Source organism: Lithobates pipiens, unplaced genomic scaffold (assembly GCF_037356315.1).
Source record: "Lithobates pipiens isolate NorthernLeopardFrog02 unplaced genomic scaffold, aLitPip1_a1.2 Scaffold_19, whole genome shotgun sequence".
In the NCBI taxonomy this organism is placed as follows: Eukaryota; Metazoa; Chordata; class Amphibia; order Anura; family Ranidae; genus Lithobates; species Lithobates pipiens.
Genome location: NW_027507764.1, coordinates 122,711,471 through 122,833,366, shown reverse-complemented (window position 1 = coordinate 122,833,366; position 121,896 = coordinate 122,711,471). Strand labels below are relative to the sequence as shown.

Genomic DNA, 121,896 nt, shown 5'->3' with positions numbered 1-121,896 from the left:
GATACACAGATGTACGCAATTGCTTCACTTTGTACAACTTGCATAATTCTTTCATAACCCGGGACATAAAGGGTGTACCTTGGTCCGTAAGCAGTTCCTTACAAATACCCACGCGGCTAAAAACAAGAGATAGCTCTTTGGCTATGGTTTTGGCCGAGGTATTTCGGAGAGGAATTGCTTCCGGATAACGGGTGGCATAGTCCAAAATAACCAAAATGTACTGATGCCCCCTAGCAGACTTCATTATCGGACCTACCAAATCCATTGCGATCCTCTCAAAGGGGACCTCAATGATAGGAAGAGGTACCAGTGGGTTACGGAAATGTGGCATAGGTGCCGACTTCTGACACACAGGGCAGGAGGAACAATACTTTTCTATTTCCTTCATGACCCCAGGCCAATAGAATCTCTGCAGTACCCTCTCTCTGGTTTTCTCTGTCCCCAGATGACCTCCCAGAATGTGTCCATGAGCCAATTCTAACACCAACTTCCTGTAAGGTTTGGGCACTACAAGTTGCTCAATGGTTTCTTCTGCCCTTTGAGCCACTCGATATAGCAGGTCCCTTTCCATAGTGAAGTAAGGATAAGGGCAAGTCTTATCTGGGTTCACTAACTCGCCATCTATTTTCACCAAATTTTCCTGTGCCTTTATTAGGGTGGGGTCTTTTAACTGTTCTGTGGCAAAATTTTCCCTGTGAACCTCAAGATCCGAAAACTCCACAGACGGCATGTTTTCATCTGAGGATGTTGGCTCCTCCCCAGTTTCTCGAGTTTCTCCCGCCAATACCGACAAGGGAAATTCAGGAGAGTCCTCACCACTCCCAGAGGAATTCTGGTCATCTTCCTGGTTTATAGGGGCACCAATGGGGGCCTCAGGACAATCCCAGAGTTCCCAGAATTTTGGAAAATCCCTTCCCACAATAGCATCATGTGGTAAGTGAGCCACTAACCCCACCTGATGAGAGAGGTTACCTTTGGGGGTCTCAAAAAACACTGAAGTTACAGGATACTCTCGGGTGTCCCCATGCACACAAATAACAGCCACCCTGTTCTTCCCAGAGACCTCTGTAGTAACTAATTCAGCTTTTATCAATGTTACCAGGCTACCTGAATCTAGCAACACATCAACATGTCTACTATTAATACACATTTTACATAAATGTTTCTCAGGTCCCCGAATGGCAGTGCATGCAACTGTCGCAAACAGCGACTGACGTCTCTCCCTTATAAAGTCACATTGCATAGGCTCATCCACAACTGGGCAATTGGCTGCAATATGTCCCTCTTGCCGGCAGCGGTAGCAAATAATCTTTTTCGCTGCCTCTTGCAGAATGGGCTTCCTGGGCTGCTCCCGCCAGACCTTAGGTAGAACTCCCACCCTCTCACTCTCTCCACCCTCACCCCTTGGAGTCATCTTACCCGCCACTGGGGATGATCTGGTCTTAGGGGGGAAAGTCCGTGAGTCCCTGAAAGGGGTGGTCAGGTTCTCTGTAGCCAAGTACCTCTCAACCAGATCCACAAGTTTATCTGCATTTTCTGGGTCTCCATGGCTTACCCATTTTTGGATGGCAGTAGGAAGAGCTCTCAGGAAACGATCCATAACCACACGTTCCGCAATGTTTGGTGCAGTCAAAGTCTCTGGCTGCAGCCACTTCCTGCTCAGGTGAATGAGATCATACATTTGAGACCTGGGAGGTTTTCCAACCTGAAAAGTCCAGTTATGCACACGCTGAGCCCGGACGGCCAGGGTGACACCCAGCCGTGCCAATATTTCTGCTTTTAGCACCACATAGTCTTTTGCTTGGTCAGGCTCTAGGTCATAATAAGCTTTCTGCGATTCCCCAGTTAACAGAGGGGCCACCAGTCCAGCCCATTGCTCCTTAGGCCACTTTTCCCTTTCAGCAGTCCTTTCAAATGTGGTCAAAAACACCTCCGGATCATCCTCTCCAGTCATTTTTGTCAGTAAACGGCTCACACCAAAGGATGCGGTATTATTGTAACCACTTGCTTCATTGGTCTGCGGACGTTGCTGTATTAATGTCTCTATTTTCTGTTGAAAATTCTGCTCTTGCTTCTGCAACAGGTCTATGAAGCGGGCTTCAGATCGCTGCTGGGCTTGTTGCTGAGCTTCCAAACTCTGCTGGTGAGCCTTCTGCTGATTTTCCAAACTCTGCTGCAAAGTTGCATTTGTCTGCTGCTGGGCTGCAAGGCTCTGTTGTTGAGCTGCAAGGCTCTTTTGTAAACCTGCATTTGTTTGCTGCTGATTTGCATTTGCTTGTTGCTGGTTTGCATTTGCTAGAGCCAGCTGTCTCAGTATCTCCTCCATGCTGGCCTTAACAAAAAAAAAAAAAAGTGCCCGCATTCTCCACCAACTGTGAGGGGTTAGCTCGGCAGCGGGTGTGTGTGACCCCCTGGATGGGTTCACAACACAAAGTCAGGCACAGCAGACAGCGGTGTAGGTTCAAAAAACAAAAGATCCGGTTTATTTATGCTCCATGCAGTGATACATATAACAGCCAAACAAAATAAAACAAGAAAATAAATCCTGGTCAGCTTGACCTCTAACTACACACATAGACTCCCTGTCTAACAACTGGGTACAGCCTTGTGCTGTACCAGTCCCTGCCTTTGTTGTAAAGGTTTTGCCACACAGGCGTTAACTCACCGCACAGTACAGGTGACACACTCCCCAGTCTATACAACACAAAACTGGTTCCAGGATGGAGCATCTCCCTATGCATGCTGGGGTTTTTTGTAGAGGCCTTAATGAGCCCACTTGCTTCAGCTGGGCTCATTAACTCTTCCCCTCTAATTGTAAAAGTCTGCATAAAGCCTGAATCTAGGACACACATATTTACCATCCTGGATACAACCAGGTGACTTCACCTGCCTGCTGCCACAATATATATATATATATATATATATATATATATATATATACACACACACAAACATACATAAACACATATCTCTGCCATAACTTTATGACCGCTCACATTGATTTTCTCAATATCATGTGAAAGATGGTAGGATATATTAGGCAGCAAGTGAACATGTTACCCCTAAAGTTGATCTGCTGAAACCATAAAAAATGGAAATTGCAGTTTGTTGAAATTGGTGATGTGTAGCCCGCAGACCAGTCAGGCTGCCCATGCTGACCCATGTCCACTGCCAAAAGCACCTACAGTGGGCAGGTGAGCATCAGAATTGGACCATGGAGCAATAGAAGAAGGTGACCTAGTCTGATAAATTATGTTTTCTTTTACATTATCTGGATGGCTGAGTGCATGTGTGTTGTTTAGAGATGGCACCAGTATACAGCATGGGAAGAAGGCAAGCCGGCGAAGGCAGTGATGCTTTGGGCAATATCCTGCTGGGAAACCTTGGGTCCTGACATTCATGTGGATTTTATTTGACATGCAACACCTACTTAAATACTGTTGCTGACCAAATATAGAAGCTGTATTCTCTGATGGCAGTGGCCTCTTTTAGCAGGATAACACGCCCTGCCAAACTGCAAAAGGGATTTAAAGTGGTTGTAAACCCTCCCCCACAACTTTGTCCCATGTAAATCAGCATAAGCTGATAAGTCTGACAAAGGAAAACATTAGACATCTGCACAAGTAAATACTATGAAATAAGTAAGCTATGAACAGGGAAGCAGGGTTGCCATAGAAATTTTGGATTGAGAAGGAGGCTTGGTTAATGTGCTCAATGTAAGGGTGGAAATACACTCCACTGTGGACTCAGAAAACAATACTTAAGATGGTGCTGCCTAACCCCTGGAAACAAGTTTTTTTAAAGTTTCTTTAAACAGTAAGTAATATGCGATTTGGGCTGGATTACAGTGGCTATAGTCTGGTAATGACTTATTATAATGGACTAAATGAAAGGAAGCATCAGAGTGGGAGAGTTTACTTCCTCTTTAAGAGTGGTAAAGACCTAAAGGATCTGCTACTGATGGCTTGGTGCCAGATGCCACAGCGTACCTTCAGAAGTGTAATGGCATCCATGCCTCGACAGGTCAGAACTGTTTTGGCGTCAAAAGAAGGACCTACTCAATATTAGGGGGTGGTCAAAAAAGTTATGCCTGACAAACAGTGGTTCTGGCACTCAATGGTTATTTATTTACTTTGTCAGAGCAAAAAGCAGATCTGAAAATGCCTTAGACACAAAGCATAGAAATCGTATCAAGACCAATAATTGTAACATCACACACGTGAAAGATGTGATCACAAAGTTATAACAGATGAATATAAACTAGTTCAGGTAAGAGAGACTAGCGGTTTTCACTCTGGTCAGGAAAGAAACATATATTTCTGCAGTCAAAAGTAGGATCTCTGAACACAGAAAACCTGAAACAAAAATAAAATTATATAACCATATGTCAAACATAGAACAAATATTTACAAAACTAAATATAATTCAAAAACTTAAATTAAACCTAATGGATATAAAGTGCTAAGTTTAGGAATCCTATAAACTAAGGCCGCGTAAACACGGGCGGATTGTCTGCCCAACTAAGTTCGTCAGACAATCCGACAGACAGTCCGTTCAACTTTTGAATGAACGGACTTGACCACACACGATGAACAGACAGTCCGCTGAAAGCTTGCGCGATGACGTGTACAGCACGTACGACGGGACTAGAAATACGACGTCCAATACACTGCAATGCAACCTTCGGCGTGTAAATCCTTTCTGAGCATGCGCCATACTTAGTCCGTCCAACTTGCCTACTCACGAGCGGACTGTCCGCTGAAACCAAGTTTGGACGGACAAAATTACGGAAATTCCGAAAGACTAAGTCCGTCAGACTGTCCGGACTAAGTTGGGCAGACAATCCGCCCTTGTGTACGCGGCCTAACTCTCTATAGCTTCCTTGTTTTAATTTCAGCACTGAAACAGCCACAAAATGTCTTGCTAGAGGTGCAAAAACAATCTGATTATTCTTAATGGCATATTTGTGTTGGGCATTTCTCTCCTTCACTCGCTGGGTAGTCTCCTCAATATAATGCAGCCCATAGGGACATATAAATGACATAGGAACCAAGACGTGTAACAATTTTACATTTCTATATAGTAACCCTCATGGGGTTGAGTGAATGTTTCACCCTTGTTAATACAGGAGCAATGCATACAAGAAAGTCAAGGATAGCATCTGTTTATTCTATACCAAAAAAAAGTGGTTATGTGCTTAGATCTCACACAGTCTGAACAGAAAACTTGATTATAAATTGTGCGATCTGGTCTAAACAATTGCAAGGGATGATCCTAGAATTCAGTTGCCAAATGGTAATTTTTTTTCTAAAATATTCCAGGGACATCTAATACATTCCAAAATTGTATTAAAAGGGAATGAAATTAGGATACAAACATTATTCTGTCTTACTCTATCTCTAGAGTAATTCCCAACTAATCTAACCTCTTTTTCAATTTCATGTTTTGTATAACCATGTTCAATTAATTTATCAGCCATTTTATAAAGTCTAATCTCACAAACAGATTCATCATTAACAATGCATGGCACTCTTTGTAGCTGACTTCAAGGGTAGAGTTGAACACAGAGGGTGGATGAAAACTGGTGAACAGTTGATTGCGTTCTGTATATTTATTATAGTTCCATAGATATTTCAAAAAGGGGGTTATTATTCATCTTTGTACACAGGCAACTATTTAGGCTTAACCAAAGGTTTAAATATGCTGTTGCCCTAAGGTGTGATGCGACAGCTTGTCTCCCGACAGAGTACTACCTAAGGAAATATTCTTGAACAAATGAAATGTACAAATAGGATGGACACATATGTGCAACAATAAATCTGAATCTGTATGGGCGCTAGGCATCTCCTTAGTAATTGTGACACTACAATTGAAAAGTATTCCACTTTTAAACGAATGAAATTGCATATATATATAACATCTTACATAAGTCCATATATCTAAATTTAAAAAAAGAGAGTCCATCATTTCAATTCTTTTACCACCGTGTGACCAATAGTGAATCTCAACCTCTAAGTAGTGCTCTTCTTATATGCAAACAATCATGCCGCAAACTGGTGTCTCCTGTGATCTTCACCACACACAGACATACACTGCCACTCACCAGATATTGGGACCCAGTTGTTTGTGGATCAGCTTGCGTATAGAAAGTACAATCACTTCCTTCGGACCTCCTGTCCTTCCCTGGATATAAATCTCATAGACTACTCCTGTTCCTTTCAAAACTTCCGCTCCTCACCCAGCATAAGCTCAGGGACAAAAGGCAGACATGCTCCTCATAGTGCAACCAAGTTTTCAATGTATTGAAATATGTAAAAAATACATTAAAATGGCAACTAACACTTCTTAGTGCCTCAGCCTGCATCCAGCGATATCAGCATTTTCTGTAAAGCTCCAGCGGTTTACTCCAATATGGAGACTCTTCCAAAAGCTTGTGCCTCTGTCACTCGGGAGTGATGTCATATACCACATAACCCCGACCTTACGCGAATTCGCCATAATAGCGTCATCAAAAGGCTGAGGTGCATGGCTATTCAGGGTCATTATATACCCTGCACCTAACTAGTACCCTAGGGATTAACCCGCAAGGTACCAAAATCCTTTCTTTTCTCTCAACCTCCTGCTGAGATTGCTGGTTTGTTAATAGACAATCAGATTAAAACATTTCACATAAAAAACATCTAAATGTTTTCCTCCTAGAGGTTTAATTTACCCGCTGTCTTGCAGCCTTGAGCCCTGTTTGGAAACTTCCTCTAAGTTTCACAATATCTTACCTCCAGCACAAGTAATGGGGGCCCTTTCCCCTGACCTTTTGGACTCTATTTTAAAGGTTCAGTCTAGTTGTTTGTTCCACTCCACCTAAGGCTTCAAGTGCTTTCAGAAGCAAATGATGCTAAGACGGCTGGGAACCCAGGGATTACTAAAACATTTTCTCTGGTTTCTTGTGGGCCTTGGTGGCCCTCTCTCCATAAGGAATTCCATTCCTATGTAAAAGCGTGGAGGACTTGTGCTCACTCTAAGTCCTCAAAAGTCAAACCCTCTGGATTTCCCCTTTCTCTGCCTGTCCCTAAACGCCCTTGGATGCACATCCAGGCTAACTTGTCCTCAGGTTCTGCTGCCTCTAAAGCTGCTGATACGGTTCAGTCTGCCTCTGCAGTAATTATTCTGGTCCAGCCCATGCCAATTGAGCCTCCTGATTTTTAATATTCAGGACTTTCAGTAACCTGGCCTCACCCTCCTGCAACTACATCTGCTTAAACATGTCTAAGAAGTTTCATCCATCCTTTGGATAGACTGCCTCATTTAGCCAGGTGGGGCATTTGACCTTTTCTGCAAGTCACTCTGCACCCAGCCTGTGTTCCAGCTATATTCAGCTTGACTCTAGTGACATGTCACCTGCTATTCAGCCTGACGTTACTTGTTCCTTGTCTACTATCCCGTTTGACTCCATAGACTCTCTGCCTGATAACCAACCTGACCTTGCTGATCCCCTGACCATTTCCCAGCCTGTTGGTGCTTTACCGGATTCCCAGCCTGCTCCAAGTTGTCGGGGGGTCCCTCCTTAGAGGGGGGATGTCAGGAGCGTGTAAACACCCCTGTTCTTTGACAGCTTCTAGTTTCATTCAAGCATCCTAGTTTTGACTATAATGCATTCCTGGCTGTCTGTCCACCTGCAAGGTGATTGATGTGGCCAGTCTCTGGGTGGAGATTAAACCTGATTTAAGCCAGCCAAACCTGCAGTCTCATGCTTGCGTTATTGTGTTTGTTACACGTGCTCCAAGCTCCCTGTATGTCTGCCCTGCTCTGCTAGATTGGATTTCTTTATTGACGACCTTGAATCGGATATCGACTGCCTGCCTTTTGACTATGGATTAACCCTGACTATTATGAACCATGCCTGCCTTGTACCTGGACTGTCGTTGAACCACTCTGCCTGTCTGTCAACCGCAAGTACCTGTTTGCTTTGCATAATTCGCCTGCCCCAGCATGGTGGCCAGGCCCTATAGCATTGTATATAAGTCCTGGGGGCAACTGGGTACTGGTAGGCCTGCTTGCCTTATGGGAAAAGGGGCTGCTATAGGTGAGGTAGACAATTCCGATGGACAAAGTGCCACGCATGCTCAGAATAAATTACGAGACGAAAGCTATTGGCTGTTTATAATCCAGTCATAGGTGTTTTACGTCACCGCAGAACGACCGGATTTTCCGACAACTTTGTGCGACCGTGTGTATGCTAGACAAGTTTGGGCCAAAATCAGACGGATTTTGTCATCGGAATGTCCAACCGTATGTACGGGGCATTACTTTTTAAAATATTTATAAATATAGGTATAGGGTCTGGGATTAAAAGTACAATTTCTGTCTTTGCGGATGACATCACGCTATGCAGTGAAATAATGTCATTATAGGATGTCTCCAATTTACAAGCTGACCTCAATGCACTGTTTATTTGGGCAACTATGTGACAGATGAGGTTAAATGTTGAAAAAAGTTATGCACTTGTGGGCTAAGAATATGCATGCATCATACATACTAGGGGGAGTACAACTGGGGGAATCAATGGTGGAGAAGGATCTGGGTGTTCTGGTAGATCATAAGCTTAATAATAGCATGCAATGCCAAGCTGTGGTTTCCAAAGCGAGCAAAGTCCTGTCTTGTATAAAGAGAGGTATGGACTCCAGAGAAAGAGATATAATTTTACCCCTGTACAAATCATTAGTAAGACCTCATGTGGAATATGCAGTTCAGTTTTGGGCATCAGTTCACAAAAAGGATATCGGGACCTGGAGAAAGTGCAGAGAAGGACAACTAAACTGATAAGAGGCATGGAGCAGCTCAGCTATGAGGAAAGATTAGAGGAACTGAGTTTATTTTCTCTTGAGAAGAAGAGATTAAGGGGGGATATAATCAGCATGTATAAATACATAAGAGGTCCATATAGTGAACTTGGTGTTGAGTTATTCACTTTAAGGTTACCACAGAGGACAAGGGGACACTCTTTATGCCTAGAGAACAAGAGATTTAATCTTCAAATACAGGAAGGTTTCTTGACAGTAAGAACTGTGAAAACGTGGAATAGACTCCCTCCAGAGGTGGTTCTGGCCAGCTCAGTAGATTGCTTTAAAAAAGGCCAGGATTATTTTCTAAATGTACATAATATAACTGGATACTAACATTTATAACTAAAGTTGATCCAGGGAAAATTCAATTGCCTCTTGGTGGATAAGGAAGGATTCTTTTTCCTCTGCTGGAGCAAATTGTATCATCCTTACCTGTTTTTTTTTTTTTGCCTTCCTCTGGATCAACTGTGGGTATAGGATTGTGTATATAGGATTGTATGATGTTTTTGTTTCCCCTTTTATTGATTGTACTGGATGGACTTTTTTCAACCAAACTATGTACGTGAAGATGATACACATCAAGGTTACACAGTATACGTTTGCTTTCTACTATAAATTAGTGAACGTTTGTTACAGTAAAGAGTTGATCATTACAATTTGATAACCTTTTAAATTCAATAGTTTTTATTAAGTTTCAAGACATACAATTAACATTTGTGTATAGTATTTGTAAAGTAGATATTATCCATGTCATGGTAATGCAATAGAGTTTGTCTGCTTACCTGTCTCCATGTGTTCATCTCTAGAGACCAGCTGACTGTCACCTGACTGCTTTTATAATCCCTCCTCTGACATGGCTCTACCCTAGCTCCTATCAGAGAACTCTATATTAACCTGTGCACTGCAAGCCAACCCTGCTGATCAACCTTTGTGTGTTTGGCTTCCTGTTACCTCCCGTGTGCTCTTCATTTGTTCTGTTACCGACTTTGGCGTGTCCCTGACTATCCCTGTTTGCCTGTGACCCTGAACCTTTGGCGTGAACTCTGCTGTCCTTGTCTGCTTGTAGCCCGACCTTGGCTTATTCCCTTACTATCCCTATCCTCCTGCTGCCTACTGTGGGTGTGAGCTGGGGGACCCTGGGGGTCACAACCTGGAGCCAGTTTCAGCCCAGTCCATCCTCACCACTAGAGGCTCTGGTGAACGCCTGCTGGCTCTTAGACTCCGCGCCCCAGGGAATCATACGCTCTAACCCCAGTGGGATCCATCTTGGTGTTCCGGCGGCCCTGCCTTCCTTATCACGTTGACTCCTGTCCGCAGCAGTCAGCCGTAGGGTCCACTACCTTGCGGTGCACTCCTGATCCCTACGGTGTGCATCTGTCACCTGGCCTCAAGGTGACCTGACAATCCAATATAATTTACAGATTGTATAGGATATGAAAGCATATTGCGTTTCAGCTGGATGGTTCAGGTATGTTTTAAAATTTATGCCTTCACTTATATAAACTTAGAACACAGTATAACATAAAAACATAGTCATACTGATAACTTAGTTGAATTAAAAACTTGAAAAAATAAAGTTACAAAAGTACACAGTCAGACAGTAAATTGTTGCTTGCTATTACTGCTGCTGCTCATTCTATACCATTCTACCCAATTTTTTCCACCTGGAGCACATAGTTTGGTGGTTGCGTTGAGTTGATGCAAACATACTGTGTAATCTTGAACCATATGTAGCGTGGATGTTTGTTGTTTCCACTACCTCAGTAATTGGGGGTGGTCTCAAATCCTTCCAGTGTCTCATTATTGACAATCTGGCACTGAGGAGGATGTGAGTTACCATGACTCTTGATACCGCTGTCATGGACTCTACTCCTAAGGACAGAATAGCGTTGTGTAATCAGTCTGAATATTTTGGTCCAGAAAGTACACATGGCTGGACATGTCCACATGATATGATATAGTGTACCATTACATCCACAGTTCCTCCAGCATAGTGGGGAAGCCTGAGAGGTAATCTTGGATATTCAATAGGGTGTCAAATACCAATGCAGTAATATTCTATGAGTCAGTTCCCATAAGTTGACACTCTTGGATGCTGCATATATGGCGTGTAATGCTTTTTGCCATTGCTCTGCTGTACAGGATATACCAATATCCTGTTCCAATGCTTTAATGGTTATGGATTTTGTAAATTCGTTTTTGTTGTGTAGCATATTGTAAAACAGTGAGATACCTTTAATTTTGGTTAGGGGGTAGGTGAAAAATAGAACTATTCTCCACGTTAGATAAGTAGTGGTATGTGGGTTAGTATGGATGAAATTAGTGATTTGTAGATATCTATAATGGTCATGGTCCTCTATTCTAATTGTATGGATCTAAATGTTTTTAGTATGGGGCCTACCATAGGGTCTTTTATCACTGTTATGCCCTTATTCACCCAGTGTGATATGTGTATGTCTGGAATGATCATGGGTATACTAGATATGGTAAGTGGCAGGAGTTTAGTTGAGGTATCCCCAAACTGCATGTTTGAAAGGGAATTCCATGATTGTAGTGTGGCCACCATTGTGGGTGAAAGATTTGCTATACTTATGAAATCTGATGGATAATAACAGGTCATATAAGTCCTGACCTTGAATTTGTGATTTCTCCAATCCCAGCCATCTGGCATCAGATGACCGCGACTGGGGGAACAAGGCCTTTGTGCGAGAATTGCGGCAGTGTGGTAATCTTTTAAATTTACTTGTCTTACTCTGCACGCTTTCCTAGATGCCACCAGTTTCTTAAATGCAAATCTTGCTCTTTTTCCTTGCCACAGATACTTATTTAGGAGGGATTGGGAGTTGGAAAAGAAGGAACTGGGGACCAGTATTGGAAGGGTTCTGAACAAATAAAGTAGCTGCGGTAGAAGTACCATTTTAAGGGCTGCTAACCGGCCAGACCATGATAATTCTACCTTTGCTAAGTCTTGAATTTTTTACGCTGAGGAATGGGATGTAGTTGGACTAAGTGTTCAGTGGAAGCTGTCAAAGTTATTTCTAGGTATTTTATCCCATCATCTTTCCAAGTGTAAGGAAATTGTGCCCTGAGTTTTTCTCTTAAAGGTAGGTCAACACCTAGTCCTAATATATATTATTTGCTCTCATTAACCTTATAGTATGAGTCCCGGTTAAACATTTCTAAAGCGGAATGTACCAAAGCAAGGGAAGTTTCAACCTCTGTAAAAGACTTATGGTGTGAGTATAATTTTGTGTTGGGAATCCCTTAATATCAGGGTGCGTGCGGATATAAGTAGCTAAAGGCTCCATTAGCAAGTTAAATATCAGAGGGGAGAGGGGGCATCCCTGTCGAGTCTCATTGGAGATATTGAAGGGCTTGGTTAACACACTTGAGATTTATACTTGTGCGGACGGTTTAGAATAGAGGGCCAGAATTGCCAACATGATAGGGCCGGAGAATCTAAACCCCGTCAATACTTGAGTGAGGTATCGCCAGTGGATTCAATCAAAGGCTTCTCTGCATCCAACGCCAACAGCAGAGAAGGTCCTCTACGAAGCCCTGCTAGGTGAATAATATTTGTTAACCTGCGTGTAGCATCTGAGGTTTGTCTGCGTTTGGTGAAACCTGTCTGGTCTGGGTGGAATTTGATAACCTTTTATTTTGTTGTGTAAATTAATGCTTTTCTTACTGTTTTGTAGGAAAGTTTGTCCTGGGATATTAATTACAAAGTTAAGGGTTTTTACACACCATAAGTCATTATATACATACAGAACTATGTATATTAGCATATGAAACACCTTCTAAGAGAAGTAATATCGAATATGCATGTGTTCTAAGACTTTGACTTATTACATTTGTCTCATGGACTGGGGTTAAACATTAATTCCTCTCTTCTTTGCTCTCCTGCTTTTCACAACTCGAATCCAGGACACAATGACAGAGTTTGGGGAAATTCTACAAAATGTTGGGGAATTTGGCCGATTCCAGAAATTTTTGGTATTTCAGATGTGTTTACTCAGTTTCTTGAACTCCTTCCACATGTTTGGACAAGTATTTATGGGAATATCAGTGCCTCACCATTGCAATACCAGCTGGATCTTAGAAAAGAATCCAAACCTAACTGAAGAATATCAACTGAATTTAACCATCCCTCATTACACAGAAGGCAGCTATGAGCAATGCCTCATGTACACTCCTGTGGACTGGGATATAGAATCTATTGAAAGATATGGACTGAACAGCACAGAGGTCTGCCAGGATGGATGGGTGTATGATATGTCACAGCAGAAGTCAACGCTGGTCACAGAGGTCTGTAAATATTGATTTCTCAGTTGACATGCTTGTTGTATTGACAGACAGCCTTTGATGCCTTGCCATTGTTGTAGGTAGACTGAAAACCCACAGACCAATTTTCCAAAATCAACAAAATTCCATAAATTGACAACATGGTGCAGAGAAACTTGACCCCTATCACATTTAAATGTGAACTTTCATAAAGCTAATTGAAGCTTACTTTTAATGTATTGCCGTGAATACTGTTGGTAATAAATATGCATTTTTTTGTGTGTGGCAGCTAGTCAATAATTAAAACCCAGTCCAGAAGTTTTTTGCGCACTGTTAATACAACAGAACTCTCCACTTAAATATTAAACACTAACAGTGTATTAAAATGATTGTATAAAACATTTATTCACACAAATACCTGGAAGTCTAATATATGGGGGGAAAAAAAGCACTGTGAACGAATGCAGAAAATAATAAAGCTATTTCTTATTTATAACTAAAAAAGTGACATAATATAAAATGTTTTTAAAAAAAGTCAGTTTGATGGTAAAATTGCTAATATGATTGTAATAGGCTTAGGGAGAGTCATCTGATGTTATTTACCTGTCATGTTTATGTCTAAATGATCATACACAAGATTTGAAGTTAATAATTTCTTGGAAAGTGATATGAAAAATCTGATAAATGTTATATGTTGTTTCTTACTGAAAAAATTTATGAAGGAGAAGTTCCTCCAAAATAACCTCAACACAAAAATGTGGGGATACCATTGGAAATCTCTGTACTGTTTTCCATTGTTCTGAAATATGAGTGCAAAGATAAGAGTACAGTTCTTAGGTGGTCTTTTGAATATGATCTATATAGTCAGTCAATAAGCATATTAAATGAAAGGATCATTAGATGGTCAGTTCTTTGTTAAACCATGGAAAAGCCTTTCTGCACTATTAGCCTACAATTAAAGTTGTTTTTCTTTAAATTTTGGATAGGTTGGGGGAAGGGTTAGCCCTTGTACACACGGTCAGAGATTCTGACGGAATGTGTCCTATTGGACCATTTTGTCGGATATTCTGACTGTGTGTGGTCTCCATCAGACTGTTTCCATCGGAATATCCGACGGAGCAACTTTTCCAACTTGCCGGTAAAATTTTCAGACAAAATGATCCGATCGGACATACTCCGATCATGTGTAGCCTACTTCGATGGACAAAGTGGCAGGCATGCTCAGATCAAATTCCTAGACCAAAGCTATTGGCTACTAGCCTGAACGTAGTCCCGTCGTAACGAAATAACGTCATCACGTTATGTACAATCGGATTTTCCGACAACTTTGTCCGACCGTGTGTATGCAACATCACTTCCGGACCTCTTCCGGAATTACTCAGACGGATTTGGTTGCCGGAATCTCCGACCGTGTGTATGGGGGCTTAGACCGTCTGTCAAGTTTTTATTGATGCCTGTGTCCCCTGTTTGAGAGATTTACCACTCTACACTCTCAAAGGTTTTTAAAATGATACAAATATTAATTTTCACAAAGTCTGCTGCTTTAGTGTTTTTAGATCTTTTTGTCAGATGTCCCTTTGGTATACTGAATTATAATTTCAAGCATTTTATAAGTGTCAAAGGCTTTTATTGAGAATTACATTAAGTTAATGCAAAGAGTCAATATTTGCAGTGTTGACCCTTCTTTTTCAAGACCTCTGCAATTCGCCCTGGCATGCTATCAACTTCAGGACCACATCCTGACTGATGGCAGCCCATTCTTGCATAATCAATACTTGGAGTTTATCAGAATTTGTGTTTTTTTTTTTTTTTCACCCACCTCTTGAGGATTGACCACAAGTTCTCAATGGGATTAAGTTCTGGGGAGTTTTCTGGCCATGGACCCAAAATTTTGATGTTTGTTCCCCAAGCCACTGAGTTATCCTTTTGCCTTATGGCAAGGTGCTCCATCATGCTGGAAAAGGCATTGTTCGTCACCAAACTGTTCTTGGAAGGTTGGGAGAAGTTGCTCTCGGAGGATGTTTTTGTACCATTCTTTTTTCATGGCTGTGTTGTGAGTGAGCCCACTCCCTTGGCTGAGAAGCAACCCCAAACATGAATGGTCTCTGGATGCATGTTGGCATGACACTGGAATAATGGTAGTGCCCACCTTTTCTTTCCTGGACAAGTTTTTTTCCGGATGCCCCAAACAATCGGAAAAGAGATTCATCAGAAAAAATAATTTTACCCCAGTCCTCAGCAGAGATACAAAAAACACAGTCACTTCCAGCCCTAATAGGTCTTCCAAGGTGTGGAGTAACAGATATCAAATAAAATGGGGGCGTGAAAGGTATATATGGTATCCAGAAATGGGTGGATGCTGCCTTCCTCAGATGGGGTAATCTGAAAGGAACTACAAGAAAAACAGAAATGGAAGGCGCGCACACCTAGTGCATTACCAAAGATAATTTAATAATAAAAATGTTTTATGCACAAATGTTTTTATGGCCTTTTGTCAGTTGCATTTTATGAGTACCCACTTTTATATAAATCATTTTTATTATTAAATTATCTTTGGTAATGCACTAGGTGTGCGTGCCTTCCTTCTTTGCTGTTCTTCTTGACACCAGGCCATCCTCCTAAAGATTTCTTCTCACTGTTCGTGTAGATGCGCTCACATCTGCCTGCTGCTATTCCTAAGCAAGCTCTGCACTGGTGGTGCCCCGATCCCACAGCTTTATTAATTGTAGGAGATGGTCCTGACACTTGCTGGACTCTCTTGGGCATCCTGAAGCCTTCTTCACAAATGCAGTGGAAATGTTTTTTTAGGGGATTAAAGTGTAACTCCACCCTAACTAACTAAATCCCTGCATCTACAGACATCTACAATCTAAGAATAACCTATCTAGCCATGTAAAGAAGAAAGCAGTATACATACCTTTTTTGAAGCTGATCCGATCCAGTCTCCAGTAGCGGAAGCTCTGTAGAGGACACAGCCGACATGTGACGTCACCTATAGACTTAATATTTCCTCTGTATCCGTCTCCACAATGAAGCCCCAGCTGACAGCTCAGTGTGGGATCGGGTCAGATCGGCTTAAAAAAAAAGGTATGTATACTGCTTTCTTTTTTACAGGGCTAGTGTTCGATCATGGATGTCTATAGATGCAGTAATTTTAGTGTTAGGGTGGACTTTTACTTTAAGTTTATTTTCATGGCAAAGAGGGACTTTGTAAATACTGCAATTCATCTGATCACTCTTTATAACATTATGGATTATATGCAAATTGCCATTATAAAAACTGAGGCAGTAGCCTGTGTGAAAATTAATATTTGTGTCATTATCTAAACTTTTGGCCATGGCTGTATTTATAGAGCTATAGAAAAATCGTGATTAAATATCCCAAATTTTAGCGCTGTCCCAAGAGAGGATGGGAAATGGAAACAATGTATCTGGAACAACTGTCTTAGCCCTTGTACACACGGTCGGACATTCCGACGGAAAATGTCCGATCGGACCGTGTTGTCGGATAATCCGACCGTGTGTGGGCTCCATCGGACTGTTTCCGTCGGAATAACCGACGGACCAAGTTTTCCAGCTTGGCTATAAAATTTTCCCACAACATGATCCAATAGGACTTTGTCCGATCATGTGTAGAGAATTCCGATCGAACAAAGTGCCACGCATGCTCAGATCAAATTCCTACACCAAAGCTATTGACTACTAGCGTGAACGTAGTCCCGTCATAATGAAATAACGCCATCACGTTCTGAACGATCTGATTTTCCGACAACTTTGTCCGACCGTGTGTATGCAACAGTTATGGACAAAATTTGTCGTACAAAATCCGACGGATTTGGTTGTCGGAATGTCTGACCGTGTGTACAAGGGCTAAGAGAGAAATTCCCTTAATTTTTGTAGATTTTTTTTTCTAACTTCTTGTTGCATCACTGAGATGGGAGGTACACAGACAGCGAAAAATTAATTGTCTGGTTTTTAACCCTTCCATACTCTAATATAAAACAAAACAAATGTAGGATATACATGCACTTTAATAATATGTGTACTGTTAGGACAATTGGTGAAACCAATTAAACAATTTTTTGCATTTCATTCAATGTAAGTTTGACCTGGTGTGTCACAGAAAGGAACAGAAGGATCTCTCCCAGTCCATTCATATGTTGGGGCTGCTTATTGGATCTGTTATTTTCGGTCATTTAGGAGACAGGTAAGAATGTTTATTATTTTTATTTATGCATATTGTTAAAAAGGACAGATTGATATTGTCACGTCTTCTTTTTAAATATATATTTTTGCTGGGCTGGTTCTATTTTCTGGGTGAAATGCAGACATTAAAGGGGCTGTAAACCCTCATGTTTTTTCACCTTAATGCATTCTATGCAGCTTACATGCTAGCTTACATGTTGAACAAATGTCTAATTAATTTATGGTACAGGTCTATATATACACTATATTCCCAATACTTTTGGAAATATAGTGTATATATAGACCTGTACCATAAATTAATTAGACATTTGTTCAACATGTTAGCTAGCATTTTTAGCTGGGCTACACTTCCACATTGGCTTCCTTTCCATCTTACCGTGAGAGAGACCTTAGGCTCAGCTCACAAAGTTATTTTCAAATTTCCTTGGACTCTTTCAATTTTTAAAATTACTTATTTTTGTTTAAAATGGGGATTACTATCATAGCTTTGTAAAATGAGTCTCTTGTGTCCTTTTAGATTAAAGCGGAGCTAGACTGCACCTGAAGGATTTACTTCCTGGAATCTATCTGCCCTTAGCTCATAGATAAAGAGGCAGCCTCAAAATTAAGCTAGATACCATCGTCCCAATTAATGTATATAGAAAAAAATGAGCATGGAGCTCAAACATATAGGAAAAAACTCAGAAAGAGGATTGTGGGAACAATAGGGACTATTGCGGTATCGTATAATAATCTAGTAATAGTCATTAAAATTCAATCACATATTATTATGAATAACTACACACAGGTAGTGAAAAGACATATACACAAAAAAATCAAAACAAACAAAGCAAAATATACTCAATCCTTTAGGGGGACAGAATAGATACAGGGGTTATTAAAAAGTTCTCAATAAGGAGGGATTTTTTTCATGAGTGTAGAATTGATGTGTAAATCCGACCGGTTTCACGGCACTAGAAAGGCCGCTTCCTCAGGGAACGTCACCTACAAATCCCTGGAACTCCCAAACCCCTCAACACCAGAGTGACCAACTTCGAGACACCCAAAGTTAGGGTGCCCCCCCTGGGGGCGGACACGGGGGGTATGCAATAAGTAGAAGGACTATACACTACAGATGGAAAACCCAACTTTGTCAGAATAACAAAAAAATGCTGCACTGCATATGGCCAGACAAGTCTTAAGCCGCGTACACACGGGCGGACTGTCTGGCCAACTTAGTCCGTCGAAACACATTTCAGCGGACAGTCCGCTCGTGTGTGGGCTTCAGCGGACTTTTTCAGCGTGCAGTCTGGCGGACTAAGTATTTCGGAATTTCCGTAATATTGTCCGTCGTACTTTGGTTTCAGCGGACAATCCGCTCGTGAGTAGGCTAGTTCGACGGACTAAGTATGGCGCATGCTCAGAAAGGATTTACACGGCGAAAGGTTGCATTGCTGTGTATTGGACTTCCTATTTCTAGTCCCGTCGTACGTGCTGTACACGTCATCGCGCAAACTTTCGACGGACTGTTTTGCATCCGTGTGTGTTCAAGTCCGTTCATTCGAAAGTAGGACGGACTGTCCGTCGGATTGTCTGACGGACTAAGTTGGCCATGCAGTCCGCCCGTGTGTACGCGGCTTTAGGTGTAAAGGACCAGCAAGTTTGGTAGTAGTTTGTTCTTTAAGTTGATAACCAAATACGTGTGTGTGTCTTCCACAATGATGCCGCTCAGCGGCATCATTGTGGAAGAGACACACACGTATTTGGTTATCAACTTAAAGAACAAACTACTACCAAACTTGCTGGTCCTTTACACCTAAAGCCGCGTACACACGGGCGGACTGCATGGCCAACTTAGTCCGTCAGACAATCCGACGGACAGTCCGTCCTACTTTCGAATGAACGGACTTGAACACACACGGATGCAAAACAGTCCGTCGAAAGTTTGCGCGATGACGTGTACAGCACGTACGACGGGACTAGAAATAGGAAGTCCAATACACAGCAATGCAACCTTTCGCCGTGTAAAAAAATGCTGCACTGCATATGGCCAGACAAGTCTTAAGCCGCGTACACACGGGCGGACTGTCTGGCCAACTTAGTCCGTCGAAACACATTTCAGCGGACAGTCCGCTCGTGTGTGGGCTTCAGCGGACTTTTTCAGCGTGCAGTCTGGCGGACTAAGTATTTCGGAATTTCCGTAATATTGTCCGTCGTACTTTGGTTTCAGCGGACAATCCACTCGTGAGTAGGCTAGTTCGACGGACTAAGTATGGCGCATGCTCAGAAAGGATTTACACGGCGAAAGGTTGCATTGCTGTGTATTGGACTTCCTATTTCTAGTCCCGTCGTACGTGCTGTACACGTCATCGCGCAAACTTTCGACGGACTGTTTTGCATCCGTGTGTGTTCAAGTCCGTTCATTCGAAAGTAGGACGGACTGTCCGTCGGATTGTCTGACGGACTAAGTTGGCCATGCAGTCCGCCCGTGTGTACGCGGCTTTAGGTGTAAAGGACCAGCAAGTTTGGTAGTAGTTTGTTCTTTAAGTTGATAACCAAATACGTGTGTGTCTCTTCCACAATGATGCCGCTCAGCGGCATCATTGTGGAAGAGACACACACGTATTTGGTTATCAACTTAAAGAACAAACTACTACCAAACTTGCTGGTCCTTTACACCTAAGACTTGTCTGGCCATATGCAGTGCAGCATTTTTTAGTTATTCTGACAAAGTTGGGTTTTCCATCTGTAGTGTATAGTCCTTCTACTTATTGCATACCCCCCGTGTCCGCCCCCAGGGGGGGCACCCTAACTTTGGGTGTCTCGAAGTTGGTCGCTCTGGTGTTGAGGGGTTTGGGAGTTCCAGGGATTTGTAGGTGACGTTCCCTGAGGAAGCGGCCTTTCTAGTGCCGCGAAACCGGTCGGATTTACACGTCAATTCTACACTCATGAAAAAAATCCCTCCTTATTGAGAACTTTTCAATAACCCCTGTATCTATTCTGTCCCCTTAAAGGATTGAGTATATTTTGCTTTGTTTGTTTTGATTTTTTTGTGTATATGTCTTTTCACTACCTGTGTGTAGTTATTCATAATAAAATGCGATTGAATTTTAATGACTATTATTAGATTATTATACGATACCGCAATAGTCCCTATTGTTCCCACTAAACCCTTAGGAAATCCTCTTTCTGAGTTTTTTCCTATATGTTTGAGCTCCATGCTCATTTTTTTTTATGCCCTTAGCTCATACAGACAGGCAGGAGGGTGTGCTTAGCTGAGAAAACCCCTCCTCCTCTCCTAAAGGACCCTGGGATGTATCATGCAATTTTCCTAGGCCTGGAAACCAGGAAGTGACTGAAGAAATGTAAAAAAAAAAAAGTTTACAACAAGTGAATATAATATATACTTTCCAATCTATTTACTAATGCTAGCAGCATAAGGATTATAGTCAATATTGATTGAAAAAGTGAAGTTCTACTTTAAAGTGATTGTACTTCCACTGTGCAGTCCGTTTTGTCCCACGGTGGCTATCGCAGCTTCTCCCCACATTGGATAACCCCCTAGGAGAAGTGCTCTCCCGGGGGGTTACCTTGCAGGTCCGTTCCCAAGTCCATCATTTGGCATCCATAGCCGCCAAATATTTGACTCGACCCCGCCCCCCCGGCGCCCGCAGACATTACATTTGATTGACATCAGCAGGAGCCAATAGCTGCGCTGCTATCAATCTATCCAATCAAGAGCCGAGAACCCCCAGCAGAGGGACAGCTCGTCCTCGGCGGGTTAATTTCCAGGGCTCAGGTAAGTAAAATGGTAGGGCTGGGGGGCCAGTCACTGCCAGGTGTTTTTTCACCTTAATGCACAGGATGCATTAAGGTGAAAAAACACAACGGTTTACAACCCCTTTAATGTCTGCATTTCACCCATAAAACAGAACCAGCCCAGCAAAAATATATATTAAAAAAGAAGACGTGACAATATCAATCTGTCCTTTTTAACAATGTATTAAAAATATGATGATATGGGTGGATTTAGTAAAGGCAAATAGCCTATGCACTTTGCAAGTGCAGTTGTGCTCTTTTTTTAAATGCCGTAAAGCTTCACGTTGTAAAGAATACCCAATCAGGTACAAGAACAATTTTAAAAAGCATTTTTGCTTGCACATGATTGGATGATGGAAATCAGCAGAGCTTTATCACATTGAGGCCGGGTTCACACTGGTACGACATACACTCTAACTTTGGGAGCTCATGTTGTATGAAATGTACAGATCAATGGTTCCCTATGAAAGCCATCTTATCTGTTCCAACACAAGTCAGTCCGACTTTGAAAAAGGTTCCTGCACCACTTTGGTCCAACTTTGGTCCTACTTCAGCCCATTGAATATCACTGAAGTTGGATCAAAGTAGGATCCTTGTCCTAACCATCCGACATGGTGATTACAGCAGCAGTAAAAGGAATTTATGTCACAATGGGATTGTTTTGATTGGTCAAAGGACAAGTCGTACTAGCTAGGTCAGAGCAAAATCTTATTTTGTTCATTCAAGTTGGCTGTAAGTTGCACCAATGTAGGACCAATGTCTCAGTGCTGAGTAGGATGACAGTTGTACAATATCGTGTGGTACCAGTAGGGTTGCCAACTTTTCTTCAAGTCAAACTCAAACACTTTAGCGGAGCACAGCAATTTTTTTATACGCTATATACTTTACGATTAAATAACATTTCTAATCGTATGAAGTTAATCATAAGAATCCCCTTTTACATCAGAGTACACAGAGTCCCCCTTTACATCAGAGTCCAACGAGATCCCCCTTTATATCAGAGTCCACCAAGATCCCCCTTTACATCAGAGTCCACAGAGATCCCCTTTACATCATAGTCCACAAAGTCCCCATTTACATCTGAATCTACAGAGTCCCTCTTTTTCATCTGAACCCACAAAGTTCCCCTTTACATCTGAACTTGAAGATTTTCCTTATACTGTAGATTCTGATGTAAGGGAGAACTCTGGGGACTCTGACATAAGGGATGCTCTGGAAACCCTGATTTAAGGGGGGACACTGAGAACTTTGATGTACGAAGGTGTTAGTGCTGGGTAGTGTGAGAGAGAGTGTAACAGACACTTCTGGCTTAGACAACTGCAGCCAGCAACCCTGCTGGGAAGTCATAGTCCAGTATGAATAATGTGTCCGGGTTTCACACAGTCTGAAACCCGGAAGCATGATTTCAAACCCAAACTGTCTGGGTGAATCCCGGACAGGTGGCAACCCTGGGTACCAGTGTGAAACTAGCCTTACTAAGCTCTGGGGAAAACAAGTGCAATTGCACTTGCAAAGTGCACAGTCTATTTGGCTTTAGTAAATAAACCCCAGTGTTGCATAAAAGTGTATATACAATAACTGCACCTTTTTGTCTATTCTCTTTAAGGATTGGTAGACGTCCTGTTATGTTAATCTCAATTTTAATGATGTTTTCCTTTGGTGTCGGAGCAGCATTTGTTCCATATTTTTATGTCTATATGATTCTGCGTTGTATGGTAGGAATTGGAATGGCTGGTGTTATGCTGAACAATCTCACATTAGGTAATATATATACATTATATACACATATTTTCCTTTCTGCAAATGTAATATTATATAAATCTAATTTTGATTCAGGTCTCTTGTACACAATTGGCATACAGAGTAAAATAGAAATGCAACAGACAGACCCAAATCACTCAACCATAGAATGGGCTAGCAGTTATGTGTGGTAGTAACATGCACCCTATTGATCCTGTCCCATGCTGCATGCAATCCACTGGAGGAATTGAGATATCTAAAACAGAATATTATTATTATTTCAGTTACTTATATAGCGCCATCAATTTATGCAGTGCTTTACAATTCATGAATGTTGGTAATAATAATATTAAATATAATAACAATAATGATGGCAACGATGATAATAAAAAAATAATGGCAACAATAAAAATAATAATCCCCCCCCGGAGTCGTCGGTAGCGGCGGAGGTGATCGCGTCCTCTTACTGGCTTGGTATGGGGACAAGTGAGGGGAAGATGGCCCATCCGTCTCCATATCATTGCAGGGTGGAAGCGACGTCAAAATGTCACTTCTGCCCATAGCTCTTAAAGGGACATTTAAAAAAAAAAATATTTTTAAATGACAAAATGATATATTTTTTATTGCATTTTAGTGTAAATATGAGATCCGAGATCTCCTATTTAAGAGGACCTGTCATGCTTTTTTCTATTACAAGGGATGTTTATATTCCTTGTAATAGGAATAAAAGTGACACAATTTTTTTTTAAAAGAGCAGTGTAAAAATAAAAAATAAAAGGCAAAATAAATAAGAAAGAAAATAATTTTTAAACGCGCTCTGCCCTGCCGAGCTTGCATGCTGAAGCGAAAGCATATGTGAGTGGTGCCCGCATATGAAAGCGGGGTTCAAACCACACATGTGAGCTATCGCCACGATAGCGCGAGAGCAATAATTCTTGCCCTAGACTTCCTCTGTAACTCAAAACATGCAACCTGTACAATTTTTTAAACGTCGCCTATGGAGATTTTTAACGGTAAAAGTTTGTTTCCATGAGTGGGTGCAATTTTGAAGCGTGACATGTTGAGTATCAATTTACTTGGCTTAACATTATCTTTCACAATATAAAAAGAATTGGGCTAACTTTACTGTTTAATTCAAAAAAGGTGTAATTTTTCCAAAAAAAGTGCGCTTGTAAGACTGCTGCGTGAATACGGTGTGACAGAACGTATTGCAATGACTTACATTTTATTCTCTAGGGTGTTAGAAAAAAAAAAATATATATATATATATATATATATAATATTTGGGGGTTCTAAGTAATTTTCTAGCAAAAAAACTGTTTTTAACTTGTAAACACCAAATCTCAGAAAGAGGCTCGGTCCTTTCTGAGATTTGATTAATAATAGTATAAATAGTCATATGAGCCTGATCGACAGAATAAATCCGTAACAGCATTATACATCCAATATACATCTCAATACATGATATTCAAAAAATGAAATATTAAAATCCATAGTTAAAACAAACTGGTCTTGGCACCTTTTGTTGTGGACTCGTACACACTCATAGCCCTTGTACACACGGTCAGACATTCTGACAACCAAATTAGTTGGATTTTGTCGGAAAATCCGATTGTACATAACGTGATGACGTTATTTCATTACGACGGGACTACGTTCAGGCTAGTAGCCAATAGCTTTGGTCTAGGAATTTGATCTGAGCATGCGTGGCACTTTGTCCGTCGGAGTAGGCTACACATGATCGGAGTATGTCTGATCGGAGCATTTTGTCGGAAAATTTTACGAACAAGTTGGAAAACTTGGTCCGTCGGATACTCAGACGGAAACTCAGATGGAAACAGTCCGATGGAGACCACACACAGTCGGAATATCCGACAAAACAGTCCGATAGGACACATTCAGTCGGAATCTCCGACCGTGTGTACAAGGGCATACACACTTATACACTTTTGTATAAGTGTGTCCCTTGGAGGGCATTATACGCCTGTAGTTACTCATCAGAAGTGGGATGCAATAATAAACTAAAGATGGATAAATAAGAAAAGTCTATTAGCATACAATGCCCTCCAAGGGACACACTTATACATAAGTGTATTAGTGTGTACGAGGCCACAACAAAGGGTGTCAAGACTAGTTTGTTTTAACTATGGATTTTAATATTTCATTTTTTGAATATCATGTATTGAGATGTATATTGGATGCATAATGCTAATTCGGATTTATTCTGTCGATCATGCTCATATGACTATTTATACTATTATTAATCTTTAATGTGTACATTACAGTTTACTGAGATGTTTATAATTTACAATGAAAAAATATTAATACTAATGTCAATGTTATTATTACAATTATTATTATGATTATTGCCATCATTATTGTTATTATATTTAATATCATTATTACCAACATTCATGAATTGATTAAATGTGTGGAGCAGTCATGCAACATATTGCATGATTGTGGCATTACATTGCATCCATTTTTATCAAATTGTATATGATTTACTCTCATGTTAAATATTTATGCAATTCATGCAAAGTCCCACTATCCCCTCTGTTTCTATATATTCATGTATCAGGCATGGAGGCATGTTGGTGCTAGCTGTGGCAGGTCACACTTGTCCTTATTTTGCCATATTATTTGACCATAGATAAAGCACAAAAGCCAGATAAAATCACAGTCATGTGTGAACAACAAAGGCTAATTTAAAAGGTAAAAGCCCAAGTCTCATCCGGCCTCAAACACTAAATAGAGGGTCCAGCACTTGTGATGGAATCAGGCTCAAGGTTCACATACCAGCCAGAAGGCTTGCCGGGATTAGCTGTTTGTGTCCCGCAGATAATGTACACTTCAGAGTGGTGTGTGGTAAAGGTGGAGCCCACCAAGAAAATGGCTGCTCACAGACAATAATTAGGCAGTCCAAGTGAGATGATGTGCCCAATCCAGTGGCCCATGTCAGAGGAAGGGGAGGGACCAGGGGGCTCTCTCTCCAATCAGATAACGCATTTAAAAGATCCCGGCTTCTTAAAAGATCATTTAAAAGATCCCGGCTTCTTAAATAACAACTAAGCAGGAAGCTTTGAAACTGCCCTTTCTCAGGCTTAGTGCTAAGCTTGGCTTCTGCCAGTATAGGAGACTTTTTCATTTTAGTCTGTTATTCAGTGGTTGTTCTTTTAATCAAACCTGTTCTTTTTTTTTTTTTTTCACTTTTTGAAGCTGAAGTCTATGCAGACACCAAGTCAAATATGCCAAATATGGACAAAGCCCAATTGGCCTGTATTTGGCAGCTTGCCACAAATACAGGGATTGCCCCAAGAGAGAGTCATTGGCCAAAGAGAGTACCAAATGAAAAATCCTTAGAAGTCCAAAGTTTTTATTGTTAACCACTTCAATACTGGGTACTTTCACCCCTTCTTGCCCAGGACAATTTTCAGCTTTCAGCGCTGTCGCACTTTGAATGACAATTGTGCGGTCATGCAACACTACCCAAACTAATTTTGTTTTTATCATTTTCTTCCCACAAATAGAACTTTCTTTTGGTGGTATTTGATCACCTCTGGGGTTTTTATTTTTTACTAAACAAACTAAAAAAGACAGAAATTTTTGAAAAAAAAACGGTTTTCTTAGTTTCAGTTCGAAAATTTTGTTTTCACTTTCACTGCACTGATAAGGAGGCACTGATATGTAGAATAGATGGGCACTGATAGGCAGCACTGATATGCAGCACTGATAGCCACTGACAGGCAACACTGATGGCCACTGACAACCGGCTGTGATGGAAACTGACAGGCGGTACTTATTGGCACTGATGGGCAGCACTGATGATGAGGTACTAATGCGGTTCTGACCAGTGTTACTGTAGGGCACTGATTGGCACTTTATTGGGCACTGACAGGCGATCCTGAGAGGGCACTGACTGGCAGCTGATGGGCACCTTTTTGGCAGCTGTGGTGGTACATCTGATGGAGGCTGCGCTGCTAATAAATGTGCTGATTATCAGCACAGACCCCCCCTCTGACAGGGAGAGCCACCTGTCAGAGGCTTCTTACCATGATCGGAGATGTGGCGTGTCAGACTGACACACTGCACTCGCGATCGCCATGCTGTGCGTCTCCGCGGGCGAGCGCCAGCATGTTATCCTGCTGGACATCATATGACTCCCAGTCAGGATAACAGAACCACTTCTTGGACGTCAATCTGCTATAGGCCAGGTGAGAAGTGGTTAAACTGGTTTCAACAAGCAGGGTAAAGGGCAGACAGCTAATTTCAGGGGCCACACAATCCTCCTTCATCAGGGCTGGAATGGCAGAATATTAACCACTTGCCCATCAGGCTAATTCTGACATTTCTCTCCTACATTTAAAAAAACATCCTTTTTTTGCTAGAAAATGACATAGAACCCCCAAACATTATATATGTTTTTTTTAGCAGAGACCCTAGAGAATACAATGGTGGTCATTGCAGGTATCTCGCACGGTATTTGCGCAGCTATTTTTCAAATGCGTTTTTTTGGGGGGGAAAAAAACAAAACAGTAAAGTTAGCCCCATTTTTTTTACATAATGTGAAAGAGGAAGTAGAGTAAATAGGTACCCAAAATGCTATACTTCAAAATTGCACATGCTCGTGGAATGGAGCCACACTTCGGTACTTAAAAATTCCCATAGGCAAAGTTTAACATTTTTTACTGGTTACATGTTTTGAGTTACAGAGGACGTCTAGGGCTAGAATTATTGCTCTCGCTCTAATGTTCACAGCAGGGGCGGATCCAGGGGGGGGGGCAACGGGACAATTGCCCCCTCTGAAAATATCATTGATTGCAGTCCCCACCGAGTCTCTCTCTCTCTCACATCAGTATAATCAGCCGATCGGCGGCGCTGAGAGAGAGAGACTCTGTGGTCACAAGAAGATAAGATGGAGGGAGGAGGTGTGTGGAGCTGCGCCGCTGGCTAGTGTTCCTTGCACTGGTTGCTAACGCCTGTGCCGCCTGGCGTGTAGCAACCAGTGACGTCAGTCACGTCGGAGGCTGGAGCCACTGCTGAGGAGGAGGAGAACCCCAGCATTCATAGCGGAGCCTTCTTCGTTCTCCGCCCCTGAGTGGGAGTGTTGGCTCCATCCATCTCCTCCCTCCATCTTCTCCACAGCACGGCGGGAACACAGGAAGAAGCAGTGACTGTGTGTCACTGTCATCTGATGCTGCTGACTGCACCTGCAGTGCAATTAACGGATCCCACTCATCTGCATTGCTTCTGCATGGGAGCCAATCCCCCCCACCAGAGCACCAAAATATTATATAAAAGTGAGTAAAAGAATGAATGAATGTGAATGTGTAAAATTTCAAAATCTTGTGTTGCATACTGTCATTATTTATGGAAAACAAATACTGCCCTTTTAGTCTTGTTCAATCTAAACCCCTTCAGCTCCGGAAAGTTTTACCCCCCCATGAACAAGCCATTTTTTGCGATACTGCTTTGTGTTACTGTAACTGACTGACAATTGCGCGGTCGTGCAATGCTGTAACCAAGTAAAATTGATGTCCATTTTTTTCTACTAATAGCACTTTCTTCTGGTAAAATTTTATATTTAGCAATATAAACATAGCGACAATTTTGAAAAAGAAAGCAATATTTTTAACTTTTTGCTATAAAAAAAAGTCTTCCTCAATTTAGGCCAATATGTATTCTGCTTCATATTTTTGGTAAAAAATCCCAATAAATGTATATTGATTGTTTTAAACAAAGTTAGCGCATCTACAAAATAGGGGATAGATTTATGCCATTTTTATTTCTTTTTTCCTAGTAATGGCGGCGATCAGTGATTTTTTTTTTAGCAGGACTACAACATTGTGGCGGACAGATCATACACTTTTTGGGGATCAGTGACACGAATACAGTGATCAGTGCTAAAAATATGCACTGTCACTTGTACTAATGACACTGGCTGGGAAGTGTTAACATCAGGGGTGATCAAAGAGTTAACGGTGCTTGCTAACTGTGTGGGGATGGACTCACTAGTTGAACAGAGTGATCCGTGTTCCTGGTTAGCAGGAACACAAGATCACTCTGTTCATCTCTGACAGAGCGGCGATCTGCCTTGTTTACATTAGCAGACCGCTGTTCCATCTCTGTGGGGAGCGATTGCAGGTGGCTGGAGGACATCACTTCCCGCTGATTGGCCCCCCCTCTGGCCAATCAGCGCATGTGCCTTTGCTGGCTATTGCACAAATCGCGTACAGGTACACGTTATTTTCTGGCAGTGCCCCTCCCGAGACTAGACTCTGGATCCGCCCCTGGTTCACAGCGATACCTCACATGTATGGTTTCAACACAGTTTTCATATGTGGGCGGAACTTACATATGCGTTCACTGCGTGAAAGCACACAGGGACATGGGCACTTTAAAAAAAAAAAAATATTGTTAATTTTACTTAAAGTTTTCTAATTTGACACTTTAAAAAAACTAAAAAATGTTTTGATCACTTTTTTTCCTATTACAAAGGATGTAAACATCCCTTGTAATAGGAATGTGGCATGACAGTGAGACACCTCTAGGCTGGGAAGCCTAACATCATAACATTATGCCCGGCCTCTAACAATCATAGAGACTCCAGCGACCATCTGGTCCACCAGAAATCTCTATGGTGGACATCCGGGGCCAGCGGATCCATTCTATGACTCACTGATCGCAGAGGTGAGTCGGTAGAAGCACTGGAGGTTGGCGGGAGGGGGAGGCGTCCCCTCTCGCCGCTCGTAACAATGATCAAGCGGCTGACCAGCCACTGTGATCATTCTGGTGTAGGAAATCGCCGGCTGAAAACACCTATTGCACAAAATACATGTGACTATTCTCTACAATAGTTATGTGATACAGTCTGGTCCAGGACCCAACACATCCTACTAAATGGACATTGAAGGGGCAATAGAGAAAGTGCAGATAAGGGCAACCAGACTGATAAGAGGCATGGAGGAGCTCAGCTACCAGGAAAGATTAGAGGACCTAAATGTATTCTCTCTTGAGGAGAGGAGATTAAGGGGGGATATGATCACCATGTACAAATACATAAGTGGTCCAAATAGTGACTTTGATGTTGAGTTATTCAATTTAAGGTCATCACAGAGGGCAAGGGGGCACTCTTTAGTGCAGAAAAAGAGATTTAATCTCCACGTACAGAAAGGCTTCTTCACAGTAAGAGCTGTGGAATAGACTCCCTCAAGAGCTGGTCCTGTCCAGCTCAGTAGATTAAAAAAGGCCTGGAGTCTTTCCTAAATATACATAATTTAACTGGATACTAATATTTATAGGTAAAGTTGATCCAGGAAATATCTGATTGCCCTCTGCTGAAGCAAATTGGATCATGCTTTGCCATTTTTTTTTGCCTTCCTCTGGGTATAGGATTGTGTGTATAGGATTGTAAAAATATTTTTTCCCCTTTTATTGGTTGAACTAGATGGACTTGTGTCTTTTTTTTCTTTTTTCTGCTAGACTAACTATGTAACTATGTATGTAATAGAACACTAGATCATCCCTCTGCTTGTTAATCCTGTAAACATGTTTAGACAAGACAGCACTGTGCAGTTTTGCCCTCATTCATTCAGGGTGCTTCCCATAGCCTGATTGCTGCTGTGTAAGAGGTAGCCAGAGGTCAAAGACATATTCAGTTACTTGAACTAGCTGTACAAAAAAATCTGTTCTTTTTATTTTTTAAATAAACACATAACTGAAGCGACCATTACTTAAAGCCCCCCCCCCCCCCACGAAAAAAAATAAAACTCAGCAGCTACAAATACTGTAGCTAATGACTTTTAATATTAGGACACTTACCTGTCCAGGAATCCCAAGATGTCGGCAACCCACCCGATTTTCAGATCGGCTTTTGGGTGCTGCCACTGCCATTTTAGTAAGGAAAATCATCAGTGAAGCATTTCAGCTTCACAGCCGTTTCCCTACTGCGCATGCACGAAGCTTCCTGCACTTTCTAACTGGCCTGGCGGCAGAGGAAGGAGGAGGGGGGTAGCCGAACATCTGAGGGACATCGCTGCAACGGCGGTCTCCTGGAAGTGGGGATGGGTACCTGTCAAAAATAGGTACCCCCTCCTCCTCGAAAGATGCCAAATGTGGCATCGATGGGGGGGGGGGGGGGGGGGAAGCAAATAAGCAGAGCTTCCACTTTTGGGTGGAACTCTGCTGTAATATCTCAGGGCAGAAAAACATGCAGGTACTCATAGTGACCAGTAAGACCAGCACATGATGACAAAGTGACCAGTTGCTCTTGGTTAATGTACTGGGATCCTACAGGTAAGATGCATTCATATGAAGAAAACACAGAAAACCTTTTAAGAATGAGTCAGCGTTTTTGTTATCAATTTCTATGGCAGTTCTGAACTTCTGACACTGTCATCAAAAGCCATGAATATGGCCTATTACATCGTATTGTGCAATGTAAGGTTGTTACTTTTTACTTTATTGTTATGGATACATTATATGGAACATAAAGATAGCTTATTATTAATGTGTGTGCTTTTATCTTACTTTCCTTTTTTTACTGTTTTACTACTTTCCTAGCAGCATTTATTTAAACCTCTCTTAGCACTGATTGTACGTTAGACTGTATTATAAACTACAGAGCTTTAAAGAGAACAATAAACCTTCCTATTAATGAGCTGCTCATGCAGAAATTGGTTCAAATTTTCTGCTTAGGACATAATTGCTTTGTGTTCTCAATGTTCTTATTCTTTATTACATTATTTGTCTTTATATATTTTATTGTTGTTCTTTCCCTGTTTCCACAATTCTTCTCTTTCTTATTTTCTTCTGACCCCACTTTTTAACATTTTAATGGTCACAATGGGTGATCTGATGTCTCCTGGATTTCCTATGTTTATAGAGTAATGGCTACTGCTGGAAACTGAAACATTACTACCAGTCATGTAGAGTCAAATACAGATCAGGTAACAAAATCCACAGGATAGAAAAAGTACTTGAGGCTGGACTCACACCATGTGTGTTGCATGTAGGACACACTGACTTGCATTTAATGCAGTTGAGACTACTTGAATTGAGATTACTTTTTTAACATGTTGCATTTATGTGATTTCAAGGTGACGTCCATTGACGAAACGTGTAGTGGGTGGGCTTCTGGTCAATGTTGCCACATCTGCTGACATCACTTCCTCCACTTGGAATGGACACTGGCAGCTGGCTCTGATGTCCTGGGAGCAGCAGTTTTTCCGAACAATATTTTTAGCTGGTCAGACCAGGTGCTCGGTATGGCACTTTAAATTGAGTTTTAATTGTACACTAGATTTGAAATACATTCGTTGCACAATGATATTTCTCTTGGATCTCTGTCCCCCTTCCTGTGTGTTAAATAAGACGTAAGTGTATACTGTCCGAAACCTCCCCGAAATGGTGGAACACTGGAAAGAGTTATCTTGGCACAGCACACGGTGCATATTGACCTTCTTATATTCATAAGGAGTCAAACACAGCTGGTGAGAGGGCACTACTTGAGGGGGGCACTCTGGACCACAGAAGATGTGCAAAGGGTGGATTAGAGTGGCACATTATTAATTTAGAGCACTTTTAAAGACCTTGGAGCACTGTCACTGGATCCTATGTATATGTTTTTTTTGGTGTGATTCAACTTGCATGGACATTTATAGTCGGCTATTTGTGGATAGTGACTTTTTGCCATGTGTCTTATAATTAACACTGTGTATATATGTGAATTAGCACTTTCTGGTTATTTAGAATATTTCTTATATAATTTTTTTTATAAATACCTTTATTTTTATAAGTGATCACATAATCTCTGTCCTCAGCTGCATAGGTGCTTAGAGAGCTAGGGGTGGAGAAACAGAATTACATTGAACCTCCCAGTAAATGGTAGTGCAGGGAGAGCATGTCAGCAGATATCTGATCATTGGAGGACAGGATCAGCTCTAATGCCTGGCATGGTCAGTTTGAAATAGAAAAGCTGGGGCCTAGCAGGAACACCAGGTATTTCACACAAATGGATACAAAGAGAACAGGATACTTTTTAACAAAAGTACATGGTACAACAGACACATCTGGAATATGAAATGTTGGGTTAACATAGTCTTCAATGATTACAGAGTTGTATTCATTTGTCTTTTATATGTACTTGGGGTTTAGCTTAAAAATATGTACTTTACATGTCCTTGTCACTGTCATACTCACATTCTCTCTAGACAACTTAGATAGAAACAAGGAACCATGATAACATATATTCTGCCTGTAGAAAGACATTAAAGCACACAAACAAACCTATAGAAACACAGAGATAGAACAAGCTAACACCATCCAGTTCCCTTCTGACTTTACACAACAGCAGATGTCCCCCACAAAGCAGTATCTCTGCTGTAACCCCCCAAGGATTTATTAAACAATATTCCTTGTCCCTGTGATGTAAATGGCATAAGAACCCAAATAAAAAGCTATAGTACCTTCTTATAAGGTAAACAGTGTTACATTATTACTCTTTAAAAAATGTACTGCTCTGCGTCAAAACATCACTTCTGCCCACAGGGCCATTTTTTTAAAATAATTTTTTTAAATTACATTTTTTTTTCTAGACTAAATATGAAATCTGAGGTCTTTTTGACCCCAGATCTCATATTTAAGAGGTCCTGTCATGCTTTTTTCTATTACAAGGGACGTTTGCATTGCTTGTAATAGGAATAAAAGTGCCAATTTTTTTTTATAAAAAAAACAGTGTAAAAATAAAAAATAAAAGGTAAAATAAATAATACAATTTTATTTTATTTTTTTAAATGTGAGTAGCACCCGTATATTAAAATAGTATTCAAACCACACATGTGAGGTATCGCCGCGATCGGTAGAGCGAGAGCAATAATCCTAGCCTTAGACCTCCACTGTAACTTAAAACATGCAACCTGTATAATTTTTTAGACATCACCTATGGAGATTTTTAAGGGTAAAAGTTTGTCGCCATTCCACGAGCGGGCGTAATTTTGAAGTGTGACATGTTGGGTAACAATTTACTTGGCGTAACATTATCTTTCAAAATATAAAAAAAATGGGCTAACTTTACAGTTGTTTTATTTGTATTTGTATTTAAGTGTATTTTTTCCCAAAAAACTGTGCAAGGTGTGACAGAAAGTATTGCAACAACCACCATTTTATTCTCTAGGGTGTTAGAAAAAAAATGTACAGTGTTTGGCGGGTTCTAAGTTCTAAGTAATTTTCTAGCAACCTGTTTTTAACTTGTAAACAACAAATCCCAGAAAGAGGCTCGGTCCTTAAAGCGGAGGTTCACACAAAAATTGAACTCCCCCCTGAAAGGTGTCAAATGTGACACCGGAGTGCAAATATCTGTCTTAGGGAGTCTATGCCTCTTGCTGTCCCGCCACGCTGTCTGCTGGGACACACGGGTCCCAGAGACAGTGCGGACCATTCTCATTGCGCTGCGCTACTCGCGCCTGACCAGTAGGGAATTGGGAAGTGAAGCAATGCTTCACTTCCTGATTCCCTCACCGAGAATGGTGCCGGCAGCAGCTGAGAGCCGAGCGAATTGCTCTGCTTCGGGTGTCGACGTCGCTGGACTCCAGGAAAGGCAAGTATCCATTTATTAAAAGTCAGCAGCAGCAGTATTTGTAGCTGCTGGCTTTTAAAAATTTTGTTTCAGGTGGACTCCCTCTTTAAGTGGTTAAAGCAACCCCACAGTGTCGGTGAGTAGTTATGTCTGCCTCCATTAGTAGCTCAGACAGCTACAGACAGGGCAGACAAAAACTCTCTATGCATTCTCATTGCTCACAATTCATTTCTTTGTTTCAGTTGCAGAGTGGGTAGGAGCATCACAGCGTTCATTTGCCACTATCACTGCACATGTTTGCTTTGCAGTAGGACTAATAGTTTTGGCTGGGGTAGCTTATGCCATCCGAAACTGGAGGTTGTTAGATATTGCTTGCTCAGCACCCACAGCCCTGCTGTTCTGGTTCTTCTGGTAGGTGTATTCAATTTATAAATGGCTATATTTATATATGTATTGATTTTTTTTTTCTTTTTTTTTTTTTTAAATCACCTTTTATTTTAGAATACTTTTTCACTTATAAAGTAACACAGAGACAATCTGTCATTTAGAACAGCTATGTTAAAGCCAGGGTTTAGATAATTATTGTTTTTAAACTAGCACAAGGGACAGTACTTACACTCAATGCAAGGGGTCCCTTGTGCTGCTGGCCGATGGCTTTAGTTTAAATGAAAGTACATTGCCCCCCACCATACCCCTGCAGATGTATTCTTCTGTCGCGCACAGGGGGAGGGGTTAATATAAACAACTGGTCCTGTTACAGGCATTCATCAAGAGTGCCCACTATGTCTGTCCTTTCCGCCCTCGCCCCCCATTCATAGACTCTGTACTATAGTTTCCATCAGACTTTTCATTCATCAGCCAATCCCCCAATTCATAGTAAGAAAGAGTGGAGGATGAGGAGACAGAGGATTTTAGATTTCAACTCAGGGAGCAACCAACAGCATAAAGAATGCTTCACATTGAATGTAAGTATCGTCCCTTGTGCTGATTTTGTAAAAGAAATAACTAAACTTGGGCTTTAACCACTTGCTTACTGGGCACTTAAACCCCCCTCAGTCCCAGAGCAATTTTCAGCTTTCAGCGCTGATGCACTTTGAATGACAATTGCGCGGTCATACAACACTGTACCCAAATGACATTTTTATCATTTTTTTCCCACAAATAGAGCTTTCTTTTGGTGGTATTTAATTACAGCTCGGAGTTTTATTTTTTGCTAAACAAACAAAAAAAGATGCAAAAAAAAAATCATGTTTAAAAGTTTGTTATAAAATTTTGCAAACGGGTAATTTTTCTCCTTCATTGAAGTGCGCTGATGAGGCGGCACTGATAGGCTGCACTGGTGGGCACTGATGGGCTGCATTGGTGGGCACTGATAGGCTGCATTGGTGGGCACTGATAGGCTGCACTGGTGGGCACTGATAGGCATAGTTAAGGCGGCACAAATAGGCACAGATAAGGCAGCACCGATGGGCACAGATAAGGCGGCACTGATGGGCAAAGATGGGCACATAAGATGGCACGGATGGGTGGCACAGATGGGTGGCAAGGATGGGTGGCACGGATGGGTGGCACGGATGGGCACTGATGGGTACCACTGATAGATGGGACTGATGGGCACTGATAGGTGGCACTGATAGGTGGCTCTGATAGGTGGCACTGCTGGGCACTGATGGGCGGCACTGCTGGGCACTGGTAGATGACACTGATGGGCACGGATATGTGGCACGGGTTTAGCACCTTTGTTAAGGCAGATTGTGGGCACTGCTGGGTGGCACTGTGGGCACTGCTGGGTGGCACTGCTGGGTGGCACTGTGGGCACTGCTGGGTGGCACTGTGGGCACCGCTGGGTGGCACTATGGGCACTGCTGGGTGGCACTGACGGGGGGCACTTACTTTTTTTATTGTTGCACTGGCAGGGGGCAGGTGGGCACTGACAGGGTTGTAGGTGGGCACTAGCAGTGCTGGCCATGATCGGGACTGATGTCCCGATCACGGCCGCCGGTGATCGGCTTTTTTTTTTTCAGCGCGAGGAGGAATAATAGCCGATTACCGGCTCCGTTATATCACATGATCAGCTGTCATTGGCTGACAGCTGATCACGTGATAAGGGGTCGGGATCGACCCCTTGCACGGATCGGTGATCAGGCGAGTCTCGTAGACTCGCGCAGGCCGCTCGTGCATGGGACTACGTCAATAGTCGTAGTCCCGGAAAAGGAGATCCGCGCTGTAGCCGTCAATTGACTATAGCGCGGATCTCAAGTGGTCAACTTATCTGTTCTGCGTTATAGATTGTCTCCGTGTTACTATATAATTGAAAAAGTTTCCAAATTAGCATTCGATTGTTGGTTGAAGACCAGACATTTTACCTGTTAAATAGAATTAGATGAAACACATCGGTCCATTGTGACAATATGGCCTCACATTTGCACATTACAATACTCTATAAGTATATATGTTTCTCAAATCAGATACATTTAATAAACTCAGACTTCCAATGCTCCACGGTGGGTGGGTTAATAGGTACTGAAGAACATATATTTTAAGGCCTTTGTGCGGAAGTCTCGCCATCTTTTTTTTTAAATCTTTCTTGAAGCTGGATACATTAGCCTGTATTCTGAGTTGTTATAAAAATCAAAATGCTTAACAATTACTTTTTAATTTATACTCCCTACCCGTCATTCAGATGAACACACTAGTGAAACACAAAGGATAGGCACACCCAAATGTAAATATAAGCTAGGGACATTTTATTTAGAATCCATTTAATCTACCAGTATGGTTTTAAAACCATTGAATGGGTTTATAGCTAAACAGTCATTCCTTGAGAGTACAATGTACAGGGATAGGGACAATTGTAGACACTCACTCAGGTTGAACTGGATGGACTGGTGTCTTTATTCAAACTTACTAACTATGTAAAACATTTTAAATATGGTTAAACTTTCTGGCAGCCATTTGTCCCTAGCTGCAACCCCTTTGGGAAGATTATTCCTCACGTTCTGGTCCTTTAACACCCATAAGGGTGCATTCACACCTGTAAATGCACCCTACCTGCGATTACCTATAAGAACCACAGCAAGGGTTCTGGTAATTAGTTGCGAGTAAGCAGCCCCATTGAAAGCAATGGGAGACTGTTGGCTGTTACAGATAATCACTCCCACTCAAATGTATTCTTTTAAGCAGTGATCACATGTGAACGATTGGCCCTGGATGCAGGCACTCACATGTGATTGCTGCATGAGTGATTACATGCGAGTGGGCATGATCAGCTGGGAAAGCTGCAGCCTCCCATTGCTTTTAATTGGGTTGCCAACTTGCGGCTAATTGCGTGAACTCCCACTGGAGTTCTTGCATGTGTAGCGCTCAGCGGCGGCTGGTGCTCCATTTTTTGGAGGGAGCAAAGAAACCACCTGTCCTCCCCCGTTTGGTTGGTCAATCGTTCAATCAAGTCCCCCACCCCCTGTCACTTGGTCGATCAGTGACCAACCACCCCCTGTCGCTCACCCACCAGCCCCGCATTTACCCTATTCAGGTTTCAGGCAGCTTTGGCGGCTTCCCCTTGAGTCTCCTCGGCCGCTTGCCGCCTACTTCTGCTCTCGGCTAATATGGTTGCTTCTTATCTCGGCCAATTGGCCAGGAGGAGAAGCAAGAAAACAATAGCAAATATTAAAAATGGGGTGAGGGGGGAAAAAGGGAAGAAGGTGGGACTTTAAATGAAGCACACAGCAAGCGTATATCCCGGGTCTGCATTTGGACACCTTGGGGGATGCATTTGGTTTCGCTGCCTCGTTCGCTGTTGCTGGTCTTCCGGTTACTGAAATGTGCCTTGCGGGTACGCTGCCCTTTCCCGCCTCCTTGTGACGCGGGAGGGGCGGACCTCTGGTCCTTGCCTGCCAGCATCACGCTGTGGACGCCAGGAGTGCTCTGTCCTTTGTGGCGATGCGCTGCTGGCGATATGCCATCCCTTGGCTTGGACACACTGAGGAGATGGACTGGCGCTAATCGCCGGACGGCTGAAAAAAAAAAAATAAAATAAAAAATTATATTAATAATGTGTGTATGTTAGTGTATCAACAAAATGGAAAAATAAAAATAAAAATGTTTTAAAGTGTACCTATAGCCAAAAAGTGGGCCATAAAAAAGTGAATATGATCTGTCACGTAGAGCAGATAATGGTATGTGAACCTACTGAGGAAATGCCTAAATAGGTGCACCGCCTTTTGTCCCGCCCCCAGCACCACGCTGGCCGAGACAACACCGACGAGAGGAATGCTTTCACCTGGGCGGCTCAGCCGTCCGGCGATTAGCGCCAGTCCATCTCCTCAGTGTGTCCAAGCCAAGGGATGGCATATCGCCAGCAGTGCATCGCCACAAAGGACAGAGCACTCCTGGCGTCCACAGCGTGATGCTGGCAGGCAAGGACCAGAGGTCCGCCCCTCCCGCGTCACAAGGAGGAGGGAAAGGGCGGCGTACCCGCAAGGCACATTTCAGTAACCGGAAGACCAGCAACAGCGAACGAGGCAGCGAAACCAAATGCATCCCCCAAGGTGTCCAAATGCAGACCCGGGACACAACAGCCCACACCAAAAACATAAAGTTTGTATGGTTTAATAGTCAATATATAATCAAAGAGAAAAAAAAAGAAAAAAAAAAAGAAAAAAAAAAAGGAACTTGGAAGGTAAAAGTAATAATAAAATATGAAAATAAATAAATAATAATAATAATAATAATAAATAAATAAATGAATAGTAATTTTTAAATATTGAAAAAAATTGAGAAAAAATAAAAAAAATAAAAAAAGGAGAAAATATATACATCTTTGTGTAGGGCCATTAATATAAACAACTATGTCTGCATACAGCAAAATACATTAAGATGAAACTACTGCTGTGTGCTTCCATCCCTAATTAGTTTAAATAAGCAGAGCACAATTTTGGGACTTTAAATGAAGCGAGCATCAAAGAGGTGCCCGCCTCCATCCCTATCAAAATATTAAAAATGGGGTGAGGGGGGAAAAAGGGAAGAAAGTGGGACTTTAAATGAAGCACACAGCAAGTAAAAAAGTTGGTCAAGCGACTAGAAAATTACATTTATTCATATTTCATAATCCATAATCCACCATAAAACATTTTGGGCATCAAGCCTCTAACAAACATTTTGGGCATCAAACCTCTATAAGGTGGATCTTAAATAGACATACAATGTATAAAAATGTATCACAATCCGATAGATCTTAACATTTGAAAAAAGCAGCAATGACAATTAATGCATAAAGTACACAGAGTGATAGTAAAATATATTGAATACACATAAAATCAAATGATGTCTATTATTCCATGATTAATGTAGAAATTAAAAAACGATAAAGGCTCGACGCGTTTCGCGGCACGACAACCGCTCATCAGGAGCAAACATGAAGTAAATCTAAAAAAATAAAATAAAAAAAGAACAAAAGATAAAAAAGATTGAATAAGAAATATAAAAGGAAGAGAAGTATAATTTTATAATTAATGAGAGCTATGCATCCAACTCACGTCTGCACCCACACCCCAGCAGATTAGCATCGAGGATCGCCACAACATCGCAGAGCAAAAACTCCCGGTCACCACAAAGGCCAGCATGGGCGATAACACCCACCACAGGCACCTCCAAAGTGAAAATGTGCATGTATGAGGTGTGAATGAAAATCCCAGAAGGGAGCCTAAGTGAAAATAATTGGAGAAAAAAAAAAATTATATTAATAATGTGTGTATGTTAGTGTATCAACAAAATGGAAAAATAAAAATAAAAATGTTTTAAAGTGTACCTATAGCCAAAAAGTGGGCCATAAAAAAGTGAATATGATCTGTCACGTAGAGCAGATAATGGTATGTGAACCTACTGAGGAAATGCCTAAATAGGTGCACCGCCTTTTGTCCCGCCCCCAGCACCACGCTGGCCGAGACAACACCGACGAGAGGAATGCTTTCACCTGGGCGGCTCAGCCGTCCGGCGATTAGCGCCAGTCCATCTCCTCAGTGTGTCCAAGCCAAGGGATGGCATATCGCCAGCAGTGCATCGCCACAAAGGACAGAGCACTCCTGGCGTCCACAGCGTGATGCTGGCAGGCAAGGACCAGAGGTCCGCCCCTCCCGCGTCACAAGGAGGCGGGAAAGGGCGGCGTACCCGCAAGGCACATTTCAGTAACCGGAAGACCAGCAACAGCGAACGAGGCAGCGAAACCAAATGCATCCCCCAAGGTGTCCAAATGCAGACCTGGGACACAACAGCCCACACCAAAAACATAAAGTTTGTATGGTTTAATAGTCAATATATAATCAAAGAGAAAAAAAAAGAAAAATAAAAGAAAAAAAAAAAGGAACTTGGAAGGTAAAAGTAATAATAAAATATGAAAATAAATAAATAATAATAATAATAAATAAATAAATGAATAGTAATTTTTAAATATTGAAAAAAATCGAGAAAAAATAAAAAAAATAAAAATGTCTATTTAAGATCCACCTTATAGAGGTTTGATGCCCAAAATGTTTGTTAGAGGCTTGATGCCCAAAATGTTTTATGGTGGATTATGGATTATGAAATATGAATAAATGTAATTTTCTAGTCGCTTGACCAACTTTTTTACTTGCTGTGTGCTTCATTTAAAGTCCCACCTTCTTCCCTTTTTCCCCCCTCACCCCATTTTTAATATTTTGATAGGGATGGAGGCGGGCACCTCTTTGATGCTCGCTTCATTTAAAGTCCCAAAATTGTGCTCTGCTTATTTAATAGCAAATATTAATTCACTATTGGCACACAACTGAGTGGGCTCAGGGAGCAGTTTCTACACCCCGAGACCACCCTTTTAAAGCCATTTAGAGCTTCAGGCTCTAATCATGTGCTTAAAAAAAAACCCCAATGAAATCCATGCGCATGGATTAGGGGGGGTGGCTCCCCTAATGGACTGGCTGCCCATCTTAAAATGTCACACCTTGCTCACCCAGCACTGACACAGCCTGAGGTATTTCAAATGTATTAGGCTAAACTTAGCCTAAAAGAAGATTAGCAAGTATATATATATATATATATATATATATATATATACAAACAATCAATAAGCCAATAATGTTACTCTGATATCTGAGATATGGTTAAACAACTGAAATATTCTGACTAACAGTAATTAACAGAACTGAACTGCATTTATCTAGCAGCAGTATATAAAGACAGTCCTAACTTGCTATAACAGTCCCCATTTTGTCACAGTGGCCAGTGAATAATGAAAAGAGAACATTGGCCAGCAAATTTGGGGCCCTTGAAGAAAGCACAACAGTTCCCAGTAGAAAACAGATTAGCTTGTGCAATGTTAGTATATTACCAGGCTCAGGGCATCCTCTTCTGGGTCTGCAACCTCAACCCAATAAAACACCTTGGTAATCAATTAGAGCGGAACTTCAGCTTGTTTAATTAGGCTTTGACAAAACAAATGGAAGCTGATTGGTTTCTATCCAGAGCTTCACCAGATTTTGCACTCTCCAGTTTTAGTAAATCAACCCTAATGAGTAAATATTTAATTTCTGTAACACTGCCAATTTTCAAGTTCACATAATATGATCGTTTTTTTTTGTCAGGCTTCTTCCAGAATCACCCAGATGGCTTCTAGCTAAAGGGAAAGTAAAAAAGGCCAAAAAACTCCTTCAGAAAGCAGCAGTTATGAATAAACGGGAACTATCTGAGGAATTGTTTAAACAAGTAAGTTTCATCCTGGTCACATTGCTCAATGTAGTGTATCCTTACAGTGATCAGGCTTTTATTGCCAGTTATAATTACCCTATATAATTACCCTATAACAGCAACTGGTATTAACTGGCAAATGACTCTTTTCACTTGATCAAGAAGGGTGGCTAAAACATGTATTTATTGTAAAATGTGGCTTCTTCTAGCCCTTACAGTGCCCATATACAGTATGTGGCCATAGAATTGAAAGTTCCACAGGAAACTGACACCCACAAATCGCTTCTTGGATTCAAGTGAGCAAACAATTTATATTTGGGAGCAATTTCATTTTAAAATACTCCTTAGAATAGCATTACATCAGTTTAAAAATAATTTGCATTATAATTGTAATTGTTATGCTATTGTGATGCAGGAAACCATTGAAACTGTGGGTGGCAGATTGCTGTGGACATGGAAAGTGGAACTAAAATCTGCAATACTTACCTGCCCTCTAGTGATGCAATCTTCCGCACTGATACTTCCATCTTCGCCCAATCCTCCGGGTTTGAAGTCCTGGGCTGTCTTGATTTCAACGCTTGGGTTGCTTAGTACCGGTACAAATTTGTACACTGAACTACGCATGATGGCTGTTGCAATCCTGGAGGGGGCAATTTGGCAGGAAATCCTTTCATAATGTGCATTAATGCTGTGCATACTTGCACATTATTACAAAACCCTTAAGCACCAGCAGAAAAATTTAATTTCACTTTACAGTATTACAGCTTTTTTAGTTCCTCTTTACAGAATTACAGCCTTCCCTCTTAGGGATGCATGTGCGCTGTTAACATGTATTCTCTCCCTGTTAGAACGGACCAGTTTTACCCCTGATGTAGTCTTGCCAAACTCGAATCTAAGCTTAGGTTTGACATCTGACAGCCTGTCTGTGCTGATGAAGAACGGTAGCAATGTCAAAGCCTTTTCATGTAATCCTGACAGCACCTTTGCTATTTGATTGTTGTCTAAAAGTCTGATATTACCACCATGCACAGACAAGAGATCAAATAGCCTTACTACCTGACAATGAGTCTAAAATTTCCACCATGCAAAGTAGAGAATGAATAATAAAAAATTATATAAAATAGTGCTTAAGGATACACTATTTTAAAGCAGACCTTCCATGAAAATGGAACGTCTGCTTTATTGCCAGTACCCTACTATGAAAAATAATTATTTGAAAAAAAGGGAAAACTTCTGATGCTTCTTGGAGGTGTGTGGGTGATTCTTTCGGGAGGTGAACTTTACTATGGACTCCTGCAGTAATGCACTCCCTCCATGAAGATTTAATTTTAAAATACTTTTTAACTTTTTCTAAGCTTATTTTAAAGCTAATTAAGTTTTGGTAGTGAGTGCCTGGCAATAAAGAGGACCCTCATAGAAAGTCTACAATAACAATTAGAGAGTGAGGGTTCAGAATGAAACAAATGCCCATTGATGACTGGAAAAGTATACTTTTGTATTATTATAGTTAACCCCCCCCCCACCCCCTGGTGTGTTTTAAGGCCCGACACACGATATGAAAATTGGAAGTAAAATTGCGTCCAATGAACGATCTGCCAATTTTTGAAACGTTAGTATGGTGCTTTCGATAGCCGATTCCTGTTTGGCTTCAGACAAAACCTGGATGTGCAGACTATAAAATTTTTGTTGTATGTAAACTCAATGTCTGATTTTTGTTTAATTAGTATGGCTTTTGTACAAAAAAAATCGTAAGAGCAAGACTACACATGCTCGGAATCAGAAATGAAAGAATACATACAAAACTAGTCACACATTACGTCACTTCTGAAATTGTATTCTGTCATACGAGAATTTTTGTTTGGCGAGTAACCTCTTCACTTTCGACATGAGACTAGCATGCAACAAAAAACAGACGAATGGCCATCCGAAAATCTGATCATTTGTACAAGGCTTTAAACTCACCTACCCATGCTCCTGCGAGATATTATAAAAATAATATGTACAAAATAAGAGTCGGAACCTGTAGTTCCCTTGGGTTTCACAATGTGAATCTCACAGGGGTATGGATTGGTGAGTAAAAACATTGGGGGACTGCTGGGAGGGGGTAATATAAAGGATATTTATACAAATGTATAGCTATCCTTTAATGGAATAAGGAGATGAAACAAGGGCACTTGTAGTAGTAGTAGCAAGAAAAACTTACAGAACCAGAACACTTTGCTGGGGAGGTGAAAAAACAGTAGATTCCCAAAACAGTTATTTTTCTCTTCTTATTTAAAGTTACAAGAAGAAAAACAGACTAAATCTGGAAACATGATAGATCTTTTTAGGATCCCTAAACTGAGAAAAGTAACTCTGATTATGTGTTTGATATGGTAAGTCTTGGAGGTGACAATAGGTAACAAACAGAAAAAAGTTGGAATGATGAATGTGCTTTTTCGTTGGTTGTGAATGCGCATTGCACACATTTTCACATTATTGAGGATTAAATCTGACTACACAGGAATCAAATATTTAATAAAAGATTGGGGTTTTAGAAGAGCTATTAAAAATAAAAAATAAAACTAGGGCAAAATACTCTTGTAGTCATTTTGATATTATTGTTTGATGTCTTTTTAAGGGAGATATTTACTTTGAGAAATATGAAGGTTGCCATTGCTGTCCACTCCTTCTGAAAATGCAACTGATCCAACAGATTCCATACCATCCAAGCCACTGATCCAACACTAGTATGCAGATCAGCAGTAATAAATGTACTCTGAATTGTCAAACGTCTCTGTGTCTGTGATTTAGAAAAAATAGAAACCAAGCAACCAGAGGTCAGCAGTGACAGCTTTGATCCTTTTCTCAGTAAAGGCTTTCTTAAGATGGTAATGCCCGTGATTTGTGAGATTTAAACGCAGTTTTGTCTGATCTTTTTCTTGTTTTGTGCTCTAACCAAAAATAAATTTGATTGTTTCATTAGGAAATCTGGGAATTTGCTGGTCTATTTAAAGTGCAGTAGTATGGCTATACCATACTGCAAAGTGCAGAGACGTGATCTGGCATAGTATAATGGGGGTCATCTATTTGCACTTGTGTTATCAGTTATTCAGATTCTGAGATAAGGGATTGCAAATGTGAAGGCCAGTAAAATCTAACTTGGCTCTCACATCATTAATAAGCTTATTGGTGGATCAGATGACCTGTCTTTAACGGTTACAGTGGAAAGTCAGCCATATTATTATTATTTTACTAAGTATAGAGTGAGTGTCACTGGAACAGGAAAACAGCCTTATGAGTACACATGAGCGGATTTTCCGTCTGAAAAAACATTGATGGTTTTTCCAATGGAATTGCGCTCAAGTTTGGCTTGCATACACACGGTCACACAAAAGTTCTCTTAATTTTCAACCGCCAAGAACGCGGTGACATACAACACTACGACGAGCCGAGAAAATTAAGTTCAATGTTTTTGAGAATGCGTGGAATTGTTTCCGAGCAGGTGTAGGAATTTTGCACGTCGGAATTTGTACAGATGATCGGAATTTCCGATCGGAACTTTTTCCTCACCGAAAAATAGAGAACCAACAAAAGTCTGATGAAGCATACACACAGTCAGAATTTCCAACCAAAAGCTCACATTGGACTTTTGCTGGGGGAATTTCCGATCTTGTGTACCGGGCATTAGTCTACTTTAAAAATATTTTCCTGTTGTCCTTGTTCCTACTCTATAGTTGTCCCGCAACTTCCCATCTCTCTGTCAACAAGACAGGAAGAAAGGGGAAATGCTTCCAATTGTGGTCACAGTCAGTTCAAAACTGTAACCAAACATCTAACCCAGCATTTAAACACTAGTTACAGGAGGAGTCAGACTATAGTAAAATGGGCTATATTTTTGTTTTGCATGACAACATCACACATTTACACAGGGAGAAATGGGCAATGGGATCCTATTTCATTCTTTCAAGATAATAAAAAACAAAACAAAAACAAAACGTGATCTTTGGTTGCACTTATTATTTTCTGTTTTCCTTGTGCTCATGTACATTTGATGGCATATATAATAAATGTGTATGTATGTTATAACCCTATGTTTGTGGGGAAAGGTCCTACCTGTCTTTACAAATCTGCTTTCAGGTTTGTGAACAGTCTGGTCTATTATGGTCTAAGTCTCAGTGTTGGGAGTTTTGGGCTGGACATTTATGTCACCCAGCTCATATTTGGAGCAGTAGAAGTTCCAGCTCGGATTGGAGCCATGTTCATGGTGGAGTATTTTGGAAGGAAACCAAGCCAGGCAGCTTGTCTCTTGCTTGGAGGAGTTGTCTGCCTTATTGTTACTGCGATACCAAACGGTAAGACCTGCAATATTGTGGAGCATCAAGTTAAATTGTCTTGGGACAGTTCATTTTTGAAAGCCAAAGAAATTCGATTTCTCAAAGAAATGGCAACAAAATTATAGCACCCTGATGCCACTATCTAACTTTTCCAGAAATCCCCTGTCCTTTCTACTAGCAATGTTTTATGCTAAACTTACATGGGAGCTATCTATTCCATAAATGTATAACACATTTGTGTACACCTTGTAAACAATGCCTTGGAGTAGAATTATGCTTGTATAGTGACCATTATTTTATTTTTTTCAAATCCTCACAAGATTGGGGATCTGTTGGCCTGTTTTAGTTTGCACAGTAATCTCTTCTCACTTGTTTATCATTTTCCTTTTTAGAGTTTTCCATCGTAATAACAGTGTTGGCTGTAATTGGAAAATTTGCAACAGCGTCTTCCTATTCAATTTGTTATATTTATGCCGCTGAGGTATTCCCCACTATTATCCGGTGAGATCCATGTCTGTCACTTTCTTTGGGTGTATGTACATTGGGTAGTCTTGGGTTAGTTGACACTGCTGAAAGTGACTCTTGCAGTTAGATTTTCAGTCTATCTGCCAGTGCTATTGGTCTAAGGCAGTGGTCTCCAAATTGCAGCCTGGGGGCAGATGTGGCCCTTTGCTTGCTCTTGAGGTACTGTCATTGACACCAATAAAGGAGCACAGTTCCTCCAACAATGAGGCCTACTGAAACCAACAATGGGGCATAATTCCTCCCAATGACACAAAAGATAGGGCGTTGTTTACTCCAGCTGATGCTGGGGCATTTTCTACTCCTGATGGCCACAGTCCGGCCCTCATAAAGTCTGAAGGACAGTAACCTGGCCCTTTGTTTAGAAACTTTGGAGGCTCCTGGTCTAAGGTAATTCTCTATAGATTTTTTATGTAGAATCCATATAATTTTTCATCTTCTGTTTGCCTTTTTCTCTATAAATGAGTTTAGGCTGATAACAATGGTATATTTGTTTAAAAGCAGATATTAGCCTGTCAAGGCAGTGCCAGCAGTGTGGAAAGATGTCCTTGTTGGTATTCTGGACAGCATTCAATGCTAAATCAAAATGATTTTGAGGCTATTCATTATAGTGAAGCAAAGAGCTACTGTATGTAATATGCTACAACAACCACTCACAGCTTAACCAGTTAAAGGATAAGTCTAGCCAAAGCTGGTTTGGCTGTACTTCTCCTGTGGATCACAGGAGTGCAGTTCGTTTTGCCCTCCTGTGACCCGTTTTGAGCAGAGAGCGGGCTGAAGTCCTCTCTCTGCTGACATCACAGCAGTCGGTCCAGGCTCCCCGTCATCACGACCATGGAATCGGGATCCGCCAGATCCCTGGATCGACACCTGGCTCAGCCTCTCAGCAAGCCGCTGAGAGCCTGAGCCAACTGCTCCTGCCCCCTCCACAGCCCAGCTCTCCCGGGAGTGAGGAGGGGGCAGAGCTGAGAGCCGCTGACTGACAATCAGCAGCTTTCTGTTCATGGAGCTGTGAGAACTGAGCGGTCAGCAGTGTTCAGTTGCTTAGTTCTCAGTGCAGAGGTGCCAGGGGATAGATGCAGCATCAGACCTATATTTCATTGAGTTACTGCAAGTTAAACACCATATATTTCAATGCGTTACTGCAAGTTTAACACCATATATTTCATTGCAATACTGCAAGTTTAACGCCATTTAGTTCTTTGCGTTACTGCGCGTTTGGCGCAGTATATTGCAGTATATTATAGTGTATGCGTGGAGTGTGTCTGTGTAGTGAATACTCAAATTAAAGTGCACCAAACACCACTTTCCATTGATTAAAGTGCATCCACGTACACATTTACACATGTTTATTACATTTTGGTAATAAGCACCCCTCACCACCATCATGTCTGGGAGGACAGCAAGGAGAGGCAGACGTTCCCATGGCACTGTAAGGGGGCCAGCAGCGTATGTGTTCACAGGCAAACATCGATGTGGTCAGTCCTCAGACAGGGCATTATTTCCTCTGTTTAGTGATATTGCCCATGCTATTCAGCCACAGCATGCAAAAGAGGAGGTGAACTGGCTTACTAAACCGTCCTCATCCTCCTCATCCTCTGTCACCCAAGCAGAGACTAGTGTGCTAAACCTGCCTCCTTGTCCACAGCTTTTCCTACCATAGCCCCAGCATCAGGAATGGAGGAGTAAGCAGAGTTATTTGAATACAGCGTCAGCCACTTTCTCCCTTGACAATGCACAGCCATTACACCATTCAGATGTTGGTGCTGAGGTTGAGGAAAGCAGGAACCTGAGCCTACAGAGAGGGGAGAACGCTGGTACATTGTCATTCATGTTCCCCCAGCCTCAGCGTATTGCCAAATTGTCTCCAGTGGTAATGATGATGGAGGAGATGATGATGATGAGGTCACTGATGCCGTGTACACACGACCAAACAAGCGGGTGGAAAAGTCCGGCAAACTGAAGTCCGCCGGACAATCCCCCCGTGTGTAGCCTCCGGCATACTTTTTTGACCTGAAAGTACGGCGGACTTAGAAAGTAGTTTTGCACTCCAATCTTCCCGCCGGACACCGGCATTTCGGCGGACAATCCGGCCGTGTGTGTGCCAGTCCGCCGTACTTTTGAAATGAGCGGACTTTTCCCGTCCAGAGAAAAGTCCGCTCATTTCGAGCGGGTCTCCAGGTAGGCGGGGCCCGCGAAGGAGACGTCGCTGGCCCCGCCGCCTGGTATGAACTTAAAGGGGAACCCCAACGCCGAAAAAAATCGGCGTGGGGGTCCCCCCAGGTCCACATCAGACCCTTGTCGGAGCACGCTATCCGGCCGGCCAGGAAAGGGGGGGACGAGCGAGCGCGGCCCCCCCCACCCCAAAGCACCTTGTCCCCATGTTGATGAGGACAAGGGCCTCTTCCCGACAACCCTGGCCGTTGGTTGTCGGGGTCTGCGGGCGAGGGGCTTATTGGAATCCGGAGCCCCCTTTAATAAGGGGGCCCCCGGATACCGGCCCCCCACCCTATGTGAATGAGTATGGGGTACAATGTACCCCTACCCATTCACCTGTAAAATAAACAGAAGAAGAAGAGAACAGAAGAACAGAAGGCGGCGGCGACAGAAAACCGGGCTACCGCCTGTAAAAGAGCTAGAAGAAGGCGCGGTGGCCCGGCAGAAGAACCGAAGAGGGGGACAAGACCCCCGAAGTCGGAAGAAGGGCGGCGGCGAGGAAGAAAGCCGGGCTCCTCCGCTAGTAAAAGAGCTACAAGAAGATAGCGGAGGAGTCCGGCGAGAAGACCCCCGAAGACGGAAGACCCCGGAGCTGTGCAATAAACTATTGTATCTTGTGTGTTGTGTTTTTTTTTTTTTACTTTATTTTACAGGTGAATGGGTAGGGGTACATTGTACCCCATACTCATTCACATAGGGTGGGGGGCCGGTATCCGGGGGCGCCCTTATTAAAGGGGGCTCCCAGATTCCGATAAGCCCCTCGCCCGCAGACCCCGACAACCAACGGCCAGGGTTGTCGGGAAGAGGCCCTTGTCCTCATCAACATGGGGACAAGGTTCTTTGGGGTGGGGGGCTGCATGGCCCCCCTTCCCCAAGGCACCCCCCATGTTGAGGGCACGTGGCCTGGTACGGCTCAGGAGGGAGGGCCGCTCGCTCGTCCCCCCTTTCCTGGCCGGCTGGGTAGCGTGCTCGGACAAGGGTCTGATGTGGACCTGGGGGGACCCCCACGCCGATTTTTTTCGGCGTTGGGGTTCCCCTTTAAGTCCATACCAGGTGGCGGGGCCAGCGATGTCTCCTTCGCGGGCCCGCCTACCTGGATACGTGCTCGAAATGAGCGGACTTTCCTCCGCGTGTGTGGGCGAGTCCGTTCATTTCAAAAGTAGGGCGGATAGTACGACGGCCTTAGTACGCCGTATTAGTCCACTGAAAAAGTGCCGTGTGTGGGCAAGTAGCCCGTTCGGAAAGTCTGACGGACAGTCTGGCGGGAAGTCCACCAGACTAAGTCCGTCGGATAGACGGCTATGTGTGTACGCGGCATGACTCGACTTGAGTGCCAGATAGAGCAGAGTAGGAAAGTGAGGGCGAGTCACAACCTCAACAAGACAGTCATCATGCAAGAGTAAAAAGCAACCACCCTATTCCATCACATGTTTGGAGATGTTATCTCCTATCCCACTTCCCACGGCTCAGCTGTCTGGGCCTTTTTTAGTACATGTGCAGCCGATCGCACTGTTGCTATTTGCAAACTTGTTTCAAGCACATCAAGCGTGGCAAAAGCACGAACCATTTGGGCACCAAATCCTTGACAAGGCATTTAACCTTCCACCAGTCAGCCCGTTGGCAAGAGCACCTAAAAGCCACACAAAAGGGGCACAAATCTGTCCCTCCTCCTTACTCACCTCAGCCTGTCCCTGCTATAACTCATGATCTCTTAGCAGCCTCCACTGACAGGGATGATGGTATAGCACAGGGTGTCCCAGGTCCTTGCAGCACATCTGCCAGCACATGCCCAGTGTCTAAATGCAAGCTTGTCAAAGCTGCTGACTCTACAACTTCTGCCTTTCCACCTAGTGAATTCTGCCCCCTTCTGGGAATTTGTAGAATGTGCTGTACCACAATGGAAGGTTTCCAGTCACTATTTATTTTCACGTAAGGCTATTCCAGCTCTCTGCCATCACATGGAAGGCAATGTTGTGGCATCATTGGGCAAGGCAGTCAGCCACAAAAGTCCACATTACTGCTGACACCTAGTCCATCAAGCATAGGCAGGAACGATACATTTAGTTCACAGCACACTGGGTAGCTCTGCTTGCAACTCGGAAAGATGCAGGACGGGGCTAAGTGCTGCAGTTTATTGTGCCCCCACGTCTCCATACAGCTGGTGATGATGGGATATTTCTCAACTCTACCCCCTCCTCCTCCTCCATGCCCTCCTCTGTTGAACTGTCCTATGAACCTCAAGTACCCTCTAACCGTTCAAAGGGCTATTCAATGAGTCAGACTAAAAGGTGCCCTGCAGTGCTTCAGCTGGTGTGTCTAAGGGACAGGAACAACACCAGAGCAGAGATTCTTGCAGCTCTGCAGGAACAGGCCCAGAAGTGGTTCATGCCACACCATCTGGAGCCAGGAATGGTGGTGTGTGATAATGGCACAAACCTCCTGTCCGCCCTTAGACAGGGAGAGCTGGCACATATCCTCAATTTGCTTGTGCAGCATTTCCTAAATAGGTACCCAAGGATGGAGGATCTACTAAAGCAGGCTAGAAGAGTCTGTAGCCATTTCAGGCGATCATACGCGGCCAGTACTCGGTTGGCTAAAATTCAGCAGGAATTCCACCTGCCCGTAAACCGCATGATTTGTGACATGCCCACCAGGTGGAACTCGACTTTGGCACATGCAGCCACTGCAGCACATGCATCAGAGGGCTGTCAACAAGTACCTGTGTGAGTATGCTCACACAGGCTCAGGTTTTTTCTTTCCCACGCCAATAGCTGCTCATAAAGGTGAGCCATGACAATGCATGCATCAGTGACACAATCCCTGTTGTGTTCCTGCTGGAGCAGACCCTGTGTGGCATTATGAACAGGGCACTCGAGGCAGAGGAGTGGGATAAAGAGGAGTACTCCCTTTCCTCTCAAGGCCCACTTTATGCAGACACCATTGCTCCTATGCCACAGAACACATAAGAGGAGAGAGAGGAGGAGGATTCTGGCAGTTTCAAAGGCAATGAAGCAGAGGAAGACATATGTCAAACAGTAAGAGATGGTTTTCCATCCCCAGAACCCTTAGGAGTAGAGTACCTCTATAGAGTTAAGGTGTGAATGTGCCACTGACACCCAAAGATGAATTTTTTCCGCACTTGTTTGACAGGTGTATATCATTGCAATTTTTAACAGCAGGACAAATTCTTGCTTTTATCAAGAGTACCTCTATAGGGTTACAGTGTGCAGATGCCACCAACACCCAAAGACCAATTTTTCCACACCCGTTACTTCTATCCAAAGTCTGTGGTGGAGACACCATAATTTATCCAAAAAATCTCAAATTTTGTTCCCAGTGCACTGCATTGGGGCCTCATCATTCAGACTGGCTCCCCAAGCCGTTTCTTACAAAATAAAGAAAGCTTGCAGGGAATATGTAATTTTTTGGGCTTTATAAATGCAAATATTGCTGCAGCAGCACCTATACACAGTACAGATGTGCCACTTTACAGGGGGACTAAGGAGACACCCCCCAGGCACAATATTGAAAGGAATTTTTTATTTTTATACTTTCAATTTAAGCATCAATGCTCATTTTGTTTTTTACAAACTTTTTTTTCATTGATACATGTCCCCCAGGATAGTACCCGGACCCCCATAACCATTTCGTTTTTTACAAACTTTTTTTCATTGATACATGTCCCCCAGGGTAGCACCTGGACCCCCAAGTATGGCCAATTACTTGCATATAAGCCTTCAAAATGGGCACTTTGGATTTTTCACGTTCGGGTCCCATAGACTTCAATGGGATTTGTTATTCAGTTCCAAACTTTCGCAATGCTCTAAAGTTCTGGTGTGAACAGAACAGGGGGTCCCATCCCTAATAAGAATCCGTAAAACAATACAGAACACAGCTACTTGTGATTATCCATATCAACAGCTTCCCTCACAGTAAAGCCAGGTGAACAGCTGGATGGATCCAAGGCCCAATGATGAAGTGTCAGGCCGCGTACACACGCAGGGACTGTTCGCCCAACTTTGTCCGTCAAACAGTTTCGGCAAACAGTCCGCTCAAAATTAGCATGGACGGACATGGCCACACACGACGTACGAACAGTTTGCTGAAACCGTGCGCGATGACGTGAACGGCACGTACGACGGGACGAAAAATACGACGTCCTATACACTGCATTATAACTTTCGGCGTGTAAATCCTTTCTGAGCATGCGCGGAACTTAGTTTGTCGAACAAGCCTACACACGAGGGAACTGTTCGCTGAAACAAGGTTTCAGCGGACAGTTTTTCGGAAATTCCGAAAAACCTTGTTCAGCGGACTGTTCGCTGAAACTGTCCGCTGAAAGCCCACACACGAGCGGACTGTTTGCCGAAACACTGTTCAGCGGACAAAGTTGGGCGAACAGTCCCCGCGTGTGTACGCGGCCTCACAGCCTTGGAACCAGGGGACTCTGATAGCAATGAGGAAGGATCTTATGGAGAAGCTAATAGGCTTCTACCCAGCTGTCAATTCTGACAAGGGAGAAATTCTTAGGAGGCTGCAGATCACATGTCCAGCTACCACTGCCTAATTAGATGTGGCCTCCCTAAGCTGCTGAGGGATGGATCATAGACATTCATCTTCCCTGGGTGTGTCAAGGAACCCATGGAGTTGTGGGAAAAGGAGTTAAAGCGGTCTGCTCCTGCATCTGAGCTTGGGGACTAGAGTTCACAGGTTTTTTTTCATTAAAAACTCAGAGAAGGTTGCTGGTTGTTTGCTCTTATCAGTATAATTCTATATAACACTCTTCATTTTGGTGGGGTAAACAGAGAAGGGTTTACAGTTTGGAGGGCAATAATGTCCAAAGAGGAGGTGTGCAGGGGGGCTGAGGTGCAAAGATGGACAGAGACATGTGGCGTTAAGCACAGATGAGGGGGTGTAGGGGATGGTTTGGAGTGCAGAGGTTAGCAGATGGATTTAGAATGCACAGGTGTACTGAGAGGAGGTGGATCAAGATGCAGAGAGGCAGGTAAATGCCCCTGTTACATGGTTGGTAAGTTTAAGGCTCCATTTACATCATGCTAGTGTGACAGAGCATGCACATTCCCATGCATTCCATCCCACTCTTACCACAATGTGGTCCCACATTACTGCCCTACTAAGATTAGCCAAAGGCACACTTTCTCTCTTACCCCCTCCCTCTCCTTTTCTCTCTCACCCCCTCCCACTCTCACCCTCTCTCTCTTGTATCCTCCCTTTCTCTCACCCCCTTTCTCTTTCTGTCACCCCCAATCCCCCTCTCTCTTACCCCCTCTCTCTCTGACACACCCTTCCTCTTTCTCTCTCTAACCCCCCCTCTCTCTCTCTCCCCATTCCTCTTTCACCTCTCTCACACACACACTCCTCTCTCTCACCCTTTCTCTCTCACCCCCTCTTCTCTATCTCTCAACCCCATCCCCCCTCTCTCTCACCCCTCCTCACCCCCCTCTCTCTCACCCCCTCTCTCTCACCTCCTCTTTCTCTCACCTCTCTCTTTCTCTCTCTCTCGCACACACACACAAACACACATTCCTCTCTCTCTCTCTCTCTCTCACCCTTCCTCTCTCCCTCACTCCCTCTCTCTCTCACCTTTCCTCTTTCTCTACCCCCCCCCTCTCTCTCTCTCTCTCTCATCCCCCCTCCCTCTGATCACCACTCTCTCTCTCTTTCACCCCCCATTTTATTTAGTTTGTGTAAATATTTAATTTGCTTTAACAATAATTGTTTGCATTTTCATTTTAATTATTTCCATAAATAGGCCCACCAAAATCCTCAGCACCTAGCCTGTGATGTGTCCTATGAAACAGCTTAACAAAGCTGTTTTGTTTAGGCTCCTTACTGTGTAAGCTGAAGGAACAAGGGTGTGCAGTAGACAATCCAGACCATGGCCCTACATTTCATGAGCAAAATGTAAATGAAAAAAGAAATGTTCAATACATCTGCAATACATACAATTTCTGCCATGTTTAATCCCTTTAAAAATGCTACATGTGCAGAAAAATGCTAGAAATCTAGTAAGCGCCTAACTTGTGTGAGCTGAAACTCTGCCTTTGTTGGGCTTAAAGCCAGACAGTGTTAACAGCCAGTACTCCTCTTTGGACTACATTACACCCCCCCTTATGTTATGGAGATGAGGATAGGGGAAAATATTTTGTAGTCCAGTAGAAGCAAATTTGGCAGGGCTGACAACACTGCTTGAGATTTAAAGTGGTTGTAAATTTAGTTACACCACTTGTACTACAAGTAAGCTTATAATAAGGTACTGTAGGTACTGTAAATATCTCCTAAACCTGCACCGTTTAAGAGATATTTACCATTGTCCAGGAGATCCCTGGACAATGCATACTAGCTCATTATATCTTTGTCTTACAGGGTTTATTTTCTTTTGTTTTTCTTTTCTTCGGGTTTACAACCACTTTCTTTGCAGCATAGGCACTGTCTCAACTCAATAGGAAATTAAGGAGCACACGGCACTGTGTCAACTCAATAGAAAATTAAGGAGCACACTGGATTTCAGCCAGATTTTTCTATACTTGTTGCATTTTGAAAAGGATAAAACACCAGGAAATGTTCATGCATTGCTGATATACACTAAATATGTTTTATTTTTTCCCCAGACATACACTCCAAGGTGCCTACAGGCACCATCTGGCTGTGAACAGACAATCCAGATGCCAAAACTTTCTTAGGAAATGTTGTTGCACAAACAATCTCACGGGATGGATGTTTATGGAGAAGGGAGCACTAGTTTCTCTCAAAGGGGAAAAAAAGTTATTGGTTGACCAGATCCATACAAACTCATTGATTTGTCCCACAAGTTCTTGACCAGGAGATGCTAGGAGATGTCATGGCCTACAGATGGCTGGGACGAATGTTCTAAATTCTAGACATCTTTACTCTGTAAAAGTATTTTTGGATTATGGTATTCTGACCCCAATGGTGAAAGTTTATTTTTTTTACAGACAAAATGGAGTGGGTCTTTGCTCTATGACATCCCGTGTTGCTGGAATAATTGCTCCACTCATAAATCTTTTGGACCAGTATCATCCAGCTATTCCAATGGCTGTTTATGGCAGTGGCCCCATCATTGGAGGCCTTTCCTGTTTCTTTCTACCAGAGACACGGAATAGAGACCTCCAGGACCATACACATGATGCCAATGGGGTCCCAAGGTACAAATACAATACTAGTATTATTTTTACATTATTTATACATCTTTGTGTTTAAACATGATTACCAATGTGTTCTAGTGATTAAAAAAAAACATTGTTTCTGTATATCATTACAAGGACTGCATTTTTCTACTCTTTCTCTTCCTAAAATCTAACCGTTTGCTGTAAGTCAAATACTACTTTCAGGCAAGTGTTGCAACAACCTAATGTACAGACGATCGGATTTTCCGTCGGAAAAATCATGGATGTTTTTTTCCAACGGAATTCCGCTCAAGCTTGGCTTGCATACACGGTCACACAAAAGTTCTCTGAACTTTCGGACGTCAAGAACGTGGTGACGTACAACACTATGAGAAGCCGAAAAAATTAAGTTCGTGCTTCAGAGCATGCGTCAAATTGTTTCTGAGCATGCATAAGAATTTTGCGCGGCGGAATTGGTATAAATGATCGGAATTTACGATCTGAATTTTTTCCAACCGAAAAATTGAGAACCTGCTCTCAATGTTTTGCTGGCGGGAATTCCGCCAGCAAAAGTCTGATGGAGCATACACAAGGTCGGAATTTCCGATCAAAAGCTCACATTAGACTTTTGCCGGGGGAATTTCCATTTTGGAGTAAAAAATGATGCGGCTGGAAATGTGTCTGGTGGTTTCTGGCAAAGTAGAGCAGCAGAGAATAACTGAACTAGCTGACGTTAAAAGCTGGATTGGCCACCATGCACAGCTGCACCAGATTTTGTATTCACTAGTTTTAGTAAATCAACCCCTATATCTTTTTTCTGCTATTTGGGATTTATTATTAATATCTACATCTAATTTACTATTTAGATAATTAGAAATCAGTTCTACAAATAAGAATCACCATTTTAACCTAATAATTTCAAATAATTTATATTCTCTTATTTTTTACTCATATTTTTCCAGAGGAATTCCTATACTTTTTAGTACAATCAATTTATTTTATGCAATCTTATTTAATATTTATTAAATCTTATTGAAAAATGACTTTGTAGATGAATTCTTTATGTCAGCAGTCTATCCTATCTCAGTTACTGATGATGGACAAACATGGAAATACTTAATTCAAACTGTTGGTTGCTTTGGAATTTATTCTAAAGATCCATCACACTTTAGCCTAAAGCAGGGCCTTATCTAAGTCTCTTTTACAGGGATCCAATTTTTTATGCTGAGTACAAAAAATGTATACAATCTGAATTACCTATATGCACTGACCATACATGTGTGCTAGGGTTTTCCCTCTTTTGATCAGGATATTATTTGAATGTTCTAAAACTTATCTTAAAAACGGTATAATAATTTTTTGTTATATATAATTTAGAACAGGGGTTTTTTTTTCTGCATATATACAGTAGCTCTTGTGGAGCTACAAATGTAAAAGATCTAATTCTTATCCTTTCACTATTTTTGATAATCAATGTCCTTTAGTAGGACTGTTTTGACATGCCTTGCTTTTCCCACCTTGAAAATACCTGTTCAGCCTTTGGGATAACTAGAATTCACTGCTTGCCGTTTTATCATGCGTATCCAGATGGCTATGAATGAGTGCATCTATGATGTTCCTCACCCTTCAATGTATAATATAATGCTTATACAATTATTTTTGGCCTTTGTCTTCTAGGAAAATGTGTCAGTATTTTTAAAATATTGCCAAATTGTTATGAATGTGTGCCAATCACTTATTTTATCTTTCTCATTTTCTTTCCCTTTCAAATCTCAAAATATATTTTCTGGTTTTATTTTGTACTTTCTCATATGCGATCGCTAAACATTTCTTCAGATACCCTCTCTCCAAAAATATGTCTTGAATTCATTGTTAAATAATTTAATCTTGATCGCAAAGTTTGCCCTATGAGTATCCCTCTCCTTAGGTTTCATTCATAAATTTCATGATTTCATTCATTTCAATTAAATTCATAATTCAACAATTCATAATTTGAATGGTGACTATACCCAATGATGCAGACTGATGTCAGTTTCCTGTAAATTACTGTAATTATTCTTCTCTTTTTCATCTTTCTGTATAGTCAAATCCAAGAAATTGATAGTCTCTTGATGGATTTCACTTGTAACAAATATACCTATATCAGTTGCATTGATTTAGGCCAACATTTATTAAACTTTTCCATGGATTCATTCCATAAGAAGAATACATCATCTATGAATTTGAACCATAATAGTATATGGGGTGTATATTCTTTAGTACCCTTCCTCCAGCCCAAAAATTAATCGGCAAAGGTGGAAGCACAGCCAGTCCCCATTACTGTGGCGTTCCATTGTTTTAATTGATTTTTTTCATTAAAATTTGTGAATTAAGAATCTGTTAAGACGGATGGGGGAAGTGGCCTGAGATGGAAGGCAATGTGAGTGGGTGTTTCCAGCAGGTCTACGCTGTGCCAATACTCCCACCATGATAGGTTGTAGCCAGCGTAGCTCCACGCTTATCTTTACCCCTTTGTGATGTTTTTTGCTCTACCTGATCCTAGCTAATTGTCCGGACAGCAGCTGTACTATACCGGGAGCACTCGGAGCACATCAGTGTATAGGTGTATTGGTAAATCGCAGAGAGGGGAGGAGGTACTCCAAAGCAGAGAGAGATAAGCAGAGCAGAGCGGAAGGGGATGTAGCGATTCTTTCCTGCATACCTTGGTGATACACTGACAGTGCTTTGAACCTACTGGATCTGCCGACCTTGGATCCAGGAACTTTAAAAATTGTACATTACATATTGAAGCGGAGGTCCATCCTAAAGTGGACCTTCCGCTCATTGGAATCCTCCCCCCTCCGGCGCCACAATTGGCACCTTTCAGGGGGGAGGGGGGTGCAGGTACCTGTACAGTACAGGTATCTGCACCCACTTCCGGCGTAGATTCTGCAGAAGGTACGCCCCTTTCCGCAGAATCTACACCCCTTTCCGAAAGTCCCCCGCTGCCTGCTGGGATCCCAGAGATAGCGGGGACTATCCTTATTGCGCAGCGCGACTCGAGCATGCGCAGTAGGGAACCGGGAAATGAAGCCGAAAGGCTCCACTTCCTGATTCCCATACCCAAGATGGCGGCGGAAGCACCCGAGAGACGATCGAGAGATCAGCTTCGGGTGCCGACATCGCGGGCGCGCTGGGCGTGTAAGTGTCACTATTTTAAAAGTCAGCAGCTGCAGTATTTGTAGCTGCTGGCTTTTAAAAAAAAAAAAACGTGGACTCCCGGCGGACTCCCGCTTTAATGTACATTAATGCAGCCTGATTGAACAATAAACCAGCGCTACTAAGGAATCCAGAAAATTTGAATTATAGTACCATAGCATCACATTGCATTGAATAATTAACAACATTCTGAAAATACCGATACGGACATATTGAAATTCAAGGGTATTTAGCAACTCAGAAGTATTCCATAACAGTATCAATTTCAATTTTTAGAAGTACTCCATGACAGTATCGTTTTCAGAAGTACTCAATCACAGTAGTTCATTGCATAGCAATATTCTCAATGGATCGTTTTTACCTGCAGGCTCATTGGACTGTGGGGAGGAACCTGGGGCTTGGGCTCAGAAGTGAGGTTCCATATGCCTGCGTTTGTATACCAGGCTGAGGTAAATCTTAAACCAGGAGGTCAGAAAGAAACTCTCTGTGAATTAATTGAAGGTTTTCTCAGGTTAAGAGACAACCCCTGGTTAACCCCCAGTGAAGACTTACCTGTATATCACCTGTATAAGTATACAGGTGATATACAGGTAAAAGCCTGCTGGTAATGCAAACTACCTACCTAGCTTGTTCTCCTGAAGGCTCTGCTGTTGCTCTGGTGAATATTGAGCACTGAATTGGTACTGACATTGACCATGTTATGCAATGAATACTGGACACTGAAACTTTATCGTCAATGAGTGTGGGACTGAATGCTGAATGTGGAATACTGAACACTGAATGCTGAACACTGAATCTTAGTAAACATACCGAATGTTTTTTTTTTATCAGGCCAAGAGACAACTCTTGGTGGATCCACAGTAAAGATATATACAGGTGTATTGCCAGCAAGCTTTTAAACTGCTTGAATTGCTTGAACTGCTGAATTCTCTGCTGAATTTGGAATGATTTGCAGAAATCTGAGTATTGAAATGGTATTAATATTAAATATCCTGTGATGTACTGAATACTAGTTATGGAAATAATACTATCAACAAGCGTGGTGCTGAGGGTTGAATATTAAATATTGAACACTGAAAGGATGCTGCTATGGACTATTGCATATTATACTAAATACTGAATAGATAATATTTCCATGCTGAGTACTAAATACTGCGTATAGAATGGACATTGGTTTTGAATAAATGTACGAAGCACAGAATTATGAATAATGAGTATTGAAAGTTGAATACTAAACACAAAATTGATACTTCTGATTACTGTGCTGAGTATTAAAGTGGAAGTAAACCCATGGATTTAAACAGTTAAAAAAAAAAGGCATGCCGGGAATGCTAACTGCACATTGGCTGTGCTCTCAGCCAAACTATCAAACCATCCAATGGCTGGTGTCATAACGAATCACATGTGCAGCACCATAGCAGTTGAAGATTAAACAGAGGCAAAGATGGCAGCTTCCTTGGCTGAAAACGATAGGGGAGTTTACTTCCACTTTAAATACGGAAAATGGACATTGTTACTAAACGCTGAGCAAAAGTATCAAATAGGGAATTCTGAACACCCTATGGACAACATTATTGAATACTGTGCAAGGTATAGACCTTCTGGGATAGAGTACTGAATATTGAAACACTGAATGGATATTGTTAAGAATATTGTACAGAGCCCTGATTACAGTCTGGTGTACTGAGTACTGCATTCCAAACACTGAAAGGATATTAAATACAGTATAGAGCACGGAGGGAAAGAATTAATAAGCAAGGACTTTGTTTCTTGATAATGAGGGGGAGGGATTATAGGGAGGAGGGGGGAGAGGAATGAAGGGAGAGGTGGGAAGAGGAGGAGAGAGTATTAACTGAAAAATGTCAAGCAAAAGAGGGAAGAGGGAAGAAGGGAAGGAAGGAAAGATAACATATCTTAGGGAAAGCGCACTTCATGGAAATGTTGAAACGATAAACAAAATACAAATGTCAGATATCCTTAAAAAAGCTGTTGTGGAAGATATGACGAAGCTGACGCCTGAAGCACACAGTATTTCCTGGCAGGGATCTAGGGATGAAAAAGACTAGGTCTCAAAGGAGAACACACAGGAAGATCTTAATAAATGACAGACATTGAGGGTTTTCTGAGGTTTCCCGGGGTCTGGAGGGAAGATGTGTAACCAACATGGTATCGGGCATTGAATTTAATGGAGAATACACTGAAAACCAAGATCAAGAAAATATGGAGGAATCAGGCCAACAGAGTACAGGCGGGAATAAAACTGCTGGAAGTTTAAATCAGTATGGCAGTAATACTGGTAAAACCATAATAAAAGGACCTACTCTGAGTGACGTTTTTTTCACTGCTATTCAGGTATGTAATAGTTCTTTACTATCTCTAACAAGTCAAATTCACGACCTAAAAAAGGATGGTTATAAGATAAGAAAATCAAAAAATCTGTGAATGTACCACAGAATTGGAGAACAGGGTTAGTATAACAGAGGATGCCCTGCCTTCCATAAAAAAGGATATCCAACAAACCAAAGTACAAATAATGGATCGAGCACAGAGATTGGACAATTTGAAAAATAGGCAAAGATGTAATAATGTACGTATTTTTGGCTTCCTGAGCATGAATAGGGCCAAGCAATGATCATTTTTTTTGAAAATTGCATAATGGATATGCTTAGCACAGAGGGTTTTTCAAGACTTTTTACAATTGAATTCCTAGTCAATTATTCTCTCCCTCAAGTAATCCCAGGACAATTATTATTAAAATGTTAAATTACAGAGATAGGGATTTAATCCTTTCCAAAGCATGTCATACGAGGTAATATTGAGTACAAAGGAAAAAACATCTCCTTCTACCTGGATTTTTCGATGGAAGTACAGAAGAAACTAGCAAAATTTACAGAAATTATTATTTGGGGGATGTGTTTTTTTTTGGGCCGTATGCTCTTTGTCTCTCTCTCCCCTCTTGCTATTCTGTCAGGATCACTAATATCATACACTATGTAAATTTAAAGAAATGGGAAATATTTGTTCTGATATAAGGTGCATTGGATATCATGTAGGGGTCACTGGGTACTTAGTGGATTACCAGTTGGTGATATGAAATAATGAGTGGAAAATTTAAGGTGTTGTCATGGAAGGGGGTTGGGTGATAGGGGTAGAATACAGGCAGTTTTTGAAGCAATTGAGTTTTATAAACCAGAAATAATATTTTTGCAAGAGACCCACTTTGAATGAGAGGATACAACGCTTTTTGAAAGATCAAGATTCACGTATCAAACTCATGCAGTATACTCTACCTATTCTCGAGGCGTTAGCATCCTGATTTCCCATCCGGTACAGTTTTCATGCAGAGAGAGAGTTTTAAAGATCCTGAAGGTCGTTATATTGTGCTTCGGTGCTCACAAAATGCTAAAAACTTTTTGTTGGTGAATGTCTATGTTCCTCCTCCATACAATGACGAAAGTGCTGAAAAATGTGCTTAGGAAAATGGTACAGTGGCCGAATTTACCAACCCTAGTAATGGGAGATTTTAATACCATAATGAGGAGGATAGAAATAGCACCACAAACAATAAACAAAGAACAAATAGAACTAGATTTGGTGGCCATACACAAGAAATGGGGTTAACCAATATGTGGAGAATTAGATACCCACTAAAGAGAGAATACTCTTGTTGTTCGAGTACATATGGATCGCTGTCAAGAATAGACTTGGCTTTGGGGAATGATAACTTTCTTCCATGGCTAGAGTCAATTCAATATGGCCTTAGGAGGCTCTCTGATCATTCCCCACTTATACTGACCATATAGACTGAGGGACAGTTATCTTCTCCACCGTGGAAAATTAATTCACAGTGGCTATTAATAATGACAGAGAAGGACACAATAGAACTACAGCTAATAGAATAAAAAATTAAATAAAAAAAACTTCTTCATTAGTAGTTTGGGACACTATGAAGGTATGTGTGGGGTAATGACTAAAGAAATATCTAAAATTAAGAGTTAATCTAGAAGTCCGGAAGAGGAGGTAATGCAAAGGGTGACTCAAACAGAGCAAGACTTTATCATGGACCCCATAGAAGAAAAGCGCCTAGCTTGGCAGGAAGCTCAAAAAATGTATAAAATGTTATCTTTAACCAAAGCAGAAAATAGCAGATTTTTTTCAAAACCAAAAACACTATGAGATGGGGGACGTGTGTTAGCTGCGATAGCTCGGGCTCAAGAGGGCCCAATAACTATCGCAGCAGCCAAAGATACAGAAGGGGTAGTGAAATACAGGTAGTATTCAGAATATATTTGTTGACTTCTGCACCTTACTTTATGAATCAAGGGTGGAGAAGTCAATGAATTAAGTAAAACAATTCTTGGACAAATTGGAAAATTAGGAGAAAGGCAGTTTCTCGATAGCCCCATATCCCTGGAAGAGTTAAAACAAGCAGTTGCACAAACTCACAATAATAAAGCACCAGGGATGGACGGACTAGCAATGAAAATCTATAAAAAATTTGGTAAGATTTTGTTGGCAGAATTATTAGAAGTACTATATGACGCTTTTCGGAAACAAAGACTCCCAGAGGAAATGATAATTATAGTAATTCCAAAACAGGGTAAGGACCCATTGCTGCCTGAGTCTTATCGCCCTATTGCTCTCCTCACCTCAGATATTAAGATATTGGCCCGGATTCTTGCAAATAGATTATCATGCTATATTAAAGTGGTTGTAAACCCTTAAGCCGCGTACACACGGGCGGACTGTATGGCCTACTTAGTCCGTCATACAATCCGACGGACAGTCCGTCCTACTTTCGAATGAACGGACTTGACCACACACGGATGCACAAACAGTCCGTCGAAAGCTTGCGCGATGACGTGTACAGCACGTACGACGGGACTAGAAATAGGAAGTCCAATACACAGCAATACAACCTTTCGCCGTGTAAATCCTTTCTGAGCATGCGCCATTCTTAGTCCGTCGAACTAGCCTACTGACGAGCGGATTGTCCGCTGAAACCAAAGTATGACGGACAGTATTTAGAAAAATCCGAAATACTTAGTACGCCAGACTGCACGCTGAAAAAGTCCGCTGAAGCCCACACACGAGCAGACTGTCCGCTGAAATGTGTTTCGACGGACTAAGTAGGCCATACAGTCCACCCGTGTGTACGCGGCCTTACAAACCACTTTGACCTACAGGTAAGCCTAGATTAAGGCTTACCTGTAGGTCCAAGCAATATCTCCTAAACCTATATGGTTTAGGAGATATTTGCCCGAAAACGGGCACCGCTGTCTACGGCGCATGCGCCGTAGACAACGGTGCGCAGGCGCACTGAGCGCGGCATTTCCAAGAATGGAGCTGCCGCGCGTGTCGACTCCCGTGCGCATGCGTGGGAGTGACGTCATCGCGGCTTCGCCGAATGACAGCGGCGGAGCTGGGAGACCCCACCAACAAGATGGATGCGGCGGACTACAGGGGACAGCGGCGACTTCGCTGGCTCCTGTGTCAGGTAAGTGACACATAATGGGCTACTATGCGATGCATAGTAGTCCATTATGCTTTGCCTTTGCAGGGAATGAAAGAGGAAGTAAACTCATCAGGGTTTACCTCCTCTTTAACATTTTGATTCATGAGGACCAAACAGGTTTTATCCCAACAAGAGCAGTATCAACAAATATTCCTAGACTTTTTTTAAATATGCAGCTCCCCATGCAAAATACGGGAACTAGAGCAATATTGTGCCTGGATGCCCAAAGGCTTTTGATATGGGGGAGTGGGAATATCTATGGGCCACATTGGAGGCTTTTGGTATAGGTCCAGGATTTTTAAAATGGGTAAAAATGTTATATAGAGAACCAAAAGCAAGGGTAAGAATTAATAATACATTATGAAGGTCATTCAATTTTCTAGAGGGACAAGGCAGGTTTGCCCCCTGTCCCCACTACTGTTTGCAATAGCAGTGGAACCTCTTGCCCTTGCTATTAGACAGTCAGCGGAAATAGTCGAGTTCTGGCGACCAGGAAGAAAGGATAAAGTGGCCCTTTATGGAGATGACGCTCCTATTTCCCTGGGGGATACCTCAAAGTCATTAGCGGAACTTATGAGCCTCATCTCCATATTTTGCAGAATCTCGGGCTTCCAGATTAATTGGGATAAGTCTGCACTACTACTACCATTAGATGAGTTAAAAATTCCTTTATTAAACCACGTGTCCCAAATTCAAATGAAGCATACAGTGAGATACTTGGGGATAGATATATATCAGAATGTAAAAGATTATATTGAACTGAACCTTAAACCCTTATTAGCGAAATTTAAGGACAAATGGCGAAGCTGGTGTAAATTACTACTGACAGCGATAGGTAGAGCAAATCTAGTTAGAATAATTTGGACCCCACAATTACTTTATGTGTTTAATAATTAACCCCTTTGGATCACAGTATTCTGGTTTAGAAATATAGAATCTCTTTTTAGAGAACTTATTTGGAAGAAAAAACAACCACACACAAAGTTAACAACATTAATGTTAAATATTAAGAGACTATTTCAGGCTCGTAAGCTTATAGCGCAAAACTGGACATCATCATGTCCACCTACAGTAGCAGAATGAAAGATACAAATAAGGGAAACCATTATTAAGGAAAAATATATTTTTTTTACACAGAAGATGTCCAGGAGATTTTGAAAAGATATGGAGAAGATGGTCTGACACTTTAGATGTAGAATTAGATGGAAGAGTGGGGAGAGAGGGGGAGAGGGGAGTATGGGTGCCAAGGGTTTTTGTTTTGTTTTGTTCCCCCCCCCCCTCTCATTACATGCCAGGGTGGTATGTTGGGTGTATGTTGTTTGTTATTCTTGTTGTTTTTTGTATGAAAAAGTAATAATAAAGAATGAAGTGATTTAACCACTTGCTTACTGAGCACTTAAACCCCCCTCCTGCCCAGACCAATTTTCAGCTTTCATCGCTCTCACTCTTTGAATGACAATTACGCAGTCATGTAACACTGTACCCAAATTACATTTTTATAATTTTTTCCCCACAAATAGAGCTTTGTTTTGATGAAATTTGATCACCTCTGGGTTTTTTATTTTTTGTTAAAAAAATTAATAAAAGACAGAAAATTTTGAAAACAAAATGGTTTTATATTTTGTTATAAAATTTAGCAAACAGGTAATTTTTCTCTTTCATTGATGTACGCTGATGAGGCTGCACTGATGGGCACTAATATGCGGCACTGATAAGGCGGTACTGATAGGGGCACTGGTGGGCACTGATGAGGCGGCACTGGTGGGCACTGAGAGGTGGCACTGATGGCCGTCACTGAAGGGCATTGATAGGTGTCACGGATGGGTGGCACTGATGGGCACTGATGAGTGGCAGTAATGAGCACTGGTAGGTGACACTGATGGGTGGCACTGGTGGGCACCAATTGATGGCACTGTGGGCATTGGCAGGTGGCACTGGCCGGCGGTGCTGGATGACACAGATGAGGCGCCTATGCCTCGTCCTCTTCGGGACGAATGTCTCTTCAACAGAAGCCTGTGATTTGCTTTTTTCCTCCTCATGCTGTCAGCGTGAGGAGAAAAAAAAAAAAAGAAAAGATTACCGAGCTTCTGTTTACATCATGTGATCAGCTGTCATTGGCTGACAGCTGACCAAGTGGTAAGGGGCCCCGATCTGTGATCACCCAAGTCTTATTGACTTGGTGATCACAGAGCGTGCCGCGTGTGACCCACAGGATGGCGCACGGGGAGCAGGGAAATGGGAGGATGTCTATTGATGGCCTCCCAGCAATGTAGGTCCATGCTGTAGCTGTCATTCAGCTATAGTGCGGACGGAAGAGGTTTAAAAAAAAACTGTTACTTCCGATATTTCATCTTTTTGTTACAGAGATTCAAAATCCACAGACTGGTAATCATTTCTTGTGATGTCAGTGGCACAAGTTTTACCTTATCAATGCACTTCTTTTTCAGTGATAGTTTCGGAAATAAATTTACATTGTTCACCCATTCAAAAAAAATAAAAAATCAATATCTACAGTTTCTAGAAATAATAGATTCATATGGTCAAAATAATAGTTTTATGGTCATTTCTAAAGTTCTGGTCTCATATCATAAGATGACAAATTATATTGCATCAATTTTCCCATATTTGAAGCTGAGTTGTCTTTTTTTTTCAGAAACGAGAGCAAAACAGGACAACATTCGATCAATGGACATCTTGAACTGAGCACAGAGCAGGAGCAGAAAAGTACACGTTTCTAAGCTGCACCAAAAACGAATGATGCAGTGCAATCTTTAAGAACGCTAAAAAACTGACTCATTTGCATCTTTGTATTACTGTTTTTTTGTTTGTCATGTGCTTCCATTCCCTTCAAATACCCATGAACAGATTCAAGAAAGGACATTCATTTTTATGGCCAATGCACATCAACACACGCTAAAGATGTGAATTAGCACCAATCAAAACAATGACAAACTTATGTTTGAGAGTATGTGCAATAAATAATATGAAAACCATGTTGATCTTTATTGTCACCTCTAAAATAACGTACCTCTTTTCACCTGAAACACCATCCTGCTTAACTTGGAAGTGATCTTTTATGGAAATTGATTGGCAGAAAGCTTATGATAGTATCATATATAAATAATTTTGTATCTCTAAATTACATTTGCTTCAACATGCTGTGTTCTCTGAAACAGTGAGATTGGATATTCAGTGCCATACTCCTAAAATGTTTGTTTTTTCATACACTTAAAGCGGGAGTCCACCGGGACTCCGCGTTTTTTTTTAAAAGCCAGCAGCTACAAATACTGCAGCTGCTGACTTTTAAAATAGTGACACTTACCTGTCCAGCGCGCCCGCGATGTCGGCACCCGAAGCCGATCTCTAGGTCGCCTGTCGGGTCCTGCCGCCGCCATCTTGGGTATGGGAATCAGGAATCGCGCTCCGCAATAAGGACGCTCCCCGCTGCCTCTGGGATCTGTGTGTTTCCCAGCAGGCAGCGGGGCACTTGCGGGAAGGGGCGGGCACTTGTGGAAAGGGGCGTAAGTTACGCCCCTTTCCGCAGAGAGATATCCCGGAAGTAGGTGCAGTTACCTGGATTATCCAGGTAACTGCACCCCCCTCCCCCCTGAAAGGTGCCGATTGTGGCACCGGAGGGGGGGAGGGTTCCGATGAGCGGAAGGTCCACTTTAGGGTGGACCTCCGCTTTAAAGTGGTTCTAAACGGTAAAGGTTTTTTTTTTTTACCTTAAAGTATAACTATAGGCACAACTTTTTTTTTTTTTTCATTTTGGATGGAGTTAAGGGAGGATTATAACCCCTGTCAGATTTGTTTTAGCCATCTGTGTCCCGTTGGGAAATTTCACTTAATTTCCCGTTTCATAGCCAAAACAGAAAGTAAGATGAAATTGCGCAAATTAAAGGAATTCCTTGGGGACTCCTGGGTCACCAGAACTAGTATCTACATTGGAAGATTTCCTCTCTATTATGTTTCTGGGGATTTTCTTTACTCTCACTTTCAAAGACAATGGTAGACGGGACAAATAGATAGGGTGACTCTCCCTAAAGAGGGTAAGACGGTAATAAAAACTGACAGGTGTTCTAATTCCCCTGCACTCTATAAAAAACAAAGAATGAAAAAATAGTTGTCTTTAGTTATACTTAACCACTTCCCAACAGGTGCACGCCCATGTACGTGGGCAGAATGGCATGGACAGGCAAATGGGCGTACAGGTAAAATTTGCCGCCGTGCCATTGCGTGCACGTCGCCGGCGGCATGCTCGCACGCCGGTCAGGACCTCTGTGAGTCCGATCGTGGGACCCAATCGCTGCAGGGATACCTGTGATCGTCTCACGGGGAGGAAGAAAGGGGAGATGCTAAAGTAAACAAGCATCTACCTGTTCTACCTAGCAACAGTGACACTGATCTCTGCTCCCTGTGATTGGAGCAGAGATCAGTGATGTGTAAAACACAGCCACGGCCCCCACAGTTAGCATCATTCCCCTAGGACACACTTAACCCCTACACTGCCACCTAGTGGTTAACCCCTTCACTGCCAGTGTCATTTACACAGGAATTAGTGCATTTGTATGGCACTGATAAATGGCAATGGTCCCAAAAATTTGTCAAAAATGTGTCAATTATGTCCAATGTGTCTGCCATAATGTCGCAGTCACAAAAAAAATCACTGATCACCGCCATTACTATTACAAATAAAAATTATTACTAAAAATGCCATAAAACTATCCCCTATTTTGTAAACGCTATCACTTTTGCGCAAACCAATCAATAATTGCTTATTGCAATTTTTTTTAACCAAAAATATGTAGAAGAATATGTATCGGCTTAAACTGAGGGAAAAAAAAAATTTTATACATTTTTGGGGGATATTTATTATAGCAAAAAGTTAAAAATAATGTTTTTTTTCTAAATTGTCGCTCTTTTTTGTTTATAGCGCAAAAGATAAAAACTGCAGAGGTGATCAAATACCACCAAAAGAAAGCTGTATTTGTGGGAAAAAAAAGCACCACCATTTTGTTTGGAAGCCACGTCGCAGGACCACACAATTGTCAGTTAAAGCGACGTAGTGCCGGATCGCAAAAAGTGGTCTGGTCTTTGGCCAGCAAAATGGTCTGGGGCTTATGTGGTTAATGCATCCCCTGATACTTACCTGAGCCCGATCTCAATCCAGTAATCTTATACCACATACACATGATCGTAATTTCCGACGGGAAATGTTCGATGTGAGCCTGTTGTCGGAAAGTCCGACCGTGTGTATGCTCCATCGAACATTTGCTGTCGGAATTTCCGCACACAAATGTTTGAGAGCAGGTTCTCAGGTTTTCCGACAACTTCACTTTGTTGTTGGAAATTCCAATCATGTACACAAGTCCGATGCACAAAAGTTCACCCATGCTCTGAATCAAGCAGAAGGAGCTGCACTGGTTATTGAACTTCATTTTTCTCGGCTCATCATACGTCTTGTACGTCACTGCGTTCTTGACGTTTGAAATTTCCGACAACATTTTTGCGACGGTGTGTATGCAAGACAAGTTTGAGCCAACATCCTTTGGAAAAAATCCACGGTTTTGTTGTCAGAAAATCCGACTGTGTGTACGTGGCATTAGGCTCAGAGATAGGTGCTGCTGTTAATCACAGCCAGTGAGGAGGGAGCAGGGACGAGCCACACTCTGTGTGTCAACGAACACACAGAGCGCAGCTTGGGAGAAAACCCACACAAGTGCCCCATAGCAAGTGAGAGGAGAAGATCGAGGCTGCTTTGTGCAAAACCATTGTACAGAGTAGGTAAGTATGATCTTTGTTATTTAAAAAAAAAAATGGTTTACAATCACTTTAATAAACACTATGTGGATATCCATGTAACTTTTTAGGTGTCATTACAAGATCGTGTGGCTCAATCACTGCTCCATAAGGTATAGGTAAACCCAAAGCTAAAAGCTCACACATGTTTGTCAGAGCATGTCCCGTTATAGGATGGCAAGGCTCTGTCCCTGTCTTTCAGTTGTTCTTGTCACTCTGTGCTTTGTCCATCTGTCACATGCTTTCCCAGTGAAGACTATATGCCTCTGTGCTGAATTCCATTGAACAGTCATGGGCTGCTATTGCCATTATCATAAAAGTCCCCTGACAAATGCCCTGCAGCCATCACTAGACTGCGTGTAAACTGGAAGTGGCTGCAAAGAGGTTGTGGGAGATCAGATGCAGCAAATGATGAAAAAAGGTCCAAATAAGTATTTTATTACATTCTAACATTCACAATATTTTTATTACTTTTGGTTGGAGTGGGAAAAAGAAACAATTTCCGTCAGGATAGTATTTTGTCTGTGAACATATTAGAGAGATTTTTCCTCACTTCCAATCCCTGTAACACCCATAAAATAAACAAGGTAAGTATAATGCCCCATACACACGGTCGGAAATTCCGATGGAAAAAGTCTGAGCATTTCTCTCCTCTTATCTACCCTTTTACCACGCCCCCCCCCTTTTTTCATTGCCTTTTCTTCCTTTTGCTTTAGCTTATTAGGTGCCCCCTTCTTTATTTTAAAATCGGAATCACACTTTTGAGGTATTGTACTCCTATAATATACCTGTCCAATATACTGTACACTCATCAGGCAATTTATTAGGTACACCTGTTCAATTGCTTGGTAACACAAACTTCTAATCAGCCAATTAAATGGCAGCAACTCAATGCATTTTGGCATTTAGACGTGGTGAAGATGATTTGCTGAAGTTCAAACCAAGCATTATAATGGGGAAGAAAGGGGATTTAAGTGACTTTGAACGTGGTATGGTTGTTGGTGCCAGACGAGCTGGTCTGAGTATTTCAAAAACTGCTGATCTACGGCATTTCCATGCACAACCATCTCTAGGGTTTACAGAGAATGGTTTCGAATAAGAGAAACTATCCAGTGAGCGGTAGTTGTGTGGATGGAAATGCCTTGTTGATGTCAGAGGTCAGAGGAGAATGGGCAGACTGGTTCGAGATGATAGAAAGGCAACAGTAACTCAAATAGCCACTCATTACAACCAAGGTAGATTACCACCTCAGAATGCACAACACATGGAACTTTGGTGCAGATGGACTACAGCAGCATGAGACCAGACTGGGTGCCACCCCCGTCAGATAAGAACATGAAACTGAGGCTACAATTCACACAAACTCACCAAAATTGGACAATAGAGGTTTGGAAAAATGTTGCCTGGTCTGATGAGCCTCGATTTCAGCTGCAACCATCAGAGGATAGGGTCAGAATTTGGAGTGAACAACATGAAAGCATGAATCCATCCTGCCTCGTATCAATGGTTCAGGCTGGTGGTGGTGGTGGTGGTGTAATGGTGTGGGGGATATTTTCTTGGCACACTTTGGGCCCCTTGGTACCAATTGAGCATTGCTTAAATGCCACTGCATACCTGAGTATCGTTGCTGACCATGTCCACCCCTTTATGACTACAGTGTACCCATCTTCTGATGGTTACTTCCAGCAGGATAATGCACCATGTCACGAAGCTCAAATCATCTCACCACTGGTTTCTTGGACATGACAATGAGGTCACTTTACTCCAATGGCCTCCACAGTCACCAGATCTCAATCCAATAGAACACCTTTGGGATGTGGTGGAACAGGAGATTTGCATCATGGATGTGCAGCTGACAAATCTGCAACAACTGCGTGATGCCATCATGTCAATATGGACCAAAATTTCTAAAGAATGTTTCCAACACCTTATTGAATATATGCCACGGAGTATTAAGGCAATTCTAAAGGTAAAAGTGGGTCCAAACCGTTCCTAGCAATGTGTACCTAATAAAGTGGCTGGTGGGAGTAAGTTGGCCTATTTGACCATCATCAAATTTTGAGACAACTACATGGTTCTGTCCTTGTCAGATAAATTGCTACGTACTACTACTAACCTCTTTATTACATAGATGTATACCCCATATATGCTATTTCTGTATGTTCTCATTGTGCTATACTTGTACTTGGGCTGCATGATGTAATCCACTCCAAACTGTGTATTAATAAAGAATTAGCAAAAAATAAAATAAACAAAAAAAAAACCTTTGTGATCAGTATCGGAATTACCGATGGAAAAGGTCCGATAGAAAAACACACACACACGGTTTTTCTGACAATATAATCCGATCGGACCTTTTCTGTCTGAATTTCCGACCATGTGTACAGGGCATTAGATACTGAGCCTACCATACTTGTTTTCTTTCTAAGGCTAGTCTTTTCTACTTTTTAAATACATTTTCTCTACCCCAGATGTATGTCTTCTAAATTCTTATCTACACAGTGTCTGGGCTGACATTATTCCCTATAATTGTATAAAAATGTATCACTTTTATTCCTTGTAATAGAAAAATAAGCATGGCAGGACATCTTAAATATGAGATCTGGGGTCAAAAAGACCTCAGATCTCATATTTACACTAAAATGCAATAATAATAATAAAAAAAAATTGTCATTTAAAAAAAATAAAAATAAATTGCCCCTTAAGTGCTATGATAAGTGACATTATGTCGTCGCTTCCGCCCCGCAGTGTCATGGAGATGGGTGGGCCATCTTTCCCTCATTCATCTTCATGTCAGCCCAGGTGACAGACACGATTGCATCCGCCGCTGCCGACGGCTCCGGTAAGCAGCGGGGGGCACCGGATCGAGCCGGGAGGCGGGGCCCTCTCCCGCCACCGATAAAAGTGATTTTGCTGCGAATCTGCCACAGAGACCACTTTTATCTTGTAGCCGACTTCCGGCTGAACACGGAGATACCTTGGGTTTTGGCAGCTAGCTTCTGCCATAACAACGATATCCATCCCCAAAGTACATTGGCGTGCGGCGGTCAGCAAGTGGTTAAAGATTTTCTGGCAGTTTAGTTCATCTCTACAGATCTTCTTATTCTGCCCAATCATTAACTAAAATTCTTTAGCTGATATGACCTGAACCCCCATTTTCCTGATTCAGTTTTCAGCAGGATGCATACAGTGATGTATTGGAGACTACAGAGTTAATGCAAATATGTATGTTTATTATGCAACAGTAAAAACAAAGAGATTGTCACAGACAGTAGTGCATGAGAAATACAAAACAATTTCTTGAGAAAAGTAACTATACAAATGTATTTTCTATAAATGTAACATTTTAAGGCATACAACTCTATAAAAACATTGCTTTGGCATGATAAATAATAAATTATTCTGGAATATTTAAATACTCTAAAACATTTGTATGTTAAGAAAAGCATAAAAAGTATAATAGAAGGAAAAGATGAAAAATTAGGACTGTATTATGCGTGAATATTTATTTGCCATTAAATGTGAATCTCACAATATTAGGCATGTGTGAACGGAGGGGGGGGGGGTGTATACCATGAGATGACATAGATAAGTTGTGATTTCCGATCACAGAATTCCATATGTCAGTTCAGTTAAAGTCCCAGGTCTCAGAAGGAAAGTCTATTGTCTAAATTAAAGCCTCGTACACATGATTGGATTTTCCGCAGACACACCACCAGACTTTTGTCCGAAGGGCTTGTACCGTGAACTTCTCTTGCATACAAACGGTACACAATTGTCGACCAACAAACACGAATGTAGTGACATACGATGTGGAGTTTCAGCTCCTGAGCTTCTGCTAATGTCGTGTTTGGTTAGCATTGATTCCGAGCATGCGCTTTTTTACTTCGGACTTTTGTGTTACGGACTTGTGTACACACGATAAGAAAATCTGACAACAGACTGTTGTCCACCAAAAATGTACTAACCTGCCATCCAACATTTGTTGGTGGAAAGTTGGCCAACAATTGTCTGATAGAGCGTACTAACGGTCAGATTTTAGGCAAACAGTCTGTCATCACACAATTCCCTGCTGAAAATCCGATTGTGTGTACGAGGCTTAAGACATTATTTTGTATGTTCTGGTCGGTCCTTATGGATCCACTGTGCGAGATATAGCTTAATATTTTTAGTCTAAAGTATTGCTTTAGACTATCCCTTCAATTGTTTGTACTTTATTTAATTATTAGGGTAAAGAAGTAGCTGGCCCTAACAACCAAACTTCTATTTTTTTTGTTATTTTTAGCAGACCTGATCTTGAATATTAACATCTGATGGCTTCCTCAAAGTTTTTATCTTAAACATTAACCCATTTGTCTCTAAATTAATGCATACGTTCATTCTTCTTCTATTTGAAGTATACCTAAAGGCAAAACTCATTTTAACAACTTTACGGACCGCCGCACGCTGATGTACGTCCCTACTTTGGGGACGGATATCGTTGTTATGGCAGCAGCTAGCTGCCATAACCCTGGTATCCCCGTGTTCGGCCGGTGGTCCGGTATAAGATAAAAGTTGTCTCTGCAGCAGATTCGCCGCAAGATCACTTTTATCTATGGCGGGAGAGGGCCCCCCTCCCGCAGCGATCCAGTGCCCTCCGCCGCTTACCGGAGCTGCCGGCAGCGGCGGAGGTGATCGCATCTGTCCCCTGGGCTGACAAGTGAGGGGAAGATGGCCCCCACCCATCTCCATGACACTGCAGGATGGAAGCGACGTCATAACGTCACTTACGCCCATAGCTCTAAAGGGGCATTTTATTTTTAAAATTTTTTTAAATGACAATTTTTTTTTTTGTTATTGCATTTTAGTGTAAATATGAGATCTGAGGTCTTTTTGACCCCAGATCTCATATTTAAGAGGTCCTGTCATGTTTTTTTCTATTACAAGGGATGTTTACATTCCTTGTAATAGGAATAAAAGTGACAGATTTAGATTTTTTTAAACAGTGTAAAAATAAAAAGTAAAAGGTACAATAAATAAGATTTATTTTTTTTGAAACCTGCCCTGGCCCGCCAAGTTGCAGAAGCGAATGCATACGTGAGTAGTACCCACATATGAAAACGGTGTTCAACCCACACATGTGAGATATCGCTGCGATTGGTAGAGCAAGAGCAAAACATGCAGCTGGTAGAATTTTTAAAATATCGTCTATGGAGATTTTTAAGGGTAAAGGTTTGTCGCCATTCCACGAGCGGGTGCAATTTTGAAGCGTGACATATTGGGTATCAATTTACTCGGCGTAAAATTATCTTTCACAATAAAAAAAGGGCTAACTTTAATATTGTCTTATTTTTTAATTCAAAAAAGTGTATTTAAAAAATAAAAAATTAGCTTGTAAGACCGCTGCGCGAATACAATGTGACAGAAAGTATTGCAACGACCACCATTTTATTCTCTAGGATGTTCGAAAAAATTTATAATGTTTGGGGGTTCTAAGTAATTTTCTAGCAAAAAAAACTGTTTTTAACTCGTAAAAACCACATCTAAAAAAGAGGCCCAGTCTTAAAGTGGTTAAGATTTGGATAGAATGGTGGAGAATTAAAAACCACTGTCGCTTTTTTGCTGCGTGGGTCCCCTTAGGGAGATTTGCTCTCTCTAATAGTCATGATTACCAATGTCATGGGGAACAAGGGTTGCCACCAGAACAGTAAAAGGGGAAATTTTTCATTGGGGGCATTTGTTCTCATGACGATAACTGTCTAATGCCCCATACATGCGGTCGGGCATGCCGACCACAAAATCCGTCTGATTTTTTCAGACGGATTTTGGCCAAAAACTTGTGTTGCATACACACGGTCGGACAAAGTAGCCAATAGCTTTCGTCTCGTAATTTATTCTGAGCATGCATGGCACTTTGTCTGTCGGAATTCTTTACAAACGATCGGAAAAAGTCTGATTGGATTTTGTTTTCGAAAAAATGTAAGCTCCAGCTCTCAAAATTTTTCCGTCTGAATTTCCGACGGAAAAAGATAGAGCACACACACGATCGGGTTTTCCGACAACATAATCCGATCGGACTGTTTCCGTCTGAATTTCTGACCGTGTGTACAGGGCATAAGAGGGGATTTCCCTCATTGAAAAAATGACTAGAAAGATATCCTCTGACTTCCTTTTGAGTCTACAGAATGTGAAACGAAGGGAAATCTCCCTAATGGGACAGAGATGAAATTTAACAAAAATGTCCTCCCAGCTGCTAAACAAACAATTGGCAAAGCGTGGAAAACCCCTACTCTTTCCATGGCCAAAGCCAAATCTTGTATCACACAAACAATTTTACATCAGAAAGTGGAGACGAGGATAACCGATACAATGCAAAAATATTCTGCCATGTGGTACAACGTGGTTCACACATTTTCTCCCAGCTGGAATGAATTGTAGTCTGTCTGGCTTGTAGGTGGGGCTAAACCATAACCTCAATCCTTTTCTGCTTCTTCCCTCTTTCCTGGCCTTTTTGTCTTTCTAAATTATCTGTTTATTTCTGTCTTATTCTGTAATTCCCACTGCCTGACTGCTACATATATTGAGATCTTATTTTTTTGTGCCACCGCACAAATGTCTCTGTGTTTCAGTTCGGCATGTTGTAGTTTACACTGATGCCTGATAATAACTTTACTTGTATAACGTACTTGTCTCATTAACTTTGGTTCTTGCATGATTGTGTCAGTAACTACATCATGATTTATTTCCACGTTTTGTTATTGCAAAAATCAATAAAAACCTATGGAACCAATAAAAAAAATAAAAAATAATGTTTTGGACTTTAGATATACTTTCATTTTTAAAGCTATTTTCAATATTTAATGTTTAATTTAATGTGTGTTTTTCTTATCCATATAGTGATAGAGCTATACAGCATCTCCTTATTGAAAAAAACACATGTACCAGTGATAGTACATTTTGCTACAGCAATACTGAATCTGGAGAAAGCAGAAAATAAATTCCTGACCTAAATTACGCAGAATAGTTGTCCTAACCTGCAATAATTGGGCCTTTGTCTCCTAAGAAATTCTACACTTAGTATTAAATACTGCTGTTTGAATGGCAAAATATTTTCCTTTTGAAACATTTGGCATAGAACATTTGCTCTGTAGCCCAGAGTGTAGGCTTCGTATGGTGAAAGTACTAACACTGTTTAAAGAAACTGACAATAAAATAACTTAATGTTTTAAAACTTTGGAGTCAGAATTTGGACATTTTCACTCTTTTTTACTAATAAAAACTTTGGCTGCAAAACATGAGCATAATCTTATTAGCAGGAATCTTCAGTTAACATTTATCGTGTATTACAATCTATTTCAGTCTTGTATAACATGACTAGAGCATTTTAGTATACAATTAGAATGTGTTCTTGGGCTTTCCAGTAAAATATTATTTTTTGGCTGGTTTTGAGTTGGCAAAAGTAACAAACACAACACCCGTCTCATTTCCTTTACTGTTGGAATTTTCTGCTAATGGCATTGCATGTCTTCTAAGAAGAGGGGAGGCAGTCACCTCAAATCGGGGAGCAGCCGATACGACTTCATACGTCGAAGAACACTGAGTGTCAGATTGTTTAGTTACTGTTGTAGATGTTTTGGACTTTATAATTGTGTTGCCAAAAGGATCAGATTGTTCATATTTTTCTGTCACTATTGTCGTTCCGATTACTTTAGGTCCTTCAGGTCCAGTCTTCAACTCTAAAACACTTTTTTGTCGTTGAGAGCCAGGACTCGATGGCGCGTTATTGTTCACTTTGTTATTAGGTTCATAAACTGCTGGAATACCAAGAAGTCCAGCTGAAGATTGACTATTGCCACTTGAAATACTCCACTGGACGAAGGGATCTGTGCAATCTTGACCATTTTTGTTTAAATTAATTGTTGAGGATGAACAGTTTCCATTTTGTTGTGTTGACTTTCTGGCTGTGGATTCTATGCTAATAAAGGAAGGGGATATAGGAGACAAGCGACTTGGAATAGCATTCACCTCCAGCTCTGTATTCTTATTTTCCGTTACTTCTAGGTTGTTCTTAGTATATGCATGTTTTTGTCCTAATGATTGTGTTGTTCTCTCCGGTTTTGACTTACTGGAAACAATGCTAATTTTTCTAATATTGTGAGATGTATTCGATGAAGTTTCAAGAGATTCTCGGAAAAGACTTGAAAGACTTGCAATATCAGACTCTGATTTTAAATTTGAAACAGAATATAGGGCCTTCTTAACTGTTTCCTCAATATCTAGAAGTCTTGCTAATGTCTGTTCTTTTAAATACTTTATTTCAGCACTTGCCTTTTCAAGATCCTCAAAGGCAAGTTCCACTGACGAGACACTTTCTGTATCATCTTTTAGCATCTCAAAGCTTTCATTTTTGTGCCCTTCCTGCTGCTTTAGATGTAGAGTTTCTTTTTCTTTACTGGTTGCGATCCATTCTGGAACATTCTCAAATAAACCCTTCACAGACTTTATATCTACATTACTGGCCTCTTCTTCCAGTTCTTCTACTTTTTTCAAAATTGTCTCAAGTTCATCTTGCTTTTTCAAGTTTTCAAAAATGTCCGTTGCTGCTTTGACATTATCCTTCATAATTTCATCCATATGAATAGATAATCGTTTCCGTTTTTCACCTTCTGTTTCTTTTCTTTTCTTTACCCTCATTACAACGCCTTTGTTATCACTGTGATTACAACTATCACTTGTTTCAGTTAATGTAATATTTGTCTTGTCTATTACATTATCTTTATTTTCTAAAGGTTGGTAGATTATGGATTTATCCTCTAAAATAGGTTCTAACTGTTCTGGTTGTGCCGTACAAGCTTTTACTTCACTGACTAGTGTAGTATTTTGAGTTTTTGTCAATAATGTAAATTCATCCTCGAAGGTTTGGTTTTTGGTTGTACTGGTGTTTTTTTCATTGCATGTCATGTTTATACTATCGGTAAGCATGTCTTTTTTGGATTTAGAAAACTTTGATGGGCCATCAGAATAATCATGGGCCTGTTCAGACTCATTGCCTGGTAAAATTGTGGAACAAGAGTTATTAGTTGGAGTAGTAGGTGGTGGAGATGAAGCTGGTGTTGAAGTCATGGGGGTCTTAACTCGGTGACGAGGTGGGGGACATTTACCAGGGAGAAGATGTTTTGGCTTTGGTGGTGGCACTGGCTTTTTTCTTTGTGTTGGCTGAGATGTACTTTTTGTGTTCACATTCTTGTCAGATGTGTTTTCACTTGCCTTTTGGTTAATGGGCTCTGCAAACTTCAGTACAGAATCATTCATCTTTTCAGAGTCATCTTTTGTTGCATCAGCATCACTTGTGTTGGGTGGTTGGTACTTCTCTTGTCCAGTTACAGTAGCTGAAGAAGGAGGAGAGTCATTGTCAGATGGGTGTACCGATTTAACGAGAGCTTTATTTTTTATCTGCTGGTCATTATCCTTTCTTTTGCTAGCAGCATAAGACTGACCTGCATTTCTGTATATCATTGCAGCTTTAAAGTCACCCTTTGATACATTAACATTAGACTTTTGGAGCGACTGAAGGGCAGATGTTAAATTACCTCTTACAACTTCTTCCTTTTCTATTACTCTTTGTTCTGTTGAAGCATTCTGTAATGCTCTCATTGCTGCCTTTATATCTCCTCTGACAATATCTTGGTCTCTTTCCTCTTGCTCTAATTGTGTTTTATATTCATCATCAATAAAGGGATTTAAATAATTTTTTGCTTGTTTGGGTGACTCAGCATTATCTGTAATACTGTTAGTTCCTACTACAGGAACCTCCCTACTCCCCTGAGCAGCCTCTTTCTCCTCCTTTTCAGAATCACTGACCTTTTTTGTGGAGGTGGTAGATTTCTGAAGACTTGCATAAGATGTCCGTGTTTCTTGAGATTTAGTTGTGACACTTAAGGTATGTTTTGCAGATGCACATTCTTGATGTATTGCTGCTTGAATGGGTTGCACAGTGTTCTCCAGTACAACCTGTTTTGTACATTCAACTTCTTGGTTGGTGTTCTGGATTTTGCATTGAACCTGTTTTTGAATGCTTTTAGCTTCAGCTGTGATTTGACGCAGATCCGACAATGCAGCTTGAAGATCGCTGTTATCTCTACAAGTGTCTTTTACTGTATTGGAGGTGAGATCCCCAACAAAACATTCTTTAAGTGATGTCGCCTGTTTTTTTTCTTCAGTTGTGTTTTTGCTGACTGCAGATTTCTGCAGTGTGGAGCTGATTTGTCTTTCATCATTCAGAGTGATGTCTTGTTTCGCTACTTTGCACCCTGTTGTAGCTTTTTGGTTGTTAGCTTCTGCTGTATTCACTGTTATGCATTTTTTCAACTGTTGCTGAGGTTGTACAGGGTGAAATACAGGGGGGGATGTAATATATACACATTCTGAACTTCTAGTGCTTTGGTTGTCTTTTTGTATAGCTGTGTTATTTTGCTCAGTGGCAGTTTCTTGATGAACGGGGTTACTTTCATATAGTGTAAGAGCATCTATTTCTGAATCTGTTTGAAGACTTTTTAGGTACCCCAGATCACCTTTCTCAATGCAACTTGTGAATAATTGAACATTTCCTTTCTCATTTTGTTCACGTGTCACTGAGAGTTTTGGTTGACTGTCCTGGCTACAAGCAATGAGAGAGCCAATAGTGGATTTAACATCTCCTTTGGCAACAACCTCACCAGTCTCATTAAATTTACAATGTGATGAAACAGAGTAAATGATAATTTTTACAGAGCCTCTTTCTGACTCTTCCATTATAATGCCAGTTTTGCGAGAGTCATCTTCATTTAGCAATATCTTGATGGCTTTTGCTACATCATCCCTGACAGACTCTTTGTCTTCTTCTTTTGACTGAACTGTATTTAACAGATTTAACTTGATCATTTGTAGATGTCTGCTATCAATTTCTTCAACCAGGATTCCATGGGGTTCAACATCAGTTCTGTGGAGTAACTGTAAAAGTATTCTTTGAAGGTTTCCACCAACAGTTTCTTCCTTTTGGATATCCACATTAGTTTGTGTTGATAGCTGATATTTTATCATTTTCACATTTCCACCATGGATGTTTTCTATGGCAATTCCTTGATTCTGAATAATTTTGCGGGAGAAGAATGCATCAAGGGTATCCTTTATGTTTATTTCTCTTTGTTCAATACTAGTTGAATGTTTCAAGTCAATTTTGTCAAGAGGTGTACTTTCAAATAGCCATGTGGTGCTTTTTACATTAGCTTTTGGAATATCTTCTGTGGTGTGAAGAGTATCTGGACTTTCTGTATCTTTTAGGCTATCCAGTGGTTGAGACTCAAATAACCAAGTGCATCTCTTGACATCGCCCTTTTGGCTATCTTCTCTTTGCACTTTTATTATCCCCTGATGTTCTTGATCCTCCCCTTTCAGGCTATCAATGGGTTGGTTTTCAAAGAGCCATGTAGAAGTTCTAACGTCTCCTTTCTGAACATCACTAACACTAACCAGTCGTACATACTTCTTCTGGCTAACTTGTTCTGTTTCAAAAAGCTGTTTATTTAATTGGACATCACCCTTTTGAATGTCATCAACTGTTCTTACAGCATGTTTTGCAATATCAGTAATGGTATCAAGTGGTTCTGTTTCAAATCTCCACCGTGCAGTCTTAACACAGCCCTTCTCAAAATCTTCTTGTGTGACAGCTCTGATGACAAATACTTCCTCATCTTTATTGATTCTATCAAGAGGTTTGGTTTCAAACAGCCATTTTGCACCTCTCACGTCTCCTTTCTCAATCTCTTCTTTTTTTACTGATGTCACTTCGTGATATTCACCACTTTTGTCTTGTATAGCATATAGTGGCTTGGTTTCAAAAAGCATGGTACAGGATTTTACATCTCCATGAGTGGTGAGAGTTTCTTGCACTTTGCTAATCTCCTTCTCATCAAACTCTTGGTGGATCTGATCTAATGAATAGGTTTCAAAGATGAATTTTTTACCTCCAACATCACCATATTGGATATCTTTTTCTGCGGGTAGCTCTTGAAAACCATTTTTGTTGTTTTTTATAGAATCCATTGGACAGTTTTCAAAAAGCCATGTGAATTTGTTTACAGCACCAACTTGTATGTTTTCTTCTGTAGGAACATCTGTTTTCTGTAAAGCAACTTGTTCATTTGGCATTGATTCAAAAATCTCTTTCACTCTCGAGACTTCACCTGATTGGATTTCAACACGACTTGCATATCGGATCACTTTTCGGAACTCGTTAGAAGAGGAAATACTGTCTATAGGTTCAGTCTCAAACAAATGTTTGGTTGTTTTCACGTTAACACCTTCTAAATCACTCTGAGACGCACTGCTCACATTTATGTAACACTCTCCAGAGTCTTTGATGGAATCTAATGGTTGAGTTTCAAACATCCAAGTGTAGGACTTAACATCACCCCGGATTAAAGCTTCCTTTTCTGGTTTCTCCGATTTTTCATATAATATATCAATGGGCTGGGTTTCAAACAGCCATCTGCATTTCTTCACATCACCTTTCTGTAACATTTCTTTCTGGGGTGCACTGTGTGTATCTTTTGAAAAGACATCAACAGGCTGAGTTTCAAAGAGCCATCGGGCTGTTCCCACATCTCCAGACTCAATCTCTTGTTTAGTGATACCTTTAATTATGTCCACCTTTTGGGTGCCATCATTAAATTGATCTAGTGGTTTTGTTTCAAACATCCATTTGTAATTTTTAACATCACCACTAACTATTTGCTCCCGACTGACAGATGTGACTTCATGATAATTGCCCAAACTGTCCTCAATGGCATACAGTGGTGTGTTTTCAAACAGTGCCTGAGTTGCCTTCACATTTCCTAATTTTATGTCTTCCTGGCTAGAAACGTGAACACTCTTAATGGATTGAATGCTATCCAGGGGAAGTGTTTCAAAGAGATTTTTAAATGATTTCACTTCCCCTTTAACAATGTCTTTTATGTCTGTTTCAGTTTGCCCACTAGATTCTTCTTCTTTGTGGGAAATCTTGTCCAGTGAACAAGTTTCAAACACATGTTTCCTTTGTTTGACATCTCCCTTTTCTTCACTTGATAGTTCAACTTTTTTCAGCTCGCCAAATTCCATGCTTCCTTTGAGTGACTCCATTGGTTGTGTTTCAAAAAGCCACAGCGTGGACTTCACATCACCAGCAACTATATCTTCTGTGGTTGAAATTTTACTATCAGTGTTGACATTTATAGAGTCCAGATATTGCTTCCCAAATACGTTGCTTTGCTTTGAGACATCCTCTCCTTGGATTGTGTCTACAGATGCCTGGAATACTCCTTCTATATGCTCTTTTATTGTGTCTAAGGGTTGAGTTTCAAATACCCACTTAGTTGCATTCACTCCCCCTTTAGCGATCTCCTCCAAGGAAATCCCTCTTATAATCTGAACTTTGGAGGTATCCTTGTGAATAGTGTCTAAAGGCTGGGTTTCAAACAACCATCTTGCTGTGTTTACATTGTTGCTCTGTGTTTCTTCCCTACAAATGGATTTAATTTCATGAATATTTCCTGTTTTGTCTCTGATTGCACAGAGAGGCTCAGTCTGGAACAGTTTAATAGTTTTGTTCACATCTCCCTTCATCTCTTGTATTTCAGATTTGAGCTGAAGGATATTGTGTTCTTCTACAGAGTTGCAGCGGCCTACTTCATCTAGAGATTGTGTCTCGAAAAGCATTTTGGTGCCCTTCACATCACCCTTTTCCACTGGGTCTTTTAAAACTGCCTCTTGAACTTCGGTGTCTTCAGGATATATTTTGTTTAATGAATCAAGTGGTTGGGTTTCAAACAGCCACAAGGCTGTCTTCACATCACCTTTTCTTTGATCCTTGCCAAGCATGGCAGGAGAGGAGCTGTTACCATCTACACATGTCTGACCTTGAAACATCTGAGATGTATTTCTAACATTTCCTCCAAGTACAATCTCTTCTTCAGTCAATTTCCGACTACCTTGATGTTCTCCAATAGTATCCAGATTCCAGTTTTCAAAGATCCAACGCATGGATTGCACCTCCCCTGGCAACACTGCATCCAGATTGACTGAAGTTGGTTGGTTAGGTTCATCTGCTATGCTTAATAATTCATTAATGTCTTGAGTCACAGCATGTTCTAAATTTTTCCTCAACTCTGGATGCATATGGCGGTAAAGTCTTTTTACCTCATTGACTTGTCGCTGCTCATAGAACTTAGAAAATGACTCTTTTGGTGGTTGTGGAGGAAGGTTGCTTGAATCCTGTGCACCAGTTACTGTAACAGAATGATGTACTGATTCAGGGGGAGGTGGTAAAGGTAGATCAGCATCAAGCTTTTTTTCTTGAGATAACTTCATGATGTTGTCTGCCATCTTTATAAGGAAAAAAACAAATTTTTAACACTTTTACCCTACTTTCTTACTGTTATTCCTAAAATGTTGTTAAATAAAGCAGTTGAGAATAGCCCATACACATATACAAATGGTGTATTACATACATACACAAAAATTGACCATATATTCACATGCTTTTCAATAGTATGATTTCATTTTTAATGGATGTGATAGGGAAACTATAGAAGGCAATGCGGCATTATTAGTAAGCTTAGAAAATACTTTATATAATGTCAGCCAAGTCTAGAAATTGTAAAACAAATGATGGGTTCATATAGTTTGATAAAGAAGTGTTTAAAGGGTACTGATAATGTCAGATTTTATCAGCAGAGGCAAAACAATTATTGCGGCACAAGTATTTAATTACAGTGTCTCCTTATATGAAAGGAAAAACTCAGTACAGAAGGGCAATGCTGTTGCTTTTAAATACGTTTTGAGAGGATGTAGGACCAACTCTGATTATAATTATAAGAATTAAAGAAGCATATGTACAGATTCCACAGGGTGATCCGACTTGTGTTGTCTAACCCAGTGGTCATCAACCCTGTCCTCAGGGCCCACTAACAGGCCAGGTTTGCAAGATAACTGAAATACATCACAGGTGATATCATTTGCTGCTCAGGGACTGCAGTATTCTACTCTGCATCTCCCTAAGGTAAAACATAAAACTTGGCCTGTTAGTGGGCCCTGAGGACAGGGTTGACCACTGGTCTAACCACTTCATAAGAATCTACATTTATGCCTACATAGGGAGGAGATTGGAGAAACGTTCAGGCATTGCCAGAAACTGTTATCGTTTTTTGTTAACCTATCTGATCAATTGCGAGATGGAGGCTAGTCAATGCAAATGAGATTCATTCTGGCCTGATTGGCATCTCTTGTTTATGAGTAACTTAAAGTGACTCTGTCATTTTAAGAAAACACTAGCCCCATCACTATGACTAATAGAAATATGTGGAAGGTGGGAGGGGGCAGCAGTACATTAACTTTACCCGATAAGAACAGTATGGCTTTTTCAGCAGAGCAGATGAAGTGAGAGCTTACAGTATAAGCTTGTCATTAGGTTAATTTTTTGTTAAAAGTCACTTAGAAGCATTAGCACACTTTTAGATATAAAGTTATCTTGCTCAAAACATGTTGCAATAAATACCTTTTTAGGGCTGCTTTAAAAAGTAACTAAATATGCCAACCTAAAAATTTCTTGTTGCATAACAAGAAATGTTGCTTAATTTTCAAACTTGGATTGCAGAAATGGCAGTTTGAAGTTCTTGATTGATATGCGTCACAATCATTTTTTTCTAAAGCATACTTCAGTGTTCATTTTGACATCAAATTTCAATTTAGTTTTAGTTATAGTCTGTGGACTAAAATGCCATTTTGGTTTTAGTCGTATTTTAGTCTTTTGACTAAAATGCCATTTTAGTTTTAGTCCTAATTTAGTCATCTGAATTGTTTTAGTTTTAGACCTATTTTAGTTGAATAAAACCTCCAGTAAATTTTAGTCATCTAAAATATAATGGGTCTAGTTCAACTTTAATCCATTATTTAAGCATTTCTTAAGAATTGCCAAAATCATTATACACTCCTGGACAGTGGCGGCTGGTGTTTTTTTTTGGGGGGGGGGGGACAAACAACCACTCCCAGTCGGTTGGCCTGTGCCACAGGCTCACTGGCACCCCCGGGGGTCTCGCGGTTGGACATCCAGCCCCGCACTTACCCCATCTAGGTTTCCGGGGTGGGCAGCGCTCCTACAGGGGACGACAGGCGGGTGTCTCCTCCTTCTCTGCATCAGGGTGGCTTCCGCTGTGCATCTCCTCCCTCCTCCTCCTAGGCATCCAATAGAATCACCTGTCCTTTCAGCCAATCGGGTGACGAGTCTCTGGACCTGCTTCCCGATTAACCAGTAGGAGGATGGATCAGTGTGACAATAGCGAATGTTCATTTGCTAGTGTCACACAACTGGGTGGGCTCGGGGAGCAATGCTCTGCGCCCAGAGCCCACCCTTTTTTGAAGCCAATTAGAGCATCTGGCTCTAATAATGTGCTTAAAAAAAACACCCCCTCCATTGGAATCCATGTGCCGGCGCCCTGCATGTAGATCAGCGGGCCAGACAAATGGATGGGGGGCAGCACCCATGCACCACCCAATGGAGGTGCCGCCACTGCTCCTGGAGTAACAATCTATTAACATGTTACTATTTATGGTATTAAGGTTTGAACATGCACTACAGACAAGTACAATTTGAAAATATATATAATAAAAAACAAACAAAACGTAAACCCTCATTTGCTGTAATGCCATTGCACATTTTTTTTCTATTGGCGGCTTAGTAGATGACCCTACATATTCTTATGTGGTAGTGCAGTGGTAATTATGAAGTCAAATTTCTAATTAGTTTTGGTCATTTTTTTTTTTTTTTACTAAAATGCCATTTTAGTTTTAGTTGTATTTTAGTCTTTTGACTAACATGCCATTTTAGTTTTAGTCATATTTTAGTAATTTCAAGTATTTTAGTTTTAGTCGTATTTAGTCGATTAAAATAGTATTAATTTAGTAAATGGAAATATTTTAGTTGACAAAATTAACATTGTTTTTCATAAAGTATAGTTATTTATTAGTTTAGATATGTTTATCATACCTTTAAAACTCAAGAAGCGTCTATTCTGAATGTCTGGTTGTTGTCTTCTGGATCTGGAAAAAAAAAATATAATAATGACTAAATCATATCATAAAAAATACTGAATATGGTTAGTCAAACAGCTACTAGAAGGCATGTCTTTCTGTATGCGTGAATGACATCAGCATCCATGAGCAACTATGGTGAGCCCATAATTACAACCCTGGCAACAAAAGAGAGTACACACCTAAGTGAAAATGTCCAAATTGGGCCCAATTAGCCATTTTCCCACCTCGGTGTTATGTGACTCGTTAGTATTACAAGGTCTCGGATGTGAATGGGGAACAGGTGTGTTAAATTTGGTGTTATCACACTCACTCTCTCATACTGGTTACTGGAAGTTCAACATAGCAAAGAACTCTCTGAGGATCTGAAAAAAAAGAATTGTTTCTCTACATAAAGATGGCCTAGGCTATAAGAATATTGCCAAGACCCTGAAACTGAGCTGCAGCATGGTGGCCAAGACCATACAGCAGTTTAACAGGAGAGGTCTCACTCAGTACAGGTATTGCCATTTTCGACCATAGAAGTTGAGTGCACATGCATCAGTGTCATATCCAGAGGTTGTCTTTGGGAAATAGATGTATGAGTGCTGCCAGCATTGCTGCAGAGGTTGAAGGGGTGGGGGGTTAGTCTGTCAGTGTTCAGACCATATGCTGCACACTGCATCAAATTGGTCTGCATGGCAAATTGGTCTGCATGCATGGCCCAGAAGGAAGCCTCTTCTAAAGATGATGCACAAGAAAGCACTCAAACAGTTTGCTGAAGACAAGCAGACTAAGGACATGGATTACCGGAACCAAGATATACTTATTTGGTTCAGATGGTGTCAAGCGTGTGGCGGCAACCAGGTGAGGAGTACAAAGACTAGTGGGTCTTGCCTACAGTCAAGCATGTTGGTGGGAGTGTCATGGTCTGGGGCTGCATGAATGCTGCATGAATGCTGCCGGCACTGGGGAGCTACAGTTCATTGAGGGAGCCATGAATGCCAACATGTACTGTGACATACTGAAGCAGAGCTTGATCCCCTGCCTTCAGAGACTGGACCACAGGGCAGTATTCCAACATGTTAGCGACCCCAAACACACCTCCAAGATGACCACTGCCTTGCTAAAAAAGCTGAGGGTAAAGGTGATGGACTGGCCAAGCATGTCTCCAGACCTGAACCCTATTGAGCATCTGTGGGGCATTCTCAAACAGAAGGTGGAGGACCACAAGGTCTCTCACAGCTCTGTGATGTCGTCATGTAGGTGTGGAAGAGGACACCCAGTGGCAACCTGTGAAGCTCTGATGAAATCCATGCCCACGAGGGTTAAGGCAGTGCTGGACTTTGGGCCCAATTTGGACATTTTCACTTAGAGGTGTACTCACTATTGTTGCCAGCGGTTGAGTGTGTTGAGTTATTTTGAGGTGACAACAAATTTACACTGTTATACAAGCTGTACACTCACTACTTTACCTTGTAGCAAAGTGTCATTTATTTAGTGTTGTCACATGAAAAGATATAATAAAATATTTACAAAAATGTGATGGGTGTACTCACTTTTGTGAGATACTGTACCTCACAAACCAACTGGGTGTATTGTATTAAAAACCTGGGGCATGATTTACAAAACATGAGATAAAGTATAATTTGTTTTCTTCCAATCCAAACATCTGATCATGCACATGGGGAGTTAAGAAAATATATATATATATTTTTTTCAAAACTGTCTGTTTTTTTGTTTATAGTGCAAAAAATAAAAACTGCAGAGGTGATCAAATACCACCAAAAGAAAGCTCTATTTGTAGGAAAAAAAGGACATCAATTTTATTTGGGTACAATGTTGCATGACCGCACAATTGTCAGTTAAAGCAACGCAGTGCAATATCACAATAATGGCCTGGTCAGGAAGCTGAAGTGGTTAATATAAGTGCAAAATGAAGAACATTCCTTTTTTAGAGTTTACATTTAAAATTTTGGTCATGTCACTGATCCATTTAAATGTACCAAACAGATTTACTAAAGTGTGCAATGTAGTGAAGTGAATCTGTGTTCACTTAAAAAATACAGATATGTTTTACTTTCTGCTATAAAACACATACAATAAAAAAAAAAAAAGTCTTCATCAATTTACGCCAATATGTACTTTGCCACATGTTTTTGGTAAAAAAAAATCCCAATAAGCGTATATTGATTGGTTTGCACAAAAGTTATAGCGTCTACAAACTATGGAATAGATTTATGGACTTTTTATTTTATTTTATTGTTTTTACTAGTAATGGCAGCGATCAGCGTTTTTTAGCGAGACTGTGACATTGCGGCGGACAAATCTGACACTAAGTGACATTTTTGGGAACCAGTGACACTAATACAGTGATCAGTGCTAAATAAATTCACTGTCACTGTATAAATGACACTGGCAGGGAAGGGGTTTACATCAGGAGCGATCATCCTCCCTCGCAGAACGGCCGTTCTGCCTCTCCTGTGAATAACCGTGGATGGGCGGCGGCCATCGCGGCTTCCGGACCTGCTGATTAGCTCCCGCTGTATCTGATCATATCAAAAACGGGGCTCTGGTGGTGTACGCACGCGCGCCCCAGAGCCGGTCCAGGGAATCACATACAGATACGTGATTTTGCGCTTAAAGAGGAAGTAAACTCTCCCACTCTGATGCTTCTTTTCATTTAGTCCATTATAATAAGTCATTATCAGACTATAGCCACTGTAATCCAGCCCAAATCGCATATTACTTACTGTTTAAAGAAACTTTAAAAAACTTGTTTCCAGGGGTTAGGCAGCACCATCTTAAGTATTGTTTTATGAGTCCACAGTGGAGTGTATTTCCGCCCTTACATTGAGCACTTCCTGTACTGTTAACCAAGCCTCCTTCTCAATCCAATGTTTCTATGGCAACCCTGCTTCCCTGTTCATAGCTTACTTGTTTATTTCATAGTTTTTATTTGTGCCGATGTCTAATGTTTGCCTTTGTCAGACTTATCAGCTTCAGCTGATAAGACTGCAGTAATAGCCAAGTTTAGACTGTATTTGATGTCACATGGTCACATGGTGCATAGGAGGAAGCTCTGAGTGATTAGCAGAGTTCAGTGTTGTGCTGTAGGAAGTCCTGATAACAGATAGATAAGACATAGAGAGTGTGCCTTAAATCAGGGAAGATCTGGGCATGCTCAGTGACTTCATTCTACAGAACAACAAGGATTACAACAATACTAAGCAAGTAAGGAGATATCTACGAGCAGTGCTCATTAGGGTATTTTATGCTGATTTACATGGAACAAAGTTGTGGGGGAGGGTTTACAATCACTTTAAGGGCCACCCTGCCGCAGTATATGTATGTGGGGTGGTCCTTAAGCAATTAAAGCAGATAAGCTTATCTATTCACCTGAATGTACCTTTAGAATGCCAATATAATGAGCAGGTATGCATGAAGTATACAATAAAAATGCCCAAGAGAAACACATTTATTTAAATCAATGAGATAACCTTAGGGCCGGTTCACACTGCGGCGCGAGGCGAGGCGACACGGCTCGCCTCGCCTCGCTCCCGCAAGTCGCCCCCATTCTGTACAATGGAACCGTTCTGAGAGGAGCGACTCGAGTCGCTCCGACTCAGAAAAAAGGTTCCTGTACTACTTTGGGGCGACTTCGGGGGCGACTTGCATTGACTTCTATACAGAAGTCCTCTGCAAGTCGCCGCTGAGGTCCGTGCAAGTCGCGGCGAGGCAAGTCGGAGACGCCTCGCCGCGCATCGCTGTGTGCACCGGCCCTTAATGTCACAAACAAATCAGATAGTTATTGGATAACAGCAAAACTTATAAAATGATACAAATAAGAAAGGATTTATTAAAAAAATTAATGCAAAGAGTAACAAGACTGGGTATTAAAAGAGTGCAGACACACTTTATTTTATTATCATAGGAAAAAATATTTCTTAATTGGACTAAAGGCAGAAATCTGATAGTCTGGAATCTATGGTTTTCTGCTCTTTGGGCATCCTTACTGCTCTTTTCGCTGCCTTCCAAAATAAGTCAAAATTTGTAAAATACTCACTGGTTTTTGATTGCCCACAAAATCCAGCAGATGTCTTTAAAGTATGATGACAGTCCTCTTAATAAATTTGTTAATGAAAATAAAAACTTGTGATAGCTCCCTCACAGAGGGGATAGATCTGCTTTTCTTTGCTGAAAGCTTCTGTGATGCTGCTTTTCTGGAATGTCACGTATTTTCTCATCTGCAAGAGTGACATTAAGATTCCCTGTAAGAACAGTTTAGAAACTGTGGCTCTTTACAAGACAATCTTCAGTAAGCATTGCACTGCTACATAGCTAAGCTGTTCATACGCGATAGGTGCTTATGTGTTCTGTCAGTTGCACCGCACTTGAAAGTCCATAAGCGGATCAGAGCAAAGTGGGATGAATAGAGAGCAGTATTTAATATGTCAGCTCTGATACAGACAGGGCTGTGATTATTGATAGATACGGAGAGAGGAAACTAGGACAAGCAATGTTCAGCTTTCTTGACTGTCCTTTCATCTCTCCTATGTATAGTTTGTAGTACTTGATGGGCTTTATTCCACCTGCTGTGCTCTGGTCCACTCAAGGACTTACAAATGCAGCACACCTAGAAAGTGACTCATTTTTTTAGGTGTACACATTGGGCAGGGCCGTCTTTAATATTGATTGGACCCTGGGCAAAACTTGTCTTGCCCCCCCCATGCAGTTTTGCTCTCCACCTGTTCTGAGACATACAATAAATAGCAGCTAGACTCAAAATCAGTTTACTGAATCAGATCAGGCAGCTATTGTGATTGGTTGCCAGAGGTTACAGTGTATCATTACCGCTCACTGACTGGTTGCTAGAGGTTACAGCACACATTACGGCTCACTGATTAGTTGCTAGAGGATACAGCACATGGTTTCTTCTTGTTGACTGGTTGCTAGAGATTGCTGTGGAGATGAACTCGGGGGGCATATCAATGCCGCCCCTATTTACATATGATTGCTGACGATATTTACATATGAATGCTAGTAATGTACATGTAAACACAGGGTCTGCAGGTGAGTCATCTTTACACAACAATAGGGCAGAGCTGGGCAGCATTAGTAGCAGCACTTCACACTGAGATATTGGGACACAGCACAGGACAAAAAACCTCAAGGGACGAGGGAATTTAAACCAGGATAGTTGGCAAGTATGAGGCAGCTGCTTTGGGCCCCACAACAATGACAGGGCCCAGGGAAGCTGCCCCTTTTGCCCTGCCTTAAAAACGGCCCTGACATTGGGGCCTACTTATTGAAGTATTTTTACACTTCCCAGTTTTTATTAAAATGAACAGGTCAGAAAGCACAAACAGCAAAGGAACTGAATGTATACTCTTGTCCTGCAGCTTCTTTATTTATTCTTTAAGAGTTTGGATGACCCAAAGAATCTTTGCATTCTACACTTTAAGGAGCTACATCACTACTGTGTCCTATAGTGACATAGAGGTGTGTGGGAAAGACCACAGAATGCAGTGGAGGACCTAGCTTCCAATGCACCCCAGAGTGTGTTTGATGTGAAGAGCCTGTAGAGAAGATTGGAGGAATGGGAGGCAGGACAGGTGATAATAAACAATTTTTTTGCAGGTCCTGCAGGTTCCTGAAGATTATATTTATTTTATATTATATCTCTCGATGCATACACATGCATGTTTGCACAGAAATGTACATAGAATGGCATTGTAATAATTTAAATTCCTAGCAGACCTTTCATTATAACTTACTCACACTCACAAATTTCTCTCCACCAGTCTCTCACTCACCCATAATAGACCAGCCTCTCGCTTCTTTTCTTTCAGAGCAGGAAAAGCAACCTTAAAGCAGAACCTTATCCTAAATGGGAAGTTTTTAACACCTCTTTACTCTGTCTCCTCCAACTTTTGAAGGTTTTTTTGGGGGAGCTAGGATCTAGTTTTGATAGATATATGGTCCCACTTCCACTCCAACTGTGAAACAACCAATACCTTTCCGGGGTCAGAAAAAACTCATCAGGAATTCTGGTAAAATAAGAACCTCATCACGGGGTTTTCCTGTGAGAATCTATGTACAGAAGTTAATTGCTGGATCAGGAGAGCTACTGACCACAAACTGGTGGCCTTGACTAATGCACTAACTTGAATCCAATTAAGTTGTTTTTTTGGTTTTTTTTACACATTATTGATCGTATAGAACAGTTGCATGGGTGAACAATAGATATTGATAATTTAAGACGTGTACAAAACAATATCATTATGGACACAGTAAGAAGGAACAGCAGTGGATAGTACTTAACATTCATAGAAAATAAATAACATGCCATCTCATCTAAGGTAAGTAGAACTGATGGAGTTATACAGAGTACCGAGGTTCTTATTTTAACCGAAGCCCCAATGAAAAGAAAGTTTTTTTCAGATCTCTGAAATGTGTTGGCTGGTTTTTAGTGTAAACCAATAAATTAATTTGAACTCTTTTATCCTTTGGTCTGGCATTCATTCTATTGGTGCATGTTTCTAGCTGCAGCCACTAATTTGTGTATTCTGACAGTAGCGGGTACCGCTGTCAGAATACAATATCCTGGCAAGGAAGATTCATCCATCTATCTTGTTTGTGTGGATGGAGGAATCTGCTATTTGTTTGTTCAGCCTGCTTGCTGAAGGAAAAAAGAAAGAATAAGTGTGCATGGTCAGCTTTAGCTTCTTATAAGGTTGGTCCACCCATAACAGATATTTTAAATTTTAGCAGAAAAGTTAAGGTGTATGAAAAACAAAGGCTTTTTTGTTTTGTATAGAGGAGGTTAGAACATCTGCCAAATCTAAAATCCAAAACTTTGAGTTGTTGTTAGAGCAGGAATAGAGGGGAAGGGTCTCCTCTCACTTCCCTTTGTGTCTATGGAACCAAAGATGCAGCACTTTCAGAAAATGCACCAAAAATGTGCAACCTAATGTAAAGTCTACGGGAACTTAAAGGTTAACTGCATGCACCCACGCTATGGCCACACTTAAGTGCAGCAGTGTGAAACCAGCCTAAGCTGTAGACATTTTTTTTTTTTTATACAGACATGGAGCATGCACAATGCACTGGCAATGCTGCAGAAGCTAACTGAGCCTGATATCGTTGCCCGAGAAAAAACAGGAAGAGTGAGTTACAGCCAGGATCAACAGGTATTTTCAACTAAACGGAAACAACATAAAAAAAGGCGCACAGTGTTAAAACATATATTTTTGGGAGGTTGTAAAGTGTTTTTTACAGTGTAAACGAATCAACTTATCATTTTAACATTGTGGGCTTAATTATTTTATTCAGATTATATACAAATGGAAAACATTCATCAGAAAAGCTGAACGCTCAGGGGTTGAAAAGCTGGATTATTAAGGCTGATTTCTGAACGCACACAATTGTTCTTAAAATGATTGTGCAGTCTTTTTTATTCTTGAAAATAACAAACATGTTATACTTACCTGCTCTGTTGCAGTGGTTTTGCACAGAGAAGCCCAGATCCTCCTCTTCTCGGGTCCCTCTTCACTGCTCCTGGCCCCTCCCTCCTGTTGGGTGCCCTCACAGCATGTAGCTTGCTATGGGGGCACCAAAGCCAAGCTGCAGCTCCATGTGTCCATTCAGACACATAGCTGCCATTCGGCCCCATCCCCTCTCTTCCCTGCTTGACTAGCTGAATTTGATTGGCAGCAACGGGAGCCAATGGCGTGGCTGCTGTGTCTCAGCCAATCAGGGAAGACTGGCAAGGAACTTTTGGACATCGCTGGAGAGAGATGGGGCTCCGGTAAGTATTAGGGAGGCTGAGGGGTGCTGCTACACACAGAATAGAATGCATTAAGATAAAAAACCTCTGCCTTTACAACTCCTTTAAAGCATATTTATAGCCAAAACATGTTTTTTTTTATAGTTTTGGATGGAGTGGTGAGGGGTTTGAACCCCTCTCACATTGCAATGGCTGTTTCTGTCTCTGCTAGGGACAATAATCCTCTTTGCTTGTCCTGGTGGCCACAATCAAGCAGGAATAGAAGGTAAGTTTTCCAAAAAGGACACTTGCTTTGCTAACAACTAAATTGTTTCTGCAGAACAGGAAGTAAAGGGAAATCTCTCCAGAGGAACAGAGATGGCAAAAAATAAATAAAAAAATGACCCAAATTTTAACAATTTCCTATTCTATTCAAAATGAAAAATAAAATATTTTGACATTAGATACACTTTAAAATCAGCATCATCCAAACTCTACAATTTTTTGTGCCTGTGAATTGCTGCCTATATCTTGGTAGCCAACTTCCCAGGAAGCGGTGAGAGGACACACGCTGTGTGTACAAGTCAATGATTCAATGCTGATTTTACTCGATTTTACTTGATTTTTGCATCTTGTAAGCATATTTTTATTTTACTAATAAAGAAACAGTATTACGCTATGTAGAGTGTTCCTTTATTTTCCATGGTGTACCACTGCGCTATCCTATGAGGAGCCTCCACTGTGCATGAACAGTTCCAAGGTTTTTTGGAATTACCAGGCTTGTTTTACTCATACCTTTGGTGAGTGTATTACCATAGGGGAAAGAAGTGCACATGGTGTATCGGTGACAGTATACAGGGATTATATCGGACTCACTAAAGCTCTTGGTTGGATGAAAGTCACCCCACATATGTTATGGACTATATGATTTATGCTAGTCTATTATATGTTCAGTGGTGACCATGTTAGACCACACATTTCATGTTCAATGTCTATTGAATTATTTATGCACCAAGTATGTTTAGCAATTTTAGAGCACTGTTAATGGGTGGATGGCCACCATATCTTTCTTGCATAAGCTTTTTTAAACAATAACCTTATTTTCCAAAACTGATCCATAGACATCTACTACTTAATGACCCTGTAATGTATTTTTAATTAAATTGTTTCTTATGTTGTTTTTCCCCTCCTTTTATGTTCTCTGTAAGCTTCTGAACCCCCCCCCCCCCCCCCCGTTGGTTTGGAATGAGCAGTGCACGTTAGTTGAGGTCAAGTCAGGGCCGTCTTTAAGGCAGGGCAAAAGGGGCAGCTGCCCTGGCCCCTGTCATTGTTGTGGGGCCCAAAGCAGCTGCCTCATACTTGCCAACTATCCCAGTTTACATTCCATTGTCCCTTGAAGTTTTAGTCCTGTGCTGTGTCCTGAATCTCAGTGTGAAGTGCTGCTACTAATGCTGCCCAGCTCTGCCCTATTGTTGTGTACAGATGACACACCTGCAGACCTGTGTTTACATGTAAATACCGGCATTCATATGTAAATAGCAGTGACATGCATATGTAAATAGCTGAGGCCAACGGCATTGATATGTAAATAAAGGCAGCATTCATAGGTATATCATGCCCCTCTGCAGTGAGGAGAAGATGTGCTCTAACCTATAGCAACCAGTGAGCAATATTACTGTACAGTAATCTCTAGCAGCCAATCAACAAGTAAAAAAGTGCTGTAACCTCTAGCAACTAATCAGTGAGCCTTAAGGAATGCTGTAACCTCTAGCAACCAGTCAGTAAGCAGTAATGATATGCTGTAACCTCTGGCAACCAATCACAATCGCTGCCTGATCTGATACAGCATCTTGATACAACTGACTTTAAGTCTAGCTGCTATTTATTGTATGTCTCAGAGAAGGTGGAGAGCAAAATTGCATGGGGACCCTAAGAAAATTTTTGCCTAGGGTCCAATCAATATTAAAGACGGTCCTGGGTCAAGTGCACTAGTCTATGCAAACTACAAATCCCAGAGTCCATCTGGGGAGCGAGCAAGAGAGGGTGACTATGTTCCTACATGGAGAATGGATGTAACCACCCTCTAAAAAAAGGAAGTCAGATCACAACAACAAGAAGGAAATTGAAGTTTTGGCTGAGAACAATAGAACAATAGAAAGTATTTTTTGAGTTAAGAGCACATGCTTGAGTAGATTTTTTTAAAACAGAGTTTTAATGCACTAATTGATGTGTTAAGCCAGCAACAATTTCCATCTGTGTTTCCTCATTGTCCAATCTGTTTATTTTAAATCATTCAGCGTGTCGTACATAAATCTCTCAAGTAGCGAATCAAATTTAGAATGGTTTCTTATCGCTATTCATAAGATAAGACTGTCAAAATAATCATCATGTGTCCTTAAAACATTCCAACTATGTGTTTTGTTGGCCTGGTTCCCACAGGAAGCTCCTGACTGGAGAAACAACAGATTTACCTCAAAACTATGCTCAGCCGGTTGGCACTGGAGATAACACCTGTTCCTTCATTGCTTCTGTGAAATATAGAACTCCGAAAATAGACTGCTGCATTGTGAGACCATATCATTCTGCCAGACATGACTATATATATATATATATATATATATATATATATATATATATAGAGAGAGAGAGAGAGAGAGAGAGAGAGAGAGAGAGAGAGAGAGAGAGAGAGAGAGAGGCCTGATAACAACTTCATGCAACTTTTACATTTTATGCAATGCTTTCATTCCCAGGGCCAGAGTTGTTGTCATTCATTGCACTGTATGGCATCTCTTGTTGTACACTGCTTGCAATGTTTTTTTATATGTTAATTTGTCAACACACCCGTATGACTCTGTGGCAATGTAAATGCATTGCTTCAAGTGCCTGTCAGTACAGGAGGATAGAGAACTACAAGTTCCAACCAGCATGTTCCAACCAGCATGTTCCAACCAGCATGTTAGGCGTGATGATGTGTTTTGGAGTTCTACAACAGCTATACAGCTGAAGGTTTCCTATATTGTAAGACCTTCCAGTAGAGTTAAAATAATGTCCAGGATTGTTACCATTCCTTTATTGCCTAATTAAATACGTACTCCAAAACTTAGCTGAAACCCTCTAAACCTTCCACCTTTCAACGTATTCAACCAGTCCATCCATTAAACAACCAGGTAAACCGGCAATCTGTTCTGTATTTTATGGAAATCAGTTCGTGGAACTAAGATATACAGTAAATTAATCTAATCAGTGCTGACATTTGAAAAAAAAAATATTGATTAAATTATTTACAGAAAAATCGAATACCAATTAAGTTTGTAACGGGACAATATTTATTATATAAAACGGATAAAATGGTAGTATTTTTGTTTAAGTTCGTTTTTTCTTTTAATCTATCAAGTATTTTTAAGACATCTAAATTGTAAAATGGTCCTGCAAACTGTCGCATACAATAGATGCAAGCTAAATTTAAATATTAACAAAAATTCACATAAAAATGTATGGAAAAGTAAAAGCATTACTTAAATTAGTAAAACACTTTCTATTATTAAAATAAATATGATTATAAAAGCTTTTTATCATTCAGAAACATACAACTTGCAGCATTGCATTGTAATTACACAAAGCCTAGCAGGAAAGCTGAGCATACTGGGAGTAGTAGTACTGCAGCAGGTGAGATTACATAATCTATACTATAAACAAAAATGTCTCAAATTGACACCTATTATTTCTATGCATTAAGGGATTCAAGACACAGCGAGAGGTTAATAATACTAAAGAGTAGCTGTGTTGTTCTGTACAGCACACAAAGGTTAAGAAGTGGTGTGGAACATAAAAACCCACCTGTTTGCATCCATCATGGTCCTGTGTTTTTGTAGAGTGAGCAGGAACACTAACAGTGGTGCCCTGCCTGTGTCTATAATACAAAGTGCAAACTCAGCATAGCCCAACCAGACTGGGCACCCAGCACTGGTCGTCTGCAGTCACCTCTAATCCCCATCCCAGAGCCTGGACACAATGCAGCCCTGCCAGCTTCATGTTGTTATTACCCTGTCTGCCCAGACATCATATTGCTCTTGTCAGTCCAATGTATTCTGTTAGAGAGCACAGTATACCCAACCACAGTTCTGGTGGCTATTTATTTTAATTTGATATTTTTATTATTATTTAGTAGGTATAAATATAAAACAAATTATCTAAAAAAAAAAAAAAAAAAAAAAAGTGATACAGGGGTTGATTTACTAAAACTGGAGAGTACAAAATCTGGTACAGCTGTGCATGGTAGCCAATCAGCTTCTTGTCTTTTTTGTCAAAGCTGGATTGAAGAAACTGATTGGCTACAAGCACAGCTACATCAGCTTTTGCACTCTCCAGTTTTAGTAAATCAACTCCACAATATCTATTTATCTATCTATTTGTTCATGTTTGCATTGAACATGTTCTGTTAGTTGATGTCTTGCAAACTATGGCTTTTGTATAAATGAAATGTGTAATCTAATTAAATAGTAAATTTCTGTTTTTTTTAAGGAAGGTACCAAAGAATTGAACTACCTACCACGTTTTATCCATTGTGGACCCCATCCGTAAAATCTCTGTGCTTGGTTCATGACTATTTAAAGTTGTATTAAACCCAAAATCTAACAATTATTATATTGCAGCTAAAAAAATCTTAAGCCTTGTACATGCGATCGGATTTTCCGATGGGAATTGTGTGATGACACAATCCAGATGATTTTCGGAATTGTCTCCTGATGACGGACCCCTGCTTTCACCAACTTTTGGCATTGTTGACCCTCTATATTAAGAAGCAGGACACATGCAGGAGGCTTTTATTTTATTTTTTGGTTGAATAATAATGATTTGATTTGGTATATTTTCTATATTTTTGGATGCATAGAATGCACTTTTTGGCTAAGTTCTATTGCCAGATAGCATGTCTAATTGTATTTGTTTTCTTTTTTTAATGCACAATAAAATAATTGTGTAGAATAATACTTGGCTATTGGGGGTTATTTACGAAAGGCAACTTCACTTTGAACTGCAAGTGCACTTGAAAGTGCACTAAAAGTCGCTGTAAATCTAAGGATTAGATCTGAAATGAGGGGAAGCTCTGCTGATTTTATCATCCAATCATGTGCAAACTAAAATTCTGTTTTTTATTTTCCTTGCATGTCCCCCTCAGATCTACAGCAACTTTACTTTCAAGTGCACTTGCAGTGCAAAGTGGATTTTCCTTTAGTAAATAACCCCCTATGTGTTTTCTTCAAATGACAGTTTGGTAGTAGGCAGTTACATTTAAAAAAATACAATGTAAAATTGACAAGGGACACCAACATAGTTGTATCTTTGATCTTAAAAACAACGGGATAATGGTGTTGTGGTAACTTGCCCAAAAAAAAAAAAAAGGCATAATAATATTATACTTGATATCACTAGAAAAAAAAGCCTTTGAAAACTTGTTTGCAATAACTCCATCAGTATCACCAGCAAAGCAGATTCATTATTATCCCATTAAAAAAGAAGAGTATGTGCGCTTCATTTGGAGATTTCATAATTTGCCACGTCACGAATGTTAATTCTCCATTACAAACTCTAGTTTACAAGACCGACTGCTTCTGGCTCATCCTTGCTTCCGAGCATGCGTGTTTGTACTTTGGACTTTTGTCCAATAGACTTGTGTACACACGCTTGGAAAATCCAACAACAGACATTTGTCCGCGGAAAATTTTAAAACCTGCCATCCAACATTTGTCCGTGGAAAATCCGACAACAATTGTCTGATGGAGCATACACACGGTCGGATTTTCCACCAACAGCATGTCATCACACATTTCCCGTCAGAAAATCCGATCGTGTGTACGCGGCTTTAGTCTGTTTTTTTTTCAAAAGAACAAGCTGTCTTGCAGATGTGCTCTAAAACAGGAGGTGCGTTATTGGCTTGATCCCCAGGTGAAAACAGAGGGCAAAAGCATAAAAAATTGTGATTAGTAAGCTGCAATATATTATTAGTTTAGTTTGGGGTTTAATATTGCTTTAATCTGTTTCAGCCATTGTGTGAGAGTCCTGCTACCCTTGTCAATAATTTTATGGGAGATGCAGCAACAAAAGTGAGACTTTTGTGTCTTTTGCTGAGGCAGGAAAGGTCAAGTCAAGAATTTTATCAGGGAGATCTTGAGAGCAGGTAAATGATGCTGGTGAGTGATACCACTGACATGTATCTTCCAAAATTTTGGTTGCCATTTGGCATTTGTAATACTATGTATTACACTATAAAATTGTGTATGGCAGGTAATGCCCTTGTCAAGTATTCAATTTGTGCATGCTGGCACTCTCAATCATATATACTTAATGTCGTTAAAGTTTATAGTGTAGTTAAAAATGGGACTCTAAATAAAAACACAGTTTCTTTAATACAACTTTTAGACCCATTCATGCTGACAAATTACCACTGGCATATATATATATATATATATATATATATATATATATATATATATATATATATATATATATTCGTCTGTAGGGTTCAATATTGAGTTGGCCCACACTTTGCAGCTATAACAACTGCAACTCTTCTGGGAAGGCTGTCCACAGAGTTTAGGAGTGTGTCTATGTAAATGTTTGACCATTCTTCCAGAAGCGCATTTGTGAGGTCAAGCACTGATGTTAGATGAGAAGGCTGGGTTTCGCAGTAACCGTTCTAATTCACCCCAAAGGTGTTCTATTGGGTTTGAGGTCAGAACTCTGTGCAGGCCAGTCAAGTATCTCCACCCCAAACTCTCTCATCCATGTCTTTATAGACCTTGTTTTTTGCACTGGTCCAAATCATTTGGTGGAGGGGGGATTATGGTGTGGGGTTGTTTTTCAGGGGTTGGGCTTGGCCCCTTAGTTCCAGTGAAGGGAATTTTTAAGGCGTCAGCATACCAAGACATTTTGGACAATTTCATGCTCCCTACATTGTGGGAACAGTTTGGAGTTGGCCCCTTCCTGTTCCAACATGACTGCGCACCAGTGCACAAAGCAAGGTCCATATAGACATGGTTGAGATTGTTTGGGGTGGAGGAACTTGACTGGCCTGCACAGAGTGCTAACCTCAACCGGATAGAACACCTTTGGGATGAATTTGAATGGAGACTGCAATCCAGGCCTTCTTGTCCACATCAGTACCTAACCTAACAAATGCGCTTCTAGAAGAATGGTCAAATATTCCCATAGACACACTCCTAAACCTTGTGGACAGCCTTCTCAGAAGAGTTGAAGCTGTTATAGGTGCAACGGGTGGGCCAACTCAATATTAAACGCTGCAGACTAATGCCGTGTACACACGGTCAGACTTTCCAACGAAAAAATCTGTGTGATTTTTTCCTCCGGATTTTGGCCCAAACGTGTCTAGCATGCACACGGTTGCACAAAGTTGTCGGAAAATCCAATTGTTCTGAACGCAGTGATGTAGAACACGTACGACGGGACTATAAGTGGGCCAGTAGCCAATAGCTTTCGTCTCGTAATTTATTCTGATCATGCGTGGCACTTTGTCCATCGGAATTGTCTACACATGATCAGAATTTAAACAATCGGATTTTGTTGTGGGAAAATTTTAGATCCAGCTGTCAAACTTTGTGTGTCGGAAATTGATGATCGGATATTCCGACAACACGATCCGATCACACATTTTCCGTCGGAAAGTCCGACCATGTGTACAGGGCATTAGACTGGGGTGACTTTAAAATTCATGTGCACGTAAAGGCAGGCATCCCAATATTTTTGACAATAGTGTGTGTGTGTGTGTGTGTGTGTGTGTGTATTGTCCAGATACCGTTAAACCTTTTGTGGATGATGCACCTTGTGCTGATGTATAACTGTATTTTAGTTGTATTAAATCTATTTCTTGATTAATATATGTAAATATTGTTTTCTAAATAGTGCAGTGCTGTATCTCATTAAATAATGTGCATACAAAATTTTTATTAATCATTTCATGATCAAAAAAATATTTTAAATAAAAAAATGAAAATGTCCAAAAATTTGAAAAAAACAGTTCATCTATGTCAATGCTAACAAAACAATCACCACTGTGTGCGTTTGTCCTCAAAAGGACCAATATCCAGTGTACACCTCCACCAGCTAAAGTGCCTGCTCACCTCAAAGATGAATCAGTAGATCTACTGATGAAGGCCAATGAGATGCCGAAACGCGTTTAAAGGGGAGGAGACGAATCTGTGAAGCTTTGTGAGTGTAGATCTGCTGTTTTAAAGTTTTTATCTTGTAAGTGGATTTGGTTTGGGGGCTTTTAATAAACATGCAAACAGAGTACACTACGGTACTTATGATTGTTGTGTGAGTACACTACGGCACATGAGAAAGTGAAGGAAGGTTTATCTGACAGCAATACAAACGCTGATTACCCACACAGAGGAGCAGTCTGGAGACTGTAGGATTACCATTGGAGAGTGAATGTTGATCCATTGTGGTGGACATGAGGAGTGATTTGTCTATGTTTTTACATTCATCTTTGAGGTGAGCAGGCACTTTAGCTGGTGGAGGTGTGCACTGGATATTGGTCCTTTTGAGGACGAGCGCACACAAGAGTGATTTTTTTTGGAAGCTATGACACAGATTAACTTTTTTTTCAAATTTTTTGACATTTTAATTTTTTAATTTAAAATATTTTTTTGATCATGAAATGTTTAATATAAATTTTGTATGCACATTGTTTAATGGGAACATTTTGAATTGCGCTAAACCCGTGAATTAAATTTGTGAATCATTAAACAAGCCCAATTAAATTGATCCAGACTTAATGTGAAAAGAAAAATGTGTTATATACCAGAGCTGTCAGGCTCATATGCACAAACACACAGAGAGATATAGTGGAACGCTAAATAAATAGCCAAAAATTCAACTAAACCAAGTGACTGGATGTACAAAACCTATAAAAAGAAAAGAAAATACATCAATAAATAAGTAAATGACGTCCAAACATATATGTTACATCCACCCGTGCAAATTCATAAAGAAAGAAAAAGTTTATCCACAGGTAAATATGCTGATATGAAGAAAAATGTGCTGAGTCCACCACCGCTGTGTAAAAAATTACTTCTTAAAAAAAGCCCATTATCCCCCGTTACAGAGGATGTGGGAAAGCCTGTAATAATGGTAAACCATCCAGAGCATGTCAGGTAGAACTGTTACACTTCGAATCGCTTATGGCACTGCTGCGATCTCCAATATAAGCCAAGCAGGGCTAATATTCCTCAAACCGCCTCATAGAATTCCAACCCATAGATAGATGTATGTGGCATGTAAAACATAAATGCTCTGATAGTGTAAAACCTTAAAATTTATTGAATCCATAAAACAAAGAATCATACTTACAATAGTGGTATCAGAATGAACGCCTGAAGTCTAGTGCGCCGGCTGGCTCACACGCAGACAACCACGTCTTTCTGGCAACACGAACGGCAACACAAGGTGACATCAGCACATCATTCTTCCCTACGCGTTTCGTATGATAATTACGTCGTTGGGGGCATGGCCACAGTGTGTCATTTTTAATGACACACAGCTTTGCACTAATTAGAAAACAATATTGAATTTGGTGTGGTGTATCACTGTAAGTGTTCAGCGGCTGTGTAGTCACATATATTGGTGATTTCACACATTTACCCTGTTGTAAGAGGAAGTAATTTATTTTGTTTTTTTTTACAACATGATTTATATATATATATATATATATATATATATATATATATATATATATATATATATATATATATTCATATTTAAATGTATATATTTATTTATTTATTTTTTGATAGGTAGTTGATAAATTATTTGTGAGAGCTGGAATTTGGAGTGCCATTTTTTCCAAGGATTTTAAGTATATATTAAGTGCCTCTGCCACTCACAGTAGCATGCCCATAACAGCCTTCTTTAGTCTAGATAACAAATGTTGCTATGGGCAATGCAGTCACATCTAATTTCCTCCAGTTCTACAAGTCAGCCTCTCTAGATGTCTTTTGATCTGCCCTTTTATTTTCATGAATCTGAACTGAGCAAAATTTAGAAGGAGAATCTCAAGTTGCAAACTGTACAATTTATCACTCAACAAGTGTTGCTGCCAACGTGTAACCTTGTCACAATATTTGCCCGGGGTGTAATGTGCCTGGCAGTCAATGATAAATGAAGAGGCAGCCTGGACACAACCTCCCTTGCACTGAATGGAATATGTGCTCTGACAAAGGCCTCAGTAATCTCTGGCGCCTCTGCTGTGGCCTGTCTTGTGGAATTCTCATAGATGGCTAGGCACTCATAATAGCTGTATAAGAAACCAGTGTGTCAGTCTAATCTGGGAGACTTTATATTTGTCAGCCATTCATGGCCCTGCCAATTCATGGATGCACATTCTATTGTATGGATGGCTGTAAAGCACGGTGTTGTGTTACAGATGCCAGAATAGTTTACTCATTCTAAACTAATATAGAATAAATGTAGCAGTATTTCTAAAAACGTTAGAAGATCTTATAAAAATAATTCCTTTTAAATTGTTTTCTCTGTTTGTGGTTTATCTATTTCTATGCTGGAAGCTCTTAAAAAAAAACATTTCTAAAGCCCACCTCCAGCCAAAACTCTTCAATCAGTGTTTCCCCAATCTATCCAAAAAAAGGAAACCTCCAAGCCTCAATCCCGATGCTGATGTACACATTTGAACTCTTGAAAAATATTTGGAAATAATTTTTTATTCATTTTCTGGCAAAAGTGCCTTTTTTTGTTAAATTCCTGCCACTTTCAGGTCCTCGTTGCTGCAACGACATACTTTATCTCTGGTTTCCCGTTGACTCCTGGGATATTGGTCTCATCAATCCCAGGAGTCAACGCACATTCTCTGCTGTTCCCCCGCACAGTGTTGTTAACACGCATGTGTGAGATCCAGATGTGCATGCTGGGTAGCCAGCTGCACAAAATACAGGAAAAGAACAGCTGGCGGCAGATGCCAATAGCTGACATAGCTGCCACCAGCCATTCGAGAGTACCAGTTAAGGTAGGGATTTAAATACTTGACATATCATTAGTATTAATAACAATACCCAATATAGGAAAAGTGATAATTAAGAAGAACACTCGTGTTTATTTAAAATTCTTCTGGAAGACTGTAGCTCCTCTTTAACCTCTTCCTTTTCTCCAGGTAAGTGCCTGCTTTTCTTATTCTGTTGCAGTAATCAGCTGCAGCTCTGAATTTATGAGTGGCACATAAGAATAAACCTGTCTATACTAAGGCGATTCATCCTGAAAAAAATGTTGTGCAGTGAATAATCTTTTTTCCATTTGCCCAAAGCTTACTAAGAAAATAATATAGACAATAAACTTTAGTGCCTATAATATTAACCTTTAGTCTAATTTAACCTCATCTGAAGATGGTATGTGTATATGATATAATATAGGTGACATACTTTATGCATTGATTATCTATATCCTTATCCATGTTTGGATTCTATTATAATGTCTTGTCAACTACTATGTACTCAGTGCACCAGCCATGAGTTTAGAGATGGACCTGTTTCTGAGAGGGACTTTTGGGTCCTCCTTCTAGACCCTGCGCAGGCTGCAGTTTGAGCTCAACATTCGATCTACTTAGGAGGACAGGAGGTATTTCGATGCAGTATCTAATTAGTTCTGAATTTATTAATTTAATATATACTTTGTGAATGTTCATTTATAACTCTTTTAATATCTTCTATAGTATTTGACCCTTGGCACTCCTGATGAAGCAGATTTTACAGTCCGGGAAACATGGTGAGCCCAAGGTTGCCTTTCCAAAACCATCAAAAAGTACCTGGATAATCCATATATTGGGCATTATCCTTGATGTACTAATTTGAGTTGCCTTGTATGGACTATAGAGCGATAGCTTGCTATTATGCAATTACATTGTTCCTTTTTAACAATATGTGATGCTTTTAATGAGTTTATAAATAAAATTAATTACATTTTAAACAAATACTTGTCAGAATGTAGTGCCTCAAAATCACAGCTAAGATTTGTGTTTCTATTTAAGGATGTAGCACAATAATTAGAACAAACTGATATCTAGACTACCATCCACAAAAGATAAATATTTCTATTCTGTGGCTCCCCTACCATAAACTAAGCAGATCTGTAGCCCCTTGCAAGTACTGTCTCCTCCATAGTTCAAGGACCTCCCTGGTCCTGCATGCATTGTTAAAGGGAATCTGTCACTTTTCTCATTTAGGTTTCTGGACTGCCTTTTGCCCCACACCCACTGATACCTCCTTTGATACATCCTTTCCTGTGGACTTCTGATCTTCTATTTTCCTGCAGCATTGCTGAGTTATAAGCCCCATGTCAATCAAAGCTTACACAGGGTTACTGACTTTCCCATGTGACAGTATTTGGAAACTTGTGTCTGAGTACTGTATTCTAGGAGCAGACCTGGAATTATTGGGTATAGCTCCAACAGATAATTGAGGAGTGGGGCAGTGCAGAGAAGGCATCAGCAGGTGAGGTTTGAGATGTTGTGTCTTGTTAAGAGAACCTGTCACTTTGTCTTTTAATAATGCTAATATAAAGCTCCTAGCTTACCTTTAAACCTGATCGAAACAATAAACCAAAAAAACACCAGGTCATACTCTTCTCCTGATTTCTCACTCTATACTAAATAGGTAAATGACAAAAACGTGAAAGGGCTGATTACACAGGAACCACAAAGACCTGCTACCTTTTTCTTGTATGATGCACAATGCAGAATGCAGAACAAGGTTTTGGAAATGTGTGTGTAATTCAGACTGTATGGAAGGAGTGGGATCTGCTTGCACTATCATATCACTGGGGTTCGCCTGTTGGTAGATTGTTCACAGTGCAGCTAAACATATTCACCTTAACTTCAGGTGACACCACTGACTTTGGAATATTATGCAGCCTAGAAGTCAGAGAATGGCATCTGAAGCTTCTTATAAAAGTATCTAACTTTATGATAGATCCTTTTAAAGCTGTACACAAAGGTTTAGATGCTTGTACCATATTGCTTAATAAACCTTTCCTACAAGTAAGAATCGTTTTCTTTATAGTTTCCAGAGTCCTTACAGCACATATTCTTGTTAGGCTGACATAAATATAAGAAAATAAATAGAAATATGTCACACCTCTTGTAGAGACAACTGCTGTGAAAGACTGATTGCAGCACAAAAATATCACACTATGATATATTTTAGTCTTTGCAAAATTATGTCTAACGTAGGAATGTGGCTAGGGTATTATAAGAGCCACAATGCACTGAGGTCCTCTGCAGCTGTCCTCAGGCTCCAGGATGTGGCCTCCTCAACCACTAGGCAGCTGTCCTAAGCTAGTCTTGTCTTCTTTATAGAAGCATCCCAGGCATTTTAAACAGAATATTATTGGCTGGCCCCAGGGCTGTATATACCACACCCATGACCACTTCAAATACTGATGCGAAAGAAAGAACTGCTTTCCAAAAATATAATAGATGAGGATGGGGGACCTAAAGCAAGAGAAGGAATTTCAATATTTACCAATATAGATTACTGAATAATTTAGGGTATAAAGTAACAAAATAAAGTTTAGCAGTTTTGGGATGAACAGTTTTCCAGGTATCATGGGCTTATATATTATTATTATTATACAGGATTTTTATGGCGCCAACAGTTTGCGCTTTACAATGTTAGGGCAGACAGCTCAATTGGTTTTTAGACCTCTTGCATTGCCTGGGCTGAAGCTTTACATTGAATTGGTATCATGGGTCCAATCAGTTAATGAAATCAAAAGCAGCACTTGGATATGGGTCCCTCTGTTGCTTTTGGGGTCCACCTTCTTATTATTAAACAGAGATCCTAATGGGTGCTCATTATATTTAAAATTGAAAAAACACAATAAAGTGATCAGGTGAATAGAAGCACCAAGTCTTTAAAGTGGTTGTAAAGCCTCAAGGTTTTTCACCTTGATGCATTCTCTGCATGGGTGCCCCCATAGAAAGTGGCTTTTCTGTGGGGGCACCTGATGAAGGAGAGGAGCCAGGAGCGCCGGTTGGGTACCCCAGAAGAGGAGGATCAAAACCTTTGCACAGAGCAGGTAAATATAACATATTTGTTTTTTTATTTTAAAAAATACAAGGGTTTACAAAACACTTTAAACCCTGGTTCACATTAATGCGATTGTGCATGCGTTTTTACATGTCAAATCACATGTCAAATCGGCAGCAATTGCCGGCAATGGCACTGTCCGAATCAGTGCGGCGCTGCACCGATTCCCAAAAGTAGTTTCTGGCAATTTTGGGGTGTGATTTTCATTAACATCTGTGCAACAACCCACACAGATGTCTCTGAAATGGCCCCCCAAGTTGGGACTGACATGTGGGAAGAAAATCAGCTGAACACAATTTCATTCCTGCTGTCAGTGTGAACATGGGCTCATTCCTAAATTTACCCTCTGCAAATGCTAAATGCAAGGCTATTATGAACCTTCTTATTTCGATAATTATTATTATTATTCACAATTTATATAGCGCCAACAGTTTACGCATCGCTTTACAATGTATAGGGGGGGACAACACAATTACAGTACAATACAAAAGGTACAGGAGGGCCCTGCTCGTAGAGCTTACATTCTAAAGGGAATGGGTGGTGGTACAAAAGGTAATAGCTGCAGAGAATGATTTGATGGGGGTGGTTAATTGATAACTGAGTCACTGACCCAGAACTAAATAATTTCCTGATTTGAATACTTGTTCTGGGTCATTGGCTTAGAAAAAATAGCCAAGTGGGTCAGCAGGATATCCAAAAATCTGACATATGCATAAACTGACAAGCAATGGGAGCTCTTGTATTTCCCCAAGAAAAGTTTACTTCAAAGTGTATGTTAAGCCAATTTTTAACATTTTAGATGAGGAAGGTTAGAAGGCTTGGAACCCCTGTATTTGTATTGCTTTCTGTGTCTCTGCTGGATAAATTCATCCACGCTATTGGCACTTGTGACCATTGTCTCTGGTACAAAAAGTAATGGGAAATACAAAATGTTTGAGTTGTCACAGGAACAGGGGAGGAGGAGAAATCTTCCAATGAGGAAAGCTGTTCTAGTGACCACTATTTTAACTTCCTGCTTTATCTCAGGGACAGGAAGTAAAGATAAATTTCCCCAAATGGACAAAGGCACAAAAAAAACTATTCAAAACTAAAAACAATGTGTTGGCTTTACATATACTTTGATTTTCAAAAACATATCAGAACTGAAAATAGAGCTATCATATGACAATTACAATACTAGCACCATCTCTTTGTGAGGCCTTAACAAGACATATCTCACCTAGAACAAGGGTCAGTGAAATGTCTGGCTGTCGTTCCTCAAACTGTATATCAACATGACTGGTCAAAATCTTTAACTTTGACTCAAACATTGCACAGATGTGGCACACACACAGTACGTGGACTGTTCTATGGTGATCACAAAATTTCCATTAAGTTCACAAAAATTCTTTATGTGATAAAAAGTATTACTGATATTGGTAATTACGTCTCATGTCTCGAGTAGGCACAGACATGTTTTCTTTTTTGGAGGCAGTACTCAAATCCGTCATATTGCAAATATCAACACACCAAGCCCCTCTCTATCCCTTTTCTTGTTTTCTCTATCTCTATCTCACACAAAGTTCTCTTGAATAATAAAACTGTCCTTATAATTACTCTTAAATAAGAGTAATGTAGTAATTACAGTATAAGTTACAATTTATCACTAAAAGTACAACTAAAATCAAATTATTGTTCAATACCTCAGCACTCAGAGTGGAAATAGCCTAAAGAAACATTATAATTGACCAATGATCAGCATTTGCAGCACACTGTTAATACCCTCAGCCCCATTCAAATCAAACTCAAACATTGAATATAATAGCAATTGTAACAAAATGTATTACAATTCAGTATATGGATAACAGTTATAAACATACATTCTGCTATTAAACATCCTTATTCCTTAAATCTGAAATATTGTTAATAGGTATAACTTACACAAAGAGGCAAGGTCCAGAAAGTGGTGAAAAGAAAGTCCCTGAGTAGGTTGATCAGCTCCCTGTGTCCTTGTCGGGACCTGCAACTCTGTTTCTGTGTGTCTAGCAAGTGGCAGCTGTTTTTATCAGGGCACAGAGCTATGTTGGGACGATGAACCTACATAGCTATTTTTAGGGTATTGCCAGTACTCTACTATTCTATGAGTTTGAGTCAACTATTACTCTGCTGAAACCCAAGGCGGGAGACATATCAGGTACAGATGAACAGTAAGGGACACTTAGCTCACGAGTGTTTGGAAATGAGGTCTGTTAGGACTGAGGCTGAGTCATTGTCAGACATCCTGGCTGATGACGATGATGATCAGTGACTTAAAGATTCGTAGGAACACCTTAGAAGGGTTTAAAAGTTATACCAAGCTGTAGGTGTTCTGAAAGGTACAGACAGCCAAAGCCTAATGCCCCGTACACACGAGCGGACTTTTCGACATCCAAACTCCGACGGACTGAGTCCGTCAGACTATCCGATCGTGTGTGGGCTGCAACGGACTTTAGCTTCGCTAAAGTCTGACGGACTTTAGAAATGAAGCATGCTTCAAATTTTCCCGACGGAACCTTGCCGGACCCGGTCCCCTTCGAAAAATTCGCTCGTGTGTGTGCTACTCCGACGGACTAAAACCGACGCTAGGGCAGCTATTGGCTACTGTCTATGAACTTCCTACGTCGAATCCAGTCGTACGTCATCACGTTCGACTCCGTCGGAGTTTGGTGTGATGGTGTGTGGTCAAGTCCGTTCGGTCGAAAAGTCCGCCAGAACTCCGTCGGAACTCCGTCGGAACTCCGGCGGAACTCCTTTGGAGGTCTGTCAGACTTAATCCCTCTCGTGTGTACGGGGCATAAGGCTCCGTACACACGGGCTGAATATCGGGAGACATCGACCTGTTCAATAAAAACTGTCCGACATTCGGCCCATGTGTCTGTCGGTCTGTCCGACAGAAGCCAGCCGTTTGTCTGACTTCTGTTGGACAAGCATGCTGGAAAACCAGCAGCTGACCAACTCCCGATCAGCCCTCTCAGCCAATGGCAGAGAGCGCTCACCAAGTGCGCCAGCGGCAGAGATCGCTGTACTACTTTGGATGGTTAATACAGCGACTCTGACCAGAGCTGTCAGTTCAGCCCACTGGGTTGAACAAAAAAAAAAACTTGTAGCGTGTACCAGGCTTAAGGGTATCCATACACAGTAGTGTGTAATTATTCGCTGATGATCGGAGCCATAAGTGTTAATTTTCTTCTTTTGAGGTATCTACTTATCTCAGTTTAAGCACCAGAAGATAGTAGAAATAGCTGAGACACCGTCTTGATGGTTTGTGCTCAACTACAACATTGTGTGGATAAAAGGTCAGATAGTCAAACATATGTTGTGGAATCACATAATATTTGTATCTGATCAAGAGAATCTTAACCACTTCCCGACCAGCGCACGACGATGTACGTCGACAGAATGGCACGGGCAGGCATATTGGCGTACAGGTACGTCCAATATTCGATGCCGCCCTGCCATCGGGAGCGCGCCGCCAGCGGCGCGCTCCCGCGCTGGTCGGGACCCCCGTGAGTCCGGTCGCGGGACCCGCGGACTCGATCGCCGCGGGCATCCCCGCGATCGTCTCACGGAGCGGCCGAATAGAGCAAATGCTGTGTAAACAACATTTGTCTATTCTGCCTAGCAACTAGTGACGCTGATCTCTGCTCCATGTGATTGGAGCAGAGATCAGTGTACACTAAATGAAAGCCCAACCCCCCCACAGTTAGTAACACTCCCCTAGGAACACTTAACCCCTACACTGCCACCCACTGGTTAACCCTTTCACTGCCAGTGTCATTTAACAAGGAATCACTGCATTTATATAGCAGTGATTACTGTATAAATGACAATGGTCCCAAAAATGTGTCAAAAATGTCCGATGGGTCCCCCACAATGTCGCAGTCACAATAAAAATCGCTGATCGCCGCCATTACTAGTAAAAAAAAAAAGAATAAAAAATTATTAATAAAAATGCTATAAAACTATCCCTATTTTGTAAACGCTATAACTTTTGCGCAAACCAATCAATAATCGCTTATTGCGATTTTTTTTACCAAAAATATATAGAAGAATACGTATCGGCCTAAACTGAGGGAAAAAAATGTTTTTTTATATATTTTTGGGGGATATTTATTATAACAAAAAGTAAAAAATAATGCGTTTTTTTCAAAATTGTCGCTCTATTTTTGTTTATAGCGCAAAAAATAAAAACCGCAGGGGTGATCAAATACCACCAAAAGAAAGCTCTATTTGTGGGAAAAAAAGGACGTCAGTTTTGTTTGGGAGCCACGTCGCACGACCGCGCAATTGTCAGTTAAAGCGACGCAGTGCCGAATCGCAAAAAGTGGTCTGGTCTTTGACCAGCAAATTGGTCCGGTCTGAAAGTGGTTAAAGAGTAAGGCTTGGTGCACACTGCTGTCGTGCGACTTTGTCCTGCGACTTCCTTCCAATTTGATCTGACTTGGATGCTATTTACAAGCTTGTGCAAGGGCTGAAATCACACCCAACTTGGACCAAAGTAGTGCAGGAACCTTTTTTAAAGTTGGAGTGACTTGTGTAGCATCAGTTAAGACAGCTCTCATAGGAAAACTTTGAATTTGACATGTCATCCGACTTGGGGTCTCACAAGTTGGATCCCATGTCACAGCAGTGTGAACCGATACTACCTCTACTTTTGTTAAGAAAACAACAATCCCCTTTGGGTGACCTACTGTATGTACATTGCAGAGAATTTAACAAACATTGTTACAAATTCTTATCTGTTGTTATTCTGAGGAAATCGCTGTCTGTTTCTCTGTGTCTATGTGAAAAGTGAATCTAATGGAAGTGATTATATGATTAGCAATCAGCTGCTGCACTGGTAATCTGGCAATGTTCTAATGAGGAAGTCGGCACGGCCTGCAACCCTTCAGATGTGATTTCCCTTTGGGAGTATCTCCCCAAAAATGACATGTTTATTTCAGGGGATGCTCAAAATCTGACTCATATCGTAGTGCAGACTTCTCAGAAAATCAGTAATCCAAACACACAAGCAGCAAATAACATATCTGGGGGGCCGTTCTGTACACCGCGGTGCTGATTTACTTAGCTGAAGTCACTGTGGCGGTTCATACCTTATTTTGTGCGCCAGATAAATTAATAAGTGAGCGTATGTACCGGCGCACGCATAAGCGCAACAGATAATATGCCGACGCACGCGATAATAATATCCCATTAATAATAGCGCACGCCGTATCATTAACAGTCCATTCACACAGGGGCAACACGACTTCCAGCGTGACTTTGAGAGGGAACTTGGACACAACTTGAGTGTGAATCACAGCGCGACTTGGGGCGACTTACAACACGACTTTAAGTCGCCCCCAGGCCAGGCGACTTTAATTTTAAAAAAACGGCATGGGTTTCCCTCCAAGAGCATACCAGGCCCTTTAGGTCTGGTATGGTTATTAAGGGGAACCCTGCGGCAAAAAAAAAATATGGCTTGGGGGTCCCACTCAAAATCCATACCAGGCCCTTCAGGTCTGGCATGGATTTTAAGGGGAACCCCGTGCCAAAAAAAAAACAAATGCCGTGGGGGTCCCCCTCAAAATCCACACCAGACCCTTATCCGAGCACGCAACCTGGCAGGCTGCAGGAAAAGATGGGGGGACGAGAGCGCCCCCCTCCTGAACCGTACCAGGCCACATGCCCTCAACATTGGGAGGGTGGTTTGGGGTCCCCCCCAAAGCACTTTGTCCCCATGCTGATGAGGATAAGGGCCTCATCCTTCGGTTTCTTCCTCCATCCTCTTCTTCCTCCATCTTCTTCTTCCTCCGATCCCCTGCTTCTTGCTCCAGTGTTCTCGTCTGGCATCTTCCTCCACGGCTTCTATTCTTCCTTGCTTCATTCTCGGGCCGCTTTGCGCAATGGGAGGCTCCCGCTTTGTGTCGCTTCTCTTCTTCTGACAGTTATATAACGGAACCGTGCGTCAGAGGGGGCAGGGGTCACCGGGTGGCCCCGCCCTCCGTTATATAAGAACTGTCAGAAGAAGAGAAGCATCACACAGTGGGAGCCTCCCATTGTGCGGAGCGGCCCGAGAACGAAGAAGAGACGCCGTGGAGGAAGATGCCGGACGAGAACACCGAAGCAAGAAGCAGAGGAGCGGAGGAAGAAGAAGATGAAGGGAAGAAGGAAGAAAGACGACCAGAAGTAAAAAGATGAAAGAAGAAGACTTTAATAAAGGAATTGTCAAAAACTGGCTCTTGTAATTTTTAACACTTTTGTCACTTTTTTGGTGAAATGGTAGGGGTACTTTTGTACCTCCTTACCATTTCACACAGGGGGGGAGACTGGGATCTGGGGGTCCACTTGTTAAAGGGGGATTACAGTTTCCGATAAGCCCCCCGCCCCGCAGACCCCCACAACCACCGGCCAGGGTTGTGGGGATGAGCCCCTTTTCCTCACCCACATGGGGAAAAGGTGCTTTGGGGGGCTACCCCCAAAGCACCTCCCAATGTTGAGGGCATGTGGCCTGGTATGGTTCAGGAGGGGGAGGGGGAGGGGTGTTCTCTCACCCCCCCTCTTTTCCTGCTGCCTGCCAGGTTGCATGTTCGAATAAGGGTCTGGTATGGATTTTGAGGGGGACCCTTACACCTTAATATCCATACCAGACCGGAAGGGCCTGGTATGGAATTTCGGGGGACCCCCACGCATTTTTTTTCTTAATTTTTTTTTTCTTAATTTTTTTTTTCTTAACCCCCCTGACGGTTTTCCCGAGTCTGACTCGGGGTGGATTTTTTATACCATTAGCGGTATCCCCGAGTCAGACTCGGGACTGCATCGCTGGATCCAGGAGGAGGAATACTCACCTTCTCCCTCGGATCCAGCGTCGTCTCCCCGCTGTACGAGCGAGCCGTGTCTCGCTCGATCTATCACATCGGCGATCTCCGTGCCCTGCGAGCGTTGCGACGCACGGGCACGGAGATCGGCGCCAAATTCAAAAAGTAAAACACACAGTATACATACAGTATAATGTAATCTTACAGATTACATTGCTGTATGTAAACATTTCACATCCCCGTTGTCCCTAGTGGTCTGCCCAGTGTCCTGCATGCAGTTTTATATAATAAAAACTGTTCTTTATACCTGGAAACTGGAGATTGTCCATAGCAACCAAAACTGTCACTGTACATCAAAAATGATTTTAGAGCAGCTAGAAAACAGCGATAATAAATTAGAATCACTCGCAGAATTGAGCGATAGCGATTTGTGGGGAGATTCGTCATCAAATACTGAAAAGTAATGACAGTGACAATTCTGCAACTGAGCAAATTTCAGTGTTTTTGATGTGATTACATTATTGAATAATTTTTATTATTGTTATATTATTATTTGGTACAATTATTTATAATTATTTCTTATATTATAATTTATGATTTAATTTTTCAAACTTTATAATACCCGGGATGTCTGCTAGACTCTGGTTTGGACAGATTTAAGAGAGTTATTCCTAAGAATTGCATGACTACAATATAAAACGCCAAATTTTCATGCAAAATAATGGTACCGCTTTTAGCACCTAAAATCCGAAATAATGGTACCGCCAGGGAGGTTAATGTCCTGACCTGTGTGCAAATAGCCTTAAAAAAACCACAGAAGTGAACCAGCGCAAAAAAAAAGTCAAGTTGAGAAGTGCGCCTGTTCAACTTATGCAAATGCAGCTACGTGGCTTGACATTTACGAAGATTTTGCCGGCGCAGTGAACCAAAGCACTTGAACATGCACAAATGCCGATTGCGCATGCGCAGTGCGTAAATTGACCTTGCGCAGTTCCAAGTGTATTTGCTGGCGCAGCAGGCTTGTTCACAGAAAGTTACTTTTCCGTTCTATTTTGGGCATATTTGTTACTTGGATAGTTATAACTACAGTGGTGTGAAAAAGTGTTTGCCCCCTTCCTCATTTCCTGTTCCTTTGCATGTTTGTCACACTTAAGTGTTTCGGAACATCAAACCAATTTAAACAATAGTCAAGGACAACACAAGTAAACACAAAATGCAATTTGTAAATTAAGGTGTTTATTATTAAAGGTGAACAAAAATCCAAACCATCATGTCCCTGTGTGAAAAAGTGATTGCCCCCCCCCCCCCTTGTTAAAACATACTATAACTGTGGTTATCCACACCTGAGTTCAATTTCTCTAGCCACACCCAGGCCTGATTATTGCCACACCTGTTCACAATCAAGGCATCACTTAAATAGGAGCTGCTTGACACAGTAAGGTCCACCAGAAGATCCTTAAAAGCTACACATCATGCCGAGACCCAAAGAAATTCAGGAACAATTGAGAAAGAAAGTAATTGAGATCTATCAGTCTGGAAAGGGTTATAAAGCCATTTCCAAAGCTTTGGGAATCCAGCGAACCACAGTGAGAGCCATTATCCACAAATGGCGAAGACATGGAACAGTGGTGAACCTTCCCAGGAGTGGCCGGCCGCCCAAAATTACCCCAAGAGCGCAGCGACGACTCATCCAAGAGGTCACAAAAGACCCCACAACAACGTCCAAGGAACTGCAGGCCTCACTTGCCTCAGTTAAGGTCAGCGTTCATGCCTCCACCATCAGGAAAAGACTGGGCAAAAATGGCCTGCATGGCAGAGTTCCAAGGAGAAAACCACTGCTGAGCAAAAAGAACATCAAAGCTCGTCTCAATTTCTCCACAACACATCTTGATGATCCCCAAGACTTTTGGGACAACATTCTGTGGACCGATGAGACAAAAGTGGAACTCTTTGGAAGGTGTGTGTGTCCAAGTATATCTGGCGTAGAAGGAACACTGCATTTCATAAAAAGAACATTATACCAACAGTAAAATATGGTGGTGGTAGTGTGATGGTCTGGGGCTGTTTTGCTGCTTCAGGACCTGGAAGACTTGCCGTGATAAAAGGAACTATGAATTCTGCTGTCTACCAAGAGATCCTGAAGGAGAATGTCCGACCATCTGTTCGTGTACTCAAGCTGAAACGAACTTGGGTTCTGCAGCAGGACAATGATCCTAAACACACCAGCAAGTCCACCGCCGAATGGCTGAAGAAAAACAAAATGAAGACTTTGGAGTGGCCTAGCCAAAGTCCTGACCTGAATCCTATTGAGATGTTGTGGTATGACCTTAAAAAGGCCGTTCATGCTCGAAAACCCTCTAATGTAACTGAATTAGGACAATTCTGCAAAGATGAGTGGGCCAAAATTCCTCCAGGACGCTGTAAAAGCCTCATTGCACGTTATCGCAAACGCTTGGTTGCAGTTGTTGCTGCTAAGGGTGGCCCAACCAGTTATTAGGTTTAGGGGGCAATCACTTTTTCACACAGGGCCATGATGGTTTGGATTTTTTTTCACCTTTAATAATAAACACCTTCATTTACAAATTGCATTTTGTGTTTACTTGTGTTGTCCTTGACTATTGTTTAAATTGGTTTGATGTTCCGAAACACTTAAGTGTGACAAACATGCAAAGGAACAGGAAATGAGGAAGGGGGCAAACACTTTTTCACACCACTGTATACTTCCTCACATCACACACATCACCCCCATAATATTGGCACTTCCACCTTCTTTTAATTCTGAGTTGAATAATGTGTGCGACAGGTCTATAACGGTGCACCGATTGCTGCCTCCCGTGCACTGGCATGTTGATAGTAAATGGGGAATTGCTCTGTGTTACAGGCGCAAATGCTTTGTGAATACAAAAACGTCCGTTGCACATCGGCCTGCGCTGCAACTCATGGCGCAAAGCGTTTGGAAATCAGCCCCCATCTGTGTACAGAACTACTCCAAGTAGCCATATTGCATTGAGTTTTACAGAAAATTACAGTGCTTGAGATTGAAAACAAAGGGTAATTTTTAATAACACTCAGTTATAATATGCAATCATATATGCTATATTTTAATTAAAATTGTTTTTTTTTAATTTGCTATTTTGTTCTCATGAAAATGGAGTTACCCTTTAAATCATGATGATAATGAAAAATGTAAATGTTGTATTGCAAAAGTGATAAAATTGATGTGTAATATCTAATGGTATAAATTCTAAGGAGGATCCCCTTTGCATTGATTTGATTAAAATTTAAATGTAGACTGATTGTTGATTTTGTAGAGTTATATTGATATTTTTTATAATATGTTTCCCAGTTTTGTATGGTTGGTATTAACCTGGACATTTGTAGGTTATGTGAAAGATATCAATATCCACACATTAGCCACTCTGATTTTTACTGACTGTCATGTGTTAACGACCACAACACACATTGAGCTCCTCCTAAGAATATGGAGGGTTCCTCGACACCTGACAGTGGACATCAGCTCTGTAATGTTAAACTAGAAAAACATTTCTGCTCTAGGATGCTTAAAGCAAGGAATGTAGACTAATAGACTTGATTGTTTTCATTTAATGGCTCATTAAAAATACAGTGATACCTCAGCAAATTTTCCCATACGGTTCAATGTAAATCAGGTTAATCTGGTCTGAACTTTTTTTTTGTTTATATATAAAATTATGAAGTGTATGTACATTACAAAAAAAGGATTTTAAACATATGGTCTGACCTCTTTCATGTGTACATCGAAAAAGAAAAAAAATCCTTGTATAGCACTACCCCCTAAGGAGCCGCTTAATGTAGGTTTGGTTCTGTACTCTGCCTCTCAACCCCAAGAACGGTCTCAACCCCTCTGGCCACCTGCTTGATACTATTAGTGTGGAACCCAGCAATAGAGAGAAAACACAATCATGATAAACCATGAAGTATATTTACCATGGCCCTGGGTTCCATGACTTCGCCAGCTGTGGTAGTAAATAGAGACTCACACACAATATCAATGAGCCACTCAGAAAATTTACTAACGTGGATATTAAACACAATGAACAATGTGATTAGACAGAAACTATAAATGACAGTTGGTAACAATCAGTATAGATATGAGAATGGTGGATTCAATAATCACAGTAGGGAGCATATGTAGACAAGTGTACAATGGGACAAGCAGGGCCGGTGCTTCCACTAGGTGAACTAGGCAGCCGCCTAGGGCGCACTGCTGCCTAGCCTAGCCTAGCGAGGGTGCAAGGCAGCTCGGATGGATCACTTATGTGGTTCGCCTGCCCGGCGGCGGCCGGCGCGGCTCCGCTGGAATAGTGCTGCTGACTGTGTGTCGCACACACTGTGCAGGCCTGGACCGTGGAGACGCAGCAGGCACGGCGGGAGAAGTGAGATGTGAGTGCCCGGGAGGGAGAAGAGCTCCCTGACCACCAGAGAGGTGAGGACAAACCACATCAGCAACCCGACGCGGCAGCCCCACCAAGAGGCTGGATTCCTCACAACCTCCCATCCGGTCTCCACTTCCAGCTCCGACAGCGGCCGAATGACGAGCGGATCGAGCCCCCCCTCCCGAGGACCAGCAAAGGGCGCATGCAGCCAGGGACTGCTAACCAGAGCACCCCCATCCTCACCAGCCAGAAGAATGGCTTCCTGCTGGCCAGCGTGAACGTCTATGGAAGGAGGTACACACTTACCCACATACTGGGACAAGGGGTTAACAGAAGGGATTGCAGACACTGCTAGGGGCCCCCCTTCTCATCCTCAACCCCTCCTCATCCCCCAAACCATACTCTCTTTATCACCCTCCCCCTTCTCACCCCCCTCTATCATCCCCAATCCACACTCTCTCTATCATCCTACCCCCCCTCTCTCATCCTTCCCCCACTCACCCCCTCTATCATCCCCCTCTCATCCCCAATCCACACTCTCTCTCTATCATCCTACCCCCCTCTCTCATCCTTCCCCCTCTCATCCCCCCTCTATCATCCCCAATCCACACTCTCTATCACCCCCCCTCTCATCCTTCCCCCTCTATCATCCCCCTCTATCATCCCCCTCTATCACCCCCCCTCTATCATCCCCCTCTCATACCCCCTCTATCATCCCCAATCCTCACTCTCTCTATCATCCTACCCCCTCTCTCATCCTCACCCTCCCCTCTATCATCCCCCCTATCATTCCCCACTCATCCCCAATCCACAATCTCTCTATCATCCTACCCCCTTTCTCATCCTTACCCTCCCCTC

At 41.3% G+C, this 121,896-nt stretch overlaps 2 protein-coding genes and 2 long non-coding RNA genes across 6 annotated transcripts; 3 read left to right on the top strand and 1 right to left on the bottom strand.

Moving 5' to 3' along the window:
• The first annotated feature begins 12,702 nt into the window (after nt 1–12,702).
• Nucleotides 12,703–68,065, top strand: LOC143996255 (solute carrier family 22 member 13-like). Of its 2 annotated transcripts, XM_077491220.1 has the most exons (10): nt 12,710–13,148; nt 17,228–17,331; nt 22,735–22,889; nt 34,686–34,854; nt 42,054–42,174; nt 44,437–44,531; nt 46,276–46,490; nt 46,865–46,973; nt 56,189–56,398; nt 67,726–68,065. In XM_077491220.1, the coding sequence occupies exons 1-10, from the start codon at nt 12,774–12,776 to the stop codon at nt 67,808–67,810; spliced, it is 1,638 nt and encodes a 545-aa protein (XP_077347346.1). In that variant the 5' UTR covers nt 12,710–12,773; the 3' UTR covers nt 67,811–68,065. The 2 variants fall into 2 exon arrangements, with proteins under 2 accessions (XP_077347347.1, XP_077347346.1); XM_077491221.1 differs by lacking the exons at nt 56,189–56,398; nt 67,726–68,065 and adding an exon at nt 55,844–56,182 and having other exon boundaries at nt 12,703–13,148.
• Nucleotides 68,066–74,083: 6,018 nt separating this feature from the next.
• Nucleotides 74,084–111,862, bottom strand: XIRP1 (xin actin binding repeat containing 1). 2 transcript variants are annotated; one of them, XM_077491219.1, is made up of 4 exons: nt 111,729–111,841; nt 91,999–92,179; nt 87,910–87,962; nt 74,084–85,250 (listed from the first exon to the last, which is right to left on the bottom strand). In XM_077491219.1, the coding sequence occupies exon 4, from the start codon at nt 85,248–85,250 to the stop codon at nt 78,279–78,281; it is 6,972 nt and encodes a 2,323-aa protein (XP_077347345.1). In that variant the 5' UTR covers nt 87,910–87,962; nt 91,999–92,179; nt 111,729–111,841; the 3' UTR covers nt 74,084–78,278. The 2 variants fall into 2 exon arrangements, with proteins under 2 accessions (XP_077347345.1, XP_077347344.1); XM_077491218.1 differs by lacking the exon at nt 91,999–92,179 and having other exon boundaries at nt 111,729–111,862.
• LOC143996254 (uncharacterized) lies at nt 80,683–85,771 on the top strand. The gene is made up of 2 exons (XR_013277520.1): nt 80,683–80,790; nt 84,506–85,771. It is a non-coding gene; the product is annotated as an uncharacterized LOC143996254 (long non-coding RNA).
• LOC143998215 (uncharacterized) lies at nt 106,379–107,692 on the top strand. The gene is made up of 2 exons (XR_013277788.1): nt 106,379–107,340; nt 107,435–107,692. It is a non-coding gene; the product is annotated as an uncharacterized LOC143998215 (long non-coding RNA).
• Nucleotides 111,863–121,896: the final 10,034 nt, after the last annotated feature.

Excerpts from the sequence above, each read along its gene's own strand:
- LOC143996255 (XM_077491220.1), top strand. The coding sequence starts at position 12,774 with ATGACAGAGTTTGGGGAAATTCTACAAAATGTTGGGGAATTTGGCCGA. Across the intron at positions 42,175-44,436 it reads CTGAGGAATTGTTTAAACAA|TTACAAGAAGAAAAACAGAC; the intron begins GTAAGTTTCATC and ends TCTTATTTAAAG. Across the intron at positions 44,532-46,275 it reads CTGATTATGTGTTTGATATG|GTTTGTGAACAGTCTGGTCT; the intron begins GTAAGTCTTGGA and ends ATCTGCTTTCAG.
- XIRP1 (XM_077491218.1), bottom strand. The coding sequence starts at position 85,250 with ATGGCAGACAACATCATGAAGTTATCTCAAGAAAAAAAGCTTGATGCT.